Source organism: Hordeum vulgare, chromosome 7H, assembly GCF_904849725.1.
Source record: "Hordeum vulgare subsp. vulgare chromosome 7H, MorexV3_pseudomolecules_assembly, whole genome shotgun sequence".
Lineage (NCBI taxonomy): Eukaryota > Viridiplantae > Streptophyta > Magnoliopsida > Poales > Poaceae > Hordeum > Hordeum vulgare.
This window is the reverse complement of record NC_058524.1, coordinates 121,458,492-121,602,670: the sequence shown is the minus strand read 5'-3', so window position 1 is coordinate 121,602,670 and position 144,179 is coordinate 121,458,492.

The following is a 144,179-nucleotide window of genomic DNA, read 5'->3' as shown; positions in this document are numbered from 1 at the left end:
CAAGGATTTGCAGAGGTGCCAGAGCTCATTGTTTTAAAATAGAGACAAATATGTAATTTTTGGTGGTGTGCCTTTTGTGTCAATGTCACAACAGAGCTTTCAATATCTTCCATGCTAATAACATTATTGGCAGTTCCCAGATAGAATTGAAATTTTACTCCCCCCACCACCATTCCAACACATTCCATGGCTAGCCGTATCCACGGGTGCCCTCCAAACAATCAACTTTCTAGGGGGTACACAAAACGGATATTAACACATTCCATGGCTAGCCGTATCCACTTTATTTTGTATTATGCAGGACCGAGAATCCTTTTTACCAGCCTCTCTCGTGCAGTGACATGTGAATAAACACCCATCATGAGAATAACTCGCTTAGCATGGAAGATTATGACCGCCCCGTTGCTCCATGAGCGGTACGAGCACACAAAACGGATTTTTATTTGAATATTTAGAGGTGGAACATGCAAATTTACTTGGAATGGCAGTGAAATACCATATATAGGTAGGTATGGCGGATTCTCATGGAAGAAACTTGGCTCAAGGATTGGGTTGCACAAGTAGTATGTCTACTTAGTACGAAGTTTTGGCTAGCAAAAGGTTCTAAACAACCATCACATGGCACCACATGTTGGAGGGTCCATAATAATATAATTTCTAGGAAAATATACCCAATCATACCCATTATGTTGTCTTCCTTGTCCGACTTCAAAATTTTGATCAATGTTATATTTAATGGGTATTCACAATCATAAAGGATGTCAAGATAATATATTTGTATGTGAAAGTTCTCTTTCTTATACTAATCATTCATGAATTGCTTGTATGACCAATATTGTAGTTGTAAAACTTCAATAGTTTTTACTTTCTAAACCAAATGTGAAACTACTACTAAGCATAAAACACATGGAAAATTTCAGATTTATGATATTTCACTCATTCACAATTTACTCTTAGGGTATAAGTGAAGCACAAGAGAAAACATTCAACTACTCTCAAAAGATATAAGTGAAGATCAATAAGTAGTTAAACAATCAAGGAGCTATGTGAGGAATCTCTCTCAATAAGGATTTTCAGATCTGAAAATTTTATTCAAACAACAAACTAAACAAATATTCACTGCAACAATAGCACATATCATGTGGATAAATAAAACTTAGGATCAACATAGGCTAACCGGTATTTGTTGACGAAGAGAGGTGGGATGCGTAGCATCCCCAGGCTTAGATGCTTGAGACATATTGAAATATTTACTTGGGGTTCCTTGGGCATCCCCAAGCTTTGTCTTGTGTATCTCTTTCAATCCTATCATATCCCAGTTTCATCAAAGTCTCAAAAACTTCATCCACACAAAACTGAAAAGAACTCGTGAGATAAGTTAGTACATATAAGAATAAATCAACACTTCATGTACTACCAAGACATGTTCCATAATAATTTTCAAACATTAGGTACTATATACTATCATTTCCACAATTTATATCTACCAATATGAGCCATGAAAACTCTAGGATAAGTAGATAACAAAACTATGCCATCAACCAGTCCAAACAGAATAGTGTGTAGAAATCTATTAAAAAGTGTACTTATGTATCTCCATAAATTCTGAAAATTTAGGACATAATAAATAATTGTATTACAGTACCGTGTAAAAATTTCAGAAACATTCTAGGTTCCAGTAAAATATGATAACTCAAATAATACAACAAAAGTTTCTGTTTTCGTACATCACACATCACACATGCAATTCAAGCATTCTAAAGGCAATTCTTGGAATTTTTATTAAAACAAGATTATAAATAATATCTAACATAGAACAACAATATAAAATGATGCTCCAAGCAAAAAAACATATCATGTGACGAATAAAAATATGGCTCCAAGTAAGATACACCTTGAGGATACCTTCTCGGGCATCCCCAAACTTGGACGCTTGAGTCTTCCTTGGTTATTACCTTGGGACTGCCTTGGGCATCCCCAAGCTTAGGTTCTTTCTAATCCTTATTCTCCTTATGTCGGTATCTGTAAGGGCATTCTCTAGCTTAAGTGTTTTGGTGATGATTACAACTCACTATGTTATCTAACCGGGTGTCCAATATGCAAGTATCATATGTAAAACACAAGACGGTTAGGTATTCCCTCCGAACGTAAAATATCGAAGATGTGTTCCCTATGTGTTTATTCTCTCTTGTTGTAGGGATCCCATACTATTAAGAGAGAATCCACATTGGAAGTCTATGGCTGAACCAATTCTTCTCACACACTTTTGCACCCATCTCATTCCATCGCATCATCGAGAGAGAGGCCCCTTCTTTCTAACTGACGGGTTGAACCGCTGCCTAGGGTGGTTGTTCTGCTCAACCCCTAGGTAATTGTACTGGCCCAGCAATGGTCCACAATCGGATACGACTCTATTTTGCTGCGGTAGTTGGGTGGTTGTGGCCCGGTTGTACCACTATATTAGTATAGCTCGTACTACCGGTGTTCCAAGCGGTTGTACCGCTTGGGACTTAGCCACGCCTAGCAGCCGTGGCAGATAGAACCTCAGGCCAACTCTCTATTTTGAATCGGTTGTTGGGCGGTGGGTGGGTGGTTGTTCCACTAAATTAGGCACACTGGTTGTACTGTTGTGGCAACCGGTTGTACCGCCGTCGTGTAAAAATGTCTGTAACGGTTAGAAAGTGTGTGTGTGGGGGGGGGCTATATAAGGAGGGGTTTCTTCCTCCTCCCTATTATCTCTTACCTCTCTATCTCTCCACCATTGATGCACTCAAGATTTCTTGCCCGGTCACTCTCTCTAGCCACCCAAACTTGTTGTATTTCTAGGGATTGAAGGAGGAGATCTAGATCTACACTTCCACCAAAGGAAAATTGATTCCCCCAAGTTCTTGTGTGGATTTTGTTACTCTTGGGTGTTTGAGCACCCTAGACGGAAGAGGTCACCTCGGAGCCACATTCTATTGTGGTGAATCTCCGTGGTTTCGTTGGGAGCTTCCAATTGAGTTGTGGAGAGAGCCCGAACCTTGTTTGTAAAGGTCCGGTTGCCACCTTCAAGGGCACCACTTAGTGGAATCACGAAACTTCGCATTGTGTGAGGGAATGAGGAGAATACGGTGGCCTTAGTGGCATCTTGGGAAGTATTGTGCCTCCACACGGCTCCAACGGAGACATACTTCCCCTCAAAGGGAAGGAACTTCGAAAACACATCCTCATCTTCATCGGTTCCACTTCTGGTTATTCTTACCTTTACTTGTATTTACATCTCCATTATTATTGTTGTTGTTAGCATCATATAGGTTGCTCACCTAGTTGCATATGTAGACAACCTACTTGTTGCTAAGCCTAGTTTGTTTAAGGAAAAGTTTAAAATTTGTTAGTTGCCTATTCATCCCCCTTTAGTCAACCATATTGATCCTTTCAATTGGTATGAGAGCCTCGTCTCTTTATTAAGGGTTTCACCACCCAAAGAGTATGGCTGTCGACGGGGATCGGGTTGAGGAGGTGCCTCAGGGAGCTGCTGGAAACTCGGTCACCTGAGAGAAATTAAATGAGGTCATGTCCACATTTAAATCCCAAGTGGCTATCAAAGTCAAGAACATGCTTAAGAATTTCCTTGATATCTACAATGCCTACCGACCCGTTGTTGGTGGCCAATCCACAACCTCGGATATGGGGGGAAATTCCGGAAATGAAAATTCTTGTAGTGAAAAAGATAAAACGCCTCAAGGAATGAGTGAGGAAAATGTCTTTTCCTCTGTTCCTTCTCCCATGGTCTATGGAGGACTGGTCCACCCACCGCATATTAATAATCTAGGTCCTCCCCCAAAGCTTGTTAAGAATGATTTTGCTAACGTTTTTTTTGTTTCAAGTCTCATTTGAACCACAACTCAACACAACTTTCGAGAATCATTGAGGAGGGGTACTACCCGCGTGATCCAAGAAACCTGACGCCAAGAGAAGAGGCTGACAATCAGCTCAATCACTCTGCCTTGTTCATTCTTCAATTAGATGTACCTGTTGAATACCTTCCTCACTTGCGTCCCTTCATTCCTCAAAATATTGTTGGGAGCACATCATCTCCATGTACAAGGGAAACTCTAGCATTCAACGATCCAACTATGAAGTGGTTCTTGATGAGGTCGATGAATTTGCTATGATCGAGGATGAGGACCCTCGTGAATTTATCAAAGAGTTACAACTCTTGCTGTTGCTCTTGAGGATCATGGAAGAAAAGATGTGGATGACACTTGAATAAAGCATAAGTTGCTCAAGGCCATCATGCCTTTCAATAAGTCCATGTCCTCCGTCATCCGTCAAAGGCCGGACTTTCATTCCTTGTACTCAAGTGATGTGTTGGATAAGTTTATTGCCATGAACATTTTGAACAAGACCGCTGACAATGATCTAGCCCAGGTTCAATGGTCAAGAAAAGGCTCCCCAACCTTGCTTTGAAGGCCAAGGCTGCTTTGGAGGAAGATGAGGAAGACGAAGAAGAAACTTGTCTTGAAGACACCAAGTATACTTACCACGAGCACATGGCTCTGGCATCAAGGCAGTTTTGGGGCAACAAGAAAAACTCAAGGCCCAACTTCTCCAAGAAAACTCAAATTGGTCCACGGGAAAGGAGCACATGAGAACTTGCTACAATTGTGTGAATGTGAGTCACTTTGTTGCAGATTGTCCCTATGAGCAGAGGGAAGACAATGGTGGCAAGCTCATTCTAAAAGACAAGACTAAGTCCTTCCCAAACAAGAACAACTTCCTCAAGGAGATGCCTCAGAAGGTGTTGTTGGATCAAGAAGAGTACCTCTCCAATGAGGCTGATGACGATGAGACAAGTGGTGAAGCGATGGGAATGGACACAGTGTCCATTGCATCCTCTTCTCCAAGCAAGGTGTCTCTCTTCAAGGCCCCCAACGAGAACCGCATTGCCAAGTGCGTGATGGCCAAGGCATCCAACAAGGTAACCTCTAATTCTCAAACTACCAACATCAAAGCTATCATTTCCGCTACCATGGATAGCAGAGATGAAAAGGAAGAGGTAGAGGAGGAGGAAAACTCCTTTGGTACATTCATGAGAAAACTCAAGGGTAAATCCAAGAAGCATTTTGTTGCTCTCTTGGAACAACTCGGAGAGGCTAATGACCTCATTAAATCTCATGAATAAACTATCTCTACATTACAAGGTCATAGTCATGACTATGCCGACGAGATTGCAAATCTTTCTATTGCTCTTAAAAAACAACAAGGACTTTTTTTGACTCTTGAGGAGTCACATAACAATGACCTTGCTGAGTTAAAGAAAGATCTTGATCATGCTTTTGTTCTTACCCGTGTGCTTCAATCCGAAAAAGGGTGCACTTGGGCTTGATCATGTTAGACTCAAGGAAGAGCTTGCACCAATAGACAAGCCTCACAAGGCCTTGACGAGTGCTCATGTCTCTTTAAAATAGTCTCATGCTCAACTCCAAGTAAAACTCACTAAGGAAATAGCCACTTGTTCTCCATTTGTTTTAGTTGATAATATCCATGGTACTAACCCATGTTGTGAGCTAGCACATCATGTGGAGGAGAACTCCAAATTAAAAGAGCAGCTTGATAAAGGCGTTGTGACATGCATCCAAGGTGAAAAGAATCTTAATGTCCTTTTCAGCAGTCAAAAGGAAGTGGTTGCAAAGGAAGGAGTTGGGTTTACACCCAAGTCCAAGAAGAGCAAGAAGAAGAAGACCAAGAAATCTCCCCAGCTTATGGAAACCTTTGTTAAATCTGGGGAGGGTACTCATGATAGGAAAAATGACCAAGATAAGGGTGGTAATGCCATGAAGGGAAATACCCCTATGCCCAACACAGTCGGCAACTTCAACCCCTCTTATGTTTTGTGTCGTGCAAGTGATGGGAATGTTTTTGCTAAGTTCATTGGTTCTTATGATGAGTACATTTAATGGTATATTTTGGTTCCTAAGACCCTTGTTACTAACCTAAGAGGACCCATTAAAGAATGGGTACCTAAATCCAAGCACTGATCTTATGCGGGAGTTTGCTTCGGGTGGGGTGTTCTGGTTGCTTGATAGTGGAGCAACAAATCATATGATCAGAAGCAAGGACTTGGTGGTGGACGTTCATCCTGACCCATCCATTTCCACCCAAATCCCCTTTGGTGATGATGCGATTTCAAGGGTATTGGGTCTCTCCAAGGTGGTAATTTCTCCGGAACTTACCATTGAAAAGGTTATGCTTGTTGAGACCCTCGCATACAATTTACTTTCTGTTCATAAACTTGCACCTGGGATTTAGTACCTTCTTTGACATTGACTTTGTGGCCCTTTTGTAGGGCAAGACTCTTAAAGTAGCCTATGTTGGGCATGTCGAGAACGATCTCTATGTGGTTAACTTTTTGGAGCGACCCACTAAGGCCGCGACTTGCCCAATGGCTAAAGTTGATGTGGGATGGCTTTCTCATCGCCGGTTATCCCATGTCAATATGAGATCTTTGCAAAGTGTCCTCTAAGGAGATCACGTTCTTGGACTAACAAATGTGAGTTTCATCAGAGATCGTGCTTAGAGTGCGTGTATTGAAGGAAAGTTTCATGAGACAGCTCATCGCCCGACGACTATCATCTACACAAAAAGGACCTTGGAGCTCCTCCACATGGATCTCTTTGGTCCTCCATCGTATGATAGTCTTGGGGGGAGAAAGTATTTCTTGGTGATAGTGGATGATTACTCAAGATATACCAGGTTTAGTTTTTCAAGAGAAAGCGTGAGACTCAACAAACCATCATCGATTTTGCTAATGAAGCTCAATGCAAACATGATGCAAAGATATTGATGATTAGAAGTGACAATGGAACCGAGTTCGAGAATTACACCCTAAATGAATTTCTGGGTGATGAAGGAATCAAGCATCAATATTCTTCACCTTAGACTCCTCAACAAAATGGCTTGGCAGAAAGGACGAACCGGACATTGATGGATGCAGAAAGAACCATGATGGCGGAGTTTAAATCTCCATGTAAATTTTGGGCGAAACCATGAACACAGCATGTCATGCATCCAATAGGCTCTACCTTCACAAAGGCTTGACCAAGACTCCATATGAAATTCTGACCGGCAACAAGCCCAACCTCAAGTACTTCCGGGTGTTTGGCTGTAAGTGTTTCATTCTTAAGGAAGGTGCTCGATTGTCTAAATTTGAACCTAGAGCACAAGAGGGCATATTTGTTGGTTATGCCTCGAACTCTCCCGCTTATCGTGTCCTCAACAAATCCTCAAGACTCATTGAGGAGACGTGTAACATGGAGTTTTATGAGAATAATGGTTCCCAAGTGGAGCAAATTGGTCTTTGTGATATAGGTGAAGAAATTCCTCCCCTATTCAGAAGAAGAATGGGCATAGGACACTTCCTGTGCATTGAGGAACCCCTTGTGGCTGAAGGAGAAGGACAATATTCCACTCACGTGGAACCATCACTCACGCAAGACCCACATGCTTCCGAAGAACACTCTGAAGGCCTCCATCCCCGTGATCCCGATCAACGAGAAGATTAACCTGAGGATGGTTCTGCACCAAGCGATGTCCTTGATCTAGCTCACCCCTCTGAGGATGCTTAAGATCAAGAGCAAGCTCAAGACCAAGACCAAGTTCAAGATCAAGAGTAAGCTTAAGAACAAAATCAAGCTCAAGATCAAGGGCAAACTCAAAAAGCTGGTAAAAGTCTCAAACAAGCTCCTCAGCTTACCCCTAAGGAGATTCAAGAAAGACGTGCTGCCAAGACTGCCAACATGCTCAAAAATAATTCTCATGTGCTGGAGAATGTCTACGGCAGCTTACAAAGAGGGGTAACCACATGTCGTCAATTATCAAACTTTAGTTCCCATCATGCGTTTATTTCTTTCATTGAACCACTAAAGGTACAAGAAACTCTCGAAGACATGGATTAGGTTGAAGCCATGCATGAAGAACTGAACAATTTTGAGTGCAACAAAGTGTGGCGACTGGTGCCAAGACCAAAGGAGAACCACAATGTCATTGGGACAAAGTGGATCTTTAAGAGCAGGCAAGATATGAAGGGCGTTGTCACTCGGAACAAGGCAGGATTGGTAGCACAAGGCTACTCCCAAGTCGAGGGCATTGACTATGGTGAAACCTTTGCTCCTATAGCTTGCCTTGAATATATTTGCATGTTGCATGCATTTGCTTCTCATCATAACTTCAAATTATACCGAATGGTTGTGAAGAGTGCATTTCTTAACGGTCCCCTTAAGGAGTTGGTTTATGTCAAGCAACTACCAAGGTTCGAGGATCCCAAGTTCCCTAATCATGTGTATGTCGATAAGGCACTCTATGGCCTTAAACAAGCCCCACGTGCGTGGTATGAGCACCTTACCGAGATGTTACATGACCGTGGATTTGAAGTTGGGAAAATTGACCCCACTCTTTTTACTAAGAAGGTCAAGGGGAGCTTATTCATATGCTAATTATATGTTGATGATATTATCTTTGGTTCTCCTAACAAAGCTTTTAATGAAGAATTTGCTGCACTAATGACTAAAGAGTTTGAGATGTCTATGATGGGAGAGTTGAAGTTTTTCCTTGGATTCGAAGTCAAGCAACGAAGTCAAGGAACCTTAATCAATCAAGAAAAATATACTCAAGACATGCTCAAAAGGTTCAAGATGGATGACCTAAAACCGGCCAAGGCCAACAACCCCATGCATCTCAACTGCCATCTTCACCTCGATCCCAATGGTAAAGTTGTGGATCAAAAGGTATATCGCTCTATTATCAGTTCTCTTCTTAAACTTTGTGCATGTAGAGCGTTGTGCAAGATTTTAATCCACACCTAAGGAAAGCCACTATGTGGCAGTCACGCGAATCTTTCGATAGTTGGCTCATAGCCGAAGCTTTGGCTTATGGTATCCCAAAGGTACTTCATTTGATCTCATATGATATCCCGACTTGGATTGGGCGAGAGACCGTGTGGATAGGAAGTCAACTTCCGAAGGTTGCCAATTCCTTGGTCGCTCTATGGTAAGTTGGTCTTCAAAGAAACAAAATTGTGTTTCTCTCTCGTCCACGGAGGCCAAATATGTAGCTGCTGCCAGTTGTTGTGCTCAGTTGCTCTGGATGAGGCAAACTTTAAAGGATTACGGTGACACTTTTGACAAAGTGCCTCTTTATTGTGATAATATTAGTGCTATCTCAATCTTCAACACCCCTGTTCAGCATTGTAAGAAGAAGCATATTAGTATTCGCCACCATTTCATCCGGGAGCATATCAAACATGGGGAAATTGATCTCATTTATCTGAACACTAATGATCAACTTGCGGATATTTTCATGAAGCCTTTGGATGAAGCAAGATTTCACGAGCCAAGGCATGAGCTAAATATCATTGATTTTAGCAATGTACATTGAAATTAGGCACATCCCACCACTCTCATCATTTTATTCTGTTTAGATGTAGGCATGAATTTAGGGGGAGTGTAGTTCTCTCAATGAACCATCCCTCCTCCTATTATGCATAAAACAATCAAATCTTTCACATTTGTCATTTTTATGGTATTTGTGTCTCAAATACAAGTTTTGGTCATGGTCCCAAGATTAAAATCCTTGCGGTGCCATACCAGTCGACTCAAACATAGGTGGCCTCGGCCACCGCCCCCTCCTAGTGAGGTATTTGCCTTTGGTGTTTCTTAAAGTTGCATCTTTTTGGTTCTTATTTGCGCTTCTTATTTGCTGAAGTCTTAGGTGTGGGTATCCTTCACGGTTTGTATTTTTGCGTTTCTTCTCGTTCACCTTGGAGCTTAGCCCACCATACTCCTTTGTTTGATCTCTGTCCCAAGCTCTCCTCACCTCGAAACCCTCCCATCTCCAATTGTACGCTTTGAATCATTCGTAGTGGTGGCTGTGGCACGGCGGTAGAACTAGTGGTAACCGCAGTACAACCGTTAATCATCAGTTGTCTCGCTCCAGCAGAACAACCGGTCCGACAATGCGGTTAACTCGCTAATTCTTACTTTGTTCTAGGACGGTACAACCGCTCTTCGGAGTGGTACAACCGGGCGCGGAAACCAATGCCTAAAGGGAGGGCCAGGCCGAAGGGGTACTCAGTTTCCCCCTTAGTGGCCAATTCCCCCCTCGGTGCCCTAGTCGCCAGCCACCGTCACCATCTCACCGGAGTGCCTCTGGCGCCCCGGATCTGCTGCCTCCCTTCGGATTCGCTCCATGGAGGCCCTTCCTCCCCTGACCTCTTCCCATGGATACTGTTAATGCCCTCTTCGCCTCTTGTTCTTGGATTCTCTCCTTTGGATCCTCTTTTCATAGGGCATTGCTAGTATCCCGCGTTTTTGGTTAAAACTATTGATAGGAGGAGGTCCCATATGTGCTTCCTATTAGATGTGTTGAGTAATATATAGAATCGTTGGTGTAGGTCTCATATCCGGATGCACCGGCCTCCCCAAAGTAGCGGTATAGGCGCTTGCATGTGTGGTACAATTGCTCCTGCGGTAACCCACTCGGGTGACTGGTACAACCGGTGTGCGTGGTTCCTACGCCACAGATTCTTAGTTCTTCTCTGCATACCTGATTTATTCCTCTTTTGCGTACAATCCTCCCATATTTTCCGTGTTTCTTTTTGTGTGCTTCCGGTGTGTCTCTATAGGTGGCTCTGGCTCTCGTTCTGCTCCTCGAAAGAACACCAAGAAACATGCTCGCACGTGTAGGCTCGACAACCATGAGGAGGAGGAAGTTGTGATCCCTATCAATCCCGCTTGCCGTGCAAAGTCCTTGGCCGCCAAGCAAAAATCTTGCAAGCCAGTGCACTCCTAGAACCAAGCTGATTGGGAGCGAGTTCACTTTCAAAATCCTTATGAGGTCCCCGTTGCTCACAACTGGACCACCCCTCTGTTCCGGAATGCGCTTCAGATGCGTATCATGCATGAGCTCTATGACCATCACAAGAACAAGTTTGTCAAGCATGGTCAATTGACATTGAGCACTAGAAGAACAACATGGACTACATTGGAGAGGCATATACTCTTTGTGAAGAATTTGACTTTCTCAAGCTCATGACTCTCAATTGTCCCTTTGATGTGAAACCCATTCACTAGTTCTATGCCACTCTTCAATTTGGCACTGATGACACTTGCACCCTTACCTTCATGTGTTGTGATGAGCTTTTCAAGGTCCCGTGGTGTGCCTTCTGCAATGTACTAGGGCATGATGATACCAATCTCAATGGGAATGGCGGCATCCGTCCTCATGATCGGGCTAATTCTATGGATAAGGTGAAGCTAGCCCCCTTGTACATTCCTGGGCGTGGGATGCCTGGATCCTCTAAGGTCCTGCTGCCAGTATATGATATTTTGCACCCTGTTTTCTGGAATGTTATCTTGTCCAAGGTTGGAAATCAAGGTGAGATTCATGGATACTTTGTTGATATGCTTGTTGCCATGCAGGGTGATGTTGTCTCTAGGGCTACATTTGATGCTTCCAAATGGTTGTGGGAGGAGCTATACTCCACGGTCTTCTACAAATTGGTGTAGCGACCCGACTCAGAACGAGTCAAGCCTCTGTGTATCTGTGCCATCCCTGGATCAGTATACTGGCACACACAGTACATCAATGTATATATCAAAGTGCAATCACATGTAAATAACGTTAAATTGATATATACCTCAAAAATCTCAGCGGAAACAGTCAAAGGGAGTGGAGTCCCAATAAACACCAACGACAGGTTGAGTGCAGACCGTAACCCTGAATCGTACTCTTACTTGTCGTAGAAAATATCCGCAACATAAGACGTTGCAGCCGTGTAGGTTAGCTTGTTGAATATGCCGGCAAGTCACAAAAGAGAGAGGTGAAAATATCATCTATATTATACGCATATATGGCAGGTGGGGTTGTAGTTTAAGTTTTGCGTAAAGCAAATTTTTTGTACAACAAGAGAGAGGGTAAAAGAAAAATTTACTACATTGTTGGTTGTTCAATGAGAAGGTTCCACCAACCATTTTTCATACCCAAGTTATCAATATTACCCACATCAATAAGTTAATGGTGTTGAGAATTCCTGATAGTTTCAGTTCCTTTGGCTCAAGTTGTCCATGACCATGCACACGACTAATCGATTAGGTTTGAGTACTGTGCAGAGTTTTGCACACGTTCCCCACAAGATTTGATCGCCTCCATTGGAGTCCTCGCACTTCAGGGTGTTTGAGAACCGAATGATCAAAACATGGTCTTCCAAAGGGTTCCTCTGAGCCACTGTCGGTGCTCATCCAATCCTACCGTTCTTCTACATCTCGTAGCACCGCCCGTCCAGAGTCACATCAATGTCCAACCAAGCCAGAGTCCATAATGACTTCTGGCTGTGCAGGTAAGCCTCGGGTCTTGAAATATCCATCCATCTCTTCGTGCCTGGGTGAAGCTTTCCGCAAGATGTCATGGCGCTTCCCCATGCATCCCGGGTCCTCCGCTGGTTTCCCCAGGAAGCCCATCTGAACCGTCCTTCACCCAGAGGTATATTGCATTCTGAGGTCTTGCAAGTCTTGAAGTCTTCAGGTCTTGATTATTAAGTTCTCACAATACTCATGATAAACACTCAACCAAACCCCGTCTACTAGGAGCATAGCAAAAAATAACGTCCCGCTCAAAGTAACAAGGGTTTAGGGGTGCCTATCATATCATACTACTTAAGAACCAAAATTTCCAAGTACCTACTTGCATGCAATGGGTGAAGAAGGTTGATCTAATGCAATAAAACCATAGGTAAAAATATGATCAATGTGAACTTGCCTGGTATTACTTGATGAAGATAGTCGCTCTCATGATCCGGATAATTCTACTCGCCACACTCCGAGCAATCTATCGTATACGAATAGCATTCAATAAACATTCATGCCAAAAGGAAGAACCAAAATAACATAAGAACGAAACATGTCTTGGTGCAAAATACAACATACTAAGGTTTAATAAAAAAATAGGTTCTAAGTGTGTTATAAAGTGAAGGTGCGGGAATGAGATCAAAAGAGTTAATGGACGATCAACTATTGCTATATACGCTTAGGGTGGAGATACTATGAAAGACGACCCCAAGTATGCAGAGAGCAACATGAGTGACAAATAGCATAGGGCATAAGAATTCAGTCGCAAAAAAAGAATTAATTGAAATGGAGCACTACAACGCAAGTTATAGCGAATTGAAGTATGAATAGAATTTGAATTCCATAAAGGTTAAAAGTATTTGAATTGGAGCATGGTTGTTATGAATAGAAAGTACATAACACAAGTGTTTAGGGGCGAAAGGAATCAAGGGGAAAAGGTGCTACGGTTTGCAAGGTATGATCAAAAAAAGGTTCGAATTCAAATTTGGATCGTTCAAATTTGAAAGGTTCAAAGGTTGAAACTAATGAAGCTACTTCAAATGGGAGGTCAATATGAACATGTAGAAAAAAGAATTACTAGATTTCGAATAACGGATCAAAAGATATAAGCAATTCAATATGGCATTGAATCTAATTAGAACGCGGTGTGGCAACACTAGTGTGGACTAGTGGAGTGATACGTCTCCGTCGTATCTACTTTTCCGAACTCTTTTGCCCTTGTTTAGGACTCTAATTTGCATGATTTGAATGGAAATAACCTGGACTGACGCTGTTTTCAGCAGAATTGCCATGGTGTTGTTTTTGTGCAGAAATAGAAGTTCTCGGAATGTCCTGAAACTTTACGGACAATTTTTCTGGAATTAATGAAAAATACCTGCGCAAAGATGCACCGGAGGAGGTGTGCCAGTGGGCCACAAGCCCATAGGCCATGGCCACCCCCCAAGGCTGCGACGTGAGGGCTTGTGGGGACGACGTGGCACCACCACCACCAAACTCAGCTCTATTTATTCCGTCTCGCCCGGAAAAAAACAGGGAGAAGGATTCATCGCGTTTTACGATACGGAGGCACCGCCACCTCCTGTTCTTCATCTGGAGGGTAGATCTGGAATCCGTTTTGGGATCCGGAGAAGGGAAATCGTTGCCATCATCATCATCAACCTTCCTCCATCGACAATTCCATGATGCTCTTCACCGTTCGTGAGTAATCTCATCGTAGGCTTGCTGGATGGTGATGAGTTGGATGAGATCTATCATGTAATCGAGTTAGTTTTGACGGGGATTGATCCCTAGTATCCACTATGTTCTGAGATTGATGTTGCTACTACTTTGCCATGCTTAATGCTTGTCACTAGGGCCCGAGTGCCATGATTTCATATCTGAACCTATTATGTTGTCGCCAATATATATGTGTTTTAGATCCTATCTTGCAAGTTGTAGTCACCTACTATGTGTTATGACCCGGCAACCCCAGAGTGACAATAGCCGGAACCACACCCGAAGATGACCATAGTATGAGGAGTTCATGTATTCACCAAGTGTTAATGTGTTGGTCCAGTTCTTTATTATTAGGAGAACCTTAATATCCCATAGTTTCCATTAGGACCCCGCTTTCACGGGAGGGATGGACAATAGATGTCATGCAAGTTCTTTTCCCTAAGCACGTATGACTACATACGGAATACATGCCTACATTAGATTGACGAACGAGAGCTAGTTACATATCTCTCCGTGTTATAGCTATTACATGATGGATCACATCCGGTATACTCATCCATCATCGATCCACTGCCTATGAGTCTTTTACTACTGGTCCTTGCTGCTGCTGTCACTATTGCTGTTCCTTGCTATTGTTGTCACTACTGCCGTTCCTTGCTAATAGTGTCACTACTGCTGTTACTTTGCTGCTACTTGTTGCAAGACTTTTCTGGAGCCGTTCCCGGGGAAGAATAGTCCCCCGTCCATGTGCTATTTACTGGCGCCATTGATACAATAAGTTAGGAATAGTCTGCCGTCAACAGATCTTTTTCTGACATCGTTGCTATCATACCACTTTGCTACTGATACTTTGCTTGTAGACAGTAATCTTTCAGGTGTGGTTGAAACTGACAAACTCAGCTGCTAATACTTGAGAATATTCTTTTGCTTCCCCTTGTGTCGAATCAATAAATTTGGGTTGAATACTCTACCCTCGAAAACTGTTGTGGTCCCCTACAATTGTGGGTTATCAAGACTATTTTTTGGCGCCGTTGCCGGGGAGGCACAACTATATTCTCTGAGTCACTTGGGATTGACGTTTGCTGATCACTATGAGGAATCTGAAAGAGCCAAGAACTAAAATCTTGCCTTCCACTACGAGCAGAGGTAAGGAACTGCCATCTACCTCTGCACTTGATTCACCTTCAGTTATGAGTAAGTTTGCGACTTCGCCTCCTGCTAGAAATCTTCATATGTCGCCTGTGCTTGATGATGCTACTTCTGCTGCCCATGATGCTTATGATGATGCTATGCTTGATACTATGCCTGATGATGCTACGCTTGATACTGCTTTTCGACTAGGTGCATTCCTTGATGCGCAAATTGCTAGAGTTGCTGCTAGACGTGATGATACTTCTGAAACTGCTGATACTATTGAAGTAGAACCTGCTACTATGCGTGAATTGCCTGTTATGCCTGAGGGCTATCTTATGGAGGGAGAGATAGCTGAGGACTTTCTTGCGTGTAAGGATAGCTATGATGTTGAGAAATTACTGCGCAAGTGGAAAGAAAAATCTCTGAAAGCTAGGATGAAATACGACCTGAAGTTTGCTACTTCGCCTATCTTTGTGACCGATAAGGATTATGAATTCTCTGTCGACCCTGAGTTAATCACTCTGGTCGAATATTATCCTTTTCACTGTTATGAGTCTGAAACGGTTGTAGCCCATCTTACCAAACTGCACGATATAGCCACCCTATTCACTAGTGAGGAAAAGATCCGCCACTACTATATCCTCAAGCTGTTTCCTTTCTCGTTAAAGGATGATGCTAAGACCCGGTTCACTTCTCTTGCTCCTGGTTGTGTGCATAGCCCCCAGGATATGGTCTACTACTTCTCTAAAAAATATTTCCCTGTCCATAAGAAGCAAGCTGCCTTGCAGGAAATATACAACTTTGCTCAAGCTGAAGAAGAGAGTCTCCCACAAGCTTGGGGGAGGCTCATCCAGCTACTGAATGCTTTGCCTGATCACCCTCTTGAGAAGAATGAAATACTTGATATCTTCTATAATGGACTTACCGATGCTTCCAAAGACCACCAAGATAGTTGTGCCGATTGTGTTTTTAGGGAACGAACCATAGAACAAGCTGAGATTCTACTGAATAACATCTTATGCAATGAGAATGCTTGGACTATTCCCAAACCACCTCCTAAGACAACTCCGAAGAAAAGAGGTATTCTATTCCTCAGTCCTGAAGATATGCAAGAAGCCAAGAAACCTATGCGAGAGAAAGGCATTAAATCTGAAGATGTCAAAAATCGAAGAGATCCATGGTCTTGATAACCCGATACAGGTAGTAGAAGTAAATTCTTTGCGTAGGTTTGATGAGAGTGATATTCCTTTTGATAAACCTTCTAGCTTATGCATGGATGAATTTGATAACTCTATTGCCAAACAACAGAGTTTCAATGATTATGTTAGCACACAATTGGAACAGAATGCTCTTATGCTTAGTCATTTAAGTGCTTGTGTGGACAGAAATGTCAATGATCTTAAGCTTCTGAGTAAACATGCCTCTATGGTTACTACTCAAGTAGAACAAGTACTTAAAGCTCAAAATGACTTGCTCAACGAGTTGAATGACAATTCCGTTAGAGTCGTTACCAGAGGCGGTAGAATGACCCAGGAACCTTTGTATCGTGTGGGTCACCCGAAGAGAGTTGAACAAGATTCTCAAGGAGTTAGCACTGATGCACCTAGTCATCCTAGAAAGGAGAAGAAAGATGATAGGGATGTGCACGCTAGCAACCCTGTTGCTGCTACACCTGAGAGTCCAAACAATGTCTTTGTCTCTGATGTTGAAACACAATCTGGTGATGAACATGAGCCTAATGATAATATCAATAGTGATGTTCATGAAGATGCTCAACCTAGCAATGATAAGGATGTGGAGATTGAACCTGTTGATCTTGATAACCCACAACCTAAGAATAGAAGATATGATAAGAATGACTTCACTGCTAGGAAGCATGGTAAAGAAAGAGAACCATGGATTCAGAAACCCATGCCTTTTCCTCCCAAACCATCCAAGAAAAAGGATGATGAGGATTTTGAGCGATTTGTTGAAATGATCAGACCTGTCTTACTGCAAATGCGTTTGACGGATATGCTCAAGATGTCTCCGTATGCTAAGTACATGAAAGATATTGTGACTAATAAGAGGAGGATACCTGAGGTTGAGATTTCCACCATGCTTGCTAACTATACCTTCAAGGGTGGAACTCCCAAGAAACTAGATGATCCCGGAGTGCCCACTATACCTTGCTCCATTAAAGGTAACTACGTTACAACTGCTTTATGCGACCTTGGAGCCGGTGTTAGTGTTATGCCTCTGTCTCTTTATCGTAGACTTGAACTGGATAAGTTGACACCCACTGAAATCTCTCTGCAAATGGCCGACAAATCAACTGCTTTCCCTATCGGCATTTGCGAGGATGTGCCTGTTGTGGTTGCTAACGTCACTATCTTATCAGACTTTGTTATCTTGGATATTCCCGAGGACGATGCCATGTCGGTCATCCTCGAAAGACCCTTTTTAAACACCGTAGGGGCTGTTATAGATTGCAACAAAGGCAATGTCACTTTCCATGTCAACGGTAATGAGCATACAGTGCACTTTCCGAAGAAACAATATCGAGTACATTGCATCAATGCTATCGAAAAAACTTCATTGATTCTTATTGGGAGCTTTGAATGCCATATTCCTCCTGTCAAGATGAAGTATGATTTGCTTATTGGGGAGATACACATCCCCATTGAGGTGATCTAGTGACTATTCGAAAATTCTCCGTTCTCTTTTGCGATTCGAAAAGGTTTGTCGAGAAGACTTGATCAACCTCATTGGCGGATTTTCTTTCGATGACCATGAGATGGATGAATCGAGGAGTCACAAACCTCTGTTCCAAGCTTTCACCTTCGGTTGCTTAGAAGAAAAATGATAGATTTAGTTTAGTTTTCCCTGTTTTCTGTTTTAGCATCCGGTAGAAAAGTACCCCGAAAATAGAAGTTCTCCGAACGTCCTAAAAATCAAGTATGATTTTTTTCTGGAATTTTTGAGAAGTACTGAGACGAAGAGCTTGTCTGGGGGCTGCACCAGTGGGCCACAAGCCCTTAGGGCACGGGAAGCCCCTGGTCGCGCCACCCAGTCTTGTGGGGCCCACAGGCACCCCTCCACTCATTCTTGCTCTCATCTGGTTCTCCTACCTCCAGAAAAAATCTTTTCGCAGCTCAAACCCGTGTTCTTGCTTCTCTTGCTGGGATTTTTGATCTCTTTGCACAAAGCACCGTTCTCCGAACTGTTTTGGGGAAATTACCCTTTGGTAAGTGACTCCTCCATTAGTCCAATTAGTTTTTGCTCTAGTGCCTTATACTACGCGCATTTTTGCTGCCTTGGTGACCATGTTCTTGAGCTTTGCATGCTAATTCTAGCTGGTCCCAAGTAGTTTTGATGCGTAATATGGACTCTAGGCACTTGTGGGAGTAGTTGCTACTAGTTTAGTTGAGCCTTGTTCGCTTTTCCCTTGGGTCACTGAAAATTTCAGAAAAGGAAGATGTTCAGGAGAAACTATCATGGTGGTTCCTCAAGCAAGAGAGGTCCCCGTCTTGCGATTCGGGAGCCTGATCCTTACCAACCAAGGGACGCGCAGGTACAACCATGTGAATGGCCTTCTGATGAATTTATGATTGAGGCAGGTTTCAAAGATGAGTTTGATGCACTTGTTCACAACGTTGGACTCGAAGAATTCATCTCCGATAAATGTGAACAGTATGTTGCTCTCACTGCCTCTTTTGTTCGTAGATTCAAATTTTCAGCTGGCAGACATCGGTGCTTTTTGATCTCTATGATAAAGCGTATACCATGGATTTAGAGGATTTCAATAGAATTTGCAAAATACCTATTTGGGGTAGCCTCAATGATCCTCCTAAATCTTCGGTTAGAGATTTTTGCTCTGGTATTACTGTTGGAGAAACTAGAGACATTACGCAAGCTACCATGGGGAGTATTCATTTTCCCACCTTGCATTACTTTGCCCTCTTCATAGGCAGATGCATTAATGGCAAGATTGAGCATTGCCACCTCTGTACACCCGACCTTAGTATCCTTAAGAGCGCAGTGACGGGTGACAAAAGCTTCAACATGGGAGCTATAATAGCAAGGAGGCTAAGTAAGAATGCTAATGAAGGGGATTTCTTTGGTGGGATCTATGCCACTCGCATAGAAAATTTTCTTGGAGTACCCATCCGCGAAGGAGATTCCCCGCTTCATGCAGCTTTCCTTGACCGCATCGCTTTGACACGCTACCAGTTCCTTGAGAGGGATGACGAATCCCTCCTATACTGTTTGATATTTAACCGACAGCGTGCTTTCCATAGTACCCTTCCCGCTCCTGCCTTTTTTGACTTTCAGGTAAAATAGAGATATTACATAACTAGAGGAGAGGTGGAGGAGTATGAGAGGGAGGCAAAGGCTGCTCGTCTCTGTGAGGCAGCTATTCAGGCAGTGGCTGGAGCGCTCCCATATAACCGCCATTATGATTTTGGGTTTCGCCAGGACCATCCTTGGGAGTAGGCCAACTTAGGCCAAAAGCCTAAGCTTGGGGGAGTACGTGTTCTCACCGACTTTACATTCTTGCTTATGCTTTCAGTTTGTTAGCCGGTGTTCACACTTTGCCACTGTATCATCCATGCTAGTTTATTTCTTTTTCTCGTTTTCGTTTAGTGTGTCTGTCTAGTTTGAGAAAACCCAAAAACATTTTCTTTTTCTTCTTTTGCTTGTTGGGATCTTTCTCGTGTAAATAATTTTCTTTTTCTTTGGGTCAAGGTAGAAGATATTGGTTACAATGTTTAGTGGCTCTTGCATGCATACCTGTTTAGCTGTCATAGAGCCATATTACTTTGTCTTCTCCTTTGTGTTTGCCTGCAGATTCCAGCTTTAGTCCAATGCACGAGCACTCTTATTATTGTTCACATCGTTTGGTCGTGCAAGTGAAAGGCAATAATGACGATATATGATGAAGTGTCCGAGCCTGGAAAAGCTGGTATGAACTCGATCTATTTTGTTTTTGTAAATATGACTAGCTCATCATGCCCGATTCAGCTTTGTTGTTAGAGAAACATGTTTGCAATGACAACTTAGAGATCATAGTTGCTTATGCCATGCTTACTTAGCTAGGAGCTTATAATGGTTTGCCTTGGATGCCAACATGAATGTTGAAATGACTGTGATGTAGTATGATAGGATGGCATCCTCCTTTGAATGATTCAAGTGGCTTGACTTGGCGCATATTCACGCATGTAGTTGAAATAAAATCAACATAGACTCTATGATGTTCATGTTCATGGTGATTTATGTCCTACTCATGCTTGCACTGAATGTTAGTTAATCTCACTGCATTTTGATGACTGTTGTCGCTCTCTAGTTGGTCGCTTCCCAGTCTTCTGCTAGCCTTCAATTGTACTAAGTGGGAATACTGCTAGTGCATCCACCTCCATAAACCCAAAGTTGTTCCATGTGAGTCGACCATACCTACCTATGTGCGGTATCTACCTGCCGTTCCAAGTAAATTTGCATGTGCCACTCTCTAAACCTTCAAGAAATAATCTGTTTTGCATGCCCGAACCGCTCATGTGGTGATAGGGGGCTATCAGTATCTTCCATGCTAGGCGTGTTATCCTCGATATGTGTTTATTCACTATCATTCACGAGAAAGGGGCCGGTAATTGGAATTCCCAGTTCCATGCTCAAATTGAATAGATAATTGCAAACAAAACTACCCCACGATTGATGTTGGTATGGACGGTACCCGAAGATTCGGATAGCCGTGGAGTGTGATTGATTGGTGGTGGGGGAGTCAAAACTTTACTTTTCTGTTTGGGAACCGCCCATACCATGTGCAGCGTGGAAGATGTTGAGTACTCTTAATCATTGCGTTGATAATGAAAGCATGCCACCCAAAATTATTATATCTGTTTTAAAAGCTTGAGCTCTCGCACCTGTGCAAATCAATGCTTCCCTCTGCGAAGGGCCTGTCTATTTATGTTCCTGTTGAGTCATCCTCCTCTTATCAAAGCACCAATTAGAGAGCACCGCTGTCATTTTTATGCTTTGCTTTTAACTGTGTTGAGTATGACTGTGACTGGATCTTCATTGCCTTGAATTACAATGATTAGTCAGCCCTTGGTCTTTGAAGGTGCTCTGCATTTATGTTTTGCGGTCTCAGAAAGAGCTAGCGAGATACCATTTGTTCGTACTACTTCCTGATTGTTTTGATTGAAGTGTTGATGTTTGAGACTTATTATTATTTACTCGCTAGTTGATTATGCCATTGATATGAGTTTACCGTGAGACCTAGATGTCATTTGCTTATGTGGTTTGCTTGTGATCTTGCTGAAATTCTGGTTACGAGTTAGACGTAGTTGCAACAACAAGATCAAACAGAGTTCGTCAAAGTTTTTCTTTTGTCTCTTTCAGTTTGTCAACTGAATTGCTTGAGGACAAGCAAGGCTTTAAGCTTGGGGGAGTTGATATGTCTCCGTCGTATCTACTTTTCTGAACTCTTTGGCCCTTCTTTTGGACTCTAATTTGCATGATTTGAATGGAACTAACCCGGACTGACGCTGTTTTCAGTAGAATTACCATGGTGTTGTTTTTGTGCAGAAATAAAAGTTCTCGGAATGTCCTGAAAATTTACGGAGAATTTTTCTGGAATTAATGAAAAATACCTGCGCAAAGATCCACCGGAGGAGGTGTGCCAGTGGGCCACAAGCCCGTGGGGCGCGTCCAGCCCTCCAGGCCACGCTGTGAGGGCTTGTGGGGCCCACGTGGCACCACTGCCCCAAACTCAGCTCTATTTATTCCGTCTCGCCCGAAAAAAAATGAGGGAGAAGGATTCATCGCGTTTTACGATACGGAGGCACCGCCACCTCCTGTTCTTCATCTGGAGGGCACATCTAGAGTCCGTTTTGGGCTCCGAGAGGAGAAATCGTCGCCATCATCATCATCAACCTTCCTCCATCGACAATTCCATGATGCTCTTCACCGTTAGTGAGTAATCTCATCGTAGGCTTGCTGGACGGTGATGAGTTGGATGAGACCTATCATGTAATCGAGTTAGTTTTGACGGGGATTGATCCCTAGTATCCACTATGTTCTGAGATCGATGTTGCTACTACTTTGCCATGCTTAATGCTTGTCACTAGGGCCCGAGTGCCATGATTTCAGATCGAACCTATTATGTTGTTGCCAATATATGTGTGTTTTAGATCCTATCTTGCAAGTTGTAGTCACCTACTATGTGTTATGACCCGGCAACCCCGGAGTGACAATAGCCGGAACCACTCCCGAAGATGATGATAGTATGAGGAGTTCATGTATTCACCAAGTGTTAATGCGTTGGTCTGGTTCTTTATTAAAAGGAGAACCTTAATATCCCGTAGTTTCCATTAGGACCCCGCTGCCACGGGAGGGATGGACAATAGATGTCATGCAAGTTCTTTTCCCTAAGCACATATGACTACATATGGAATACATGCCTACATTAGATTGACGAACGGGAGCTAGTTACATATCTCTCCGTGTTATAGCTGTTACATGATGAATCACATCCGGTATACTCATCCATCACCGATCCACTGCCTACGAGTCTTTTATTACTGGTCCTTGCTGCTGATGTCACTACTGTTGTTCCTTGCTACTGCTGTCACTACTGTTGTTCCTTGCTACTGCTGTCACTACTGCTATTACTTTGCTGCCACTTGTTGCAAGACTTTTCTGGAGCCGTTGCCGGGGAAGAATAGCCCCCCGTCCACGTGCTATTTACTAGCGCCATTGATACAACAAGTTAGGAATAGTCTGCCATCAACAGATCTTTTTCTGACACCGTTGCTATCATACCACTTTGCTACTGATACTTTGCTTGCAGACACTAATCTTTCAGGTGTGGTTGAAACTGACAAACTCGGCTGCTAATACTTGAGAATATTCTTTTGCTTCCCCTTGTGTCAAATCAATAAATTTGGGTTGAATACTCTACCCTCGAAAACTGTTGCGATCCCCTACACTTGTGGGTTATCATGGAGTAATGACTATGATCGAAATTATATGTTGGAAAGATAACACTAATTGATACAAATAAAAAGATTACTTTGATACGAATCCGATGCAATTGGATTCATCTAAAAAGGAGTTACAGATCAAAATATATGATCAAAATAAGTTTGAGTATGAATCTGAACAAATTTCGAAACTGGAAAAGTTGGTTTGATAGGTTCACTGGATAGGTGAGGTCAAGACTAAAATCTAGGCGCTGGTTTCATCTAATTTGAGTGAACGAGTAAAAAGTTATGGCTATTTGAAAAATCAGGCCAATCTATTTTACGGAAGAAAAAAGTGTTGTCTAAAAGAATTCTAGTATTAATGTGTAAATACGAAGTCTAATTAATAATCCAGTGACTCTACCGTATACTAGTCTATGAACAATAAACTACGTGAGTATAAAAGAAAATTACGAAGAGAATACCTTTAGAATGCACCGAAGAGATAATTTCAAAGAGGAGATGACTTCGAGAAATCCCACCAAAGAGAAGAAAATATTTTTATTTGATAAATCTAGTTAAACCAAAAGATTGATTTAACCCAGAGTCGATAATTTTTGGATGCTTCTATGGATCTATATTTATAGGTGATATGAAGGTCTAGAGGTCAATAGATACGCAATGTGGGACTAAACATATACGTAATATGGAGAAAAGAAGAATCAAACGTCTATGGGCCAAATTCGATTCGACCGGCCATAGGAGGCAAATCGGCCAGCCTTGTTATTTTCAGATGAATAGTGCCGTCGTTACAGTTTTTGTTTTTTCTGTTTAAAAAAGCAGCGAAGAAAAAAATATAAACGAAATTAAGATAACATTTTATATAGGCATATTATATATCAAAATTTTTAGAATAAAATTTCCTATAACATGAACATATTTTCAAGACCAAATAAAATACTTTAAAAAATATTTTTTTGCAATAAAATTAAAATAAAAAGAAATTTGAATTTCAAATAAATTGCAAATACTTAAAGTTTGAATCAAGACAGTGTCTCTTATTTTGGAGTGTCATTTTCCTCCTCTCATTTGATTTTTTTTACTAGAGGGTTTTGAAAATATTCAAGCTCAAAACTAAATAGGGATTCATAATAGAAAATTTTGGGAAAGTCATTTTATTCGCTCTCGTTAATTTTTTTAATGTCAAATTCTACTCAATTTCAAACAATCAATCACATATCATTCAAACAAAGAAAATCCTAATTATTTATTTGTTATAACATTCCAAAATTTATAATTTTGCGATGTTACAAACTACCACACTTAAAATGAATCTCGTCCTCGAGATTCGAAGAAGCTAGAAAGAAAAGGTTAGGGTTTTGGAGGTCTTCTAACAAATCCAATCTCCTACAAAGTGGGGTGCTACCACACTTAAAATGAGATTAACCGGTCCCTCAAATTTTTTAACAATCCTATGGGGTCTTGGCATCTGGCTCCTCACATTCTTCATGGTAACTCCTTTGGTGATGATCTTCCATTATACTCATAATATTTTCCATCAAAATTGAGTGCTCTTTCATTGATATAAGCTTCTTTCTGCACTGGGTCTTCTTAACTCGCAAGTCTCGTGACCATTCTAAATAACCTATCGATGATTCTCATGGTGGTCTACCATTTTTGGTTATCCTACAGTGAGAAGGGTCTTGGTTTCATCCTCGCCGTAAAATTTCCTACATGTGACAACAGTTGCCATGTATGTGGGGTTTTCATCATTCCATTCTATGGCTTAAACAAAAGTTTCAAAGAACGTCGTCTCTCTCTATGGGTAAGTCTCTCAGATTTACCATTCCGAACAGCAAGAGAATGATAAGAGTAAGTTGGCATGGTCATCAATCCATTCTGAACCCAAATCATTACTCCGTATAAGGTTTAGCAAATATCGTATTCTAACTCTTGGGCAACCTCACAAGCGTTGCAGAATTTCTTTTATCCACGAACGAAGTTCGGATAATCCATGGATTCTACAAGCTGAACAAAACATCTATCATAACTTCACAACTCTCAGGTTTCCGTATGCTCCGAAGAAAAACGTTTGTTGATCCATCATAGCATATTCCTTCATGCTCTTAGGGTAACCTTCATGGAAATCTTGGGATGCCTCCTTGGTACCGGTTGTATTCCTTGAACTCATTTTTCCTTTCCATTGGTCTGCTTACCAATAAAAGTGTTTGTTCCTCATATTAAATATCTGCTCAAAGTTTCAATTCCAAGGTACATTATTCATCTATTGTCATCCCCATAGTTTCATATGATCCAACATTTCCTTCAATTGTATTCCGTGGGTTTGGCTCCTTGGTATGCATGGTACATTCCTACTCATTGGATCATGTGGGTTTACCGATTACTATCACACTTAAAATGAAACATACTCATGCCTGCATAGACCATATTTTCTCATATCCTCGAAAATGGTCAGAGATCTTTGTTCATAGAGAAACAATTTATACAATTCAACATAGGAAATCATGACACAATAAATTCCATTGATTCATGAAGTTATTACAATCTCTGAGTCTTCCATTACAAAATTCAACTCCATAATCTCATGAAAACAAGAGTGCTTGTTGTTACACTTATTGCCATTGTCAAAACATTGAGTACTCCATTTTAGCTTTTCTTCCCCTGTGGACATTTAGTAGCATAATGTCATGCTTCCTTACAACGAAAACAAATGACTTCCGACCTGTCTCGAGGCTTCTTTGTGTTTGTTTTTGCTCCTCGGGTTTCCTACTTCCTTGCTAGGCACATATTGGCATAGTGACCTAGGGTTTTGCATTTAAAACATGGGATATGACTCAGGTCCTTCTCTGCAGATATTTGGCTCGTCCGGGTGTACTTTCTCTTCTTTCTAGACTTCTTCGTTCTGGCCAGTTCTTCTATTTCATGAGGATCAAACTCTACTTTTTCTGTCGGGAAGTTCCTAGATACTCTTGTCTTTCCTTCATGTAATCTTGTGAAAAATGTCCTGCTCCACATGAGTAGCACGCATTGGAGAAAAATCTAGTTAGGCCTTGTCCATGAGGGTCTTCAACGAAAAAAACAGCGAAGAAAAAAATATAAACGAAATTAAGAGAACATTTTATATAGGCATATTATATATCAAAATTTTCAGAATAAAACTTCCTATAACATGACATATGTTCAAGACCAAATAAAATACTTTTAAAAATATATATTTTTGCAATAACTTTAAAATGAAAATAACTTTGAATTTCAAATAAATTGCAAATACTTAAAGTTTGAATCAAGACACTGTCTCTGATTTTGGAGTATCATTTTCCTCCTCTCATTTGATTTTTTTATGAGAGGGTTTTGAAAATATTCAAACTCAAAACTAAATAGGGATTCACAATAGAAACTTTTGGGAAAGTCATTTTTTCCCTCTCGTTATTTTTTAAATGTCAAATTCTACTCAATTTCAAACAATCAATCACATATCATTCAAACAAAAAATCCTAATTATTTATTTTTTATAACATTCCGAATTTTATAATTTTGGGATGTTACAATTGGTCCCCAAGTATGCTCCGTTCATCATGTGCTTACTCTACTCTGTTTGGGAAGTTCATAGGCCTGGCGAGCCTCTCTCTTGTCGTGAGAACCTCACTGAGCATGATGTCAAGAAACTCCGGAAGAAGAAGCATGTTGCTCCTCGCTTCCCCGAGGGCGTACCTGAGGATGTTTCTCCTACTTCCAGTGACAGTGATTTTGAGCTTCCTGCAGGAGCTAAGCCATCTTGGGTCACCAAGCTCTCAGATAAGTTAAAGAAGGCCTTCTGCCTCCAAGCTCATGTTCAAAAGAAGCTCTATGAAGCCCATGTCAACGAGAAGCTTGCTAGGCGCAGAAAAATTCAGATTATGCGGGCTCTCAAGCTTGAGGCAGCCAGTGGTTCCCAGAAGACCATCACCCCCGAGGAATAGTGGATGTATGGTCATAGAACTTGGACTAATGATGAGGTCTCAGGGCAGCCTCCTACCTCCTCTGCTGCTACTACTCATGATGAGACTGATGGTGATGGTGGTGATGGTGATGATGTGTCTACTAGTGGTGATTTCGAGGAGTCTGACGGATCTGACAAGCTCTACTAGCACCGGGGCGATAGCATCGCTGTTTTCCTCTTTGGTGTCGTGATGTCAAAGGGGGAGAGAGCTATATCATGACGGGATTTCCATGGGGGGCTTTGGTTTTCGTATCATCATTTCTTTAGTTTTGCTTTCGAGTTGAACTCTTATTTGCTTGTTAGTGGGTCTTGAATATATCTTATGTGGAGACTGTTTGAGTTTCAATAGAGGCTATGTTTATTTTTACCCTCGTCATTCAAGATCTACTCTTTATATCATACATACGCTATTTAATGTTATTTCCTCTATGTGACCTGTGGTTGGTCTCTAAAACCAAGCGGGAGCTCCAATTCATGTTCCTGTCTCATCTCGGTCACGCAGCAAGGGGGAAATCTACTTTTACTTTGGAGACCATCTATGCAAATTGTGTTGTTGTCATCATCCACCAAAAAGGGGGAGATTGTAAGGGCATTCTTGAGCTTAAGTGTTTTGGTGATGATGACAACTCTGTTAGAGCATATATCTCCATATGTGGTTTCGGTAATTGATGACAATTCCTATGGACTAATGGTTGCCTTAAGTTATATTTATAGGATTTGTCCATAGGCACTTCTTGAAGTCCATCTGTTGGGTTCAAGGAGTTTATATGATGACCAAGATGGTATTCAAGGTATTATCCAAAGAATGGTCATAGAGACACAAGGTTGATCAAGATCTCAGACAAAGAGTAAATCAAGATGATCAACACATAAAGCGTACAAGATGTACCGAGAGGGATCAAGTGATCCCATGGTATGGTAAGCATTGTCCATTGCGTGTTTGTGTACTAACCCATGGTCTTCGTGAGAGTTCTATGTGGGGTTAGGTGTGCCTCCATGGGCTTGCGTCTAGAGGAAGATCTTATACAACCCATGAAGGATGACATCAAGTGGTGACCGTCATCAAGATTGCGGTGTGCAAGTTCAAGTGGATCAACACGAAGATATCATGCTTGAAGCCTGCCATCCATTGTGGTGGCAATGGACTTGTGAAGATATACTTAAGAGCGGCTCACCCATGTTGTGTATGGGGGAGCAATCAACTAGTCTTCAACAAGCCAACACAATCAAGAAGGTGGTCCATCTTGAGAAGCCAAGATCATCGTCATCTAGCTCAAGAGGACGAGGTGCAAGGTATAGGTTTGCCCTTGATAGGTTTTCTGTTTTAGGGTAGTTTGCCGTTTTGTCAAGGGGGGCTCTCAAGTGAGTAGCTCGATCATATCGTTCGTTGAGAGATCAAACCATTTCCATCCTTGCATCATACTTCTTGGTTCTTATTTGGTGTTTCTCTTTGTGAGTTTTAGAGCTTATGGTCATCTTCATGACAAGCTCGAGTTCATCGAAAACGGACTCCATATGGATCTACTATGGTGTTTTAGATGTTGGAGTTTTTGTTGGTTCTTCATTCATAGAGGGCTCACATCTTTGTTTGGATAGCTCTTGTGGTCCTGAATCCAACAAGCTTGGGTTTGCTCGATTCGGAGCTCATATGCGAAAGTTATGGCTGTTTCAGTGGCGAGCGGTAGTACCGCTCCAGTCCTAGCGGTAGTACCACCAGGGGCCTAGCGGTAGTACCGCTCCAGGTGGGCGGTAGTACCGCTTCGGGACGGTAGTACCTCTCTCTGAGCGGTTGTTCTCCGTCAGGCTTTTTGCGAAGACTTTCTTTAGCAGTAGTACCGCCAGGGGCTAGCGGTAGTACCACCAGGGCTAGAGGTAGTACCGCCAGGGCCAGCAGTAGTACCGCTCCTCCCTGAGCGGTAGTACCGTTGGGGGCAGCGGTAGTACCGCTGTGCGCGGGCTGTAAGTGGGGGTAACGGTCTGATTCCTTCCCCCACTATATAAAGGGGGTCTTCTTCCCCCTTGGCCTTATCTATCCGTTGAGCTCGTGTTCTCCCCCCATTGTTGACCTTCTTAGAGCTTGCTAACTCTCAATCCCTCCAATGATTCTTGCTTGTTCTTGAGGGAAAAGAGAGAGGAGATCTAGATCCACATCTCCACCAATCACTTTCTCCTCTATGTGAGGGGAACCCCTTGGATATAGATCTTGGAGTTCTTTGTGAGCTCCTTGTTCTTCCTCTCATATTTCTCCATAGCTTTTGTTGTTGTGGAGGGATTTGAGTGTGAGGGACTTGACCACTTTGTGTGTTCTTGCCATTGCATTAGTTGCATCGGTTTGAGTTCTCCACGGTGATACGTGGAAGTGAGAAGTTGAGAAGCTTATTACCCTTTCGTACTTAGTACCCTAGAGATTGTTCTTCGTGGATGCTTTGGAGCCCTAGAAGCTTGGTGATGTCTTGGCGCTCAATCATTGTGGTGTAAAGCTCCGGGCAAGCGTCGAGGTCTCTAATTGGGTTGTGGAGATTGCCCCGAGCAATTTGTACGGGTACCGGTAACCGCCCCCAAGGGTTGCCATTTGTACGGGTTCGGTGACCGCCCTCAAGGGTCCATTAGTGGAATCACGGCATCTTGCATTGTGAGAGGGCGTGAGGAGATTATGGTGGCCTTAGTGGCATCTTGGGGAGCATTGTGCCTCCACACCGCTCCAACGGAGATTACCATCCGCAAGGGTGTGAACTTCGGGATACATCATCGTCTCCGCGTGCCTCGGTTATCTCTTACCCGAACCCTTTACTTATGCACTTTACTTTGTGATAGCCATATTGTTTATTGTCATATATCTTTCTATCACTTGGTTGTTTATCTTGCTTAGCATAAGTTGTTGGTGCACATAGGTGAGCCTAGTTGTTGTAGGTTTTGTGCTTGACAAATTAAACGTTTGTTTTATTCCGCATTTGTTCAAGCCTAAACCGTAATTATTTTAAAGCGCCTATTCACCCTCCTCTAGGCGACATCCACGTCCTTTCAAACTCACTACGTTATCTAGCCGGGTGTCAAGTATGCACATATCATATGTAAAACACAAGACGGTTAGGTATTCCCTCCAAACAGAAAAGATCAAAGACGTGTTCCCTACGTGTTTATTCTCTTTGGTCGGAGGGATCCCGTACTATGAAGAGGGAATCCACATTGGAAGTCTATGGGTGAATCAATTCTTCTCACACACTTTTGCACCCATGTCGTTCCATCGCATCATTGAGAGAGGGGCCCCTGCTTTCTAACTGACCGATTGTACTGCTGCCTAGGGCGGTTGTTCCGGCTCAACCCCTGGGCGGTTGTACTGGCCCAGCACCGGTCCACAACCGGACACGGCTCTGTTTTGCTGTGGTACTTGGGCGGTGGTGGACCAGTTGTACCACTATATTAGTATAGCCGGTACTACCGGTGTTCCAAGTGGTTGTACCGCTTGGGACTTAGCCACGCACAGTAGCCGTGGCAGGTGGAACCTCGAGCCAACTCTCTATTTTGGACTGGTTGGTGGGTGGTGGCTGGGCGGTTGTTCCGCTAAATTAGGCACACCGATAGTACCGCTCTCGCAACCAGTTGTACTGCCGCCGTGTAAAATGGTTGTAACGGTTAGAAAGTGGGGGGCCTATATATGGAGGGGTTTCTTCCTCCTCCCTCTTATCTCTTACCTATGTCTCTCCACCATTGATGCACTCAAGCTTTATTGCCCAATCTCTCTCTCTAGACACCCAAACTTGTACTCTTGCTAGGAATTGAAGGAGGAGATCTGGATCTACACTTCCACCAATGGCAAATTAATTCCCCCAAGTTCTTGTGTGGATTTTGTTACTGTTGGGTGTTTGAGCATCCTAGATGGAAGAGGTCACCTTGGAGACACATTCCGTTGTGGTGAAGATATGTGGTTTTGTTGGGAGCCTCCAATTGAGTTCTGGAGAGAGCCCCAACCTTGTTTGTAAAGGTCTGGTTTCCACCTTCAAGGGCACCACTTAGTGGACTCACGACACTTCGCATTGTGTGAGGGCGTGAGGAGAATACGGTGGCCTTAGTGCTATCTTGGTGAGCATTGTGCCTCCACACCGCTCCAACGGAGACGTACTTCCCCTCAAAGGGAAGGAACTTCGGAAACACATCCACGTCTTCATTGGTTCCACTTGTGGTTACTTCTTACCTTTACTTGTATTTACATCTTGCTTATTATTGTTGTTATTAGCATCATATAGGTTGCTCACCTAGTTGCATATATAGACAACCTATTTGTTGCTAAACCTAATTTGTTTGAGGAAAAGTTTAAAATTTGTTAGTTGCCTATTCATCCCCTCTACTCAACCATATCTATCCTTTCAGTATCTCAGCCAAAACTTGAAAATTTCAATCACATAAAACATAGCGGAACTTCGTGAGAGGGGTTAGTGTAATAAATATAAATCATTCACTTAGGTACTGTCAAGACAAGATTAATAATTGTTCTCAGATAATACCTACTGCATTATATTATTCCTATAGTTTATATCACTCAATATAAGTTGTGGAAACACAAAAACTAGCAAACTAAGCATGCAAAACAGAATCTGTCAAAAACAAAAGAGTCTGTGAAGTTCTGAATGAACATCATACTTCCCTCACTCTAAAAATACTAATACATTAGTAAAATGTAGATGATTTTCATGGAAACTTTGTGTAAACATTTCAGATTTCTTTTACTCGTGAGTAAAATCACCTAATTTATATACTAGACGCAAAAGTTTCTGTTTTTGCACAGTGTTAAACAAACAAGTATCCATGCTATCCCAAAGGCTTTATTTGGCACTTTATTGAAAGAAAAGCGATAAACATGATTAACATAGTAGCTTAATCATGTGAACGCACAAAAACAGAAAGTAAAAGTGTTGGGTTGTCTCCCAACATGCACTTTTCTTTAACGCCTTTTAGCTAGGCAAGATGATTTCAATGATGCTTGTATAAAAAGTAGTGATTGAGGCATGCAAGAGAGCATCATGAATCACATGACAAGAACATTTAAGTCTAACCCACTTACTATTCATAGGGATTTTTCAAGCAAACAATTTATTATAGCAATAATCAACTTTCATAGGAAGGCAAAACAAGCATGACTTCAAAACTTTGAACACATAGGTAGGAAACTTGATATTATTGCAATTCCTACAAGCATACATTCCTACCTCATAATAATTTTTAGTAGGATAATGAAGGAATTCAACAATATAACTATCACATAAAGCATTCTTTTCATGATGCACAAGCATATAATATTTATTACTACCCGCACAAGCAAAATTCTTATCATTCATGATAGTGGGAGCAAACTCACCAAAATAACTATCATGAGATACTTGATTGATATAATCCATGAGAAAATTAAAATCATGATAACAAATTTCATGGTTATCCTTTATATTTATAGCATACATTTCATCACAATAATCAACATAGATAGGATGCATGATTTCGTCATAATAAATTTGCTCATCAAAACCCGGGGGGACTAAAAATAGCATCTTCATCAAACATAGCATCCCAAAGCTTGTGGCTTTGCATATCATTAGCATCATGGATATTCAAAGAATTCATATAAACAATATTGCTATCATGATCATCATTCAAGGATTGAACATTAAGCATTTTCATAAATTCTTCCTCTAGCAACTGAGCACAATTTTTGGAACCATCATTTTCACGAAAGACATTATAGAGACGAAGCAAATGAGGCAACCTACATTCCATTCGTAGTTTTCTTTTATAAAACCAAACTAGCAAAAACAAGAAACTAAAAGATTTAATCGCAAGATCTAAAGATATACCTTTAAGCACTCACCTCCCCTGCAACGACGCCACAAAAGAGCTTGATGTCTGCTACACAACTTTAATCTTATAGACTATGTTGGGCCTCCAAGCGTTAAGTTTTGTAGGACAGTAGAAATTTTCCCTCAAGTGGATGACCTAAAGTTTATCAATCTATGGGAGGTGTAGGGTGAAGATGCTCTCTCTCAGACAATCTTTCAATCAAATACAAAAAATCTCTTGTGTCCCCAAGACACCCAATACAATGGCAACTTGTATAGGTGAACTAGTTTAGGGAAGAGATGGTGATACAAGTGTAGTGTGGATAGTAGATAAATGTTTTCGTAATGTAAAAATATAAAAGGAGAAAGGTAGCAAGTGTAAAACAACGAGCAAAACATTGTATAAATGTTTGGTAATAAGGCCTAGGGTTCATGCTTTCACTAGTGCAATCTCTCAACAATGCTAACATAATAAAATCATATGATCATCCCTCAATGTGCAACAAAGAATCACTCCAAAGTTCCTATCTAGTGCAGATAAATAAGATGAAATTGGTGTAGGTAGTAGAACCACCTCAAAGTTATTCTTTCTGATGAATCTTTTGAGCTATTCATATAAGTGTCACAAATAACCCTAGAATTCGTACTAGAATAACACCCATGATACATATCAATCAACCCTAATGTCACCTAGATACTCTAGTGTCGCCTCAAGTATCCGTGGGTAAATAATGACATGCACCAAACAATTTTTGATCTATCATATTCAATCCAACATAAAAAAATTCAAGGAGCACCCCAAGATTTCTATCGGAGAATATAGTATGCAACGTGCAATCAACCCCTATGCATATATCCCCAAGGTCACCGGAATCCGCAAGTTGATGCCATACACTAGTAGGAAAAACCTTACGGTAGGACACTATTAGTATCCCTGAAAAAGAGCAAGCGCTGCTCCTACTTAGCAGTAGGGCTGGCTTTGAGCAGAGCTACAAGTAAGGCCTTAGCAGTAGCGCTGGAAAGATAAGGAGTGCTACTGCTAAGGAGGAACCAACAAGCCCACCGACGGCAGGTGTAGTAGCAGCGCGCCCTTGAAAATAGCACTACTACTAAGACCAATAGCAGTAGCACCCCGAGGAAACCATTACTGTTGCTATTGGTCCCAAGTTACTTCTCCACCATTGTTGCCCTTCTTCTCTCTTCCTTCTACCTCTCTTCTCTCCCAATTAATGCCACCTCCACCATAATCCTCCTCCATAAATGGTCTCTTCTAGCTCTATATTCCACATTTATTTGGCTCTCCCTCCTTCCATACATATAGATCTAGATAGATCATCTCTCTCCCTCTCCATTAGTTAGCTAGAGTCATCTCTCCTCCCAACAACTAGATCTAGATAGCTATTTATCCATCCACTTTCGGTCTCTATAGGACACGAAGGCCTAATGATCTAACTGCGCATAATCTCTCTCGGGATATATGTGTGTGCAAAAGTTGTGCATTTCAAGAACGGGAATATGCGTGTTTGCGATATGAAGGGATTTGTGTGAGTGAAATGCCCCGTGAGTTGCTTATGTTTTGCCGAAATGTCGATTTATTTCTGTTTTGGCGAATTTCGAGCAAACTCGATATGTCCTATTTTTAGGCAAGGTCATGCAAAATTGTTATATGACTTTGATGCATACATCCATTTTGTTTATAACACTTTTGCTTGTTATACCGTGTAGTCATGAAGGTGAGAGGAAGGAAGGTGGAGCGATACTTGCAATCCACGGTGATGGACATGTATCCAAATAATTGTACTTGGATTTTATGTCCCTGTACAAGATGCAAAGAAGGAGTAATTTTGGACCCTTTTGATCGTGGCACTACGAAGGCACACTTGCTGATGAATGGTTTCATGGATGCCTATATTTGGTGGATAAGTGAAGATGATGATGAGGACGTCCACATGGTAGGGAATAATGACATGGGGCTAGATGAAGAGATGACCGATCAACACGAAGAAGATGGCGCCGGACACGACGGTGGGGAAGAGTATGGACACGGTGGCGGGGAAGAGTCCGTACATGGTGACACGGAAGTGTGCGAACATGGCGGCGGAGAAGATTCCGGACACGGCGAAGAAGAGTCTGGACATGGCGGAGAAGAGGCGTCGGACACGCCACACTCTTCAATGCTACTAAGTTCGGTCGTGCATGACCCTCATGTTCGAGACCTCCTTCGCATGAGTACGACTAGCGACAGAGTTTCTTCTAGAGAGGAGGCCAAGCTGGTGCAACTTGAAGTAGACTCGAAGACTCCATTGTATGACGGTTGCGATCCCGAGGTGTCCCGCTTGTTTTTCACGCTCGAACTTCTAAAGGAGAAGGCCAAAAACAAATGGACAAACAAAAGCCTCGATGAGCATTCGAAGTATCCACATATAAAGTTCTTTCCACGGGGAACCTATGTCCTACTAGTGTTGAGGAGGCCAAAAAAATTGTTTGCCCTTTTGATCTGCCACACATTAGATACCACACATGCATCAATGATTGCATCATTTGTCGGGGATAGCACGCGGAAAAAACCAGGTGTCCAGTGTGCTATGCTTCTCGATACGAGAAGGCGGGAAACAAAGCTCCTCGGAAAGTTGTATAATACTTTCCGATCACTCCCTGTCTGCAGCGGTATTTCGCAGATCCTAAGGAAACAAAGCTCATGCGCTCGCACGCGAAGAGGAAGAAGCCCGATGATGGAGATGATCCGAAGCTGAGACACCTCGCAGATACTAGCCAGTGCAGAGCATTCAACATGAATATCGATTTTTCGGACACGATGCAAGGAACATCGTGCTTGGTGCGAGTACCAATGGCATGAATCCGTTTGGAAACCAGAGCACCAACCACAACACATGGCCCATCTTCGTATGGATGTACAACCTCCCCCATGGGAGTGCATGAAGACAATATATATACACATGAGCATGCTTATTCAAGGGCCAAAACAACCAGGAAATAATATTAACATGTATATGGGGCTTCTGAAAGAGGAGCTAGACAAGTTATGGAAATCGTTGGTACAGACATGGGACACCAGCACATGACATTATTTCTATATGTGAGCCGCGCCGATGACGAAAGTGCATGACTATCACAGTTATGGGTACACCTCAGGCCAGGTGTGCCACGGATACTGTGGATGCACGAGGTGCATGGATGATACAACGTCTCAGCGGCTTAGGTCAACGAAAGATGGCGAGTCTGGGAAAATCGTGTACATGGGGCATCGTAGATGAATCGAAAAGCATGACCCGTGGAGAAAACGTGGAGATCTATTCAATGGTTTGGCTGAGCATCGAGGACCCCCACGTAAGAGGAGCGGCACCGAAATCAATGAGCTGTTGAATAACTGGGAACAGTGCCCCGTGCTGAGAAAGATGGAAAAGGCGTCAGAGCCACTATTGAAGGTATGGAAATAGGGTTTGTTTTCTGGGACTTGAAGTACTAGCCCAATCACGACACGCCTCATTGCCTTGATCAAATGCATATCACGAAGAATGTCCCAGAGAGCTTGCTTGGCACACTGATGAATATTTCGAAGAATATCAAGGATGGGACGAAGGCAAGGAAAGACTTGGAAGATTTGGATATCAGGAAGGATCTCCACATGCCTCATAAAGATTCAACGGAGGAGACAGAGACGGAGACGATAGCGGGGACAAGGGGAAGAAAAGTCAACAAGAAGGAGGAGAGTTCTTGCCCCCCTTCTTGCTTCCCCTTAAGTGCGAGGGAGATCGATCAATTCATCAAGTGCCTTACGGGAATCAAAGTCAGTTCCGGTTACTATGGGAAGATAAGAAGATTTCTAGACACCAAGAAGAAAAGGTATAGCGGGATGAAGTATCATGACTTTCACGTGATGACGATGCAGATACTCTTGGTTGCCATTAGAGGGATAATGGGCAAGCACGTCCGTGAGACGCATACTGGTCTCTGCAACTTCTTCTATGTTATCTCTTGGATGTCCATCAGTGTGAAGCAGCTTCGAAGTCTACAAGAAGAGATCGTTGTCAGACTATGTGAGCTTGTGATGTACTTCCCACTCACATTCTTTGACATCATGGTGCATTTGTGTGTCCACATCATGGACGACATCATCAACCTCGGGCTGACATTCCTTCATAGGATGATGTCGTTCGAGAGGATGGATGGGGTCATCAAAGGATTCGTTCGTAAAATGCCTCGTCCTAAGGGGAGCATCGTCCGGGGGTATCTGACCCAAGAGTGCATCTCCTTTTGCAAGAATTATGTAGGCGGCAAAGACTCTGTTGTTGGTTTTGCCCGTCAAGAAGCACCATGGCAGGCTCGGAGGAGAAGGTCACAACAACGGTCGAAGGAATATGCACGTGGACTACTCGGATCGACGGACGACTTTGACAGGGCTAACATAATAGTGTTACAACACCTAGATGTGGTAGATGATTATGTGACACTTCACAAAGAAATCATCACAAAGAAGTGCCATGATGAGAGAATGCGCAAGACGGACGACGAAGTTACTGTAGAGCACAATGCCACTTCCTTGCGTTGGTTCAAAGAGCAAGTTCCAGCTAATCCCCCGAAAGAGAGCATTTCGGACGGGTTTCTCATACACGCCTTAGCACATGGCCCCAAGCCCAAACTCGCGTCCTATGAGTCATACGATATCAACGGGTACATGTTCTACACGGAGGCCAAATACATGGGCACTGATTACTAGAACTCAGGAGTGACGACTGAATGTGTGACCTACTCCAACAACACAAGTGAAAGATTCTACTAAATGGTTGAAGAGATTTGGGAGCTTACCTACGCTGGAATGCATGATGCGACGATGTTCTGTGTGAGGTGGGCTAATGTCATCGTAAGAGAAAACATGTATTTTTCTACCATGTCTATACTCAACGCGAAGAGCGCTACCGTGAAAATTAACGTCATCGCCAAAACTGAGTGGATACGCTCTAAGAATGTGACACAATGCTTCTTCATAACCGATCCGACCAATCCCAATCGTGTTGTCGTGAGGAGAGGCAAAAGGAACATCGTTAGAATTTATGGAGTCATCAACGAGGAAGTGATACGTCCATTTTGCATCATGCTTTTATATCAATATTTATTGCATTATGGGCTGTTAATACACATTACGGTACAATACTTGTGCCTTTTCTCTCTTATTTTATAAGATTTACATGAAGAGGGAGAATGTCGGCAGCTGGAATTCTCGACTAGAAAAGGAGAAAATCTGATAGACCTATTCTACACAGCTCCAAAAGTCCTGAAAAGCTACAGCGAATTGTTTTGGAATATATAAAAAAATGGGCGAAAGAAATACCGTAGGGGACCCACCAGGAAGTCACAAGCCAGGGGGCGTGGCCTACCCCCTGCCCGTGCCCTGTAGGCTTGTGGGCCCCCTGGCAGGCCTCCGGTGCCCATCTTCTGCTATATGAAGGGTTTTGAATTGGAAAAAAAATAAAGGGAGAGCTTTCGAGACGCAGCGCTGCCGTTTCAAGGTGGAACTTCGACATAACCAATCTAGAGCTTCGGCAGAGATATTCCAGCGGGGAAACTTCCCTCCCGGAGGGGGAAATCGAAGCCATCGTCATCACCAACGATCCTCTCATCAAGAGGAGTCAATCTACATCAACATCTTCATCAGCACCATCTCCTCTCCAAACCCTAGTTCATCTCTTGTATCCGACCTTTGTCTCAAAAACCTCAGATTGGCACGTGTGGGTTGCTAGTAGTGTTGATTATTCCTTGTAGTTGATGCTAGTTGGTTTATTTGGTGGAAGATCATATGTTCAGATCCTTAATGATTATTAATACTCCCATGATTATGAACATGAATATGCTTTGTGAGTAGTTACGTTTGTTCCTCGGGACATGAGATAAGTCTTGTTATAAGTAATCATGTGAATTTGGTATTCGTTTGATATTTTGATAAGATATATGTTGTCTCTCGTCTAGTGGTGTCATGTGAACGTATGGTACATGACACTTCACCTTTATTTGGGCCTAGAGGAAGGCATTGTAAAGTAATAAGTAGATGATGTGTTGCTAGAGTGACACAAGCTTAATCCCTAGTTTATGCGTTGCTTCGTAAGGGGCTGATTTGGATCCATAGATTGAATGCTATGGTTAGATTTATCATAATTCTACTTTCGTAGTTGTGGATGCTTGCGAGAGAGGTTAATCATAAGTGGGACGTTTGTCCAAGTAATGGAACCACCCAAGCACCGGTCCACCCACATATTAAATTACCAAAGTAACGAATGTGAATCATATGAGCATGATGAAAACTAGCTTGATATAAATTCCCATGTGTTCTCGGGAGCGCTTTTCCTTATATAAGAGTTTATTCAGGCCTGTCCTTTGCTACAAAAAGGATTGGGTCACTTTGCTGCACCATTGTTACATTTATTACTTGCTACCCATTACAAATTACCTTATCACAAAACTATGAGTTACCGATAGTTCCAGTGCTTGCAGAGAATACCTTACTGAAAATAACTTGTCATTTCCTTCTGCTCCTCGTTGGGTTCGACACTCTTGTTGGAAATATGCCCTAGACACAATAATAAAATGGTTATTATCATATTTCCTTGTTCATGATAACGTCTATTGTTCATGCTATAATTGTATTAACAGGAAACAGTAATACATGTGTGAATAAATAGATCACAATGTGTCCCTAGCAAGCCTCTAGTTGGCTAGCTCGTTGATCAATAGATGATCATGGTTTCCTGATCATGGACATTAGATGTCATTGATAACGGGATCACATCATTGGAGAATGATGTGATTGTGCAACTCCTGGATACCGTAGGAGTGCTTTGGGTGTATCAAACGTCACAACGTAACTGGGTGACTATAAAGGTGCACTATGGGTACCTCTGAAAGTGTCTGTTGGGTTGGTACGAATCGAGATCGGGATTTGTCACTCCGTGTGACGGAGAGGTATCTCTGGGCCCACTCGGTAGAACATCATCATGAGCTCAATGTGACTAAGGAGTTAGTCACACGATGACATGCTACGGAACGAGTAAAGAGACTTACCGGTAACGAGATTGAACAAGGTATAGGTATACCGACGATCGAATCTCGGGCAAGTTCTATACCGACAGACAAAGGGAATTGTATACGAGATTGATTGAATCCCTGACATCATGGTTCATCCGATGAGATCATCGTGGAGCAAGTGGGATCCACCTTGGGTATCCAGACCACGCTGATGGTTATTGGACGGAGAGGTGTCTCGGTCATGTCTGCCTGTCTCCCGAACCCGTGGGGTCTACACACTTAAGGTTCGATGACGCTAGGGTTATAGGGAATTGTTATACGAGGTTATCGAAAGTTGTTTGGAGTCCTGGATGAGATCCCGGACGTCACGAGGAGCTTCGGAATAGTCCGGAGGTAAACATTGATATATATGATGGATGGTTTTGGACACCGGAAATGTTTCGGGCGTCACTGGTAATGTACCGGGACCACCGGGACCACAGGAAATGGTCCCGGGGGTCCACCGGGAGGGGCCACCAACCCCAAGAGGTAGCATGGGCCAAAAGAGGGAGGTCAACCAGCCCAAAGTGGGCTGGTGCGCCTCTCACAAGGAGGCCCAAGGCGCAGGAGGTGTAGAAAGGGGGAAACCTAGGTGCTGGTGGGCCTAAAGCCCAGCTAGGGGTGCGCCACCCCTTCCCCCTACCCTGGCCGCCGCACCTCCCATCTGGGGGGCTGCCACACCACCTAGGGTGGGAACCCTAGGGGTGGAACCCCCTCCCCTCCTCCTATATATAGTGGGGGTTTTGGGGCTGTTTTGCACACAGTTTTCCATCTCCCTCGGCGTAGCCCTGCCCCCCTTCTTCCTCCTCTCCCACGGTGCTTGGCGAAGCCCTGCCGGGAGACCTCGTCTCTCCATCGACACCACGCCGTCGTGCTACCGGAGATCTTACCCAACCTCTCCCTCCTCCTTGCTGGATCAAGGTGCGGGAGACGTCACCGGGCTGCACGTGTGTTGAACGCGGAGGTGCTGTGGTTCGGCACTAGATCGGAATCACACCGCGATCAGAATCGCCGCGAGTACGACTCCATCAACCGCGTTCTAGCAAGGCTTCTGCTTAGCGATCTTCAAAGGTATGAAGATGCACTCGCCCCTCTCTCGTTGCTGGTCTCTCCATAGGAAGATCTGAATATGGCGTAGGAATTTTTTTTGAATTTATGCTACGTTACCCAACAGTGGCATCCGAGCCAGGTTTTCTATGCGTAGATTCTATGCACGAGTAGAACACAAAAGGTTGTGGGCGATGATTTGTCAATTGCTTACCGCTACTAGTCTTACTCTTTTCCGGAGGTATTGTGGGATGAAGCGGCCCGGACCGGCATTACACGTACGCTTACGTGAGACTGGTTCCACCAACACACATGCACACCGTGCATAAAGGTGGCTAGCGGGTGTCTGTCTCTCCTTCTCTAGTCGGATTGGATTTGATGAAAAGGGTCATTATGAAGGGTAAATAGCTTTGGCATATCATCATTGTGGCTGTCGCGTAGGTAAAAAAGCGTTCTTGCTAGAAACCCAAACCAGCCACGTAAAACTTGCAACAACAATTAGAGGACGTCTAACTTGTTTTTGCAGGGTTTGACTTTTGATGTGATATGGCCAAAGTTGTGATGTTGCATGTATGATGTATGAGATGATCATGTTATTGTAATAGGTTTCACGACTTGCATGTCGATGAGTATGACAACCGGCAGGAGCCATAGGAGTTGTCTTAATTTATTGTATGAGATGCAACGCCATGTGCTAACGGTTAGCTATAGTAGCAGTGATAGTAGTAGTTGGCGTGACGAATTCATGGAGACACGATGATGGAGATCATGATGATGGAGATCATGGTGTCACGCCGGTGACAATGATGATCATGCGATGCCTGAAGATGGAGATCGAAAGAGTAAAGATGATAATGGCCATATCATGTCACTATATGATTGCATTGTGATGTTTATCATGTTTTTCATCTTATCGCTTAGAACAATGGTAGCATAATAAGATGATCCCTCTTAAAATTTCGAGAACGTATTCCCCTAAGTGTGCACTGTTGCGAAGGATCGTTGTCTCGAAGCACCACATGATGATTGGGTGTGATAGATTCTAACGTTCGCATACAACGGGTGTAAGCCAGATTTACACACGCGAAATATCTAGGTTGACTCGACGAGCTTAGCATGTACAGACATGACCTCGAATACAAGAGACCGAAAGGTCGAACATGAGTCGTATGGTTGAATACGATCAGCATGAAGTTGCTCACCATGGTGACTAGTCCGTCTCTCGTGATGATCGGACACGGGTTAGTCAACATGGATCATGTATCACTTAGATGACTAGAGGGATGTCGATTTAAGTGGGAGTTCATACTTAATTTGATTAAATGAGCTTAATTGTCATGAACTTAGTCTAAAAGTTGTCTTTATAAATATTGTAGATGGCCAACGTCAACCTCAATTTCAATGCATTCCTAGAGAAAAACAAGCTGAAAGATGATGGTAGCAACTATGCGGACTGGGTTCGCAACTTGAAGCTCATCCTTGAAGCAGCTAAAAAGGCTTATGTCCTTGATGCACCACTAGGTGACCCTCCCGCTCCCGCATCAGCCCATGACATTCTGAACGTCTAGCAAACGCGGAGTGATGATTACTCTCTGGTTAGGTGTGACATGTTATACAGTTTGGAAACGGGGCTCCAAAGGCGTTTTGAGCAACACGGTGCATATGAGATGTTCCAAGAGCTGAAACTAGTTTTTCAAGCTCATGCCCGTGTCAAGAGATATGAAATCTCTGACAAGTTCTTTAGCTGTAAGATGAAGGAGAACAGTTCTGTCAGTGAGCACATACTCAAAATATCTGGGTTACACGGTCGTCTGACTTCACTTGGAGTCAAACTTCCGGATGATTCTATAATTGACAGAATCCTCCAGTCTCTCCCACCAAGCTACAAAGGTTTTGTGCTGAACTACAACATGCAAGGGATGGAGAAGACCATTCCCGAGTTGTACTCGATGCTCAAGTCTGCAGAAGTAGAAATCAAGAAAGAGCATCAAGTGTTGATGGTCAACAAGACCACTAGTTTCAAGAAGGGCAAGGGTAAGAAGAACTTCAAGGACAAAGTTGTTGCCGTGCCCGGTAAGCCAGATGCCGGAAGAAGAAAAAGAATGGACCCAAGCCTGAAACTGAGTGCTTCTATTGCAAGGGAAAAGGTCACTGGAAGAGGAACTGCCCCAAATACTTAGCGGACATGAAGGCCGGCAACGTTAAAGGTATATGTGATATACATGTTATTGATGTGTACCTTACCAGTGCTCGTAGTAGCTCCTGGGTATTTGATACCGGTGCTATTGCTCACAGTTGCAACTCAAAGCAGGAACTGCGGAATAAGCGGAGACTGGCCAAAGACGAGGTGACGATGCGCGTCGGGAATGGCTCCAAGGTCGATGTGATCGTCGTCGGCACGCTACCTCTACATCTACCGTCGGGATTAGTTTTAAACCTTAATAATTGTTATTTAGTACCAGCTTTGAGCATGAATATTGTATCAGGGTCTTGCTTAATGCGAGACGGCTACTCATTTAAGTCAGAGAATAATGGTTGTTCTATTTATATGAGTGATATGTTTTATGGTCATGCTCCGCTGGTGAATGGTTTATTCTTGATGAATATCGATCGTGATGTTACACATATTCATAGTGTGAGTACCAAAATATGTAAAGTTGATAATGATAGTCCCACATACTTGTTGCACTGCCGCCTTGGTCATATCGGTGTTAAGCGCATGAAGAAGCTCCATACTGATGGACTATTAGAGTCTCTTGACTTTGAATCATTTGACACATGCGAACCATGCCTCATGGGCAAGATGACTAAGACTCCATTCTCAGGAATAATGGAGAGAGCAACCGACTTATTGGAAATAATACATACTGATGTGTGTGGTCCAATGAACGTTGAAGCTCGCGGTAGCTTTCGTTATGTTCTCACTCTCACCGATGATTTGAGTAGGTATGGGTATATCTACTTGATGAAGCACAAATCTTAGACGTTTGGAAAGTTCAAGGAATTTTAGAGTGAGGTCGAGAATCAACGTGAAAGAAAAATTGAGTGTCTACGATCTGATCGTGGAGGAGAATATTTGAGTCACGAGTTTGGCACACACCTAAGGAAGTGTGGAATTGTTTCACAACTAACACCGCCTGGCACACCGCAACGCAAGGAGCGTCTGAACGTCGTAATCGCACTTTATTAGATATGGTACGATCTATCATGTCTCTTACCGACTTACCGCTATCATTTTGGGGATACACATTAGAAATTATACCATTCACTTTAAATAGGGCACCGTCTAAGTCTGTTGAGACGACACCGTATGAACTATGGTTTGGCAAGAAACCTAAGTTGTCGTTTCTTAAAGTTTGGGCCTGTGATGCTTATGTGAAGAAACTTCAACCAGAGAAGCTCGAACCCAAAGCGGAGAAATGCGTATCCATAGGATACCCTAAGGAAACTATTGGGTATACCTTCTATCTTAGATTCGAAGGTAAAACCTTTGTTGCCAAGAATGGATCCTTTCTAGAGAAAGAGTTTCTCTCGAAAGAAGTGAGTGGGAGGAAGGTAGAACTTGATGAGGTAATTACACCCCCTCTCGAACAGGAAAGTAGCGCAGCGCGGGAAATTGTTCATGTGGATCCTACACCAATTGAAGAGGAAGTTAATGATAATGATCATGAAGCTTCGGATCAAGTTACTACTGAACCGCAAAGGTCCACAAGGGTACGCTCCGCACCAGAGTGGTACGGCAACCCTGTGATGGAAATCATGTTGTTAGACAACGATGAACCTTCGAACTATGAAGAAGTGATGGCGGGCCCGTATTCCAACAAATGGCTTGAAGCTATGAAATCCGAGATAGGATCCATGTATGAGAACAAATTATGGACTTTGGTGGACTTGCCCGATGACCGGCAAGCCATAGAAAATAAATGGATTACAAGAAGAAGACTGATGCAAACGGTAATGTAACCGTTTATAAAGCTCGACTTGTCGCAAAGAGTTTTCGACAAATTCAAGGAATTGACTACGAAGAGACTTTCTCTCCCGTAGCGAAGCTGAAATCAGTCCGAATCATGTTAGCAATTGCCCCCTTTTATGATTATGAAATTTGGCAAATGGACGTCAAAACAGCGTTCCTTAATGGGAACCTTAAGGAAGAGTTGTATATGATACAACCAGAAGGTTTTGTCGACCCTAAGGGTGCTAACAAAGTGTGCAAGCTCCAGCGCTCCATCTATGGCCTAGTTCAAGCATCTCAGAGTTGGAACATTCGTTTAATGAGGTGATTAAAGCGTTTGGGTTCATACAGGTTTATGGAGAAGCCTGTCTGTACAAGAAAGTGAGTGGGAGCTCTGTAGCTTTCCTCATACTGTATGTGGATGACATATTATTGATGGGGAATAATATAGAGATGTTGGAGAGCATAAAGGCCTATTTGAACAAGAAGTTTTCAATGAAGGACCTTGGAGAAGTTGCATACATATTAGGCATCAAGATCTATAGATATAGATCGAGACGCCTCATAGGACTTTCGCAAAGTACCTACCTTGACAAGATATTGAAGAAGTTCAATATGGAAAACTCAAAGAAAGGGTTCTTGCCAGTTTTGCAATGTATGAGTTTTGGTAAGACTCGGTCACCGACCACGGCAACAGACAGAGAGAAGATGAGTACTATCCCCTACACTTCAGCCGTAGGCTCTCTAATGTATGCCATGCTATGTACCAAACCTGATATAAACCTTGCCATAAGTTTGGTAGGGAGGTACCAAAGTGATCCCGGTATGGAACACTGGACAGCGGTCAAAAATATCCTTAAGTACCTGAAGAGGACTAAGGAGATGTTTCTCGTTTATGGAGGTGACGAAGAGCTCGTCGTAAAGGGTTACATCGATGCTAGCTTCGACACAGATCCGGATGACTCTAAGTCACAGACCGGATACGTATATGTTTTGAATGGTGGGGCAGTGAGCTGGTGCAGTAGCAAGCAAGAAGTCGTGGCAGCATCTACATGTGAAGCGGAGTACATAACTGCTTCGGAAGCAACTCATGAAGGAATTTGGATGAAGGAGCTCATCACCGACCTTGGAGTGGTTCCAAGCGCGTCTTGTCCAATGACACTCTTCTGTGATAACACTGGGGCCATTGCCATAGCCAAGGAGCCCAGGTTTCACCGGAAGACGAAGCACATCAAACGCCGCTACAACTCCATCCAGGACCATGTCCGGAGTGGAGTAATAGAGATTTGTAAAGTACATACAGATCTGAATATTGCATACCCGTTGACTAAACCTCTTCCACGAGCAAAACATGATCAACACCATAATGCTATGGGTGTTCGATACATCACAATGTAACTAGATTATTCACTCTAGTGCAAGTGGGAGACTGTTGGAAATATGCCCTAGAGGCAACAATAAAATGGTTATTATCATATTTCCTTGTTCATGATAATCGTCTATTGTTCATGCTATAATTTTATTAACATGAAACAGTAATACATGTGTGAATAAATAGATCACAATGTGTCCCTAGAAAACCTCTAGTTGGCTAGCTCGTTGATCACTAGATGATCATGGTTTCCTGATCATGGACATTATATGTCATTGATAACGGGATCACATCATTGGAGAATGATGTGATGGAGAGGACCCAATCCTAAGCATAGCACTAGATCGTATTGTTCGTATGCTAAAGCTTTTCTAATGTCAAGTGTCTTTTCCTTCGACCGTGAGATTGTGCAACTCCCGGATACCGTAGGAGTGCTTTGGGTGTATCAAACGTCACAACATAACTGGGTAACTACAAAGGTGCACTACGGGTACCTCTGAAAGTGTGTGTTGGGTTGGTACGAATCGAGATCGGGATTTGTCACTCCGTGTGACGGAGAGGTATCTCTGGGCCCACTCGGTAGAACATCATCATGAGCTCAATGTGACTAAGGAGTTAGTCACACGATGACGTGCTACGGAACGAGTAAAGAGACTTACCGGTAACGAGATTGAACAAGGTATAGGTATACCGACGATCGAATCTCGGGCAAGTTCTATACCGACAGACAAAGGGAATTGTATACGGGATTGATTGAATCCTTGACATCGTGGTTCATCCGATGAGATCATCGTGGAGCAAGTGGGAGCCACCATGGGTATCCATACCCCGCTGATGGTTATTGGCCGGAGAGGTGTCTCGGTCATGTCTGCCTATCTCCCGAACCCGTGGGGTCTACACACTTAAGGTTCGATGACGCTAGGGTTATAGGGAATTGTTATACGAGGTTACCGAAAGTTGTTCGGAGTCCTGGATGAGATCCCAGACGTCACGAGGATCTCCGGAATTGTCCGGAGGTAAAGATTGATACATAGGATGGATGGTTTTGGACACCGGAAATGTTTCGGGCGTGACCGGTAATGTACCGGGACCACCGGCACCACCAGGAAATGATCCCGGGGGTCCACCGGGAGGGGCCACCAGCCCCAAGAGGTTGCATGGGCCAAAATAGGGAGGGCAACCAGCCCAAAGTGGGCTGGTGCGCCTCCCACAAGGAGGCCCAAGGCGCAGGAGGTGGAGAAAGGGGGAAACCCTAGGCGCTGGTGGGCCTAAGGCCTACCTAGGGGTGCCCCACCCCCCCCCCTGCTCTGGCCGCCGCACCTCCCATCTGGGGGGCTGCCGCACCACCTAGGGTGGGAACACTAGGGGTGGCACCCCCTCCCCTCCTCCTATATATAGTGGGGGTTTTGGGGCTGTTTTGCACACAGTTTTCCATCTCCCTCGGCGCAGCCCAGCCCCCTTCTTCCTCCTATCCCACGGTGCTTGGCGAAGCCCTGCCGGGAGACCTCATCTCTCCATCGACACCACGCCGTCGTGCTGCCGAAGATCTTCCCCAACCTCTCCCTCCTCCTTGCTGGATCAAGGTGCGGGAGACGTCACCGGGCTGCACGTGTGTTGAACACGGAGGTGCCGTGGTTCGGCACTAGATCGGAATTACACCACGATCTGAATCGCCGCGAGTACGACTCCATCAACCGCTTTCTAGCAACATTTCCGCTTAGCGATCTTCAAAGGTATGAATATGCACTCGCCCCTCTCTCGTTGCTGGTCTCTCCATAGGAAGATCTGAATATGGCGTAGGAGTTTTTTTTTAATTTATGCTATGTTACCCAACAACTCTTACTTACCGAAAGGACTACTATAGACCCCCTATACTTGTGGGTCATCAAGACTCTTTTCTCATGCCATTTCCGTGGAGTCAATCGCCTTTGGTAAGTAGAACTTGGTAAGGAAAAATTTATATAATGTGCTGTAATTTACTGTCACTTGTCACTATGGAACATAATCCTTTGAGGGGCTTGTTCGGGGTATCTTCACCCCGACCGAAAGCACAAAGATATGCTCCTCAACTTGCTGCACCTACTGAAAATATTTATTATGAAATTCCTTCGGGTATGATAGAAAAATTGCTAGCTAGTCCTTATGCACGTGATGGAATACTACATCGTGACTTGCATCTAATCTCTGTGGATGAGTTTTGTCGATTATTTAAGCTTGGATGATGTCAATAAGAAGGTATTTCCTTTATCTTCGAAGGAAAAGGCGTTGACATAGTATAGGTTATGTGATGATATTGGATCATGGAACTACAACCGATTGAAATTGGAATTTCATCAGAAGTTTTATCCTATGCATCTGGTTCATCGTGATCCGAATTATATTTATAATTTTTGGCCTCGTGAAGGAGAAAGAATCGCTCAAGCTTGCGGGAGGCTTTAGTCAATGTTATATTCATGCCCCAATCATGAGCTCCCGAGAGAAATTATTATTCAAAAAATTTATGCTCGGCTCTCTTGTAATGATCAATCCATGCTCAACACTTCTTGTGCTGGTTCCTTTATGAATAAAGACATTGAATTCAAATGGGACTTATTGGAAACAATTAAACACAACTCTAAAGATTGGGAACTCGACGAAGGTAATGAGTCAGGTATAAGCCTTAAGTTTGATTGTGTTAAATCCTTTATAGACACCGATGCTTTTCATGATTTTAGCACTAAATATGGAGTTGACTTTGAGGTAGTAGTTTAATTTTGTGAATCTTTTGCTACTCATGTTGATCTCCACAAGGATAAGTTGTTTAAATATCATCCTCCCATTAAAGTTAAAGTGGTAGAACCTATTAAAGTTGAATAAGAAACTACTATTTATAATGTTGATCCTATTATTCCTACTACTTATATTGATAAACCACCCTTTCGTGTTAGGATAAAGGAACATGTTAAAGCTTCAACTATGGTTCGTAAGAGTTGTGCTAGAACACCCATACCTCCTGAGCAAATTAAAGTAGAACCTAATATTGCTATGGTAAAAGATCTCTTGGTTGATAATATTGATGGGCATGTCATTCACTTATGTGATGAAGCCGCTATAATTGCTAGACCTGATACTAAGGATAAACATAGACCTATTGTTGATGTGCCTATTTTTTTGTTAAAATAGGAGATCATTGTTATCATGGCTTATGTGATGTGGGTGCTAGTGTGAGTGCAATTCCCTTTACCTTATACCAAGAAATTATTAATGATATTGCACCAGTCGAATTAGAGGAAATTGATGTTACCATCAAGCTTGCTAAAAGAGATACTATTGCACCAATTGGGATTGATAGAGATGTTGAAGTCTTGTGTGGGAAAATAAAGTCTCCTACTGATTTTCTTGTTCTTGGTTCCCCACAAGATGATTTTTGTCCCATTATATTCGGTAGACCCTTCTTGAATATTGTTAATGCTAAGATTGATTGTAAAAAAGAAACGGTTACTGTAAGTTTTGGGGATACATCTCATGAGTTCAATTTCTCTAAATTTTGTACACAACCCCATGACAAAGAATTGCCTAGTAAAGATGAAATTATTGGTCTCCTACCGATCCATTAGAACAATATTTGCTTGACCATGAAAATCATATGTATATGAATGAAAGGAATGAAATAGATAAGATTTTCTTTGATTAGCAGCCTATTCTGAAACACAACCTGCCTATTGAAATACTCGTGGATCCTTCTCCACCCAAGGGTGATCCCATGTTTGAGCTTAAACAATTACCTGATACTCTGAAGTATGCTTATATTGATGAAAAGGAGATATATCCTGTTATTATTAGTGCTAACCTTTCAGAGCATGAAGAAAATAGATGATTGAAAACTCTGAGGAAGCATCTTGCCGCTATTGGATATACTCTTGATGATCTCAAGGGCATTAGTCCCACTCTATGTCAGCACAAAATCAATATGGAGCGTGATGCTAAACCAGTTGTTAATCACCAACGACGATTAAATCCTAAAATGAAGGAATTGGTATGAAATGAAATACTAAAGCTTCTGGAGGCAGGTATAATTTATCCTACTCGGATAGTAGATGGGTTAGTCCTGTTCATTGTGTGTGATAGCCTGGCTTATTAGGGATGATAGACTGCTCATATAAATAAGGAGTTCCTTCTTTTCCGGGAGCCCATTCGAACAGATCTCTCAGGTTAAGTGTGCTCGGCTTGGAGTAGTTCTAGGATGGGTGACCGACCGGGAAGTTGATCCCGGGTGCGCATGAGTGAGGACAAAGTGCGCAGAAAAGACTAGTATAGATATGTGGGGCCAGCCTAGATCCCGCCAGGAGTAACGACCGCCGGCGGGTGTGTCCAGGGCGTTACAAGTTTGGTATCAGAGCCGACCCGGTTACACAAATGTTTGCGGACAGGTGTACGGTCATGTTGTTCATGACGTTTGTGACCCGTCGTGGCACACGACATGGTACATGTACTAGACTGGATGCACAGACGTTTGTACCAAGAGGGAACGCTCCTGTGGCCCGACGAGGACGTTGGTTCCTCTGAGTGGTGGTGTATGTGATAGCCTGCCTTATTAGGCATGATAGACTACTCATATAAATAAGGAATTCCTTCTTTTTCGGGAGCCCATTCGAACAGAACTCTCAGGTTAAGCGTGCTCGGCTTGGAGTAGTTCTAGGATGAGTGACCGACCGGAAAGTTGATCCCGGGTGCGCATGAGCGAGGACAAAGTGCGCAGAAAAGACTAGTATTGATATGTGGGGCTAGTCTAGATCCCGCCAGGAGTAACGACCGCCGGCGGGTGTGTCCAGGGCGTTACATTGTGTCCCTAAAAAGGGAGGTATTACCATTGTTCCTAATGAGAAAGATGAATTGATCCCGCAAAGAATTGTTACAGGATATAGAATGGTAATTGATTTCAAGAAATTAAATAAGGCTACTAGGAAAGATCATTATTCTGTGCCTTTTATTGATCAAATGCTAGAAAGACTATCCAAACATACACTTTTTTGCTTTCTAGATGGTTACTCTGGCTTCTCTCAAATACCTGTATCAAAAGGGGATCAGGAGAAGACCACTTTTACTTGCCCTTTCGGTACTTTTGCTTATAGACTTATGCCTTTTGGTTTATGCAATGCACCTGCTAACTTTCAAAGATGTATGATGGCTATATCCTCTGACTTTTCTGAAAAGACTGTTGGGGTTTTCATGGATGATTTTTCCGTTTACGAAACTTCTTTTGATGATTGCTTGAGCAACCTTGATCGAGTTTTGCAGAGATGTGAAGAAACTAATCTGGTCTTGAATTGGGAGAAGTGCCACTTTATGGTTAATGAAGGAATTGTCTTGGGACACAAAATCTCTGAAAGAGGTATTGAAGTTGACAAAGCTAAATTGATGCTATTGAAAAAATGTCGTGTCCAACAGATATTAAAGGTATAAGAAGTTTCCTTGGTCATGCTGGTTTCTATAGGAGATTTATTAAAGACTTCTCTAAAATTTCTAAGCCTTTCACTAATCTTTTGCAAAAGGATACTCCATTCATTTTTGATGATAATTGTGTAGAAGCATTTGAAATTCTTAAGAAAGCCTTGATCACTGTACCTGTTGTTCAACCACCTGATTGGAACCTACCCTTTGAAATTATGTGTGATGCTAGTGATTATGATCTTGGTGCTGTTCTAGGACAAAGAGTTGATAAGAAATTAAATGTCATCCATTATGCTAGTAAAACTCTAGACCGTGCTCAAAGAAACTACGCTACCACTGAAAAGGAATTTTTAGTAGTTGTGTTTGCATGCGATAAGTTTAGACCTTATATTGTTGATTCCAAAGTAACTATTCACAATGATCATGCTACTTTTAATTACCTTATGGAAAATAAAGATGCTAAATCTAGGCTTATTAGATGGGTCCTTCTGCTACAAGAATTTGAACTGCATATTATTGATATGAAGGGCAATGATAACCCCGTAGCGGATAACTTGTCTAGATTAGAGAATGTTCTTGCTGACCCACTACCTATTGATGATAGCTTCCCTGATGAACAATTAGCTATCATAAATGCTGCATGAAATGCTCCTTAGTATGGTGATGAAGCGAACTACATTGTTGCTAAATTTATACCGCCTAGCTTCACATACCAAAAAAAACGTTCTTCTATGATTTAAGACATTACTTTCGGGATGATCCACACCTTTATAAAGAAGGGGTAGATGGTATTATTAGACATTGTGTACCTGAGTATGAACAGGGGCAGATCCTTCACAAGTGTCACTTTGAGGCCTACGGAGGACACCACGTGGGATGTAGATCTACACACAATGTATTACAATCTGGTTTTTATTGGCCTACTCTCTTGAAGGATGCTCATAAGTTTGTCTTGTCTTGTGATGAACGTCAAGTAATTGGTAATATTAGTAGACGTTAGGAAATGCCTAGGAATTACTCTCTTGTTATAGAACCATTTGATATCTGTTTTTTTATTATATGGGACCTTTTCCCAAATCCAACGGGTATACTCATATTCTAGTTGTTGTTGATTATGTTACTAAGTGGGTAGAAGCTATTCCAACTAGTAGTGATGATCATAACACTTCTATTAAAATGCTGAAAGAAATTATTTTCCCTAGATTTGGAGTCCTGATAACCCACAAGTATAGGGGATCACAACAGTTTTCGAGGGTAGAGTATTCAACCCAAATTTATTGATTCGACACAAGGGGAAGCCAAAGAATATTCTCAAGTATTAGTAGTTGAGTTGTCAATTCAACCACACCTGAAAGATTTAGTATCTGCAGCAAAGTATCAGTAGCAAGGTAGTGTGATAGCAACAGTAGCAACGGTAACCAGTAGCAACAAAGTGACAATAGTAGCAACAAAGTAACAGCACTAGCAACAGAGTAACAGTAGCAGCAATGACAGCAGTAGCAACAAAGTAACATAGCAAGGACCAGTAGGAAAAGACTCGTAGGCATTGGATCGGTGATGGATGCTTACGCTGGATGTTATTCATCATGCAACAGCTATAACACGGAGAGATATCTAACTAGCTCCAGTTCGTCAATGTAATGTAGGCATGTATTCTGTATGTAGTCATACGTGCTTAGGGAAAAGAACTTGCATGACATCTATTGTCCATCCCTCCCGTGGCAGCGGGCTCCTAATGGAAACTACGGGATATTAAGGTTCTCCTTTTAATAAAGAACCGGACCAACGCATTAACACTTGGTGAATACATGAACTCCTCATACTATGGTCATCTCCGAGAGTGCTTCCGGTTATTGTCACTCCGGGGTTGCCGAGTCATAACACATAGTAGGTGACTACAACTTGCAAGATAGGATCAAGAACATGCATATATTGGCGACAACATAATAGGTTCAGATCTGAAATCATGGAACTCGGGCCCTAGTGACAAGCATTAAGCATGGCAAAGTAGTAGCAACATCAATCTCAGAACATAGTGGATACTAGGGATCAATCCCCGTTAAAACTAACTCGATTACATGATAGTTCTCATCCAACCCATCACCATCCAGCAAGCCTACGATGAGATTACTCACGAATGGTGAAGAGCATCATGGAATTGGCGATGAAGGAAGGTTGGTGATGACGATGGTGACGATCTCCCATTCCGGAGCCCAAAACGGACTCCAGATCTGCCCTCCAGAGGAAGAACAAGAGGTGGCGGCACCTCCGTATCGTAAAACGCGATGAACTCTTCTCCTTGATTTTTTTCCGAACGAAAGCTAAATAGAGCTGAGATTGGAGGCGGTGGAGCTTCGTGGGCCCCACAAGCCTGCCAGGCACGGCCAGGGGGGCCCGCGCCTGGTGGGCTTGTGGGCTCTCAGCTCCACCCCTCCGATTGATTCTTGCGCCAGTATTTTGTATATATTCCACAAAAAAGTCCCCGTAAATTTCCAGGTCATTCCGAGAACTTTTATTTCTGCACAAAAACAACACCATGGCAATTCTCGTGAAAACATCGTTAGTCCGGGTTAGTTCCATTCAAATCATGCAAATTAGAGTCCAAAACAAGGGCAAAAGAGTTTGGAAAAGTAGATACGATGGAGACGTATCAACTCCCCCAAGCTTAAAACCTTGTTTGTCCTCAAGCAATTCAGTTGACAAACTGAAAGAGACAAAAGAAAAACTTTTACGAACTCTGTTTGATCTTGTTGTTGCAACTATGTCTAACTCATATCCAGAATTTCAGCAAGATCATAAGCTAACCACATAAGCAAATGACATCTAGTTCTCATGGTAAACTCATATCAATGGCATAATCAACTAGCGAGAAATAATAATAAGTCTCAAGCGTCAACACTTCAATCAAAACAATCACGAAGCAGTACGAATAGGTGGTATCTCGCTAGCTCTTTCTGAGACCGCAAAACATAAATGCAGAGCACCTTCAAACACCAAGGGCTGACTAAACATTGTAATTCATGGCAAACAAGATCCTGTCACGGTCATACTCAAAATCAGTCAAAAGCAAAGCATAAAAATGACAAAGGTGCTCTCTAATTGGTGCTTTTATAAGAAGAGGATGACTCATCAGGAACATAAATAGACAGGCCCTTCGCAGAGGGAAGCATTGATTTGCACAGGTGCCAGAGCTCAAGCTTTGAAAACAAAGATAAATAATTTTGGGCGGCATGCTTTCATTGTGAACGCAATGACCAAGAGTTTTCACCATCTCCCATGCTACACATGCTATAGGCGGTTCCCAAACAGAAAAGTAAAGTTTTGACTCTCCCACCACCGATCAATCACACTCCACGACTAGCCGAATACTCGGGTGCCGTCCATACCAACAACAATCCAGGGGGAGTTTTGTTTGCAATTATCATTTTGACTTGAGCATGGAACTGGGCATTCCAATTACCGACCCCTTTCTCGTGAGTGATAGGGAATAAACGCATATCGAGGATAACACGCCTAGCATGGAAGATACTGATCGCCCCTTGTCACCACATGAGCGGTTCAGGCATGCAAAAGAGATTATTTCTTGAAGATTTAGAGAGTAGCACATGCAAATTTACATGGTACGGCATGTAGATACCGCATATAGGTAGGTATGGTGGACTCATATGGAACAACTTTGGGTTTATGGAAGTGGATGCACAAGCAGTATTCCCGCTTAGTACAAGTGATGGCTAGCAAAAGACTGGGAAGCGACCAACTAGAGAGCGACAACAGTCATCAAAATGCATTGAACTTGACCAACATTGAGTTCAAGCATGAGTAGGACATAAATCACCATGAACATGAATATCATAGAGTCTATGTTGATTTTGTTTCAACTATATGCGTAAACATGCGACAAGTCAAGCCACTTGAATCATTCAAAGGAGGATACCATCCTATCATACTACATCATAGTCATCTCAAGATTCATGTTGGCATCCAAGACAAACCATTATAAGCTCCTAGCTAATTAAGCATGGCATGAGAAACTATGATCTCTAAGTTGTCATTGCAAACATGTTTATCTCACAACAAAGCTGAATCAGGAACGATGAGCTAGTCATATTTACAAAAACAAAATAGATCGAGTTCATACCAGCTTTTCCAGGCTCAGTCACTTCATCATATATCGTCATTATTGCCTTTCACTTGCATGATCGAATGATGTGAACAATAATAAGAGTGCTCATGCATTGGACTAAGTTGGAATCTGCAGGCAAATACAAAGGAGAAGACAAAGTAATATGGCTCTTTGACAGGTAAACAGATATGCATGCGAGAGCCACTAAACATTCTAACCACGGTCTTCTACCTTGACCCAAAGAAAAAGAAAACTATTTACACGGGAAAGCTCCCAACAAGCAAAATAAGAACAAGAAAATATTTTTGTGTTTTTATCAAACTAGAAAAACACACGAAAAGAAAACGAGAAAAAGAAATAAACTAGATGGATGATACAGTGGCAAAGTGTGAACACCGACTATCAAAGTGAAAGTGTAAGCAAGAATATAAAGTCGGTGAGAAACACGTACTCCCTCAAGCTTAGGCTTTTGGCCTAAGTTGGTCTACTCCCATGGAGGGAAATAACCATCTCCGGGGTACTCCAGAGTGGACCGAGGATGCCACTGTTGTGTGAGCTCCTCTGGCTCCCACTGATAAACTGGCGTGTGGTACACGACTGGTAGCTCGGGCACGGGCGCCTGTGGTTGGGCTATGCCCCAATATGCGTAGATGTCCGAGGGCATAATAATGTACCTGCCTGTATGAAGATTGAACAAAGAAGGAGCAGGCAAGGAAATAGTCTCACGAGTACCCTGACTAAATACCAGGTTATAAATCATCTTTCTATTTATATCTCTATCATGGAAGTCATGGCGAACCATGCTATCATAATCTAGATATCTCTCAGGAAGAAGAATCTCTTCCTCCTCGTCCACTCTAATAGGTATCTCAAAATGTCTAGCAAGACGAGTAGCATAGATACCTCAATAGACAACGCCTTTAGAATGGTTCGTGTTCAACCGTTGAGCTACTATAGCGCCCAAACTATAAGTTTTATCATTATAAAGGGCTTTGTGCAAAACCGCAAGACCAGGGGAGCTAAGGGCCCCAGCTTTCCCACAGCCAATCAAACATTTTCACTCGAATAATGAGAAGTACCGAAGCACGGGAAAATGTAGGCTAGTAGCTCTAGCGCAAGACACTCCTCTCTCCTCTCCTACAACAATAGTATCTATGAAAGCCTCCAAGTCCCGTGGACGAGGTTCATGAATATCCCCAACATAAGGTAATTTGCAAACATTGCAAAAATCCTGAAGTGACATGCGCTGGGATATCATATAATTTGAACTCAACCATAGGAGGATTCTTCCTTGGATAGAAGTTAAAGCTTTGCACGAAAATATTAGTGAGGAGGAGGTATTGCGGACACTTATCTTCAACAAAGGCGGTAAGGCCTGCGTTCTCCACCAAGTAATAAAAGTCCTCATAAAGTCCGGCGGCGCATAAGTACACGTCGCTTGGCCACTCGCACGCTCGAACTTCTGCAACTCGGGGGACCGGATACTTGGGTTTCTTCTTCTCACTTCCATCATCCTTGGGGTCACGGCTTGAAGAGCCTCTTAAGAACCTCCTCATCTTTTCCCTTTTCTATCTCTGAAATTTTTTGAAATTTTTAGTGACTCTACGGAAAAGTGAACAAGGCCCAACGAAACTCGTAGCAACTACTCCCACAAGTGCCTAGAGGCCATATCACGCATCAAAACTACTTGGGACCGGCTAAAATTAGCATGCAAAGCTCAAGAACAGGGTCACCAAGGCAGCAAAAATACGCGATGTATAAGGGACTAGAGCAAAAACTAATTGGAGCAATGGAGGAGTCACATACCAAGGAGCAATTTCCCCAAAACAGCTAGGTGAATGGTGCTTTTCACAAGGAGATCGAAAATCACAGCAAGAAGAGCAAGAACATGGGTTTGAGCTGCGAAACGGTTTTTTCTGGAGGTAGGAGAAGCAGATGGGAGCTAGAATAAGTGGAGGGGCCACACGTGGGCCCCACAAGCCTGGTAGGCGCGGTCAGGGGGGTGCACGCGCCTCCAAGGCTTGTGGCCCACTGGTGCAGCCCCCTGACTAGCTCTTCGTCTCAGAATTTTTCAAAAATTCTAGAAAAAATCATACTTGATTTTCAGGACATTCGGAGAACTTTTATTTTCGAGGTACTTTTCTACGGGATGCTAAAGGAAGAAAACAGGAGACACTAAAGCTAAATCTATCATTTTTCTTCTAAGCAACCGAAGGTGAAAGCTTGGAACAAAGGTTTGTGACTCCTCGATTCATCCATCCCATGGTCATCGAAAGAAATCTGTCAATGAGGTTGATAAAGTCTCCTTGACAAAAAAATTCGAATTGCATAAAAAGGAATGGAGAATTTTCAAATAGTCACTAGGTTACCTCAATGGGGATGTGGATATCCCCAACAAGCAAATCATACTTCATCTTAACAGTAGGTATAGGGCATTCAAAGCTCCCAATAAGAATAGATGAAGTTTTTTCGATAGCATTGATGCAATGTACTCGATATTGTTTCTTCGGAAAGTGCACCGTATGCTCATTACCAATGACATGGAAAGTGACATTGCCTTTGTTGCAATCAATAACAGCCCCTGCAGTGTTTAGGAAGGGTCTTCCGAGGATGACTGTCATGGCATCGTCCTCGGGAATATCCAGAATAACAAAGTCTGTTAAGATAGTAACGTTAGCAAGCACAAGAGGCACATCCTCGCAAATGTCGATAGGGAAAGCAGTTGATTTGTCGACCATTTGCAGAGAGATTTCAGTGGGTGTCAACTTATCCAGTTCAAGCCTACGATAAAGAAAGAGAGGCATAAGACTCAAACCGGCTCCAAGGTCGCATAAAGCAGTTCTAACGTAGTTTCCTTTAATGGAGCAAGGTATAGTGGGCACTCTGGGATCACCTAGTTTCTTAGGAGTTCCACCCTTGAAGGTATAGTTAGCAAGCATGGTGGAAATCTCAACCTCAGGTATCCTCCTCTTATTAGTCACAATATGCTTCATGTACTTAGCATACAGAGACATTTTGAGCATATCTGTCAAACGCATTTGCAGAAAGACAGGTCTAATCATTTCAACAAATCGCTCAAAATCCTCATCATCCTTTTTCTTGGATGGTTTGGGAGGAAAGGGCATGGGTTTCTGAACCCATGGTTCCCTTTCTTTACCATGCTTCCTAGCAGCAAAGTCGTTCTTATCGTATCTCTTATTCTTAGGCTGTGGGTTATCAAGATCAACAGGTTCAATCTCCACATCCTTATCATTGCTAGGTTGAGCATCATCACGAACATCACTATTGATATTATCATTAGACTCATCTTCATCACCAGATTATGTTTCGGCATCAGAAACACAGACATCATTTGGAGTCTCGGGTGTAACAGCAAAAGGGTTGCTAGTGTGCAAGTTCCTATCATCTTTCTTCTTCTTTCTAGGATGACTAGGTGCATCAGTGCTAACTCCTTGAGAATCTTGTTCAATTCTCTTAGGATGACCTTCAAGATACAAAGGTTCCTGGGTCATTCTACCGCCTCTAGTGACGACTCTGACAGAATTGTCATTCAACTCATTGAGCAAGTCATTCTGAGCCTGAAGTACTTCTTCTACCTGAGTAGTAACCATAGAGGCATGTTTACTCAAGAGCTTAAGATCATTGACATTTCTGTCCACACAAGCACTTAAATGACTAAGCATACGAGCATTCTGTTCCAATTGTCTGCTAACATAATCATTGAAACTTTGTTGTTTGGCAACAAAGTTATCAAATTCATCCAGGCATAAGCTAGCAGGTTTATCAAAAGGAATATCACTCTCATTGAATCTATGAAGAGAATTTACCTCTACTACCTGTATCGGGTTATCAAGACCATAGATCTCTTCGATAGGTGGTAGATTTTTGACATCTTCAGATTTAATGCCTTTCTCTTTCATAGATTTCTTAGCTTCTTGCATATCTTCAGGACTGAGGAATAGAATACCTCTTTTCTTCGGAGTTGGCTTAGGAGGTGGTTCGGGAATAGTCCAAGCATTCTCATTGCACAAGATATTATTCAATAGGATCTCAGCTTGTTCTACGGTTCGTTCCCTCAAAACACAACCAGCACAACTATCTAGGTGGTCCTTAGAAGCATCGGTAAGTCCATTATAGAAGATACCAATTATTTCATTCCTCTCAAGAGGGTGATCGGGCAAAGCATTCAGTAGCTGGACGAGCCTCCCCCAAGCTTGTGGGAGACTCTCTTCTTCAACTTGCGCAAAGATGTATATTTCCTGCAAGGCAACTTGCTTCTTATGGGCAGGAAAATATTTTTCAGAGCAGTAGTAGATCATATCCTGGGGACTACAAACACAACCAGGAGCAAGAGAAGTCAACCAAGTCTTAGCATCATCCTTTAGCGAGAAAGGAAACATCTTGAGGATATAGTAGTGGCGGATCTTTTCCTCACTAGTGAATAGGGTGGCTATATCGTGCAATTTGGTAAGATGTGCTACAACCATTTCAGACTCATAACCGTGAAAAGGATCAGATTCGACCAGAGTGATTAACTCAGGGTCGACAGAGAATTCATAGTCCTTATCGGTCACAAAGATAGGCGAAGTAGCAAACTTCGGATCGTATTTCATCCTAGCGTTCAGAGATTTTTCTTTCCACTTGAGCAGTAATTTCTCAGCATCATAGCTATCCTTACAAGCAAGAAATTCCTCAGCTATCTCTCCCTCCATAACATAACCCTCAGGCATATCAGGCAATTCATATCTAGGAGAGCTAGTTCTAACAGGCAAAATAGCAGGATCTACTTCAATAATCTCAGCAGTTTCAGAAGTATCATCACATCTAGCAGCAACTCTAGCAATTTGTGCATCAAGGAATGCACCTAGTGGCAAAGCAGTATCAAGCATAGCATCATCATAAGCATCATGGACAGCAGAAGTAGTATCATCAAGCACATGCGACATATCAAGATTTCTAGCAGTAGGTGGTGTCGCAAACTTACTCATAACTGAAGGTGAATCAAGTGCAGAGCTAGATGGCAGTTCCTTACCTGTCCTCGTAGTTGAGGGAAAGACTTTAGTTCTTGGCTCTTTCGGATTCCTCATAGTGATCAGCTGACGTAAATCCCAAGTGACTCAGAGAATACAGCTATGCCTCCCCGGCAACAGCTCCAGAAAAAGGTCTTGATAACCCACAAGTATAGGGGATTGCAACAGTTTTCGAGGGTAGAGTATTCAACCCAAATTTATTGATTCGACACAAGGGAATCCAAAGAACATTCTCAAGTATTAGCAGTTGAGTTGTCAATTCAACCACACCTAAAAGATTTAGTATCTGCAGCAAAGTATCAGTAGCAAGGTAGTGTGATAGCAACAGTAGCAACGGTAACCAGTAGCAACAAAGTGACAATAGTAGCAACAAAGTAACAGCACTAGCAACAGAGTAACAGTAGCAGCAATGACAGCAGTAGCAACAAAGTAACATAGCAAGGACCAGTAGGAAAAGACTCGTAGGCATTGGATCGGTGATGGATGATTACGCTGGATGTTATTCATCATGCAACAGCTATAACACGGAGAGATATCTAACTAGCTCCAGTTCGTCAATGTAATGTAGGCATGTATTCTGTATGTAGTCATACGTGCTTAGGGAAAAGAACTTGCATGACATCTATTGTCCATCCCTCCCGTGGCAGCGGGGTCCTAATGGAAACTACGGGATATTAAGGTTCTCCTTTTAATAAAGAACCGGACCAATGCATTAACACTTGGTGAATACATGAACTCCTCATACTATGGTCATCTCTGGGAGTGGTTCTTGCTATTGTCACTCCGGGGTTGCCGGGTCATAACACATAGTAGGTGACTACAACTTGCAAGATAGGATCAAGAACACACATATATTGGCGACAACATAATAGGTTCAGATCTGAAATCATGGCACTCGGGGCCTAGTGACAAGCATTAAGCATGGCAAAGTAGTAGCAACATCAATCTCAGAACATAGTGGATACTAGGGATCAATCCCCGTCAAAACTAACTCAATTACATGATAGGTCTCATCCAACCCATCACCGTCCAGCAAGCCTACGATGAGATTACTCATAAACGGCGACGAGCATCATGGAATTGGCGATGAAGGAAGGTTGGTGATGACGATGGCGACGATCTCCCCTCTCCGGAGCCCAAAACGGACTCCAGATCTGCCCTCCAAAGGAAGAACAGGAGGTGGCAGCACCTCCGTATCGTAAACGCGATGAACTCTTCTCCTTTATTTTTTTCCAGACGAAAGGGACTAAATAGAGCTGAGATTGGAGGCGGTGGAGCTTCGTGGTCCCGACAAGCCTGCCAGGCCTGGCCAGGGGGCCGCGCCTGGTGGGCTTGTGGGCTCTCAGCTCCACCCCTTCGGTTGATTCTTGCGCCAATTTTTTTATATTCCACAAAAAATCCCCGTAAATTTCTAGGTCATTCCGAGAACTTTTATTTCTACGCAAAAACAACACCATGGCAATTCTGCTGAAAACAGCGTTAGTCCGGGTTAGTTCCATTCAAATCATGCAAATTAGAGTCCAAAACAAGGGCAAAAGAGTTTGGAAAAGTAGATACAATGGAGATGTATCAAGTCCCTAGATATTTAATGACTGACGGTGGTTCACACTTTACTCATGGTGCTTTCCGTAAATTGCTTGCTAGGTATGATGTTAATCATAGAGTTGCATCTACTTATCATCCTCAGTCTAGTGGGCAAGTAGAATTGATCAACAGAGAAATTAAATTGATCTTGCAAAAGACCGTTAATAGATCTAGAAAGAATTGGTCTAAGAAACTTGATGATGCATTATGGGCTTATAGAACCACTTGCAAAAACCCTATGGGTATGTCTCCTTATAAAATGGTTTATGGTAAAGAATGTCACTTACCTCTAGAGTTGGAACATCAAGATTATTGGGCAATTAAAGAGTTTAACTATGATTTCAAACTTGCTGGTGAAAAGAGGTTATTTGAGATTAGCTCACTTGATGAATGGAGAACCCATGCCTATGAGAATGCCAAGTTGTTTAAAGAAAAGGTTAAGAGATGGCATGATAGAAGGATACAAAAGCGTGAATTCAATGTAGGTGATCATGTCTTGCTATACAACTCCCGTTTAAAAAAAATTGCAGGAAAACTTCTCTCTAAATGGAAGAGCCTTACATTATCGAGGAAGTATAGTGTTCTGGTGCCATCAAGATCAACAACGCCAAAGGCACAAATCCGAAGGTGGTAAATGGGCAAAGAATCAAACATTATATCTCAGGTACTCCCATAAATGTTGAAACTAATATTATCAATCCCATAACTCCGGAAGAGTACATTAGGGAGACCTATGAGAATGTCTCGGACTCCGAAAAGGAAAAGGTATGTGTTATGGTAAGCAAACCTACTCCAAAACTTTTCCAATGGCAATTTTTATCAGTTTTGTGATATTTAAAAAATTAAGAAAATTTAAAGGATTCTGAAGCGTGCACGAGGAGGCGACAAGCCAGGAGGGCGCGACCTACCCCCCTGGGCGTGCCCTGCAGGCTTGTGGCCACCCCGTGCACCATCGAGACTCCGTTTTCTTGTGGAATATTCCTTTGGGTCGGCAAAAATTCATTATTTAATCTCCCGAAGGTTTTGACCTCCGTATCTCGACAATATCTCATGTTTTAGTTTTGATCTGTTTCTGTAACAGATTTAGACCAACATGACATCTTCAAGTTCTCTAAAGGACAAGTTCTTTGAGAGGGTCATCAACCCCTACCTTCCGGAGGTGCCGTAACACCCTCAAACCATTGAGATGCATGAGGGGGCTGCACAACCGTGATGTTAAGGGTCCAAAGAAGACCGGAAGCGTGGAGACAAGGCTCAAAGCAATGGAGCAACAAGTCTTCAAGTGCCAAGGGATGGTGGAACGAGGGCTTAATGCCAATCACCTGATGATCGCATAGTTAACCCATAAGCACAAGTTATATGCCAAGGACCTTTGGGATCACATCTTCAAGATTTACGAGAAAATCGAGCACCTCCAACCCAGATCTATGACCTGCAAAACCAAAATTGTGAGTATGAATATAGATTTAAGAAAATGAGTTTGGCTGCAGGCTTGAGGATCCCGGAGACTAGTTCATCTCTTCATGATGTTGAACCCATGCCATGGAAGATGGAGGACAAAATTTAAACCTCACCAACAACTCAAACATCACCACCTCCGAAGAAGGACAACTGAACACATGGGTATGGGCACTCCCCTTGGCTTGTGCCAAGCTTGGGGGAGGTGCCTCGGTATCGTATCACCATCACAGCTTTTACTTTCTTCGTTTTTCTTCGTCAATCCTTTTGGTTATATCTTGATCTAGTAGAATAAAGTTTTAGTGTGATCTAGTTTAAGTTTTTCTTTTTGTTCCCCCTATGTAAGCAAGTCCGAGAGTTATATAATAAAGAGTAGTTTTGAGTTGAGGGCTTTGCTTGCTTGCTATGATCTTGAGAGAAAAAAAGAAGTAAGAATAAAAGCAAAAGAGCATATAAAAAGTATGTCGATTGAAATTTGTCGTGAGTTGACAAACAAAGCTATTGGTCATTGTTGCAATTAAAAGGAATTGTAATAAAGAAACAAAGGTTCACATATAAATATATTATCGTAGACATCTTTTGTGATTGTGAGCACTCATTCAAATATTATATGTTAAAAGGTTGATGTTGGACAAGGAAGACAACATAATGAGTTATGTTTGCTTCTTTCCGAATAGAAGTTATATGTTTGTAGATCCTTCAGCATGTGTCTCTTGCTTCCACCTCATACTAGAGAAAAACTCCTGCACCAAGTAGAGATACTACTTGTGCATCCAAAAACCTTAAACCCAGTTTTGCCTTGAGAGTCCACCATAACTACCTATGGATTGAGTAAGATCCTTCAAGTAAGTTATCACGGTGCAAGCAATAAAAATTGCTCCTTAAATATGTGTTATTTATTACTGCGAGGAAAATAAACTTTATACGAACTTGTGATATAGAAGAAATAAAAGCGACAAACTGCATAATAAAGTTATTTATCACAAGGGGCAATATAAAGTGACGTTCTTTTGCATTAAGGGATTGTGCATCCAACTATAAAAGCGCATGACAACCTTTGCTTCCCTCTACGAAGGGCCTATCTATTACCTTTACTTTCTAGTGCTTACCTTTTTGAAGAGTCGTGGTGATTTTCACCATTTACTTTATTTCGCCTTTATCTTTTGGCAAGCGTCATGTGTTGGGGAATGATCTAGACAAATATATCCACTCGTATGTGGGTGATCATGAGTTATTATTGTTGACATTACCCTTGAGGTAAATAGTTGGCAGGCAAAACTATAAGCCCCTATCTTTCTCTATGTCCGATTGAAGCTTTGACCTCATAGGTATCGCATGAGTGACAGCAATTATGAAAGACCATAAGATGATTGAGTATGTGGATTTGCTTTACAAGCTCTCACATTGACTCTTTCCTACGTTGCGATAAATTGGAATTGCTTCAATGACTAAAATCATAGTTTGTTAGTTCTCAATAGAGTTCTTGATTCATATTTTGCCTTGGGAATGAATTGTTACTCTAGTATAAGATATTAAGATATTCTATGTCAATATATGTTGTTGTTCTAAAGATAACCATGATGCCTTCATGTTCGTATTTTATTTTATCGACGGTTCTATCTCTAAACATGTGGGCATATTTATTGATGTCGGCTTTCGCTTGAGGACAAGCGAGGTCTAAGCTTGGGGGAGTTGATACGTCTGATGACCCACAAGTATAGGGGATCAATCATAGTCCTTTTGATAAGTAAGAGTGTCGAACCCAACGAGGAGGAGAAGGCTCTGATAAACGGTTTTCAGCAAGGTAATCACTGCAAGCACTGAAAGTAGCGGTAACGAGTGATGGTGTAGTGAGGTGAAACGTAGCAAACGAAAAGTAACAAGTAACAAGTAGTAGCAACGGTCCAGCAAGTGGCCCCATCCCTTTTGTAGCAAGGGACAAGCCTGACCAACGCCTTATAAGAGGAAAAGCGCTCCCGAGGACACACGGGAATTTCTGTCATGCTAGTTTCATCATGTTCATATGATTCGCGTTCGTTACTTTGACAGTTTGATATGTGGGTGGACCGGCGCTTGGGTACTTTCCTTACTTGGACAAGCATCCCACTTATGATTAACCCCTCTCGCAAGCATCCGCAACTATGAAAGAAGAATTAAGACAACGTCTAACCATAGCATTAAACTAGTGGATCCAAATCAGCCCCTTACGAATAACGCATAGACTGGGGTTTAAGCTTCTATCACTCCATCAACCCATCATCCACTTACTACTCCCCAATGCCTTCCTATAGGCCCAAATATGGTGAAGTGTTATGTAGTCTACGTTCACATAACACCACTAGAGGAAAAACAACATACAGCATATCAAAATACCGAACGAATCTCAAATTCACATGACTATTATTAGCATGACTTATCCCATGTCCTCAGGAACAAAAGTAACTACTCACAAAGCATAATCATAATCATGATCAGAGGTGTAATTAATAGCATCAAGGATCTGAACATAAACTCTCCACCAAGTAATCCAACTAGCATCAATTACAAAGAGTAATCAACACTACTAGCAACCTTACAAGTACCAATCGAAGTCGCGAGATGGAGAATGGTTACAAGAGATAAACTAGGGTTTGGAGAGGAGATGGTGCTGATGAAGATGTTGATGGAGATGCCTCCCCTCCGACGAGAGGAGTGTTGGTGATGACGAAGGCGACGATTTCCCCCTCCGGAAGGGAAGTTTCCCCGGCAGGATCGTCCTGCTGGAGCTCTAGATTGGATCTGCTCAAGTTCCGCCTCGTGGCGGCGGAGAATCCACGAAAAAGCTCCACCCTAAATTTTTTCCGGACGAAACCCTTCATATAGCAGAAGAGGGGGGCCAGTGGGCCGCCAGGTTGCCCACAAGCCCTGTTGCTGCGGATAGGGGGTAGGTCGTGGCAACCAGGCTTGTGGGCCCCTGGTTGCTCCCCTATGACACTTCTTTCGCCCAATATTTTTTATAAAATCCAAAAAAAATCACGTTGATTTTCAGGGCATTTCGAGTTGCGCAGAATAGAGGACTCAGACTTGCTCCTTTTCTAGTCCAGAATTCCAGTTGCCGGTATTCTCCCTCTTCAAACAAACCTTGCAAAATAAGAGAGAAAAGGCATAAGTAAGGTTCCACAAGGTATAATAACAGTCCATAAAGCGATGAATATCAACATGAAAGCATGATGCAAAATGGACGTATCAACTCCCCCAAGCTTAGACCTCGCTTGTCCTCAAGCGAAAACCAAGACCCAAAACATGTCCACATGTTTAGGGATGAAGGTGTCGATAAAACAAAATACGGACATGAGGGCATCATGATCACACATAGAACAGCAATACATCATAGACATTCTTATGGGAAAGTAACAATTCCTTCACAAAGCAAAGTATGAGACTAAAAACCTTGTCGAGAAGTGGCCAACAACCGTCCAAAGTCATTGAAGCAATTGCAATTTATCATATTATCAGAAAGAGTCAAATAAGAGCTTGCAAAGCAAATCCACATACTCAATCATCTCTTTTGTTTTCCACAATTGTTACAACTCACGTGGTACTCATGATATCAAAGTTTCAATTGCGCACAGAGAAAGATAGGGGCTTATAATTTTGCCTCCCAACCATTTACCTCAAGGGTAAAGTCAACAATAATAAAGCATAAGTACTCAGCTCCAAGTTGATATATGAATATAGATCTTTCCCAAGCATATGACGTTCACCAAGAAAAAGGCTAAATAAGGAATTGGTGAAGATCACCATGACTCTTTTGTTATGCGCTTTTGAGGTTTGGATGCGTGTCCTCTTAGTGCGGAGGAACGTCACTTTATATTGCCTCTTGTGATAAAGAACTTTATTATGCAGTCTATCGCTTTTATGTCTTCCTCATCACAGGTTCGTACAAAGCTTATTTTCCACACACTAATAGATCATACATATTAGAGAGAAATTTTTATTGCTTGCACCGATGAAAACTTACTTGAGGGATCTTATTCAATCCATAGGTAGGTATGGTGGACAGTCATGGCAAAACTGGGTTGAAGGTTTATGGATGCACAAGTAGTATCTCTACTTGGTGCGGGAGTTTTGGCTAATATGAGCTGGAAGCAATCGTCACATGCTAAGGGATCTCTAATCATATAACATTGTTTGGAACCAAGCAAACACAATTCATTATGTTGTCTTCCTTGTCCAACATCTACTTCTAGGCATGTAATAGTTTGGTGAGTGGTCACAATTATAGAAAGTGTCTAAGATGATATATTTATATGTGAACCTCTCTTTCCTTATTAATTTTTATTAATTGCAACAATGACTGAGGTCTATGTTGGTCTACTCTCAACAAGTTTCAATCATCATACTTGTTATATGTGAAGCTATCACTTTCCATAGGATCATCTCATGATCTTTCATGCTATCGTTCTTTTCATACTTCTGATCACGTAACAAAGCAAAGCCCTTAACTAAGATACTCTTTATTATATAGCTCGCAAGCTCAAATACATCGGGGGGGCACAAAGCAAAAGACTCAAACTAAACACTAAGGACTTATTCCACTAAGAGAAGAAATAAAAACTAAAAAGGAAAGAACTAAAAAAAAGGTAAAAGCAAAAGATATAAAGGTGATATGATACCAGGGCAACTCCCCCAAGCTTGGCAAAAGCCAAGGGGATTGCCCATACCAATGCTTTAATTGTCTTCCTTTGGTGGTGATGGTGGTGGTGTTATTGAAGTAGTCTTGAGCTTGTCTAATTTCCACTTGAGCAAAAAGTTCTGCTCCCTCAGATTGCCATTTTCCTCCTCAAGCTTCAACACTCTATGACAAAGTTCCTGCTTACTCTCCTCCAAGAAACGAGAAGGGATGAACAAAGGTCTTAGGCTTCTTCCTTTGGTCAGGGAGGCTCGACTTCTTGAACTCCACGTGAGTGCGTCCAGGTTGGGGTAGAGGAGCCTCCTCTTCATCGGAACTCATTTGTTCCTTCACCTTGGGCTCATAGTCCTCTTCCTCGTCAGTGGTCCAGCCATAAGGTTCCAAGTCCCCATTAATCCTGGAGTTAGCACGATCATCGGCCACATATATCTCTTATTCTGAATCTTGAGAAGACATCTTGACCTAAATCTGCGGCAGACAACAGGCTCGAAACGAAAACAAAGGAAAACTACACGATGCGGAGATCAAAACCCTCGGGCGTATATATAATGATTTTTTCTGGACCAGAAGGAGTGCTCCGCAAGAAAACGGAGTCCGGGAGGCACACGAGCTGCCCACAAGCCCTGTTGCCGCGGCCAGGGGGTAGGCTGCGGCAACCAGGCTTATGGACGCCTCGTGCGCTCTCCGGACTGCTTTTTATTTTTCTAATTTTCCATAAATTCCAAAACGGAGAAAATTTCCTATTGGAAAAGTTTCGGAGTCCAATTACTTACTAAAACAGATACCTCTTGGTTTTCAGGGTCTGGAACACGCTGATAAACATCCCTTATGTACTCCTCTGGAGTTATGATATTGATGATATTGGTCTCAACATTTATGGGAGTACCAGAGATATAATGCTTGATTCTTTGCCCGTTTACCACTCTAGGAAAATTTCCTTCCATGTTATTGATTTTGATGGCACCGGAATGATATACTTCCTCGACAACGTAGGGACCTTCCCATTTAGAGAGAAGCTTGCCTGCGAAGAATCTTAAACGAGAATTGTATAGTAGGACATAATCACCTACATTGAACTCTCATTTTTGTATTCTTTTGTCGTGCCATCTCTTAACCTTTTCCTTGAACAACTTGGCATTCTCATATGCCCGGGCCCTCCATTCATCTAATGAGCTGATATCAAACAACCGCTTCTCATCGGCAAGTTTGAAATCGAAGTTGAGCTCTTTGATTGCCCAATAAGCATTGTGTTCCAGCTCAAGAGGTAAATGACAGGCCTTACCGTAAACCATTTTATACGGTGACATGCCCATGGGATTCTTATAAGCAGTCCTATAAGCACATAGTGCATCGTCAAGTTTGCTAGACCAAGTCTTTCGAGATCTATTGACGGTCTTTTGTAAGATCAATTTGATCTCCCTATTACTCAACTCCACTTGACCACTAGACTGAGGATGATAAGGAGATGCAACTCTATGGTTGACATCGTACTTAGCGAGCATCTTGCGGAAAACACCATGAATGAAGTGTGAACCGCCATCAGTCATCAGATATCTAGGGACTCCAAATCTTGGGAAAATGACTTCTTTAAGCATCTTAATAGAGGTGTGGTGATCAGCATTTTTAGTGGGGATAGCCTCTACCCACTTAGTGACATAATCCACAGCAACTAATATGTGAGTGTACCCATTGGAACTCGGGAAGGGTCCCATATAATCAAAGCCCCAGACATCAAATGGTTCAATGACCAGTGAATAGTTCATAGGCATTTCCTGACGTTTGCTAATGTTCCCTATTCTTTGGCATTCGTCACAAGACAAGACAAACTTACGGGCATCCTTGAAGAGAGTGGGCCAATAGAAACCTGATTGCAATACCTTATGAGCAGTTCTGCCTCCGGCATGGTGTTCTCCGTAGGCCTCGGAATGACACTTCTGCAGGATCTGTCCCTGTTCATGTTCAAGCACACAACGTCTAATAACACCATATACTCCTTCCTTATAAAGGTGAGGATCATCCCAAAAGTAGTGTCTCAAGTCAAAGAAGAATTTCTTCTTTTGCTGGTAGGTGAAACTGGGTGGTATGTATTTGGCTACGATATAGTTTGCGTAATCAGCATACCACGGTGCACTTTGTGAAGTGCGGATGACATTTAATTGCTCATCACGAAAGCTGTCATCAATAGGTCGTGGGTCATCAAGGACATTCTCTAGCCTAGACAAGTTATCTGCTACAGGGTTATCAGCACCCTTTCGGTCAACAACGTGCAAATCAAATTCCTGTAGCAGGAGAACCCATCTGATTAGCCTAGGCTTAGCGTTCTTCTTCTCTATGAGGTACTTAATAGCAGCATGATCAGAGTGAATAGTGAGTTTGGAGTCAACTATATAAGATCTGAACTTTTCACATGCAAGCACGACTGCTAAAAACTCCTTCTCCGTAGTGGCATAGTTTCTTTGGGCACTATCTAGAGTTTTACTAGCATAGTGAATGATATTCAACTTCTCGTTAACTCTTTGTCCTAGAACAGCGCCAACGGCATAATCACTAGCATCGCACATGATTTCAAAGGGCAACTTCCAATCAGGTGGTTGAACAATAGGTGCAGTTATTAAGGCCTTCTTAAGTATTTCGAAAGCTTCCTCACAATCCTCATCAAAAACAAAAGGAACATCCTTCTGCAAGAGGTTGGTAAGAGGCCTAGAAATCTTAGAGAAGTCTTTAATGAACCTCCTATAGAAACTAGCATGACCTAGGAAACTTCGTATACCTCTGATATCTGTGGGGCAAGGCATTTTCTCAATTGCATCTACCTTAGCCTTATCAACTTCAATGCCTTTCTCAGAGATTTTGTGTCCTAAGACGATGCCTTCATTAACCATGAAGTGACACTTCTCCTAGTTCAAGACGAGGTTGGTATCTTTGCATCTATGTAAGACTCGATCAAGGTTGCGGAGGCAATCGTCAAAGGAAGAACCGTAGACGGAGAAATCATCCATGAAAACCTCAACAATCTTTTCACAAAAGTCAGAGAATATAGCCATCATACATCTTTGAAAGGTGGCAGGTGCATTGCACAAGCCAAAAGGCATGCGTCTATAAGCGAATGTACCGAAGGGGCATGTGAAGGTGATTTTCTCTTGATCAGATTGTGCAACGGGTATTCGCGAGAAACCTGAATAACCATCTAGAAAGCAGAAGTGTGTGTGTTTAGATAGCCTTTCTAGCATCTGGTCGATAAACGGCAAAGGATAATGGCCTTTCCTAGTTGCCTTTTCAGTTTCCGGAAGTCTATCACCATCCTATAGCCAGTAATAATCCTCTGCGGGATTAGTTCATCCTTATCATTAGGGACGACGATGATACCTCCGTTCTTAGGTACGCAATGTACTGGACTTACCCAATCACTATGAGCAGCAGGATAAATGATTCATGCTTCCAGAAGCTTTAATATTTCTTTTCTCACGACCTCTTTCATCCTCGGATTTAGTCTCCGTTGATGATCAACAACTGGCTTAGAATCAGGATCGGTTTTAATCTTGTCCTGACATAGAGTGGGGCTAATACCTTTAAGATCATCAAGAGTATATCCAATAGCAGCACGGTGCTTCCTCAAAGTTTTTAATAACTTCTTCTCTTCGTGACTCGAGATGTGAGCACTAATAATAACAGGATATATCTCCTTCTCATCAAGATAGGCATACTTAAGAGTATCTGGTAACTGTTTTAGCTCGATCACAGGATCACCCTTTGGTGGGGGAGGATCCCCAAGCAATTCAACGGGCAGATTATTCTTGAGAATAGGATATTGTTCTAAGACAATTTTATCTATCTCATCTCTTTCCTCCATATGCATATCATTTTCATGCTCAAGCAGATATTGCTCTAAAGGATCCGTAGGAGGTACGACAATAGAGGCAAGAGCAATGATTTCATCCCTACCAGACGACTCTTTTTCATGGGGTTGTCTTCCAAACTTGGAGAAGTTAAATTCATGAGACACACCCTCGAAACTAACAGTGTCAGTCTGTTTAATGCAATCAATGTGAGCATTGAAAGTGTTGAGAAAGGGTCTACCAAATATGATGGGACAAAAGCTATCTTGTGCAGTAGCAAGGACGAGGAAATCAGTAGGATACTTCGTATTACCACACAGGACTTCTACGTCTCTCACAATTCCCAAAGGGCAGATAGTGTCTCTATTAGCTAGCGTAATAGTGACATCAATGGGTTCTAACTCAGCAGGTGCAATCTCATCTTTGATTTCACATAAACCATGGTAACAGTGATCTCCTATCACATAAACCATGGTAACAGCTAGCGTAATAGTGACATCAACGGGGTATTGCACTAACACTAGCACCCATATCACATAAACCATGGTAACAGTGATCTCCTATCTTGACAGAGACAACGGGCAAGCCAACTACAGGTTCGTATTTGTCTTTCACGTGAGGTTTAGCTATTCTAGCGGAGTCCTCACAGAATTTAATAACATGCCGATCTATGTCTTCGGCTAAGAGATCTTTGATAATAGTAACACTAGGTTTAACTCTAATTTCCTCGGGTGGTGCAAGTGGTCTAATGTAACCCCTATGTATCACAGTTGGAGCTTTAGAATAATCCTTTTTCCTAGCAGGGTAAGGTGGTTTCTCAGCGTAGGCACAAGGAACAATAGGATCACTAAAGGCAATGACTTTCTCCTCAACTAGATTGGGTTTAACTATGTTGATTTCTACAGGAGGATGACACTTAAACCACTTCTCTTTGGGAAGATCAACATGAGCAGCAAAAGATTCACATAGAGAAGCTACTATCTCAAAGTCAAGTCCATACTTAGCGCTAAAATCTCTAGAAGTGATTGTTTCAACAAAAGATTTAACGCAATCAAACTGGAAATTCATACCTGACTCCTTACCTTCTTCCAGCTCCCAATCTTCAGAGTTACGTTTGATTCTTCCCAATAAATTCCACTTGTGATCAATATCCTTCTTCATAAAAGAACCGGTACAAGAAGTGTCAAGCATGGTACGATCTTCATGGGAAAGCCGAGCATAAAAGTTTTGAGTGATAATTTCTTTTGAGAGCTCATGATTGGGGCATGAATATAGCATTGATTTAAGCCTCCCCCAAGCTTGAGCTATGCTTTCCCTGCCACGAGGCCAAAAGTTATAAATATAATTCCAATCACGATGTACTAAATGCATAAGATAAAACTTTTGATGAAATTCCAATTCCAAACGATTGTAGTCCCATGATCCAGTATCATCACATAGCCTATACCACGTCAATGCCTTATCCTTCAAAGATAAAGGAAAGACTTTCTTATTTACCTCATCCTCGGGCAAAACTGCAAGCTTAAATAAACCACAAATTTCATCTACGTAGATTAGATGCAAGTCTGGATGTGATGATCCATCTCCTATAAAAGGATTAGCCAGTAGTTTCTCAAGCATACCCGAAGGAATTTCATAGAAGATATTTTCAGTAGGTACCTCAGGTTGAGGAACAACTCCTTCGTGCTTCAGTTCGTGGTGAAGATACCCCAAACAAATTCCTCAAAGGAACAATTTCCATAGTGACAAGTGACAATAAATTTCAGCACAATATATAAATGTTTCCTTACCAAATTCCACTTACCAAAGGCGCTTCCCTCCCCGGCAACGGCGCCAGAAAAGAGTCTTGATGACCCACAAGTATAGGGGATCAATCGTAGTCCTTTTGATAAGTAAGAGTGTTGAACCCAACGAGGAGGAGAAGGCTCTGATAAAAGGTTTTCATCAAGGTAATCACTGCAAGCACAGAAAGTAGCGGTAACGAGCGATGGTGTAGTGAGGTGAAACGTAGCAAGCGAAAAGTAACAAGTAACAAGTAGTACCAACGGTGCAGCAAGTGTCCCAATCCCTTTTGTAGCAAGGGACAAGCCTGAACAAAGTCTTATAAGAGGAAAAGCGCTCCCGAGGACACACGGGAATTTATGTCATGCTAGTTTCATCATGTTCATATGATTCGCGTTCATTACTTTGATAGTTTGATATGTGGGTGGACCGGCGCTTGGGTACTTCCCTTACTTGGACAAGCATCCCACTTATGATTAACCCCTCTCGCAAGCATCCGCAACTACGAAAGAAGAATTAAAACAACATATAACCATAGCATTAAACTAGTGGATCCAAATCAGCCCCTTACGAAGCAACGCATAGACTCGGGTTTAAGCTTCTGTCACTCCAGCAACCCATCATCTACTTACTACTCCCCAATGCCTTCCTGTAGGCCCAAATATGGTGAAGTGTTATGTAGTCGACGTTCACATAACACCACTAGAGGAAAAACAACATACAACATATCAAAATACCGAACAAATATCAAATTCACATGACTATTATTAGCATGACTTATCCCATGTCCTCAAGAACAAAAGTAACTACTCACAAAGCATAATCATAATCATGATCAGAGGTGTAATGAATAGCATCAAGGATCTGAACATAAACTCTCCACCAAGTAATCCAACTAGCATCAACTACAAAGAGTAATCAACACTACTAGCAACCTTACAAGTACCAACCAAAGTCGCGAGACGGAGATTGGTTACAAGAGATGAACTAGGGTTTGGAGAGGAGATGGTGCTTATGAAGATGTTGATGGAGATGCCTCCCCTCCGACGAGAGGAGGGTTGGTGATGACGAAGGCGACGATTTCCGCCTCCGGGAGGGAAGTTTCCCCGGCAGGATCGTCCTGCCGGAGCTCAAGATTGGATCTGCTCAAGTTCCGCCTCGTGGCGGCGGAGAATCCACGAAAAAGCTCCACCCTGAATTTTTTTCGGACGAAACCCTTCATATAGCAAAAGAGGGGGGGGCAGTGGGCCGCCAGGGTGCCCACAAGCCTTGTTGTTGCGGCCAGGGGTGTAGGTCGCGGCAACCAGGCTTGTGGGCCCCTGGTTGCTCCCCTGTGACACTTCTTTCGCCTAGTATTTTTTATAAAATCCAAAAAAAATCCACGTTGATTTTTAGGGCATTTGGAGTTGCGCAGAATAGAGGACTCAGACTTGCTCCTTTTCTAGTCCAGAATTCCAGCTGCCGGTATTCTCCCTCTTCAAACAAACCTTGCAAAATAAGAGAGAAAAGGCATAAGTAAGGTTCCACAAGGTATAATAACAGTCCATAAAGCGATAAATATCAACATGAAAGCATGATGCAAAATGGACGTATCAACGTCCATTTTGTGTCATGCTTTTATATCAATATTTATTGCATTATGGGTTGTTAATACACATTAGGGTACAATAGTTGTGCCTTTTCTCTCTTATTTTACAAGATTTACATGAAGAGGGAGAATGACGACAGCTGGAATTCTGGACTAGAAAAGGAGCAAATCCGATAGACCTATTTTGCACAGCAACAAAAGTCCAGAAAAGCTACGGGGAATTGTTTTGGAATATATCTGATAAGTCTTGTTATAACTAATCATGTGAATTTGGTATTCGTTCGATATTTTGATAAGATATATGTTGTCTCTCCTCTAGTGGTGTCATGTGAAAGTCGACTACATGACACTTTACCATTATTTGGGCCTAGTGGAAGGTATTGGGAAGTAATAAGTAGATGATGGGTTGCTAGAGTGACAGAATCTTAAACCCTAGTTTATGTGTTCTTTCGTAAGGGGCTGATTTGGATCCATAAGTTTAATGCTATGGTTAGATTTATCTTAATCCTTCTTTTGTAGTTGTGGATGCTTGCGAGAGAGGTTAATCATAAGTGGGATGTTTGTCCAAGTAAGGGCAGCACCCAAGCACCGGTCCACCCACATTTAAATTATCAAAGTAACGAACGTGAATCATACGAGCATGATGAAAACTAGCTTGATATAAATTCTCATGTGTCCCTAGGAGTGCTTTTCCTTATATAAGAGTTTGCCCAGTCTTGTCCTTTGCTACAAAAAGGATTGGGACACTTTGCTGCACCATTGTTACATTTATTACTTGCTACCCATTACAAATTACCTTATCACAAAATTATGTGTTATCGATAATTTCACTGCTTGCAGAGAATACCTTACTCAAAACCGCTTGTCATTTCCTTACGCTCCTCGTTGGGTTCGACACTCTTACTTATCAAAAGGACTAGGATAGATCCCCTACACTTGTGGGTAAACAGGATGACTAGGACGATGACGATGACGATGAAGCATACGTAAAAAGAAGAATCAAGACTACATTACCTAAGAAATATTGCACTCCATGGTGCCGGAAAAGAAGAATCAAGATAACAAAAAAGAAAGGGAAGAAGCTGAATGTGAAACGTCTTTGACGCAGCTGAGAAACAATCATATATATATATATATATATATGTATTTTGTATATGAAACAACACATGGTTCCGGAAATATTCGCGTTGTGTGGGAGGGAGGCGTTCTCGTCGACTGCTTGCGACGCCGTGGGGATAAAAACAAAAAACAAAAACAAAAGGAAGAAAGCAATACAAAAGAAAAAAAGAAAAGTAAACAGATAAAAAGAAAATAATAATAAATAATAATAAAGAAAATAAAAATAAAAATAAAAATAAAAATAAAAAAAGTAATAAAGAAATAAAGAAAAAGAAAGTTAGGAGTCGCACTATATTGGTACGAGTGCTACTGCTAAGTTAGCAGTAGCGCTGGTACTAATCGAGCGCTACTACTATATGTCCTATATAAGTTAGTAGTAGTGTTGGATTAGTACCAGCGCTACTACTAAGTTAGGAGTAGCGCTGGTACAATTACAGCTCCACTACTATATGTCCTATAGCAGTTAACGGCGCCCCATCTCTCCCCCTCCCCCCACTCATGCCACCTTCGCGCTTTGCCCGCGCGCCCTCGACCTCACGCTGTCGTTGCTCCGCCCACGTTCCCTCGACCTCACGCCCTCGTCGCTCTGCCCGCGCGCCTTCAACCTTATGCCGCCCCTCTCCAGGCGCCGGCGCCCGCCTCCGGGCGCCAACTCCCCTCTCCAAGCGCCATCCCCTCCAAGCACCGTTGTTTGAACGCCCACTCCACGCACCGTCATTCGACCCCCCTCCCGCTCGGGTAAGCCCCCCCACCCCCTCATCCTTCCTCCCATGAGCTCATATTTAGTTTTTGTACATGATAATTAACAAACACACACAATGCAAGGAGGATGATTGCTCCAGCTTGCCAATTCATCCTCACACTGACAGCCACGCACTTAGTCGTGTTCGCAACTGCATACAAACACCGGGGTGGAGTACTTGAAAGCAAAATGCACGATGAACTCGGTTAGAGCATCTAGGACCCTTGACATATGCTTGGCTGCTTGGGTGAACAACAATTGGCTTGTAGCCTTCACATCCATAGCAATGCCCATGAAAACTAACCCACACAAAAAAGAGTGAGATAAATATTAACACCAATACGCAAAAGAGATTATAGCTAAAGAAAAACTTACTATTACATGCTACTCTCGAGATATATAGATAGTATGCATACAACTAGCTAGTACTCTAGAAGTCTTTACAATATCTTCAACTGTCAAAGGTTACACTATTTACTTTATGTAGTATAGGAAGCACATGCAAAATCACTAGGATTCTACTAGTTTCTCCGAGTTTATTACATGAACATGCTATATCCGAGATGTAGTCTAAGAAAAGTACTCTAGGCGTAATTAGGAAGTGCGGGTTTCATGTGTAAATGTTCATTAGAGGACTGACCATGAATACCAAATATATGAGCAGATTAGTCCACGAGGTTAAAAAAATCCACAAGAGCATTTTTCCTCAAAAAAACCTACGCATGAGAACAAAACCCTAGGCATGCTTCAAAAATAAACCTCAGATCATCATAATGTTTACATCAACAAATTGATAGGTCGATCCAAATCCTAGGTCGATTCATGTGCATTTTTCCTCCATGTGGTTCGAGGCAGATCAGATGTAAGTAGGAAGTTAAAAGAAACAATCTAGTATTTATCAAAATCAAGTTCTTTGCATTCTTGGACCATGAAATTGCTGCCATTGCAATTTTGATATCTTATAATATAATCTTCTGATCCTTGATGTGAGCAATCCTATTGAACAAACATGATGCGTTTTTATTCAGGCAAACTATTTTGTTTGAGGAAGTCTGAAATCTGTATAAATCATGAATGTCCGAGTGGCCTATGTTTTGCCGGAATGTTGATTCATTTCCGTTCAGGAAAATTTCAGGCGCTCCATATGTACAATTTTTATCAAAGGTAATGCCGAAAAGTTTCGTGAATTAAGGCATGACTTGTTCTCGAAACTAGGACATATCGAGTGCCTGGGAATTGACGGAAAGGGAATGAATCAACATTCCGACCAAATATAGGCCCCTTTTTATTATTCATTTTATTTGGCCTAGAATTAAACTTTTATACTTAAATACTCATAGGAAATATGTCTAGGCACGATGATGCCGAGGGTTCTGGTCGCCTCGAAGAAGACGGTTTTGAGGCAGCAAATCATTATTTTCATTACCTGGACGAACACCAGTTGAAGATGCAGGGTGGCAGTGAGACCAACCCCGATACTAGCACCGACACCCACAGTGGCACCGGCACCGACACAACCCCCAAGATGGGCAACGATGCTGATGTAGCTGGTGAAGGACCAAAGCCGAAGAGGGCAAGAAAACCAAACGAGCTCGGCATCCATAAAATTGTGGTCACGATGATGCACCCCACGAAATTAGAGCCAATGGCGTCGGAGGACGCATGCGCATGCTACGGAAATCAAGTAGGCTACATCCTGAGGGAAACCACCAACATCAACGATGAAAAGTTAAGGAAGATACCACATATGGAGCACATGGTCCTAACGAAGTTGCACAATAGGTTCATGTTCCCCGGGCGGACTGAAAGCAAAGATTCGTGGGCTAACGAACCCATGATAAAGATAAACAGAAAGGCAATGGTGATGTTCATCAACTCCTTGTCCGCCTAGAAAGTAAGGGTGAAGAATGAACCATGGACCAAGATTCATGCTAACAATCCTACACTAACGGAAGAGGACTTGAAAAAATTAAAGGAGACTTTCGCTACAGAAGAAGTCAAGAAAATTTTGGAGAAAATGAAGGAGCTCCAGGCCAGGAACACGCCTCCCCAACGCCTTGGAAACCGTGGTTATGAGGGGAAGAGGCACGTATGGGCCAAGGAGGACACTGAACGTGAAAGTCACGGAATCCCAGACCCCTTGGCAGAGTTCACCGACCCGCACGAGCTTGACTGGATCTGGGCCTGGTACAAGTGGGACCGTGTCAATAAGATATTTTACACGCACCAGAACACGAGGGAGTTCATGAGACTACTGGTAATTGTTTTATTATCACCTTATATTAGCTTCCAATCAATTCGACAACAACTTTTGTCACATTTGTAAACCATCCACGTTTCTTTTGCAGAAAGAACAACACCAAAAAGAAGCCGAAAGCGACAAGTCGTCTCACTCGTCGGGAGGTCCAAGTGGGACAACCCGTTCAACCGGGCCCTAAACATACTGAAAAATGTCTCGATGGACAAATCTATGTCATATGGACATGTGCACGATGTTGGATATGGCGCCTCGTGGAAGAAGTGCTGCCACGAGAAGCCGAAGGAAAAAAAAGAGACTGATGCTTACTCAACTGACCATCAACGAGAAGGTCGCGCTTGCGATCGATAAGAGCAAAGTTGAGACCAAAGAAGAGTTGGTCAATATAGTCGAAGAAAGGGTCAATGGAGCTCTGGCAGCTTCTTTTAGCAGCTTTGTTCTGGCAGTTTGGGATTGGACGAAGAAGAATCCAGAAAAGGGCCAGAGGACTTTCCCCTTCCCAGCTTTGTCGGGAGCAATTCGATGGACATCGCACCACCAGCACCTACTCACGCAACCGCACATGCTCCCATACTAGGTGTCGCTCCTATTCATAGCAGCTCGGCCTCCGTCACTGGCATGCTTGGCGGGGCTTCGTCTTTGCTTGAGCTCGACGCCATCGCGGTAATTACACATCATACACTCTAAACCAGCATATCTATAGTCTTTTGTTTCAGTTTCCTTTCGGATATGTGATGTCATAGACATGTCTTTGCAGGCCGACGAAACCCTGTGCACCCTACTATACGACATCAACGACCAGAACGTGGATCTGGGAAAGGCAACGATCGTGAAGCCTAAGGACCACATGCTCCACAACCGACAGATGCCCCATAGCGTCTTCAAAGTTTGTGTGGCCAGTGTCAAAGCGGGCTTCGAGGATTTATCTCTTCCGGTTTCAGTCGATGATGATGAGACCCCTAAACGGATTGGCACATGCAAGAGCTAGTTCTTGCCTTGGCAGAAGACTCTTCTTTGTGTCGAGGCACCCAGGAGCACACCAAAAAAAACTCCTCAACAAGGTATGAACACCACCCCACCTACCCAATTACAAGCATCTGTCATGGCTGGTGATAGCGGACAACACGGCAAGGGAGAGCCTCTATTAGTGCCAGATTACGTCGCCCCCATCAAGGAAGCAAATGCTAATGATGCTATGGAGGAGGATGATGATGACCCTAATGAGTATATCAATACCGCCTATGACGATGCTCAGGACTATGACTCCGGCTATGAACATGGAGATGACTTGATGTGTCACACCCTGTTTTTGCTATCACTTGTCTTTATTGTAAAATTCTGAGCTTGTTAAAACTTTTTCCAAACTAATGATGTGAGTGCCATGATTGACATTGTATGCTTGTATGCTTGATCATGTCAGGATTTAAAACCCTAAATTCCTTGGTATTTTACTGATTTCAAAACCATTGCTTATTGCTGACCTAAGTAATACCACCTTGAGTTGCACTACATGCCCTTGATAGCAAGCAGTGCTTCTACCCATATTTGGTAATCTGATTTTTACCTATCTTTATATTTCAAAACCACAAAAATAATTATTTTTGTGATTATTTTCCTAGTTAAATAACCTGTCCATTTCTAAGGTCAGAATTGGTATTCCAGCATGGAAAAATACTTTTCTGCCTTGGAAAAATCTGATTAAATTTAGAGATGATCAAAAGGACATATATTTTCCATACATAGGATTTGGAAATATTCTCAATAAATTCCTAGAAAATTCGAGTGATATCCCTAAGCCTTGTTTGGTGTCCACATAAAGTTTCACCTTGATCAATGGTGGATCAGGACCCAAAATAACCCAAAAACCCTGTCTGTCCAGAATCAAGTTAGAGCAACTCTACATAGCAAAGTTTGCCCAATGATGCTAAAACTTTGCAGGAGTGCCTAATACCTCAAATGAGGGTTCTACACCAAAAATGGGATTTGTGGGACTTAGTTTGCCCACACTCCCTTTGGAAGGAACAAATCTGGTCATAGTGGAGTGATTTCAAGTTTACAAAGCTAAACTTGTCCTTTGGAGCTCAAATTTGGTGGAACTCCATGGTTTACCACCAAAACCAAACATGTTAAGTCTCAGCACCAGTGGTGGGGTGCAACCTCCTGTACCCACTGTCGAACACCTTCTGACAGATAGGAAAAAGCCACCTTAGCCACAGCTAAACCAAACTCCTTTGCTTCAACCTCTTAGATTAAGTAGCCAGCACCTCTATCTAACCCTAGTCAACTGGCCCCTCACTAGTTCAAAGTGGAAAGGCCAAAAACCCCAGTTTAGACATCAGTTCATGACTGGCAGCACCAGTATTTCTTGCCTCCTTTGACCGGCCGAAGCTCCCACTAAAACCAAACGGCTAGCCACACCCCCAGCAAGTGCCAGGACATGCTAGACACGTCCGAAGTGCCTCAGAGCGCACCAGCATGCCGTGGCATGCCAAAACTGCACTCTGGGCGCGCTACAAGGAGTCACCAAGGTGGGGGCGACGCCCTCGGCCAGTTCCAGCCTCCCCCGAGATGTCCAACCTCTTCCTCGACAGCCCCTCTACGTCGGCAAGCCTCAGGGCCCCTCCTCTCTCGCGCTAGAGCTCGCGCGACGTGTGCCCGCGAGCTCCAGAGCCGGCCAAGCTTGCGCGACCACGAGTGCTCGCCTTCTCTCTCCCTCTCTCTGTTGCAGATGGTTCGGGCGGTCCAATACCACGTCCTGAGACCGTGGTTTCAACCCCGACCTCTCTCTGCACCCCCATGCGCGCCACGGTGAGTCACCGGCGCTCCCGAATCTGCTCACCGTCGCGGGCCTATAAATAGCCCTCCCCCTCGCTCCAGCACCCCTCAGATAGCTTCGCCACATCCACTAGAACCTCCCAAGCCACCCCAGCAAACCAGCAGAGCCCCGGTGCTCGAGATCGACCGAGGCCCCTTCGCCTCGGAGCTCCGGTCGATCTCCGGCTACACGATAGCTCATGTGCCCCTCGACCCACCAAACTGACCCCCTTGATCCTAGGAAACTTTCCCCTAACTCGCCCGAGCTTTTCCGTGTCTCTAGCCTCTCCCTCGACCACCTCCCCAAGCTCCGTCGCCACGACCTCCTCGTTGTCGGCGAACCTCTGCCTCCCCGTCGTTGTTCCGACCACCGGCAGGTAGGCGACGGTCAGGCGGACCCATTCCCGTGTTCAATGGAGCTTGAGCGCGTCGGCAACCTCGTCGGCGTCCTCCTCCTACTCTCTGGCTGGAGGTAGGAGACGACCCCGACAGGTGTGCCCCACCTGTCGGTGGCCCACCCTCCACCCCCGCGCTGGCCTCGGCCACTGACCGCAGGGCCCCGCACGCGAGGTTCAAACCTGACGGCGCGCGCACCTGGGCAGGCCGTCGGCTCGCCATGGGCCAGCCCAGCTCTGGATTTCTACGATCTTATAAAAACATTTAACTAGTGTAAAAATATAATTCTTCCACTGTTATTTTTCTAAAAATGTGAACTATTTAATGATATGCCTAGATGAATATTTCCACCAACTATTCTATTTTATAATATTAAAAAGGGCTAAAATGGAATAGTTTTGCTTCTTCTTGGTTGTTTTCAAAGATATTTATTCAAAGAAAACTAAGACAAATATTTTTTAAATGATATCTTAGATTTATCAGTAATAGGGAACATTTTTAAAATGACTTTGTGGACTGTTTCTGTGTGAGCTATTTCTTATTTATTGTTTTATCGATGATAGAAAATCTGTGTGACGAGGGAATCAAAGCGGAAGACCTCGAAGACCCCGGATACTTAGCTGACCAAGGCAAGCAGCCCTTTGACCATGACTGAGCATATGTTACTTTGCATGTTATAATATCAAGTATTCCCGTTGCATGTGATCATAAGTGTCGGTAATCATTCGATATGATTTTTACCGAAGGCTCCCCCGGAGCACATGCATTGAGCTTGACTCTACCCCTTAGGGTCATGATAATACCATGTTGACAAGTAAAGATAGCAGTAGTACTATCATGAGCATGATGCCGTCATAAAGCAAGAGTTTATGAAAACCCCGTCGGGTGCCACTAATGCCCGAGGGTGATGATGAGTTAGGTGGTCACTTTTGGTGAAGTGATGCACCCGGTATTTGTGTGAGTAAGGTTTCAGAAATGGGATTAGATTTATGATGTGTCGATCGTCCCAACCTTACCAGTACGACCACGTTACCCCTTATGGGACGGGGCTATGTTAATTACCCTTGTCGGTGCTAGCAAAGAGCCACATTACTAGTGGCGGGAGTGATGTGTGGTCACTCTCGTGATGGGGTCGTGCCAGGTAGGACAACTATGCCATTTTTATGAGTTCTAGTCACAACGTTGGTCCCCGCATGGTTGGTACTGTCTAGAGTTGGTGCTCGTAAGATGTACAACATGTGGGATGGGTACCAATCGAGTGGACCTCTTTGTCTAGTATCGTGAGGGGAAAGGCATTGATCGGGTACTTACCTCGGGTATGTGATATACCACGAGTCGTGGATGACACGGAAGTTTCCCGGATCTCGTGGGTCTAGCGTAGTACCTCTGCAGAGTGTAAACTATTCGAATAGCCATGTCCACGGTCAAGGACAGTTGGGTAATCCTCCTTAAACTACGTCCTGATATTTCCGCATAAACCAAGTGTGTGTGTGTGTGGTGATAAGAAAAGTGTTGCTATGATAGCACTGATATGACCAAGTTCGGTGACTTGGCATATAGGGTGAACCCGGATGGTTCAGCCCTCAACAGATATGTTGATATCTGTAACCTGTTCTTCAAGAGTAATTCTTTAACTTGATGCATATTCATGATCATTACACCCAGATGAGTTACACTAAAGATGCATGATATTGTTATCCTTCACTTTCATTGTTCATATCATGGGCTGTTTGCGAGTACATTCAAAGTACTCATTGGCTTGCCACTGGTTATGTTATTGACCACACATGGAAGGACCGGAGTTTGGAGATGAGTATGTCTTTGGCGACACCCCTGCGAACTAGGACGCTTCCGAGTCAGAATGCCTGTCGGTGTAGGCTTGATGGCATGGGCACCCGCTTAGCCCTATGTTTTCCGCTATTAGTGTATTCGTGTGATTTAGCCTTAGGCCCCGTCTTGTGAACTTGACCCTTAGGTCATGTATTGTAATAATCGGTACTTGGATGTAAGACTCTTTATTTCAGTATCTGTGTTCGGTGAGCATTGATCTCCGGGATCACTGAGCACGACGATTCTCGACTAGTAAGTCGGGGTCCCCACAGAGCTGGTATCAGAGCCAGGTTGACTATAGGAAGCCTTAGGTAGCATGGGAGATAACCGAACAAATAGTGCACCTAGAATGACCCGAGAACCGCACCCACTATATATTTCTAACCCTCTCCTCTACACCTTGTAGATGGCCGCCGTACCCGAGACGCTTCTGGAAATGGGCTTCCCTCTGCTTTTGAGTGATAGCCTCGAGAATTGTCAAGTGCGTCGCATGCCCGTCTTTCTCTACCACAAACACTGGGTCAACGCCGACACCAAGGAGTATCACGTGGATGTGATAGTGAAGGCTAATGACTCCCCAACTAGTTGGTTCTTTGAAGGGACACAAATGGAGGATCTGATGTTGGCCGTGCAGACTGCAGCACGAGAGGCACTCATACGACTCCGCGACATCCTTCCTGAGATGACGGACGAACATGCTATTTGTCACCTACCTTTTGTTAAGGATAAGGTAGACGGAAGCTGGACACTCAACCCCTCATCCGAGGACGGGATGCCATTAAGGTTTTAGACCTACTTCAACCTCTCCTCAGACACCTTGACGCATCTTTTGATCAAGGAGTAAACTAGGATTCGCCAAGAGCTGCACCAAGTTAAGGACCTACTTCGTATGGAGAAGATGAAGAACCGCAAGGTGAAGAAAGAAGGAGCACCTGTGATATCACCTGGCTTTGCTTTCCAAGGAGGAATACCCCCGCTTCCGGCTGTTCCTCTTTAGAGTCGACGTTTAACCGCAGAAGAATACACCAAGCTTTTCGCTACCTCACCAACCAAGAGATGTCGAGATGGTCTACTTCCTTCCCCTACCCCTTCGAGGAAGGGAAGCACTAATGAAGATTAAGACAAAGATGAAGATGAAGAAGAAGATCCAACAGAGCCGGCTTATGAGACCGCGCAGTCGATCGCTTAGTAGCGTAGGATGTACCAAACGTAGGAGTTCTTGTATCAGGATGATATGACCCGGATGTTGTGTGAACCTGTTGGATGCAAGTCGCATTCTACCTTGAGCAGCTTGTAAGTGACGGCATCACTTGTTTTAAATTTAATGCAGTAGTTCTTTTCAAAAACCTTTTGTCATAAAACCTTGCACACTAGCACACACCACACCCCCTCTTTACTAGAACGGCATCCCTTTCAAGTTTAACCAGTTCGGCAAATTGACATGTCTACTCCCCTGACAAGATGGTGAATGCAACTCGCAACAGCACTTTCGGCAACCCCGGCTCTGCCTCTTCAGGACAACAGCAGGGAACCGGAGGGGTTCAAGCTGTAGATCACCATGTGCAGCAAGACGATGTTCCTCCGCCGCCGCCTCCCCCTGAAAGCTTGACCATGGCTCAGTTCCTTCAAGCTCTTCGGGAGGAGCGTCAAGCCAACAATGCCGCTATCCGGTAGGTGGCTCAAACTTTGGTGAATCACCCGCCGCAGAATGGGAATGGCAACGGTCGCTCAACTCTCTCTGAGTTTATGCGGACCACGCCGCCCATATTCACGGAGATGACTGAGCCCTTGGATGCCGATGACTGGATCCGCACTATCGAAGACCTTCTCGCGCTGGTCAAATGCACTGACGACAACGAGAAAGTTCTCTATGCAACCCACTGCCTCGGAGGCACAGCCAGAGCCTGCTGGGATGGATTTCAGATCATGCGAGCCGGGCAAGTCATCACTTGGGCCGTGTTCAAAGATGGATTCCGCGCCGCTCACATTCCTCCGGGAATGATGACCATTAAGAAGCGGGAATTCCGAGCCCTAAGGCAAGGCAGTGGATCAGTCAAGGAGTATTTGCAGAAGTTCAACCTTCTATCAAGGTATGCACCTGAAGATGTTAGCACTGAGGCTGCCAAAGTGGAGCGCTTTATGGAAGGACTGCAACAGTCACTCCAGTATCAACTGGTTGTTTGTGAATGTCGGACCTTCAGTGACCTGGTTAATAAGGCTCTTATGTTGGAAGACAAGTGTCGTGCAATGGACGACACCCGTAAGCGCAAGCTAATGGGTAGTGGAGGACCGGTCAACTCGAAACCACGACCATGGCAGTCAGCCCCAACAAGACCCAACTATCAGCAGCAGCAGTACAAGCATCCAACATTTTGCCAGAATTACCAACCTCAGCATGCCAGCATCAAGCCAGCAAGCACTCCGCCAAACAACGGTGGGAGAAAGACCGACCTTCCAGCGCAAGTTACCTGTTTTGGGTGTGGACAACCAGGGCACTATTCCAGGCAGTGCCCCAATAAGAAACCCGATGCTCCGCGCCCCAATGCGCCAAATCCAGGCTATGGAGCACCAGGCAGGAACTAGACTCCCCGCAATCAGCAGTATCACAGCAAGGGGCGGATTAATCGTATTTCCGCAGAAGACGCACAGGAAGACCGGGACTGCATTCTGGGTACGTTCCTCGTCAACTCTACCCCAGCAACAGTATTGTTTGATTGTGGTGCTTCGCATTCCTTTGTTACGCAAAAGTTTGCGGAAAAGTGTGGACTAGAACCTACCTTGCTTCTTGGGCATATGGAAATTCAAACCCCGGGAGCAGTTTTGAGGACCAACCTAGGGTGTAGAAAGGTTGGGATAGTTATCAATGGGACGAGCTTCTCAGCGGATCTCATTGTGCTTAAGTCGCAAGGCCTAGAAGTAATCCTCGGTATGGACTGGTTGGCCAAGCATCAGAGTATCTTGGACTGTGCTAACAGGGCCATTACCATGACAAGTGACCAAGGGGTCAAAGTCAAGTATGTCTCTGAGCCAGTGCCCACTCGAGTGCCACGAGTTAACAACCTATCAGAGGAAGGATTCGACCGAGTGCCAATAGTCTGTGAGTACCCGGATGTCTTTCCTAATGAGCTACCAGGGATGCCTCCTGACCGAGACATCGAGTTCATCATCGAACTCATGCCCGGATCAAGGCCTATATATAAGAAGCCTTACAGGATGGGATCCGAAGAGCTAGCGGAGTTGAAGAAGAAACTGGATGAGCAACTCAGGAAAGGGTTTATTCGTCCAAGTGCGTCACCTTGGGGATCGCCTGTTCTCTTCGTGTCCAAGAAGGATGGGACAATCCGGCTTTGCGTCGATTACCGATCACTCAATGAGGTCACGATCAAGAACAAGTATCCACTCCCCAAGATTGAAGACTTGTTCGACCAGCTTAATGGACCAAGGGTATTCTCCAAGATCGACCTCCGATCTGGATATTACCAACTAAAGATTCGACCCGAAGACATTCCGAAGACAGCATTTGTGACCCGGTATGGTCTGTACGAATGCACTGTCATGTCCTTCGGATTGACAAATGCCCCAGCTTACTTTATGTACCTCATGAACAAGGTCTTCATGGAATATTTGGACAAGTTTGTCGTTGTATTCATTGACGACATATTAATCTTTTCCAAGTCTGAAGAAGAGCATGAGCAAAACTTGAGGTTAGTATTGGAAAAGCTTCAAGAGCACCAACTGTATGCCAAGTTCAGCAAATGCCAGTTTTGGCTGAACGAAGTTGGATTCCTATGTCATACCATGATAGCAAGTGGATTGGCAGTTGATCCCTCTAAGATTACCACGGTGACCAATTGGGAATCGCCAAACGACATGAAGGAAGTCAGGAGCTTCCTCGGACTCGCGGGATACTACCGCAAGTTCGTAGAAGGATTCTCCCGCATCGCGCGACCTATGACTCAGCTCTTGAAGAAAGGCAAGAAGTTCGAATGGACGCCGGAATGTGAGGCAAGCTTCCAATAGTTGAAGAAGAGGCTAACCACCGCCCGGTATTGGCCACTCCAGATATCAGCAAGGAGTTCTTGATATATTGCGATGCCTCAAGGACCGGGCTAGGTAGGGTTCTAATGCAGGATGGCACGGGCGTGGCATACTTGTCATGGCAACCGCGCCCGCATGAGGAAAATTATGCCACCCATGATCTCGAGTTGGCAAAATAGTGCATGCCCTGAAGACATGGCGACATTACCTTCTGGGGAAGCAATGTGAAATATACACCGACCACAAGAGTCTGAAGTATATCTTCACCCAAAGGGAATTGAATATGAGGCAAAGAAGATGGTTGGAGTTAATCAAAGACTACGACCTCAGCATTCAATATCACCCCGGTAAGGCAAATGTAGTGGCCGACGCCTTGAGTCGGAAGACCAGCACCTTAAACATTATGCTTAAGGAAAGGTAGCCCGCCTTATTCGAAGAATTGGAGAACTTCGGATTGGAACTGGTGGAACCAGGATTCCTAGATAATCTCGAAGTCAAACCAACGCTGGAAGACGACATCAAGGAGGCCCAGAAGGGTCACAAGAGCATCGAAGGTATCAAGAAGAAGATTCCAGAAGGCAAGGCCCCAGGATTCTTGGAGGATGATCAAGGAGTGGTGTGGTTTGGGAAACGCTTATGCGTACCCAACAAGGCCGAACTCAAGGAACTCATCCTAAGGGAAGCTCATGATACACCCTACTCCATTCACCCTGGTGGACCAAGATGTATCAAGATCTCCGAGAAAGATTCTGGTGCAACTGAATGATATTGCACCCATTCTGCAGCAGCTTGGAAACAATAATGATACTTGGACATATGACTGGAAATCTGGTATTTTCTCTGTCAGCAAGATGTACAAACATCTGATGGGTCCTTCTGTAACACATCACTAGTTCAGAGACCTATGGAAAGAAACCAGCAGAATAAGGCACAAAAATTTATTTTGGTTGCTACTTCATGACAAAATTAGCTCCAGAAGCCTGCTTGAAAGGAAAAACTTCTTGCTTCAGAGCTATGAATGTGCACTCTCCCAAGAACAAGTTGAGGAAACATCTCTACATCTCCTCTGGGACTGTCAATTTGCTCTTTCTTGCTGGGAAATTATTGCTCCAAACAGACACAGAGGTGTCTCTCCTTTTGATGATATCATCTTCCTCAAACAATGTTTGCCACCCCAAATTACCATGGACATTGTTATTATGGGATGCTAGAACATATGGATGCAAAGAAATGGGAAAATCTTCAGCAATATCCCCCAAGCCTAGATGCCTGGAAGAAGAGTCTATGCCAAGATCTCTCTCTAGTCAAGCAGAGAACTAAAGAGAAGAACATTATCTTTCCAAAACAATAGATAAGTTTCCTACCCACATAGACTCGAGCAGTTAGTATTTCATCATGTTAGAAAAAATAGGAGTTGGGTAGTTGACATGTATCTTCCTTTTTCTTTTCTTTACATATACATAATTACACTTCTTTTTTATTAAAAAGCTACTGTAGAACTATTGTTCTACGGTTTCAGGGTCAAAAAAAGTACAATGATTGATAAGATAGTTTTATCTTAAATCTTACATGTAATTTGAAGATGACAAAAAATCATGTCTACAATGGGTTATCTTTTAATCTTATCTTCAATAACTAATTATTTCTAAAAATATGGTGAGAAATATTAAGCTAAGAGATCATCTCTTAAATAAGAGAAGTCATGTCTTTTCTTATGATTTGTGTCTCTTCCACCTCAACATTTATCATATGTGACACTCCTAAGATAGCATCATTGTACATGATTAAGGAAACTCCAATTATTCCAAAATATATTTATGCAATTATTGTTTCAGTTGGAGTAAATGTACCCTATATTCATATATCTAGCTTTCTACGTCAACACTTTCCATTCCATCATTGTTTCAGTGCACCGTGAGCTACTTACTCCGCCTCCTTCATCACCAGCTTCCATCAGCACCTCGTGCCGACCGACACGCTTGCACTCAGTGTTGGTATAGATAGCTCTGATGCTATTAGCATGTACATCGGTTTCTAGGGCACCCCACAAAACATAACGGGCAAAATCGGTCAATATGGGTTCCAACTATTGTTTAGGCAGTGGTGATTTTTTTTTCTTATTTTAGAACCTGATTTGCTCAATGAGTGAGAAGACCGAATCAAAAAATAGGGTAGCCGAATGCCCAAGCGTATTCATAATCACCATTCGTATCCTATAATAACATACACATTGTACATTAATTTGCTAATAAAAAGCTTTCTTTATGTTTATGTTTTCATCCGAACTTTAGTGGTATGGAATATGTGTGTGTGTGAGACAGAGTATTTCTTTTACTTTCATTGTAGCCGTTTTGGCTCATCGTACCAGTTCACTCTAAGATGCCCAAAATAAGTTTTTTTTTTTTACAGGAACCAAAATGTGAGGTCGGTACTGTATCACATAGATTTTGTTCGTGTAGAGTTGCCTCCTCACGATTTTGTTCGTGTAGAGTTGCCTCCTCACACTCATGAGAACCAGTGACGGAGCCAAGGCGGGCCATGCTGGGGCCATGGGTCCCTGATGCTATTTTTTTCTAAAACCACCCCCATATTTTCTATATTATCAACAAAAAAGCGCTTAGTTCTTGTGTTTGGGCCCCTCCAACATTTTATACCTTTCATTGGCCCTCCTCATGTGGGATTCTTGGCTCCGTCCCTGACGGAACAAAATGTAAACATGTAAACATGCATGTATGCGAAATATGGGAATGAAACAACAGGTCGTGCAATTATTTGAAAGTTCCCTAGCAAAAGAAGAGAAGACACTCCAGAGTTCGAGGACGCCCCACTAGAATCCACGTCCCATTACGTCCCATTATTTTTTTTTGGTGTGGTTGGAGATGGTTTTAGTTTTTGATGACACATAGAATAACAATTGCCCACTAACTCCGCACTTGAGTTTGTAGTTTTGCTTTTCATCTTTTGATGATTCTCTATTACGTGTGACAGCCCAGCCTAATTTGATTCTCCACTCACCCCGTAGACCTTGACCTTGTGTAATAAAATGTGGCAATCATTTTGACTCTAGTGGCAACAAATGGCTAATTCTTCAAAATAATATTTCTTAATTAAATTTGGAAAAAATTACGCTGGTTCTGTAATGTTCAGAAATAATACACCGTCGGCCGTTGGGAAGCCGACTGGATCCAGTCGGCCCTATCGAAACCGACAGAAACTACTTGGCTGCACGGATGCTGATAAGTGGCCAGTCAACCACGTGGCAGCCGACGACTAGCCGGAGCACATCACATGGAATGGGCGGCCTCTAGTCGGCTACGACGAAACCGACTGGACCAGTCGGCCATGGTGAGGCCGATAGGAGGCAATATAACCACGGGCCGCACCGCGCCCCCTTCTTCCTCCTATCTTTCTCTTCTTTTCCTCATCCCTTCTCTCTCCACGTTAAAATGCCTCGATTTTTCTACGAAATTTGAGCCACCCCCTACACAGAACCCGCTACAGATGGTCGAGCCACCCCTACGGAGAACCCGCTACCAACAGTAGTCCACATGTATTGTATACTTATTGAATGATGCATTGTGTTTCACTATTGTTCACAATGAAGCACCGGTTAATTGTTAAACACACGCCTCAATTGGAGGATCACAAGGAAGGGGACAAGCAGGACACAGATCAGTGGCTCCACATGCTTCAACAATACGTTACGTCTCTGGCACGAGGATGTCGGGTTTGATCGGTGGATACAATGCCTATTTGGATCGGTACATGAGAGGGACACTGTTACACATCATTCAACACTCTACTGCATAAGAGATATCGGCCCCTGTTACGTCGGATATGTACCTGAACTATGGTACTTCGGACTATAGGCAATACGTGGTAACATATATTCATCTTGTTGTTACATGCTTTGTTGTTCATATTTAATAATTATCGTGACAATTTCAGGTTGAGTTGGCATTAATATCATCTCGACCACTTCTGGTACCTAGGTCTCAGCTTCATCCATGGTTCACGTGCATGGAGCAGAATATATGAGATGTCTATAAAGCTATCACGTGCACCCACACTTCACGCGTTGTTCACCACCATCACGAGCTGCGTCCATCCACGCAACAACATCAGCCGCGTCCACGCCTAGCACAACAGTCGACGCCCCATCCACGCCCTCCTGACCAGGCTAGCAGCTCGGCGTGGCAGCACCTACAGCAGCATGGTCCCTCGTCCAGCTTCGTGTTTGAGCCTCCACCACAACAACAAAGTAGCACATCGAGTTTCATGTTTCAGCCACATCTAGCTGGTATGTCTCTTCATATTTATTCTTTTGAATATTAGTTGAGACTACACATTTATTCAGTATTTATGTTCCCTCTTGTAGGATGCAGAGCTCTTGCCTTTCGTCCATGCAGAGCTCTTGCCCTTCGTGGTTGCAGAGCTCTGGTACTTCGACGATGCAGTACTCTTGGCCTTGCTACTCGTCATGAAGATATCGTCTTCGTCCTCACTGTCGCCATCCGTAAAAAAGGATGTTCTATTCCAGGGTGTAGGTGTGGCCTATCTTCTTCCATCTTCCAAGCAACCTGAGAAGTTCTTTGCGTATCTCCTCAAAGGTCCTGGGAGGCCACCCACTCCTAGCTAATGCATGAGCCAACTCATTCAGTAGGGTGTCACTACTGATGAGTTCGTCCCATGAAACTATTATATCACCTATCTTCAAATTTCTAGCTAAACGCAGAAGACATTGGGAAATGCGAGAGAGAAAACTACGATCAAAAGGATAATGGGACATCTTGACGAAACTACGATACTACACTGGATTGCTTATCGACCGGAGTGTGGAGGGGGTTTTATAGGTTCAGAAGAGAAGAATATGCGGGAACTCACAAGTGGAAAACTATGACGGGAGAAATCAACAGGAAATTATGGCGGGAACTCGGAAGCAGGAAATTATGGCGGGTGATATCGACGGGAACTAAGAGGCGAGAAACTATGACGGGAAGTCGGAAGCGAAAAATTATAACACGCTATTTTGTCATTCTGGTCACAAAAAAATCATAGTTACAATAAAAATTGTGGATGCATGCACCTATCGTCTTTGTCAATACCGATTAGAGCTAACTGATCACAACTAAGTCAATTATTACTAAATGGCCATGTCCAAGCCGACTCGAGCTGCATTGGGCAGCCGAGTGGCTTATCCGCCTAACAAAAGCCGATAGGGACTAATCGACTTCGACGAAGCCGACTGGTCTAACTAGACGGACGTTGTATCATTTTCCAAAAAATTGGTCATCGGCGTAATATTTTCTAAATTTAATAAAAATATATTTAGAATCCGTAAAGTGGAACCGGTTAATTAAGACCCAAGTTTTTTTTCGGATACACACAAGCATGAGTATCATCGCATTAAATAAGAAGCGACAAAGAAGCCGGATACAAGGCCTTTCGGGCATTACAATGCTAATCATGAAAAGTAGCCTCCACAACCATCATGCACACACACACCGTCCCTACTATGATACAAGCTTTCCTAGTCTAACCTCACGCAAAGACAATAAGGCAAGCCACAAAGCAACCTAGCCACATCACAACCAACGTCGATACCTCTACAACAATACCAAGACCCAAGGCCAACAAAACCAACATACCGCCACCCAATTGCGCCAAGAGAAAGTCGGCAAGTGAAAGACAGGGCTTGGACGGACCAAGGAAATGTGTCATCGAGAGAACATCGGTGACGGCGTACATTGTGCCAAGGAGGCCCATGACCAAAGAGTCGTCCACCTTGACTCGGGCCGCACCGTCGATGCTCCTCAAGCAACAAGACAACGCCTTTAAGAAGGTAATGACGCCTTGGCACCGCCGTCATCTGGACCGAAGGATGGACCAAGGGTTTCCCCCCGAGCTCGAGGAAGGTAGTCCGATCGGGTCCAAGACAACGCCTTTACGAAGAGAACGGTGCCTGCGTGCGTCGCCGTTGTTAGCCTCATCGAAGCCGTGATTTCTCCCAACCCACATAGTAGAACCCATCGCACACCGGAGCTGCAAGAGCAGATCAACCATCGCATTTGAAAGAGTCGCAATTTACATCACAGTAGCTCCACGAGTACGCCGGCCAGATCCTTCCACGTCGATGCACCACCACCATAGTGACGTCACCGCGCCATCATTCAAAGCTGCAGCTCGCCACCACCACCACAGCTCCTCCGGCCGAGGGAGGGGACCTCAAGCACCCCAGCACACACAACAGGGCGCCTACACCACCAGATTAGGGCGCCGACGCCAGATCGGCGACAACGGCCCAAACGCTACCCCACACGCCCCAACAGCAGGAGGGGAGAGGCAGCGCCGCTGCCGACTGCAGGGCCGCCGCCCCGGCTTCCACCGCCGACGGGAGCCGCCGCACCGCGTGCAACCGAGGCAGCCAGATCGCCGAGCCAAATCGAGCCAGCACGACAGCCAAAGGCCTCCGCGCAGCCCACCGCGCCCACACGAGCTGCCAGCCCCTACATCGTCGCCACCACGCCGTCGCGCCCCGCTGCCAGCGTCATCGCACCCCGAACATGAGAATTTGTGCTACGTATTCATGAAGAAAACGGGCTGATTCTGAACGGACTGATTTCGGCAGAATTCTCTTTGAGAGCATGGTTAATAGCATAGTCAACTGCTGGCTATAAGCAGTCTTATAACCTATTTTATAGCTAGTTTGTACAATAGTTAGCTATAAAAGAGTAGTATTTTTATCATATATGGCTCACCTTTCATTCTTAGAAAGCATCTAGGAGCACGTGCTAGAGCTTAGAGCTGACTCTTTACGAAGAGTCCGCTTCCCTTCTCTCCCCTCTTCTCTCTCATCCAACAGTCTGCTGACCGTGTCTTATTGTACCGGCTCTGATGACCTTTTGGGTTGCAAAAGAGAAAGGAGAAAATGTCTTGTGAAAAGGTTTATCGTTTTACTGGTCCGCTATTTCTGACGGCTCAGTCCACGATGCAGGCGGACACGCGAGAGGATGCAAAGCCCGTTTTCCATCCACCAAAAGAAAAGGCAAAAGGAGGTAATTCTAACGGCTGTCACTTTCTTTGTATGTCGAGCAATGATCCCATTCCCGGCCCCTCCCGCTTTGCTCGACAGGCGCCCGCTCGAAATTCGAGGAGCACGAGGCCGCTTTGCCATTTGCGCGCCTTGTCTTCTCAGGCCTCTTCCTCCCCCGCCCCCTCTAGCAGCATGTTGCCAGCCAAACTGATCATGTTTATGCCCTTTTTCCTTCATGTTTACACCCTTGTATGTCTATATATGATTATCATTTGGGCCTGGGTTAGTGACCGCAAGCGCTACAAACCGATGGGAGGGCCATGAACTACACATGCTCAGTGTTTCCCAAACCGAGGCGGAGACTGGACCATATGAAGCTCAGATGCAACCCCCAGCCTCAGCCTCAGCGCCTGCATCAGATTCAGATAGGCCGGCAGGACCCCGAACCGAGATTGTTGCTTGCGCCAGCAGCCCTGAACCTGAACCACACCGCCTGCTGCGTCTGCGTGCGACGCCAATTCATTGCCCTGTCGCAACAAGACATGGCAAATAGGGCCGTAAACGCAGCACGAGAACAGCGAGCTGCTGGTCGAGCCCCTGCGCCGCTTCAGCAGCCAGCCTCGCTACAAATGGATAGGTTCCGTCACAGGACCGACAGACGCGGGCATGTCCTGGCCGTTCCCGGCGTCTCATCCGCTGGTGCCAGCCGCCCAGAAATCGACCACTCGGCCCCTCGTCGTCATGCCCGAGCCCGTAAAAACATTGCACTCGAGTGCAGAGGTTGGCACGGTACATTGTTCAATGTTTACCGCACGAAAACAACAGGAAAAGATCTGGTAATCCCCTTTACAGTTTATACTCGCCTCATAAAACAACGGGAAATTTCTCTAGGTTCGTCTCACGAGACGAGATAACCTAGCACATCAACTCTGATGTCCCGCCAGACAGTTCGTCTTCGTCACAGGATCATGCAACAGTGATGTAGTAGTACAAATGGGGCTCATCTGCACGATGAGAGTTCCCGTTTTGATAGTCATGGACTTATGATGGACCAACGAATCTAATTGTGGTTGGATGGTTAGTGCATTTTGAACGGCAACCACAAATTTCCGTTCCTGGATAGGGTATCAGTCCACGGACACACATGTCGAAAGACGTCATTCAACTGTAGCTGTATACATTCAGTTTTCCTCATTAATTTTTAAGTACACGATCAAATAGCAGCATACAAAGAATACATGCGTTTAAATAGCCGCATGGAGTACTAGTTCAAATTCAAAAGAGTTCAAATATTACATATCAACATTGTTGTCTCCTATCATCGTCCATTAATGCTCACTCAGATCTTTCTTCGGCTACTCGTGAGTTGACTGATGACGAATTTGTTGATGCATTTGAATAAACTCTTTAAATATGGCCGGATTCTGTTTCGAAAGTTGGATAAAATCATCCATGTTTTCAAATTCTAGAGATGCAGCAGCATCGCCACCCTCATCCTCGACGATCATGTTCTGCATTGTAACACCCCTGGATTATCAGCTACAGTAACCTATGTGATCAAGCTACAGTTATCGGAAGATTAAGCTAATTCATTTTTGTTAAACAGTCGTTGATCACTTTTGAATCATAATCCCATTTCAAATTCTTTCTGAAATTCAAAACTTAAGTAATAAGTGGTTCAAATATTTTGGCAAACTTGAAAACTAAAATCATGTTTGGGTTACAAATATTCCTTAAGCATTTATAAAATTGGAACCAACATTTTATCAAGTATTTTTTTGCCTCAAAACAATTATAACAGAGACTAAAACAATTAACTAAATGCCTTCTGAATTATTAAAATTCCCACACTTTCTTAGTGGGCCAAAAAAAATATTTGTGCCACAGCCTAAAAATGCAAGTTAATAAATGGATCCAATGCCAAATTTTACAAAAGTCTTTTGGTATTAAAATTAAATCAAAACAGAAGCTTTTATTTAAAAGGAGAAAGGAATCCGAGAAAAAGGAAAAATGGAAGGAAGCACTGTTGGACTGGGCCTTACACGTCTACAGTGTTGGGAAACGTTGCATGCGAAACAAAAAAATTCCTACGTACACCTAATATCAATCTATGAAGATCAATAGCTACAAGAGGGGGAGTGCATCTACATATCCTTGTAGATCGCTAAGCGAAAGCGTTAAGAAACGCGGTTGATGTAGTCGAACGTCTTAGCGATCCAAGCACGATCCGTCCCGCAATCCAATCACGAACGTCCTGATCAAGTGTCGAACGGACGACACCTCTGCGTTCAACACACGTACAGCTCGATGACGCCTTCACCTCCTAGATCCAGCGAGGGAAGGTGAAGTAGCAGCTTGAGTTCTCTGGCAGCACAACGACGTGATGCCGGAGGTGATGCAGCTGTATCGGCAGGGCTTCGCCAAGCGGTGTCGCAGTAGAACAAGGGAGAAGAACTACGAGAGAGAGAGGAGGGATGTGCCGTGGCTCTTGGGGTGCAGTTGCCCTCCCTCTCCTCTAATATATATAGGGGAAGGGAGGAGGGGTGGCGCCTTAGGGTTTCCCCTAGGGTGGGGCGGCGGCTACCAAGAGGTGGCTTGGCCCACAAGGAAGGAGGGGCGGTGACCACCTCTAGGCCAGCCCACCTCCTTGGTCGCATGGGCCTCAAGTGGAGGGGTGGCCAGCCCACAAGCGGCTGGTGCGCCACATCTCACAACCTATAGGGCCCTCCGGGACAGGTGGACCCCCGGAACTCTTCCAGAACCTCCGTCACAAAACCGATAGCTTTCTGAAACTCTTCCAAAACTCGAATACCAACTTCTCATATATCAATCCTTACCTCCGGACCATTCCACAGCTCCTCGCCATGTACAGGATCTCATCCGGCGCTCCAAACAACCTTCGGTCACCAACACAATAACTCAACTATACTATATCGTTACCGAGCGTTGACTGTGCACACCCTGCGGGTTCGTGAACTATGCAGACATGACCGAGACACCTCCAAGGTCAATAACCAATAGCGGTACCTGGATGCCCATATTGGTTCCTACATATTCTACGAAGATTTATATCGGTCGAACCACGATGTCAAGGATTAAGTCAATCCCGTACGCAGTTCCCTTTGTCCATCGGTATGCTACTTGCCCGAGATTCGATCATCGGTATCTCAATACCTAGTTCAATCTCGTTACCGGAATGTCTCTTTACTCGTTCCGTAATACAAGATCCTGTGACTAACTCCTTAGTCACATTGCTTGCAAGCTTATTCCGATGGTGTATTACCGAGTGGGCCCCGAGATACCTGTCCGTCATACGGAGTGACAAATCCCAGTCTTGATGCATGCCAACCCAACAGACATCCTCGGAGATACCTGTAGAGCATATTTATGATCACCCAATTACGTTGTGACATTTGATACTCATAAGGCATTCCTCTAGTGTGAGGGAGTTGCATGATCTCATGGTCATAGGAACAAATACATTGGCATGCAGAAAGCAATAGCAGTAAGCTTGATACGACCAAACGCTATGCTTACGGTTTGGGTCTGGTCCATCACATCATTCTCCTAATGATGTGATCCTGTTGTCAAAGAACAACTCATGTCGATGCCTAGGAAACCTTAACCATCTTTGATCAACAAGCTAGTCCGGTAGAGGCTTACTAGGGACACTGTGTTGTCTATGTATCCACACCTGTATTTGATTTTCCAATCAATACAATTATAGCATGGATAATAAACGATTACCATGAACAAGGAAATATAGTAATAACCACTTTACTATTGCCTCTAGGGCATATTTCCAACAGTCTCCCACTTGCACTAAAGTCAATAATCTATTATTATAAGGTAATGAATCTAACACCCATAGAGTTCTGGTATTGATCATGTTTTGCTCGTGGAAGAGGTTTAATCAATGAATCTGCAACATTCAGATATATATGTACTTTGCAAATGTTATGTCCTCCTCCTTGATATAATCGCAGGTGGAACTGAAACGGCGTTTTATGTGCGTGGTCCTTTTGTGAAACATTGATTCCTTAGCTAGAGCAATGGCACGAGTGTTTTCACAAAACAGGGTCATTGGATCGAGTGCATTGGCACAACTCCAAGCTCTTTCATGAATTGCTTCATCCAGACACCTTCCTTCGTTGCTTCTCTCGTCGTATCGATTCTGACAACAAAAAGGGATAGGATAAAGGAGCATGATCTATCGAGATGCAAAGAGGTGACACGGTTATTTTAGCGAGTTCGGGTCTCTCGCGGTGGAGATAACAACCCTACGTCTCGTGCTTCGGAGAGCTTCTTTCGAGTGGAATGTGTGAGTTACAAGGGGTGCGAACCCTTGTGCCAGAGGGGAGGGGTGGCTTATATAGAGTGCGCTGCCCGTCATGAATACCCGGCAACCAAGGGTTCGATCGTGGTAATAAAGGTGAACGTTATAGATAACATATGTAATAAATGCTACTTATGGCAACCAGTCGAACGCCTGTGTGTTGGCCTCCCTGGAGTGGTTTTTGATCTTCTGTGGTCGACTGACTTCTGGTTCTTCCGAGTGAAAGGCAACTATTGAGTGAAAGAATTCTAGCTCTTCGAGCGGATGTTCCGTCCAGTGACTCATGCGCCATGGTGATTCCAGTCGGAGTCTTCCTTGTAATCTTTAAGTTCTCCAATGTAGTGTCCTTGGGTAGGGCGTGTAGGTCAGACCTAAGACCCTACCCTAGGTACATATCCCCATCATTAGCCCCCGAATGGGTCGGGGTTCGAGTGAAAAAGGGTCGATGTAGATTGTGATAAGACAAACAAATTCCGAATGCATTTTAGGGCTTCACAAAAGTATGCGTTGATTGGAGTCTTTGTCATTCACCCTGATCGATTCTATCTTGAAATGCGTCTGAGTAAGTGCAATTGTAAGTTCATTTCTGATTGAATTCCTGTCCATCTTGACTCTACACCCACTGGGTGTTTTCTTTTGGCGCATACTTGCTTGTTTTTGCCTCGAGTAGATCAGGTCTTAGTCGAATGGTTTCTAGTCCAGTGGGGGCACGGTGAGTGCACCCACTTGGGGTAGTCCCCCAGACCGTTGTCGAATGGCAGTGACATCGACGGGGGTCTTAGATTTGATTTTATAGTCTCTTGGCACTCGACAGGTCGGACTTGGTCGAGTGATAGTAGGTTCAGTGGGGGCACGCGGAGTGCACCCACTGGGTGTAGTCCCCGAGACCACTGTCGAGTGCTTGCATCGACGGGGGTCAGATACATACAATTATGCATTTTTTGCTCTTTTTTTTGCTTGGCTAAGTTCGTTTGGTTTCCGAGTGAGATTGATTCTCATTACTCGAAAGAATTTTGAACTTAGGGGAAAACTGGTGCGTGACACGTCTTCAACATATCTATAGTTTTTGCTTATTCCATGTTGTTATATTATCATTCTTGGATGTTTTACAATCATTTTACTACAACTTTATATTATTTTTTGGGACTAGCCTATTAATGGTTGCAAAATTGCACAAATTCTTGTTTCACATTTTTATTTGTAGGATTTAATTAGAAATTGTCGAAAAAAACACAAAAGGAGCCTTGTTGGAGGAGGACTCTGACTCTCCTAAAATCTGTCCACAAACAGTTTTTAGAGATCATCAGTTTGACCCCCAAAGACGGCGTCAAATGGAAAAGACTAAAACTGGGAAAGTATGCGTATTTTATGGCAATGACTCTGTACTACAAATTCATCCAAAACGGAGTTCGTATGCGATCTGGAGACCCGTTTTACTGAAGGAAAATATCTGATTACGGGATCACGAGAATCGTTGACGTGATTGAGTCCAACTCTTAACATATCTGATATATTCGACCAAGCCACGACTTTGGAGACTCGTGAGGGCTGTGAGGAGCCCCTAGGAAGGTTCTGGAGGTACCCGATAGCCATTGGATCAAGGGTCCATCCATCGGAGGGCCATAGAGCACCACATAGGCACATATAAGGAGAGAAAAAACCCTAATTTTGGTAGAGCCACCAAGAGCCACGAATTTGCCTCTCCCTTGGCAGCCGCTAAGAAGGGGAGAGGATCCTCCAATGCAGCACCAAGACCAAGGAAGAAGGAGGGGCAAGGGGCCGCCGCCCGTCGCCGGTGCCGTGGCCACTATCGCCTCCATCTCTTCGGGGTTGCACCTCTCCATCAACAAATCTCTCTTTCTCACCATGATAATGTGTGAGTAATCCTCCTCGGGGCTGAGGGTATGTACTAGTATCTATGTATTCAATCTCTCTCATGTTCTTGAGATGGCACGATCTTGATGTATCGCGAGCTTTATTAATATAGATGAATCATATGGAGTTTTCCCCTCTCTATCTTCTTGTGATGAATTGAGTTTCCCTTTTGAAGTTTTCTTATCGGATTGAGTCTTTAAGGATTTGAGAACACTTGATGTATGTCTTGTGATGGGATATCTATGGTGACAATGGGATGTCTATTGATCCACTTGATGTATGTTTTGGTGATCAACTTGCAGGTTCCGTGACCTTGGAAATCTATGCATAGGGGCTGTCACATGTTTTTGTCTTGACTCTCGAGTAGAAACTTTGGGGCACTCTTTGAAGTTTTTTGTGTTGGATTGAACATGATGACTCTGAAATTGTGTGATGCATATCGTATAATCAAGCCCATGGGTACTTGTGGTGACATTGGAGTATCTAGGTGACATTAGGGTTTTGGTTGATGTGTATCTTAAGGTGTTATTTTAGTACGAACTCTAGGGCAGTTCGTGATACTTACAGGGATAGATCATAAGATTGATCGGAAAAGATAACTTTGAGGTGGTTTCGTACCCTACAATAATTTCTTCATTTGTTCTCCGTTATTTGTGACTTTGGAGTGAACTCTTTGTCACACGTGAGGGATTTATATATGATTCAACTATGTTAGTATTGTTGAGAGAACTTGCACTAGTGAAAGTATGGACCCTAGGCCTTGTTACTAAGCATTGCAATACTGTTTGTGCTCACTTTTATCATTAGTTACCTTGCTATTTTTTATATTTTCAGATTACAAAAACCTATATCTACCATCCATATTACACTTGTATCACCATCTCTTCAGTGAAGTAGTGCATCTATACAATTTACCATTGTATTGGGTGTGTTGGGGACACAAGAGATTCTTTGTTATTTGATTGCAAGGTTGCTTGAGAGAGGCCATCTTCATCCTACGCCTCCCACGGATTGATAAACCTTAGGTCATCCACTTGAGGGAAATTTACTATTGTCCTACAGAACTCTGCGCTTGGAGGCCCAACACGAGTCTACAAGAAGAAGGTTGTGTAGTAGACATCAAGCTCTTTTCTTGCGTTGTTACCGGGGAGGCTATGTAAGCGGCACTCACATACCGTCAACGAAGTTTATTCAATTTTCTTTTAGCTGTATATAAATAAAATGCCATGAATTTCCTGTTTTCCGAGTTTTCCATCCACTAGAAAAATAACCCAAAAATGAAAATTCTCAGATCGCCACCAAATTTCAACACGATTTTTTCTGGAATAAATTAGAATTTTTGGAGTAAAAAATGCAGCAAGGAGGTGCACCTATGGGCCAAAAGCCAACAGGGCGCGACCCCTAGGGTCGCACCCTGATGACTTGTGGGGCCTGATATCCGCTGTGCTTCCCTTGCAACGACGCCAGAAATACTTCTGCTACCTCAAAAAGATCTCCGGCAACAACGCCAAAAATTGTCGTGTCGACGGCACGAGGAATCCTTCAGCTGTGGCTACGCCTTAAGGGACTTCCTAGGGAAGTATGCAAAGGATTTCCCCCGTGGCCTTGGAGCCTTGTGTTGGTGTTCCCTCGAAGCGGAAAGGGTGATGTAGCACAACGGTGGTAAGTATTTCCCTTAGTTTGAGAACCAAGGTATCAATCCGGTGGAGGAGTATCTCAAGATCCTGCACAAACACAAAAACTTGCTCCCAACGCTATGAAGGGGTTGTCAATCCCTTATAGATTGTTTGCCAAGTGAGACCTGAAAGCAACAAAGTAACAAAGCAAAGTAAAAGCGGAGACGTAAACGATGGATGTGAATAGACCCGGGGGCCGTAGTGTTTACTAGTGGCTTCTCTCATGAAAGCAAGTAGATGGTGGGTGAACAAATTACTGTCGAGAAATTGATTGAACCGCGCAAAGTCGTGACGATATCTATGCAATGATTATTTCTATATGCATCACATCCAAAACAAGTAGACCGATACTATCTGCATCTACTACTATTACTCCACACGTCGACCGCTATCCAACATGCATCTAGTGTATTAAGTCCATAAGAACAGAGTAACGCCTTAAGCAAGATGACATGATGTAGAGGGATAATCTCAAACCAATGATAAAAAACCCCATCGTTTTACCCTTGATGGCAACTACTTGATGTGTGCCTTGCTGCCCCTGCTGTCACTGGGAAAGGTCACCACATGGCAGAACCCAAAACCAAGCACTTCTCGCATTGCAAGAATCATAGATCTAATTGGCCAAACAAAACCCAAGACTCGGAGAGACTTACAAGGATATCAAATCATGCATATAAGAAATCAGCAAAGACTCAAATATATATCATAGATAATCTGATCACAAATCCACAATTCATTGGATCTCGACAAACACACCTCCAAAGAAGATTACATCGGATAGATCTCCATGAAGATCATGGAGAACTTTGTATTGAAGATCCAAGAGAGAGAAGAAGCCATCTAGCTACTAACTACGGACCCGTAGGTTTGAAGTGAACTACTCATGAGTCATTGGAGGGGCGATGATGATGATGAAGAAGCCCTCCAACTCCAAAGTCCCCTCTGGCAGGGCGTCGGGAAGGGTCTCCAGATGAGATCTCGCGGAAACGGAAGCTTGCGGCGGCGGAAAAGTATTTTCGAGTCTCCCCCGATTTTTTGCGGAATATTTGGGAATTTATAGGCCAAAGACCTAGGTGAGGGGGCGGCGAGGGAGGCCACAATCCTGCTCACCGCTGCCTCCCCCTGGTGGCGGAGAGGGGGCTTGTGGGCTCCCTGGAGACCACCTGGCTTGGCCCAAAGGCCCCCTGATCTTCTTCCGTTCGGGAAAAAATCATTTCGGGGTTTTTCTTCCGTTTGGACTCCGTTCCAAAATCAGATCTGAAAAGAGTCAAAAACACGGAAAAAACAAGAACTGGCACTTGGCACTGAATTAATAAGTTAGTCCCAAAAAAGATATAAAAGGTACATAAAACAACCAAAGAAGACAAGATAACAGCGTGAAACCATCAAAAATTATAGATACGTTTGAGACGTATCAAGGATCCCCAAGCTTAACTCCTGCTCGTCCTCGAGTAGGGAAGTGATAAGAATGAATTTTTGATGCTTTCATGCTACCTAGCATAGGTGTCCTTTGTAATTCCTCTTATGTTACGTGAATGTTCAGATCCATTAGATTCAAAACAATAGTTTGCTATTGACATCGAAACAATAATAATTCAAGCAAACTAGCAAAGTAATCATGAACTTTCAAAATAACAAGTCCAAAAGAAAGTTATCCCTACAAAAGCATATAGTCTGGCTATGCTCTATCATCATTGCACAACGAATTTAAATCATGCACAACCCCGGTATTGGCCAAGTAATTGTTTCACACCTTTCCTTTCTCAAACATTTTCAACTCTCACGCAATACATGAGCGTGAGCCATGGTTATAGCACTATAGATGGTGTGGAATGTAGTGGAGGTTGCAAGACAAAAAGGAGAAGATAGTCACATTAACTAGGCATATCAATGAGCTGTGGAGATGCTCATCAATAAATATCAACATGAATGAGTAGGGATTGCCATACAAATGATGCACCAGAGCTACGAGTTTGTGAAAGCTCTTATAGAAAACTAGTGGGTGTGCATCCAACTTGCTTGCTCACGAAGACCTAAGGTAATTTTGAGGAAGCCTATCATTGGAATATACAAGCCAAGTTATATAATGAAAATTTCCCACTAGCTATATGGTGGTGACAAAACGAGAGACTCTCAATCATGAAGATCATGGTGCTTAATATGCACAAGTGTGGAAAAGGTGGTAGCATTGTCCCTTCTCTCTTTTTCTCTCATTTTTTTGGTGGGCTCTTTGGCCTCTTTTTTTGTGGGCTTCTTTGGCCTCTTTTATTTCCTCACATGGGACAATGCTCCATTAATGGTGATCATCACACTTTCAACTCAAAACTTAGAGCAACTATGACTCTATATGGAATGCCTTCGGAAGTGTACCGTGGCAATGATCTAGCATGGCATAGACATCAATGGAAACATCATGCTAGCTATCTTGCGATCATTCAATGGCAATGTAGACGTGGTGGCACATGTCATGGTGGTAGTTGCATGGCAATATATCTCGGAATGACTTTGAAAAAGCCATAGTAGGTAGGTATGGTGGCTGTTTTGAGGGAGGCTAATGGTGGGTTTTGAGCACCGGCGAAGGTTGCACGACACTAAGAAGATGGTGATGGTGGAAGGTGAAAGTGCATCTAAACCATGGACTCAACATTAGTCATGAAGAACTCATATACTTGTTGCAAAAGTTTTATTAGTAATCAAAACAAAGCATTCAACGCATACTCCTAGGGGAAGGGTTGGTAGGTATAAACCATCACGCGATCCCGACCGCCACGCAAAGGATGACAATCAATATACTAATCATGCTCAGATTTCATCACATAGCGGTTCACCATACGTGCATGCTAAGGGAATCACTAACTTCAACACAAGTATTTCTAGATCCACAACACCTTACTAGCATGACTTCAATATTACCATAACCACAACTCAAAACTAACTGAGATGAATCAAACTTCTTTAACTATTCAATGCACATGAAGGTGGAAGTTTTCGTATCCCTTTGGATAACTAGCCCTTTTGAGACTACTTTCAAAGCATAGATCAACTACCAAGCCACGCACCACTGTGCTCTAAAAGATATAAGTGAAGCACATAAAGCAAAAGTATCTAGCTCAAAAGATATAAGTGAAGCACATGTGAGCTGAATTGTCTACCCAAGAGATATAAGTGAAGCTCGACAAAATCACGGTGTGTGCATGTCTCTCTCTCTAGGTGTGCAGCAAGGATGATTGTGACACAACAAAAATAAAAGACTCCTACGATACAAGACGCTCCAAGAAAAAACACATAACATGTGGTTAATAAAAATATACCCCCAAGTAACGTTACCGATGGATTGAAGACGAGAGAGGGGATGCCTTCCCGGGGCATCCCCAAGCTTAGGATTTTACGACATCCTTGAATCTCTTGGGGTGCCTTGGGCATCCCCAAGCTTGAGCTCTTGCCACTCTTTATCTCTTTGTCCATAAGAACCTCACCCAAAACTTGAAAACTTCACAACACGAAACTTAAACAGAAACTCGTGATAACATTAGTACAAGAAAGCAAACCACCACTTCCTTAGGTACTGTAGCAAACTTAAATTATACTTGTGCTGATGTTGGGTTACTGTAATTTCAATCTTCCATGGCTAATACCCCCCGATACTATCCATAGTTTCATCAAAATAAGCAACCAAGACAACAAAAACAGAATATGTTAACAGCAGACCAGTATGTAGCAATCTGTATATTTCGTATACCTCTGGTACTTCAAAAACTTCTGGAAAATTACGACAGTCTGAAGAATTTGCATAGAAATCAGCAGCAAAAAGAATCAACTCAAAAGCTCTTACAGAAAAAAATGAAAATTCTTTTCATGAGCAGAAATTTCTGTCTTTTCCAGCATGACCAAACGATCATCTCCAAGACTAATCATAACGGTTTTGCTTGGCACAAACGCAAAAGGAAACACAAAACACAATCATAATAGAATTATGAAAGTGTGGAAAGCACAAAACAGAAAGAAAAAGGATAGATTCTTGGGTTGCCTCCCAACACGCGCTCTTGTTTAACGCCCTTAGCTAGGAGAAAGTGATGGAATCACGTATAGTCGTCTTTGGTGCTCAAACCATAAGTAGTGTGATCATTTATCATCTTAAGATTTTCATCTTTATTAGATGACTCACCACTAGCTTTAGGAACAAAAACAGGCTTAACGGTCTTTTTGAGAGTAAGATTTGGAGTATTTTGCACAGCGGCAAAAGCGGAACCCAAGTTGGTTATGACATCTTCTAATTTGCCAATTCTAGAAGAATCATTAACTATAAGTTCCTTCTCCTTTAAATTTTTCAAAAAGTTTCCCACTTTTGATCCGTACTGAGAACTTTGATTGTGGATCTTTCTATCCAAACCCTCAATAAGTTCAACTATGGCAATTTTGTTTTCAATAGCGTCAAGCCTTTGCATCACGTGTTCCAAGCTCAAGATAGTTCCATTAACCATGAGCGGGGGTGAGCCTACCAAATTAATGATAGCTCTATAGGAGTCAACAGTATGGCTCCCCAAAAAGTTCCCGTCTACAATGGTATCAAGGATATACCTATTCCAAGGAGAAATTCCAACATAAAAACTGCGAAGGAGGACGGTAGTGGATTGCTTACGAGTAGATCTACTTTGAGCATTGCAAATCCTGTACCAGGCGTCCTTCAAATTTTCTTCCTCATTTTGCCTGAAACTGAGAACTTCATTTTCAGGGGTGTCGTTTGGAGTGGCGGGCCTAGCCATTGAAGGACTATCTCACACACAAACGAGCAGGAAGGGAGAGTGAACGGGCAAAAGAAAACAGCAAAAAGGCAAAAGAAAACGGCGAAGGAGAAAGGCGAGTGAAAACGACAAATGTGAAGTGGGGGAGAGGAAAACGAGAGGCAACTGGCAACAAAAGTAAATGCAAGAGAAGAGTTTGTGAGACCTACTTGGATAGATCTTGATTTCTCCTCCCCGACAACGGCGCAAGAAATTGGCGTGTTGTCGGGAGATTACTCTTATCTTGATCTCCTCGGCAAGCGATCCTCCTCCCCGGCAACGGTGCCAGAAATACTTCTGATATTAGCTGTGCTTCCCTTGCAACGATGCCAGAAATACTTCTGCTACCTCAAAAAGATCTTCGGCAACAGCGCCAGAAATTGTCGTGTCGACGGCACCAGGAATCCTTCAGCTGCGGCTACGCCTTAAGGGACTTCCTAGGCAAGTATGCAAATGATTTCCCCCGTGGCCTTGGAGCCTTGCGTTGGTGTTCCCTCGAAGCGGAAAGGGTGATGTAGCACAACGGTGGTAAGTATTTCCCTCAGTTTGAGAACCAAGGTATCAATCCGGTGGAGGAGTATCTCAAGATCCTGCACAAACACAAAAACTTGCTCCCAACGCTATGAAGGGGTTGTCAATCCCTTATAGATTGTTTGCCAAGTGAGACCTGAAAGCAACAAAGTAACAAAGCAAAGTAAAAGCGGAGACGTAAACGATGGATGTGAATAGACCCGGGGGCCGTAGTGTTTACTAGTGGCTTCTCTCATGAAAGCAAGTAGATGGTGGGTGAACAAATTACTGTCGAGAAATTGATTGAACCGCGCAAAGTCGTGACGATATCTATGCAATGATTATTTCTATATGCATCACATCCAAAACAAGTAGACCGATACTATCTGCATCTACTACTATTACTCCACACGTCGACCGCTATCCAACATGCATCTAGTGTATTAAGTCCATAAGAACAGAGTAACGCCTTAAGCAAGATGACATGATGTAGAGGGATAATCTCAAACCAATGATAAAAAACCCCATCGTTTTACCCTTGATGGCAACTACTTGATGTGTGCCTTGCTGCCCCTGCTGTCACTGGGAAAGGTCACCACATGGCAGAACCCAAAACCAAGCACTTCTCGCATTGCAAGAATCATAGATCTACTTGGCCAAACAAAACCCAAGACTCGGAGAGACTTACAAGGATATCAAATCATGCATATAAGAAATCAGCAAAGACTCAAATATATATCATAGATAATCTGATCACAAATCCACAATTCATTGGATCTCGACAAACACACCTCCAAAGAAGATTACATCGGATAGATCTCCATGAAGATCATGGAGAACTTTGTATTGAAGATCCAAGAGAGAGAAGAAGCCATCTAGCTACTAACTACGGACCCGTAGGTTTGAAGTGAACTACTCATGAGTCATTGGAGGGGCGATGATGATGATGAAGAAGCCCTCCAACTCCAAAGTCCCCTCTGGCAGGGCGTCGGGAAGGGTCTCCAGATGAGATCTCGCGGAAACGGAAGCTTGCGGCGGCGGAAAAGTATTTTCGAGGCTCTCCCAATTTTTTGCGGAATATTTGGGAATTTATAGGCCAAAGACCTAGGTCAGGGGGCGGCCAGGGAGGCCACAAGCCTGCCCACCGCCACCTCCCCCTGGTGGCCGAGTGGGGGCTTGTGGGCTCCCTGGAGCCCACCTGGCCTGGCCCAAAGGCCCCCTGATCTTCTTTCGTTCGGCAAAAATCATTTCAGGGTTTTTCTTCCGTTTGGACTCCGTTCCAAAATCAGATGTGAAAAGAGTCAAAAACACGAAAAAAACAGGAACTGGTACTTGGCACTGAATTAATAAGTTAGTCCCAAAAAAGATATAAAAGGTACATAAAACAACCAATGAAGACAAGATAACAGCGTGAAACCATCAAAAATTATAGAGACGTATCAGGGCCCACACGCCCCCTGCCTTATTTCTTTGTCTCACTTCATATCCTACCTCGAGAATTTTTTTCCTATGACTCTCTTTCCCGTGTTCTTCCCCTAGAAACTGAATTTTTTGATCTCGTTGCTCGGGACTACGTTTCCGAAACTATTTTGAGGGAATTGCTCCTTGGTATGTGAATCCTCCGTCCCTCCAATTAGTTTATGCTTTAGTAGGTTATATTTTACTGAAATTTCTTCACTTGGTCCTGTCGAATATGAGCTTGCATGTTTAAATCTTTGAGTTCCAAGTAGCATGAATGCTTGATATAGCCTCTAGGTACCCATATGAGTAGTTGCTACCAATCTTGCAAGGTTTTATTGACATAGTTTTTGTGGTCCAAAAATTTCAGAAATCGTGTGTAGGAAAATGAATTTCTTAAGGATATGTTCCTCAAGGAAGGGTTCTTCAAGACGGAGTCCTAAGGGAGTTACAGGAAGGACTCCTAATAGCAACATCAACATTTCTAGGAACACGGAGGTTAGGCTGTGTGAATGGCCACATACACCCTTCATGAGTGAAGGTGGTTTTATTGAGGAATTCATGGGCTTTATTGCGAATGCGGGGCTGACCAACTTCCTCGTAGATAAGTGTGATAAATACTATCTCCTCACTAATTCCTTCGTTCAAAAATTCTATTACATAAACACTCGTGATGCTCCCGCCGTACGTTTTAATTTATATGCAACAACTTATGAATTACCTCTAGACCGATTTTGTGAAATATGCTTGCTTCCCACTTATGGGAATGTGTGTGATACTAAGCCTGAGGAAATCGAGGATTTCCTCCTCATCTTAACTATTGGCGAAACTAGGGGCGTATCGAACGCCACATACACTAGTCTACATTTTCCTTCTGTGCAATATTTTTCTCTGTTCATGGGAAAATGCATAACTGCTATGGAGGAGGGTGGCGGTCTTAGTGCCCCAACCCTTGCTATTTTGTGTCGGGCACTTTACTATGATAACACTTACAACTTAGGAGCTATTGTTGCGCGCCGCTTGCATCTTAATCGAAGTAGAGGCATGATTCATGGTGGTATTTACATCACACGCGTGGCTAAGAGTTTTGAAGTGGCTATACGCCCCACAGATTATTTACTGCCCCAAGTTTATCTTGACCACCAATCCATGATAGAACATCATTTCACTCATGCAAATGATATACCGCAAGGCATTCATTACAACTTAGTATTCTGTGAGGTTACTCGTGATATCATTGTGTTGCCTGCACCGTCCTTGTTTAATTTCCATGCCAGGAACGGACACACCATCATGACAGAGGACATAGTTGCATACCGTAACGAGTTAGCTGTTGTGGTGACCGAGGCCTGGGATTGGGATGCTCACGTGCCGCAGCATAAATACTTTCCTGGACCTGACGGCTACTACCCGTGGTGATTAACAAGTTAGGCAAAAGCCTAAGCTTCGAAGAGTATGTATTTCTCACCGATATTACATTCATGTTCACACACTTCACACAAATTGTTGATGTTCATCCTCTTTCATTGTATATCCATGTTTGCTTTATTTTTTCACTTTCTTCTTCTCTATTTGGAAAAAACTTTAGAAAATACAAAAATATTTCTTGCTTCTTTTCGGGTTTTCTTTCCTGTTCAATTAAGTAGTAGTACTAAAAGAAAACCCAAAAAATATTTATTGTTGCTTGTTGGGAGCTTTCTCGTGTAAATAGTTTTTCTCGTTCTTGTTTTCCCATAGTTTATTCTTCTCGCTTAAGAAAAACAAAAACTCCAAAAATATTCCAGCATGTTTCTCTAAACTTCTTTTCGTGTTTTTTGAGTTATAAAAGGAGAAGACCATGATGAAAATGTTGAGTGACTCCCATATACTTTGTTGTTCACCTAACAAGGAGCCAATATTACCATGTCTTTTCCTTTGTTTAAAACTGCATTGCAGATTCAATCTTAGTCCATGACACCCTTTCCCTTTTATTATGTCACACCATTCGGCCATGCAAGTGAAAGACAATAATCACAATATTTGATGAAGTGATAGTGGTAAAGGAAACGAGTATGAACTCTTCTTGTTTTTCGTTTTTGTAAATATGTTGGCTCGTTTGATCTCGATTAAGTATGTCATGAGTGAACATGTTTGTGATGACAATTAGAGATCATAGCTTTTCATGCCATGCTTAAATAGCTAGGAGTTTATAATGATTTACCTTATGTGTCAACATGCATTAAAATGGTTATGATGTGATATGATAGTATGGTATTTCCCTCTGAGTAATTCAAGCAGTCTGACTTGGCCCATGTGCAAATATGTAGTTAATTCAAAACCAATGCAACCGTCATGATATTTAAAATTAGTGTGTTTTATATCCTACCCATGCTTTAAGCAAAGTTGATTATTCTCAATACATGTTCATGACTATTGTTGCTCTTTAGATGGTCGCTTCCCAATCCTTTGCTAGCATTCGCGTGTAGTAAGTTGGAATGCTGCTTGTTCATCCAAAATCCTAAATCAAGTTATTCCACATGAGTCCACCATACCTACATATATGTGGTATTACCCTTCCATTTCAAGTAAATTTGCATGTGCCACCTCTAAAAACTTTCAAATAAACATCTATTTTGTGCACTCGTACCACACATGGAGCGACGGGGCAATCAGTATCTTCCATGCTAGGTAAGTTACTCTCAAGACGGGCGTTCATTCGCTGTCATTGCACGAGGGAGGTTGGTAACAAGGGTGCCCAGCCCGGCTTAACCAAAACTAAATTAAAGCAAAAATCCTTGGGCAAGACGATATGTTGGAGGGCACCCGTGAATTCGGATAGCCATGGTTGTGTATGGATGGTGGATAGGAGTAAAACCTTACAATTCCGTTTGGGAACCATCTATAATGAGTTTAGCATGGAAGATACTAAGAACCTATGAGGTCGGCCCAGGACGGGAGGGGCCAGTTCTGAGTCGGGCAAATACCCTTGCACGTCGAGCTCGCACAAACAGAGACACGAGATGGAACAGCTTGCCAAATATTTGGGGACACAGAGCCATGAGGGCGCGAGGAGGGGCCCGCGGCGATCGGCATGACTTTACTTCTCTCGTGTTCTTATCGACGTGTTGGAAGGGATGGGGAGCGTTGCTGGGGGCACTAATACGTCCATTTTGCATCATATTTTTATACTGTTATTTATAGTGGTTTTATGCATTATACCACTTTATAGAGTAATTATAATGCATTTTCTCTCATAATATGCAAGGTTTACACCAAGAGGGAGAATGCTGACAAATGGAATTTTGGACGTGAAAAAGCTACGTCACAGTACCGATTTTGCACATCTCCAACTGGGTTGAAACTTCATGAGGAATTTTATGGAATAAATAATAAATATTGGAAGAAAGAAGTACCAGAGGGGGCTGCCAGGTGGCCATTAGGAACGAGGGCACACCAACCCCCCTCGCGTGGCCTGGTGGGTACTGGGCCACCCAGCCCACTTCTGGCGACCATCTTCTAGTATATATTCTCTTTTGACCTGGAAAAAATAAGGAGAACACTTTCGGGACGGAGCGCCACCATCTCGAGGCGGACATTTGGGAGGAGAACTTTTGCCCTCCGCTGGAGCGATTCCTCGAGGGGAACTTCCCCCCAGAGGGGGAAATCGAGGCCATCGTCATCACGAACAACCCTATCATCTTGGGGAGGCCAATCTTTATCAACATCTTCAATATCACCATTCCCTCTCAAAACCCAAGTTCATCCCTTGTGCTCAATCTTGTACCGGAACCTCGGATTGGTACATGGTGGTGACAAGTAGTGTTTATTACATCTTATAGTTGATGCTTTGTGGTTTATTTGGTGGAAGATCATATGTTCAGATTCAATATGCTATTTAATACCTCTCTCATCATGAGCATGTGTATCACTTGTGAGTAGTTACTTTTGTTCTTGAGGCCACGGGAGAAATCATGTTGCAAGTAGTCATGTGAAGTTGATATTCGTTTGACATTTTGATGATATGAATGTTGTGATTCCCTTAGTGGTGTTATGTGAATGTCGACTACATAAGACTTCACCATGTTTGTGCCTAAGGGAATTCATTATGGAGTAGTGATTAGATGATGGGTTGCGAGAGTGACAGAAACTTAAACCCCGGTTTATGCGCTATTTCGTAAGGGGGCTGATTTGGATCCCTATGTTTAATGCTATGGTTAGAGTTTATTCTTAATGCTTTTGTCATAGTTGTGGATGCTTGCGGGACGGTTAATCATAAGCGGGAGTCTTTCTCAAGTAAGAACAACACCCAAGCACTGGTTCATCCACATATAATATTATCAAAGTACCAAACATGAATTAACCCGACATGACGAAATTGACTAGATGAGATTCCCGTGTGCCCTCAAGAACGCTTTGCCTATTATAAGAAACCGCTCCAGTCTGTCCTTTCCCACAAAAGGATTGGATTACCTTCCTACACTTATTGTTACTATTGCTACTCATTACTTGTTACAATTATCTTGCTGTCAAACAACTTGTTACCGCTATTTTAGTGCTTGCAGAAGTTACCTTGCTGAAAACCACTTGTCACTTCCTTGTGCTCCTCGTTGGGTTCGGCACTCTTACTTATCGAAAGGACTACGATTGATCTCATATACTTTTGGGCCATCAAGACTATTTTCTGGTGCCGTTTCCGAGGAGTGAAGCGCCTTCTCTAAGTGGAATTTGGTAAGTGAAAATTTATATTACGTGCTGAAATTTACCGTCACTTGTCACTATGGAATGTAATCCTTTGAGGGATTTGTTCGAGGTATCTTCACCTCGACTGGAAACACAAGGAGTTGCCCCTCAACCTAGTGAACCTACTGAAAATATCTATTATGAAATTCCTTCGGGTATGATAGAGATATTGCTAGCTAATACTTATGCAAGAGATGGAACAAAACATTCCTACATGCACCTAATCTATGTGTATTTAGTTTGTGAATTATTTAAGCTTGCATGTTTATCCAGAGTGGAAGTTAATAAGAAGGTTTTACCTTTATCTTCGGGGGGGGGGGGGGAAGCATTGACATGGTATAGGCTATGTGATGATGCACGATCTTGGAATTGGAATCGATTGGAATTGTAGTTTCACCAAAAAAATTATCCTATGCATCTTGTTCATGGTGATCGGAATTTTATCTATAATTTTTGGCCTCATGAAGGAGAAAATATCGCTCTAGCTTGGGGGAGGCCTGAGTCAATGTTATATTCATGACCCAATCATGAGCTCCCAAGAGAAATTATCATTTGGATTTTTTATGCTCGGCTTTCTCGTAATGATCAAATCATGCTCAATACTTCTTGTTCTGGTTCTTTTATGAAGAAGACTATTGAATTAAGGTGGGATCTTTTGGAGATAATTAAACGCAACTTTGAAGATTGGGAACTTGAGTTTGATTGTGTTAAATCTTTTATGAATACCGATGCTTTCAATGATTTTAGCACTAAATATGGACTTGACTCTAAGATAGTAGCCTCATTTTGTGATACCTTTTCTACTCATGTTGATCTCCCTAAAGAGAAATGGTTTAAATATCATCCACCTATTAAATAAAAAGTTGAAGAACCAATTAAAGTTGAGGATGAAACTATCATTTACAATGTTGACCCTGTTATGCCTACTGCTTATATTAAGAAACCACCTTTCCCTATTAGGATAAGGAAACATGCTAAAGCTTCAACCATGGTTAAGAAAAGTTCTGTTATAACACCCAAACCCTTTGAGAAAATCAAGTTAGAACCTAGTATTTCTATGGTTAAAGATCTCTTGGTCGATAATATTGATGGGCATGTTATTTATTTCAGTGATGAAGCTGTTAGAATTGCGAGACCTCATACTAAAGATAAAAATAGACCCGTTGTTGGCATGCCTGTCGTCTCAGTCAAAATAGGAGGTCATTGTTATCGTAGTTTATGTGATATGGGTTCTAGTGTTAGTGCTATTCCTTTTACCTTATATCAAGAAATTATGCATGAGATAGCACCCGTTGACATAGAAGACATAGATGTTACTATTGAACTTGCTAATAGAGACATGATACGTCCCAAACGTATCTATAATTTCTGTTTGTTCCATGATCTTTGGGTGACATTGTTATATGTTTTTCTACACTTTTATATCTTTTTACACATATTTGGACTAACCTACTAACTTAGTGCACCCAGTGCCAGTTTTTGTCTGCTGATGTCTTTTTTGCATGGACTTTTACCCAAATTTCTAGAGCCCCAAAAATCTCGAGAAAAAAATATAAAAATCAGCATGACAGAAGCTTCCGGAGCACCAAAGATGGGCCAGAGGGGAGCCAGGGGCTGCCCAGGTGGCCTCCCTGTGCGGCCTGGCCCCTCGCCACGCCCACAGGTCACCTGGGTGGGTCCCACATCCTCTGATGCCCTCCTTTGGCCTATATTGACCCCTTCGATTGGCAACCTTCCAGCATACCCAGAATCACGAATTTCTCCATCGTTCCGCCGCCACAGCGCTTCCGAGTTCGGGAGCGTCAGGAGACCTCTTCCCGGCACCCTGCCAGAGGGAGGATTGACCTCTGGGAGCTTCTACACCGCCATGGACGCTTCTCGGATGTACCGTGAGTATTCCTCCTTAGACCATGAGTCCATGACCAGTAGCTATGTGATGTCTTCTCTCCAATCTTGTGCTTCCTTGTTTAGCTCTTGTGAGCTGCCCTACATGATCAAGGCACCTATGTAATTTTCATGCTATTGCTATGCTTGGTCTGTTGGGATCTGATGGATTATGAGATTATGTTCAGATTGTGATGAGTTATATATTTGATTATCCTTTTATATTATGTTCTTTAGAGATTCATGCATGTTCTCCGTTGCTCTTTCTTGCTTTGGCTGAGTAGTAGATTGTAACTCCAAGAGGGAGCGTTATGCATGATTGTGGGTTCATGCCCCCTGATGTCTAGCTTGAATGACAGAAACATGAGACTAGGGGATGTGCTGTTGCCACTAGGGAGAAAACAACGGTGCTTGTGACCGCGGTTGCGAGGATTGTTCCTTACGCATAGTTCGTGAATGCAATTGTCCGTTGCTTTGAATTTACAATTTGGGTGGGGCTCGCAACTTAATACCAGCTAGATGTTCTGGGTAGATATCTCAAGGTGGATGATTAGTAAGTAGATGCTAATGAATAAACGGTCTACTTGTTTTGGCGTACTGCCCATTACTATTGAGCCTCTAACTTTCAAGTAGCATAATTAGCATTGCGGTGCATTTATAATTTTGTCAATTGCCCAGCTATAATTTGTTTACCCATGCATAGTTGTTTATCGTCTTTTGGGAGAGAGACATCACTAGTGAACATCATGTGACTCCGGTCCATATTACCACCATTGCTTACACCTCCACCATTTACTGCTTTATTTACTTTTCCGTTGCAATCACTATCACTATTCCCGATTGTGCTGTGATCCTTTGCAAACTACAAGGCCGGAGAGATTGACAACCTCTATGTACTCGTTGGGAGCAAAGTTATTTGTTGTGTGTGCAGGTCCACGTCTTTTGCGAGCGCCAAAGCAGCGGACACCTACTTGTTGATCCTCGGAGTCCTCCTGGTTTGATAAACCTTACAGTCCATGTGTAAGGGAAATCTACTACTGACTACATCTCCACCTTCCACTTGGGGTAACCAACGAGGGGCGAGAAGTATTCAACTCGTCATCAAGCAAATTTTTGGCGTCGTTGCCGGGAACTCCAGTCTTAAAGATAGGGGAGTTGCACGCTATCTTTTACTTTTTCTTTTTAGTCTTGTTACTTTCCTTTCTAGTTTTTGCTTTAGAGTCTTATACCAAAAACCACAAAAACAATAGTTGAATTGCTTTTAGTTGTCCTTTCTTCTTAGTCCAGCATGTTAGTGTTTGATGTTTTGAGGGAATCCTAGGTCCTAGATTTCCATCAAAGGAATGGAGAAAATATTAAGGAGGCTTCGAATAGAATTTGTGAAGCACATAAAAGAATTATGCCTTGGATACCTATCAAAATTGTGCTTAGAAATTTTTATCATGGTCTTTTTATTTGGTGTAAACACTCTCTTGATATTATAGCTAAAGGAGATTTTTTAGAATGTGATGAGGCTAGAGCTCTTGATATTATATATGATCTATCTAAATACCTTGATTATGGTCGTGGATTTGACACTATCATAGATAGACTTGCTGCCATTGAAAGAAGAATAGAAGCTCTAGACTTAAGAGAAAGAGAGAAACCCATGGTTGATAAGAAAAAGATTTTGAAAATAGATGATGACCGAGAGCCTTTTGTTAGAATTAGCATCTCTAACCAAGACTTACTTGCTTATTGTGATATTGGATCCATGGTTTCTACAATGCCAAAAGTTGTTTATGATTCTCTAAGCTTTTTAAACATAGACAATTTTTCATCTTATCATGAACATGCTAATGGGGATATTTCTGAGATCCAGGGAAAGCTAAAAGATGTCCAGGTTACATTCTCTAAAAGGAATACAACGGTTGATTTCTTCATCATGAAGCCAAACCAAGGGAACATAGTGCTTGGAAGGGACTTCCTCCGAGCCATGAAAGGCTTCATTGATATAGGTAAAGGACACGTACGCTTACATGGGAAAGCGAAAGGTACATACCCGTTCCCTAGGAAAAGTAAGGATGAACTTGTTGAGGATTCGTTTGAAGGTTTTGATGATTCCAATGACTTTGGTGAATTTTGAACCTCCTTTTTGCATCATGCCTGGCTCAAAGGCATAAAAGAAAGCGCTTGTTGGGAGGCAACCCAATTTGTTTTTACTTTCTGTTTTAGTGGTCTTGATGCTTGTTACTATTGTAGCAACATCATTGTATCTTTATTTTCAAGCGTTGTGCCAAGTTTTAGCCTCCGATTGCAAGAAAGTTCAAAACTTGTGACATGCTGTCCAGAAACAGGTTATGTCTGCTTGACGAAACAATTCACCAAAAATCACTAGATCATCTTTTTGATATGAATTTTTTCATAGCATGCTCAATATAATTGTCTTTCGGGCATCTGTTCTGAGTTTGTTTATTTGAGTTGCATAAGTGCCCCGAAAAAATTATTGACTACCTCTAATTCTGTTTTCACATATTCTGCCACGTTTTGCGTTTTCATCATTTTGCAAATCTTAAGCTTGCTTTTACTTTGCAAAAAACTTTTGGCAATCATGAGAAACAGTAGCTTTTCATGAAAATCTTTATTTCTAGTAGATAATGAATTATTTTATCATGGGTACTAATCACTCTAATCAGCTTATGATGAGTTTTGTATGAAGGGAGTTTTCAAGTATGCGATGGAAGATGATGAAAGAAGATCGAGGAGTGTCAAGCGCTCAAGCTTGGGGATGCCCCCATGCACCCCCAAGAAATATTCAAGGACACTCAAGCGTCTAAGCTTGGGGATGCCCCATTGCATCCCCTTCTCTATCAACAATCATCAGTTTGTCCATCTCCATGCTATATTTTTATCACTTCATATGTTATGTGCTACGCTTGGAGCATCCCGCTCTTTGCTTTTTAATTTGTTTTAGTTTTGATTGATGCTCATAACAAGTCGGAACCTACCCTTCCTTGTTTGGGAGAGAAAGACGCTCCATTCCACTCTAGAACACAACATAGGTTTTCATGCTTATCTTTTTTGTGTGTTCTTTATCTTTACATAGCTGATGTCATGCTTAACTCTTAGTTTTCATGCTTTATCTTTTTAAGAGCTTTTATATAGGTTGCTTTTGGAACTCTCTTAAATTATCATGCTTATCTTGTTTAGAGAGTTGGATTGTTGCACTGAGTTGTGTGTCTTGCATGAGTAGGTAATTGAGGTTGCTATTTAAGTATAGTAGTAAGTTGCAATAGTTTTGAGGTATTGATTTGAGTAATGTTTTGACTATTGGTGCCAAGAGCATGAGCCTATGAATGATAGGTGTCATATTTTGGTAAATTCGTGTGTCTTTCAAAAACTAAAAAATTAGTTGAGAACTCTAGCTACTAGATTGATCACTAACCTCTCGAGGGGTTGGAATATATAGAGTACCCTCTCGTTACCATGGGTCGAGGATGCGCAAGGATAACCAAACCCCCAAACACTCCTCCTCGGGGTACTTGTCTCTTTGTGAATTTCCTAACTAGATAGAGAGTTACCGATAATAAGTGTATGAGTTCTTCAGACTAATGTGAGGATTCGATTGTTGGCACTTCCACCATCCATATTTTGCTAGCCTCTTCGGTACCGTCCATTGCCCTATCTCATCTTGAGAGTTGGTGCAAACTTCGTCGGTGCATCCAAACCCTTGGCATGATACGCTCTGTCATCATAAGCCTCATTATATCTTTCCTCACAACAGCCACCATACCTACCTATTTGTTGGGGAACGTTGCATGGGAAACAAAAAATTTCCTACGCACATGAAGACCTATCATGGTGATGTCCATCTACGAGAGGAGATTTGGATCTACGTACCCTTGTAGATCGCACAGCAAGAAGCGTTAAGAAACGCGGTTGATGTAGTGGAACGTCTTCACGTCCCTCGAACCGCCCCATGAACCGTCCCACGAACCGTCACGCGATCCATCCCACGAACCGTCTCGCGATCCAACTCATGATCCATTCCGATCTAGTGTCGAACGGACGACACCTCCGCGCTCAGCACACGTACAACTCGATGACGATCTCCACCTTCTTGATCCAGCAAGAGAGGGCGAAGAGGTAGAAGAGTTTTCCGGCAGCGTGACAACGCTCCGGTGGTGGTGAGGATCTAATCCTGCACGACTCTGCCTGAGCTCCGCAGAAATACGATCTAGAGGAAGAATTATGGTGTCTAGATCTGAGTTGCACGTGGCAAAAAGTTGTCTCAAATCAGCCCTAAATCACCACTATATATAGGAGGGAGGGAGGGGAGGAGGCAGCCTCAAAACCTCAAGGTTTGGCCGAAATTGGAGGTGGAGGAGTCCTACTCCAATCCTACTTGGAGTAGGATTCCACCTTCCCACTTGGAAACTCTTTCCACCTTATGTTTTTTCCTTCTCAAACATTATGGGCCTTATTGGGAACTTATTTCAGCCCACTAGGGGCTGGTTTATCTCTTCCCATAGCCCATGATACCCCTTGGGGCGTGACACCCCTCCCGGTGGTCCCCGACACCCCTCCCGGCACTCCCGGTACACTACCGATGAGCCCGAAACTTTTCCGGTGACCAAAATAGGACTTCCTATATATTAATATTTACCTCTGGACAATTCCGGAGTTCCTCGTGATGTCCTGGATCTCATCCGGGACTCCGAACAACTTTCGATTACCAACACCTATAACTCAACTATACCGAAACGTCACCGAACCTTAAGTGTGCAGACCCTATGGGTTCGAGAACTATGCAAACATGACCTGAGACACTCTCCGATCAATATCCAGTAGCGGGGCCTGGACATCCATATTGGATCCTACATATTCTACGAAGATCTTACCGGTTGAACCTCTATGTCAAGGATGCAGTTAATCCCGTATGATGTTCCCTTTGTCCTTCGGTATGTTACCTACCCAAGATTCGATCGTCGGTATCTTCATACCTAGTTCAATCTCGGTACTGGCAAGTATCTTTACTCGTTACGTAATACAAGATCCCGTAACTAACTCATTAGTCACATTGCTTGCAAGGCTTGTTGTGATGTTGTATTACCGAGTGGGCCCCGAGATACCTCTCCGTCACACGGAGTGACAAATCCCAGTCTTGATCCGTGCCAACCCAACAGACACCTTCAGAGATACCTGTAGAGCACCTTTATAGTCACCCAGTTACGTTGCGACATTTGATACACACAAGGTATTCCTCCAGTGTCCGGGATTTGCATGATCTCATGGTCATAGGAATAGATCCATTGACATGCAGAAAACAGTAGCAATAAACCGACACGATCATATGCTACGTTTATAGTTTGGGTCTTGTTCATCACATCATTCTCCTAATGATGTGATCCCGTTATCAAGTGACAACTCTTGCCTATGGCCAGGAAATCTTGACCATCTTTGATAACTAGAGGCTCACTAGGGACAGTGTGTTGTCTATGTATCCACACATGTATTTGAGTTTGCAATCAATACAATTCTAGCATGGATAATAAACGATTATTATGAATAATAACCAATTTATTATTGCCTCTAGGGCATGTTTCCAACAGTCTCCCACTTGCACTAGAGTCAATAATCTAGTTCACATCACCATGTGATTTCAATGAATCCAACACCCATATAGTTCTGGGGCCTGATGACGTCTTGCTCGTGAGAGAGGTTTTAGTAAACGGTTCTGACTCTTTCAGATCCGTGTGTGCTTTACAAATCTTTATGTCATCTTATAGATTCCGCTACTACGTGCTATTCGGAAATACTCCAAATATCTATTCTACTATGCGAATCCGTTTTACTACTCATAGTTATTTGGATTAGTGTCAAAGCTTGCAACAACGTAACCCTTTACGACGAACTCTTTAACCACCTCCATAATCGAGAAAAATTCCTTAGTCTATTAGTTACTAAGGATAACCTTGACCGATGTTCAGTGCTTCAATCCTGGATCACTCTCTGCACCTCTTAACAGACTTGTGACAAGGCACACATCAGGTGCGGTACACAACATGGCATACTGTAGAGGTTACAGCTAAGGCACAGGGGACGACCTTCGTCCTTTCTATTTCTTCTGCCGTGGTCGGGCTTTTGAGTCTTACTCAAATTCACACCTTACAACACATCAATAACTCCTTCTTTGCTGATCTATTTTGAATTCCTTCAAAAACTTGTCAAGGCATGCATTTTGTTGAAACTTCTATTAAGCGTTTCGATCTATCTCCATAGATGTTGATGCTCAATGTTCAAGTAGCTCAATCCAGGTTTCCTTTGAAAACCCCCTTCCAAACAACCTTTATGCTTTACAGAAATTCTACATTACTTCCGATCAACAATATGTCAACCACATATACTTTATCAGAAATACTATAGTGCTCCCACTCACTTCTTTGGAAATACAAGTTTCTCATAAACCTTGTACAAACCCAAAAGCTTTGATCATCTCATCAAAGCGTATATTCCAACTCTGAGATGCTTGCACCAGTCCATAAAAGGATCGATGGAGCTTGCATACTTGTTAGTATCCTTAGGATCGACAAAACATTCTGATTGTATCACATACAATCTTTCCTCAAGGAAACCGTCGAGGAAACAATGTTTCGACTTCCTATGTGCAATATTTCACAAATAATGCAGCAACTACTAACATAATTCCAACAGTAGCACCACTACGAGTGAGAAAGTCACATCATAGTCAACTCTTTGATCTTGTCGAAAACATCTTTGTGACAAGTTGAGCTTTTCTTAATAGTGACTTATCACCGTCATCGTCTGTCTTCCTTTTAAAGATCCATCTTTACTTAATAGTCTTACTACCATCAAGTAGTTCTTCCAAAGTCTACACTTTGTTTTATACATGGATCCTCTCTCGGATTTCATGGCCTCCAACCATTTGTAGGAATCCGGGCCCACCATTGCTTCTCCATAACTCGTAGGTTCATTGTTGTTCAACAACATGACCTCCAAGACAGGGTTACCGTACCACTCTCTAGTAGTATGCGACCTTTTGTCGACCTACAAGGTTTGTAGTAACTTGATCCGATGCTCTAACGATCACCATCACTAGCTTCCACTTCAATTGGTGTAGGCGCCACCGGAACATCTTCCTGCGCCCTGCTACACACTGGTTGAAGTGACGGTCAACTAACCTCATCAAGTTCCACCACCCTCCCACTCAATTCTTTCGAGAGAAACCTTTCCTCGTTAAAGGACTCATTTCTAGAAACAAACACTTTGCTTCCAGATCTGAGATAGAAGATGTATCCAATTGTTTTCGATATCCTATGAAGATGCATTTATCCGCTTTGGGTTCGGGCTTATCAGACTGAAACTTTTTCACATAAACGTCGCAGCCCCAAACTTTCAAGAAACGACAACTCAGGTTTCTCCAAACCATAGTCTATACTGTGTCATCTCAACGGAAATACGCGGTGCCCTATTTAAAGTGAATGCGGTTGTCTCTAATGCATAACCCATAAACGATAGTAGCAATTCAATAAGAGACATCATAGTATGCAACATATCAAAATAGGGCGTGGCTATGACGTTTGGACACACCATAACACTATGGTGTTCTAGGTGGCATGTATTTGAAAACAATTTCCACATTGTCTTAACTGTGTACCAAAACTCGCAACTCAGATATTCATCTCTATGATCATATCGTAGACAGTTTATCCTCTTGTCACGACGATCTTCACTCTGAAATAGCTTTGAACTTTTCAATATTTCAGACTTGTGATTCATCAAGTAAATACTCCTGTATCTACTCAAATCATCAGTGAAGTAAGAACATAACAATATCCACTGCGTGCCTCAGCACTCATTGGACTGCACACATCAAAAATGTATTACTCCCAACAAGTTACTCTCTTGTTTCATGTGGCATGATTTGCATGTCTCAAGTGATTCAAAATCAAGTGAGTCCAAATGATCCATCTCTATGGAGCTTCTTCATGCATTTATACCAACATGACTCAGGTGGTAGTGCCACAAGTAAGTGGTACTATCATTATTACTTTGTATCTTTTGGCACCAATATTATGAACATGTGTAGCACTACGATCGAGATTCAATAAACCATTGAAGGGTAATTATTCAAGCAAATAGAACAACTATTATTCTCTTTGAATGAATAATCTTATTGCAATAAACACAATACAATCATGTTCATGCTCAACGCAAACACCAAATAACAATTATTTAGGTTTTACCACCAATCCCGATGATAGAGGGAGCGTGCGATGTTTGATCACATCAACCTTGGAAACACTTCCAACACTTATCTTCCCCTCGCCTTTAGCTAGTCTCCGTTTATACCGTAGCTTTCATTTCGAGTTACTAATCACTTAGCAACCGAACCGGTATCCAATACCCTCGTGCTACTAGGAGTACTAGTAAAGTACACATCAATATCATGTATATCAAATATACTTCTGTCGACTTTGCCAACCTTCTTATCTACCAAGTATCTAGGGTAGCTCCGCCTCAGTGACCGTTCCCCTCATAACAGAAGCACTTAGTCTCGGGTTTGGGTTCAATCCTGGGTTTCTTCATTGGAGCAGCGACTGGTTTGCCGTTTTATGATGTATCCCTTCTAGCCCTTGACTTTCTTGAAACTAGTGGTTTTACTAACCATCAACAATTGATGCTCCTTCTTGAATTCTACTCTTGAAGTGTCAAGGATCATCATATCTATCCTTGATATGTTTATAGTTCATCATGAAGCTCTAGCAGCTTGGTGGCAGTGATTTTGGAGAACCATCACTATCTCATCTGGAAGATTAACCCCCACTTGATTCAAGCGATTGTTGTACTCAGACAATCTGAGAACATGCTCAATAATTTGAGTTTTTCTCCTCTACTTTTTAGACAAAGAATCTTGTCGGAGGTCTCACACCTCTCAACAAGGGCACGAGCATGAAATCTCAATTTCATCTCCTAGAACATCTCTTATGTTCCCGACGTTTCAAAACGTCTTCGGCGCCTTGCTTCTAAGCCATTAAGTATCACGTAGTGAACTATCAAGTAGTCATCAAAACGTGTATGTCAGATGTTCGCAACATCCACAGACGACGCTCGAGGTGCAGCACACCGAGTGGTGCATTAAGGACATAAGCCTTCTGCGCAGCAACGAGGACAATCCTCAGTTTTACGGACTTAGTCCGTAAAGTTGCTACTATCAACTTTCAACTAAATTTTCTCTAGGATCATATAAAAATAGTAGAGCTATAACGCAAGCTACATCATAATTCACAAAGACCTTTTGACTATGTTCAAGATAATTAGAGTTTAACTAATCAAATTACTTAATAAACTCCCACTCAAAAAGTACATCTCTCTAGTCATTTGAGTGGTACATGATCCAAATCCACTAACTCAAATCCGATCATCACGTGAGTTGAGAATAGTTTCAGTGGTAAGCATCTCTATGCTAATCATATCAACTATACGATTCATGCTTGACCTTTCAGTCTCTTGTGTTCCAAGGCCATGTCTTAACATGCTAGGCTCGTCAAGTTTAACCCGAGTGTTCCACGTGTGCAACTGTTTTGCACCCGTTGTATGTGAACGTTGAGTCTATCACACTCGATCATCACGTGGTGTCTCGAAACGAAGAACTGTCGCAACGGTGCACAGTCGGGGAGAACACAATTTCGTCTTGAAATTTTAGAGAGAGATCACCTCATAATGCTACCGTCGTTCTAAGCAAAATAAGGTGCATGAAAGGATTAACATCACATGCAATTAATAAGTGACATGATATGGCCATCATCCTGTGCTTCTTGATCTCCATCACCAAAGCACCGACATGTTCTTATTGTCACCGGCGCCACACCATGATCTCCATCATCATGATCTCCATCAACGTGTCGCCATCGAGGTTGTCGTGCTACTTATGGTATTACTACTAAAACTACGTCCCAACAATATAGTGAACACATCTGCAAACACAAACGTTAATTTAAAGACAACCCAATGGCTCCTGCCGGTTGCCGTACCATCGACGTGCAAGTCGATATTAACTATTACAACATGATCATCTCATACATCCAATATATCACATCACGTCATTGGCCATATCATATCACAAGCATGTTGGGGAACGTCGCATGGGAAACAAAAAATTTCCTACGCGCACGAAGACCTATCATGGTGATGTCCATCTACGAGAGGGGATGTGTGATCTACGTACCCTTGTAGACCGTACAGCAGAAGCGTTAGTGAACGCAGTTGATGTAGTGGAACATCCTCACGTCCTTCGATCCGCCCCGCGAACCATCCCGCGATCAGTCCCACGATCTAGTGCTGAACGGACGGCACCTCCGCGTTCAGCACACGTACAGCTCGACGATGATCTCGGCCTTCTTGATCCAGCAAGAGAGACGGAGAGGTAGATGAGTTCTCCGGCAGCATGACGGCGCTCCAGTGGTTGGTGGTGATCTTATCTCAGCAGGGCTCCGCCCGAGCTCCGCAGAAACGCGATCTAGAGGTGAAACCGTGGAGATATGTGGTCGGGCTGCCATGGCAAAGTTCGTCTCAAATCAGCCCTAAAACCTCCGTATATATAGGTGGGAGAGGGGGTCTTGCCTTGGGGCTCAAGGAGCCCCAAGGGGGTCGGTCGAGCCAAAGGGGGGAAGGTCTCCCCTTCCAAACCGAATCCAACTTGGTTTGGAAGGTGGAGTCCTTCTTCCCTTTCCCACATCCTCCTTTTTTTCTTTTCTCTTTGATTTTCTTCCTATGGCGCATAGGGCCTTCTTGGGCTGTCCCACCAGCCCACTAAGGGCTGGTGCGCCACCCCCAAGGCCTATGGAACCCATTCGTCATTCCCGGTACATTCCCGGTAACTCCGAAAACCTTCCGGTAATCAAATGAGGTCATCCTATATATCAATCTTCGTTTCCGGACCATTCCGGAAACCCTCGTGACATCTGTGATCTCATCCAGGACTCCGAACAACATTCGGTAACCAACCATATAACTCAAATACGCATAAAACAACGTCGAACCTTAAGTGTGCAGACCCTGCGGGTTCGAGAACTATGTGGACATGACCCGAGAGACTCCTCGGTCAATATCTAGTAGCCGGACCTGGATGCCCATATTGGATCCTACATATTCTACGAAGATCTTATCGTTTGAACCTCAGTGCCAAGGATTCATATAATCCCGTATGTCATTCCCTTTGTCCTTCGGTATGTTACTTGCCCGAGATTCGATCGTCAGTATCCGCATACCTATTTCAATCTCGTTTATCGGCAAGATCCCGCAACTTACACTAAGTCACATTGCTTGCAAGGCTTGTGTGTGATGTTGTATTACCGAGTGGGCCCCGAGATACCTCTCCGTCACACGGAGTGACAAATCCCAGTCTCGATCCATACTAACTCAACTAACACCTTCGGAGATACCTGTAGAGCATCTTTATAGTCACCCAGTTACGTTGCGACGTTTGATACACACAAAGCATTCCTCCGGTGTCAGTGAGTTATATGATATCATGGTCATAGGAACAAATACTTGACACGCAGAAAACAGTAGCAACAAAATGACACGATCAACAGGCTACGTCTATTAGTTTGGGTCTAGTCCATCACATGATTCTCCTAATGATGTGATCCCGTTATCAAGTAACAACACTTGCCTATGGCCAGGAAACCTTGGCCATCTTTGATCAACGAGCTAGTCAACTAGAGGCTTACTAGGGACAGTGTTTTGTCTATGTATCCACACAAGTATTGTGTTTCCAATCAATACAATTATAGCATGGATAATAAACGATTATCATGAACAAAGAAATATAATAATAACTAATTTATTATTGCCTCTAGGGCATATTTCCAACAGTCTCCCACTTGCACTAGAGTCAATAATCTAGTTCACATCACCATGAGATTCCAACGAGTCCAACACCCATATAGTTATGGGGTCTGATCACATCTTGCTCGTGAGAGAGGTTTTAGTCAACGGTTTTGAAACTTTCAGATCCGTGTGTTCTTTACAAATCTTTGTGTCATCTTATAGATGCTGCTACTATGTGCTATTCAGAAATACTCCAAATATCTACTCTACTATACGAATCCGTTTCACTACTTATAGTTATTCGGATTAGTGTCAAAGCTTACATCGACGTAACCCTTTACGACGAACTCTTTAACCACCTCCATAATCAAGAAAAATTCCTTAGTCCATCAGTTACTAAGGATAAATTTTGACCGCTGCTAGTGATTCAATCATGGATCACTCTCTGTACCTCTCAACAGACTTGCTGCAAGGCACACATCAGGTGCGGTACTCAGCATGGCATACTTTAGAGTCTACGGCTAAGCCATAGAAGACGACCTTCGTCTATTCTCTTTATTCTGCCGTGGTCGGGTTTTGAGTCTTACTCAAATTCACACCTTACAACGCAACCAAGAACTCCTTCTTTGCTGATCTATTTTGAACTCCTTCAAAACTTGTCAAGGCATGCATTTTGTTGAAACTTCCATTAAGCGCTTTCGATCTATCTCCATAGATCTTGGATGCTCAGCGTTCAAGTAGCTCAATCCAGGTATTCCTTTGAAAACTCCTTTCAAACAACCTTGTATGCTTTACAGAAATTCTACATTACTTCTGATCCACAATATGTCAACCACATATACTTATCAGAAATTTTATAGTGCTCCCACTCACTCCTTTGGAAATACAAGTTTCTCATAAACCTTGTAGAAACCCAAAATCCTTGATCATCTCATCAAAGTGTAAATTCCAACTCCGAGATGCTTGCACCAGTCCATTTAAGGATCGCTGGAGCTTGCATACTTGCTAGTATCTTTAGGATTGACAAACCTCATGGTTGTATCTCATACAATGTTTGCTCAAGGAAACCGTCGAGGAAACAATGTTTTGACATCCTACATGCAATATTTTATAAATAATGCAGCAACTACTAACATAATTCTAACAGACTTTTAGCATCGCTACGAGTGAGAAAGTCTCATCCTAGTCAACTGTTTGATCTTGTCGGAAACATATTTGCGACAAGTCGAGCTTTTCTTAATAGTGACTTATCACTATCATCGTCTGTCTTCCTTTTAAAGATCCATATTTACTCAATAGTCCTATGACCATCAAGTAGTTCTTCCAAAGTCTACACTTTGTTTTCATACATGGATCCTCTCTCGGATTTCATGGCTTCCAGCCATTTGTCGGAATCTGGGCCCACCATTGCTTTCCCCATAACTCGTAAGTTCACTGTTGCTCAACAACATGACCTCCAAGACAGGGTTACCGTACCACTCTGCAGTAGTACGTGACCTTGTCAACCTACGAGGTTTGTAGTAACTTGATCCGATGCTCGATGATCACCATCATCAGCTTTCACTTCAATTGGTGTAGGCGCCACAGGAACAACTTCCTGCGCCCTGCTACACACTGGTTGAAGTGATGGTTCAATAACCTCATCAAGTTCTACCACCCTCCCACTCAATTCTTTCGAGAGAAACCTTTCCTCGAGAAAGGATCCGTTTCTAGAAACAAACACTTTGCTTTCGGATCTGAGATAGGAGATGTACCCAACTGTTTTGGATATCCTATGAAGATGCATTTATCCGCTTTGGGTTCGAGCTTATCAGACTGAAACTTTTTCACATAAGTGTCGAAACCCCAAACTTTCAAGAAACGACAGTTTAGATTTCTCTAAACCTCAGTCTATACTGTGTCATCTCAAGGGAAATATGTGGTGCCCTATTTAAAGTGAATGCGGTTGTCTCTAATGCTTAACCCATAAACGATAGTGGTAATTCGATAAGAGACATCATAGCATGCACCATACCAAATAGTGTGTGGCTATGACGTTCAGACACATCATCACACTATGATGTTCTAGGTGGCATGAACTGCGAAACAATTTCCACATTGTCTTAACTGCGTACCAAAACTCGTAACTCAGATATTCATTTCTATTGTTACGACGAACTTCACTCTGAAACATCACTCTGAAACAGAATTGAACTTTTCAATATTTCAGACTTGTGATTCATTAAGAAAATACTCTAGTATCTACTCAAATCGTCATTGAAGTAAGAACATAATGATATCCAATGCGTGCCTCAGCACCCATTGGACTGCATACTTCAAAATGTATCACTTCCAACAAGTTACTATCTTATTTCATCTCAATGAAAACAAGGCCTTGCTCATGTGTTATGATTTGCATGTCACTAGTGATTCAAAATCAAGTGAGTATAAAGATCCATCAGCATGGAGCCTCTTCATGCAATTTATACCAACATGACTCAAGCGGCAGTGCCACAAGTAAGTGATACTATCATCATTACCTCGTATCTTTTGGCACCAATATCATGAACATGTGTAACACTACGATCGAGATTCAATAAACCATTGAAGGTGATTATTCAAGAAAATAGAGTAACCATTATTCTCTTTAAATGAATAATCGTATTGCAATAAACACGATCCAATCATGTTCATGCTTAACGCAAGCACCAAATAACAATTATTTAGGTTTAACACCAATCCAGATGGTAGAGGGAGCGTGCGACGTTTGATCATATCAACCTTGGAAACACTTCCAACACGTATCGTCACCTCGCCTTTAGCTAGTCTCCGTTTATGCCGTAGCTTTCATTTCGTGTTACTAATCACTTAGGAACCGAACTGGTATCCAATACCCTCATGCTACTAGGAGTACTAGTAAAGTACACATCAACATCATGTATATCAAATATACTTCTTTCGACTTTTGCCAGCCTTCTTATCTACCAAGTATCTAGAGTTGCTCCGCCTCAGTGACTGTTCCCCTCATTACAGAAGCACTTAGTCTCGGGTTTGGGTTTAATCTTGGGTCTCTTCATTAGTGCAGCAACTGTTTTGCCGTTTCACGAAGTATCCCTTCTAGCCCTTGCCTTTCTTGAAACTTAGTGGTTCTACAAACCATCAACTATTGATGCTCCTTCTTGATTTCTACTTTCGCAGTGTCAAACATCGCGAATCGCTCAAGGATCATTGTATCTATCCTTGATATGTTATAGTTCATCACGAAGCTCTCACAGCTTGGTGGTAGTGACTTTGGAGAACCATCACTATCTCATCTGGAAGATTAACTCCCACTTGATTCAAGTGATTGTCGTACTCAGACAATCTGAGCACACGCTCAACGATTGAGCTTTTCCCCTTTACTTTGTGGACAAAGAATCTTGTCGGAGGTCTCGTACCTCTCAACAAGGGCACGAGCATGAAATCACAATTTCATCTCTTTAGAACATCACTTATGTTCCGTGACGTTTCAAAACGTCTTCGTGCCTTGCTTTTAAGCCATTAAGTATTTTTGCACTGAACTATCGTGTAGTCATCAGAAACGTGTATGTCGCATGTTCACAGCATCCACAGACGACGCTCGAGGTGCAGCACACCGAGTGGTGCATTAACGACATAAGCCTTCTGCGCAGCAACGAGGACAATCCTCTTCAAAGTTTGCTACTATCAACTTTCAACTAAATTTTCTCTAGGAACATATATAAACAGTAGAGCTATAGCGCAAACTACATCGTAATTCGCAAAGACCATTAGACTATGTTCATGACAATTAGTTCAATTAATCATATTACTTAAGAACTCCCACTCAAAAAGTACATCTCTCTAGTCATTTGAGTGGTACATGATCCAAATCCACTATCTCAAGTCCGATCATCACGTGAGTCGAGAATAGTTCCAGTGGTAAGCATCTCTATGCTAATCATATCAACTATACGACTCATGCTCGACCTTTCGGTCTCATGTGTTCCGAGGCCATGTCTGCACATGCTAGGCTCGTCAAGCTTAACCCGAGTGTTCTGCGTGTGCAACCGTTTTGCACCCGTTGTATGTGAACGTTGAGTCTATCACACCCGATCATCACGTGGTGTCTCGAAACGAAGAACTGTCGCAACGGTGCACAGTCGGGGAGAACACAATTTCATCTTGAAATTTTAGTGAGAGATCACCTCATAATGCTACCGTCGTTCTAAGCAAGATAAGGTGCAAAAAGGATTAACATCACATGCAATTCATAGGTGACATGATATGGCCATCATCATGCGCTTCTTGATCTCCATCACCAAAGCACCGACACGATCTTCTTGTCACCGGCGTCACACCATGATCTCCATCATCATGATCTCCATCAACCTGTCGCCATCGGGGTTGTCGTGCTACTCGTGCTATTACTACTAAAGCTACATCCTAGCAAAATAGTAAACGCATCTGCAAGCACAAACGTTAGTTTAAAGACAACCCTATGGCTCCTGCCGGTTGCCGTACCATCGACGTGCAAGTCGATATTATCTATTACAACATGATCATCTCATACATCCAATATATCACATCACATCGTTGGCCATATCACATCACAAGCATACCTTGAAAAACAAGTTAGACGTCCTCTAATTTTGTTGTTGCATGTTTTACGTGGTGACCATGGGTATCTAGTAGGATCGCATCTTACTTACGTAAACACCACAACGGAGATATATGAATTGCTATTTAACCTCATCCAAGGACCTCCTCGGTCAATTCCGATTCAACTAAAGTTGGAGAAACTGACACCCGCCACTCATCTTTGAGCAACGGAGTTACTCGTAGCGATGAAACCAGTCTCTCGTAAGCATACGAGTAATGTCGGTCCGAGCCGCTTCGATCCAACAATACCGCGGAATCAAGAAAAGACTAAGGAGGGCAGAAAAATGCACATCACCGCCCACAAAAACTTTTGTGTTCTACTCGAGAAGAAATCTACGCATGAACCTAGCTCATGATGCCACTATTGGGGAACGTCGCATGGGAAACAAAAAATTTCCTACGTGCACGAAGACCTATCATGGTGATGTCCATCTACGAGAGGGGATGTGTGATCTACGTACCCTTGTAGACCGTACAGCAGAAGCGTTAGTGAACGCAGTTGATGTAGTGGAACGTCCTCACGTCCCTCGATCCGCCCCGCGAACCGTCCCGTGATCAGTCCCACGATCTAGTGCCGAACGGACGGCACCTCCGCGTTCAGCACACGTACAGCTCAACGATGATCTCGGCCTTCTTGATCCAGCAAGAGAGACGGAGAGGTAGATGAGTTCTCCGGCAGCATGACGGTGCTCCGGAGGTTGGTGGTGATGTTATCTCAGCAGGGCTCCGCCCGAGCTCCGCAGAAACGCGATCTAGAGGTGAAACCGTGGAGATGTGTGGTCGGGCTGCCGTGGAAAAGTTCGTCTCAAATCAGCCCTAAAACCTACATATATATAGGTGGGAGAGGGGGGGCCTTGCCTTGGGGCTCAAGGAGCCCCAAGGGGGTCGGCCCAGCCAAAGGGGGGAAGGTCTCCCCTTCCAAACCGAATCCAACTTGGTTTGGAAGGTGGAGTCCTTCTTCCCTTTCCCATCTCCTCCTTTTTTTCTTCTTTTCTCTTTGATTTTCTTCCTATGGCACATAGGGCCTTCTTGGGCTGTCCCATCAGCCCACTAAGGGCTGCTGCGCCACCCCCAAGGCCTATGGGCTTCCCCGGGGTGGGTTGCCCCCCTGGTGAACACCCGGAACCCATTCGTCATTCCCGGTAACTCCGAAAACCTTCCGGTAATCAAATGAGGTCATCCTATATATCATTCTTCGTTTCCGGACCATTCCGGAAACCCTCGTGACGTCTGTGATCTCATCCAGGACTCCGAACAACATTCGGTAACCAACCATATAACTCAAATACGCATAAAACAACGTCGAACCTTAAGTGTGCAGATCCTGCGGGTTCGAGAACTATGTGGACATGACCCGAGAGACTCCTCGGTCAATATCCAGTAGCGGGACCTGGATGCCCATATTGGATCCTACATATTCTACGAAGATCTTATCGTTTGAACCTCAGTGCCAAGGATTCATATAATCCCGTATGTCATTCCCTTTGTCCTTCTGTATGTTACTTGCCCGAGATTCGATCGTCAGTATCCGCATACCTATTTCAATCTCGTTTATCGGCAAGTCTCTTTACTCGTTCTGTAATACAAGATCCTGCAACTTACACTAAGTCACATTGCTTGCAAGGCTTGTGTGTGATGTTGTATTACCGAGTGGGCCCCGAGATACCTCTCCGTCACACGGAGTGACAAATCCCAGTCTCGATCCATACTAACTCAACTAACACCTTCGGAGATACCTGTAGAGCATCTTTATAGTCACCCAGTTACGTTGCGACGTTTGATACACACAAAGCATTCCTCCGGTGTCAGTGAGTTATATGATCTCATGGTCATAGGAACAAATACTTGACACGCAGAAAACAGTAGCAACAAAATGACACGATCAACATGCTACGTCTATTAGTTTGGATCTAGTCCATCACATGATTCTCCTAATGATGTGATCCCGTTATCAAGTAACAACACTTTGACTATGGCCAGGAAACCCTGGCGATCTTTGATCAATGAGCTAGTCAACTAGAGGCTTACTAGGGACAGTGTTTTGTCTATGTATCCACACAGGTATTGTGTTTCCAATCAATACAATTATAGCATGGATAATAAACGATTATCATGAACAAAGAAATATAATAATAACTAATTTATTATTGCCTCTAGGGCATATTTCCAACAAAGCATACCCTGCAAAAACAAGTTAGACGTCCTCTAATTTGTTGTTGCATGTTTTACGTGGCTGCTATGGGTACTTAGTATGATCGCATCTTACTTATGCAAAAACCACAACGGAGATGTGCAAATTGGTCAACCTCTCCAAGGACCGCCTTGGTCAAAACCTCTCCAAGGACCGCCTTGGTCAAAACCAATGCAAGTAAAGTTGAAGAAACCGACACCCGCCAGTCATCTTTATGCAACGAGGTTGCATGTAAATCGATGAAACCAGTCTTTCGTAAGCGTATGAACAATGTCGGTCCGGGCCGCTTCAATCCAACAATACTGCCGAAATGAGAAAATCCTAAGGAGGGCAGCAAAGCGAACATCACTGTCCACAAAAACCTTTGTGTTCTACTCGAGATAACATCTACGCACGAACCTAGCTCATGATGCCACTGTTGGGGGACGTTGCATGGGGAACAAAAAGTTTTCCACGCACACGAAGACCTATCATGGTGATGTCCATCTACGAGAGGAGATTTGAATCTACGTACCCTTGTAGATCGCACAACAGGAAGCGTTAAGAAACGCGGTTGATGTAGTGGAACGTCTTCACGTCCCTTGAACCGCCCCATGAACCGTCCCGCGATCCGTCCAACAAACCGTCTCGCGATCCGTCTCATGATCCGTTCCGATCTAGTGCCGAACGGACGACACCTCCGCGTTCAGCACACGTACAGCTCGATGATGATCTCCACCTTCTTGATCCAGCAAGAGGGGGCGGAGAGGTAGAAGAGTTTTCCGGGAGCGTGAAGGCGCTCCGGTGGTGGTGACGATTGATACGTCTCAAACGTATCTATAATTTTTGATGGTTTCACGTTGTTATCTTGTCAACTTTGGATGTTTTGTTTACCTTTTATATCTTTTTTTGGACTAACTTATTAATCCAGTGCCAAGTGTCAGTTCCAGTTTTTTCTGTGTTTTTGACTCTTTTCAGATCTGATTTTGGAACGGAGTCCAAACGGAATAAAATCCCCGAAATAATTTTTTCCAGAACGGAAGAAGATCGGGAGGCTTGAGGGCCAAGGCAGGGGGCCCACAAAGAGCCCACAAGCCATGTTGCCGCGGCCAGGGGCGCCCGCGGCAACCAGGCTTGTGGCCTCCCTGGCGCTCCCCTGCCCTAGCTCTTTGGCCTATAAATTCCCTAAAATCCCAAAAAAATCAGGGCATCCATGTGTCACACCCTCTCTTTCACCACCAATGTTTTAAGCTACAAAAATCAGAGCTTGTTAAAACTTTTTATAATGGTGTTGTGAATGCTATGAATGTCTTGTATGAATGTATTCTTGTTTGCTTATTGATCCAAAACCCATGATAAATTTATCTATTTTTTAAATGAATTTCCAAAGCTCCTTTTCTTTAACACCAGATCACCTCTACCTTGCTTGGGTTACACTACTAGCTCATGATGCCTAGTAGCACTCCCAACCAAAGTTGGTGATCTGAACTCAAATACTATTATTGTTTACCAAAAACATTAATTAATGATTTAGAACATTATTTTTCTATTTTAAATACATGTCGGTTTCTAAGGCCGGGAATGATCTTCCCACAAGGAAAATGCTTCTCTGCCTTGGAAAATTCTGAGTAAAATCATGGAAACTCAGAAGGACATATATTTTCCATATATAAGATTTCCAACCCTATTTTATATTATAATTATTTGAATAAAACCCTGAAAACCATTCCTGTCTGTTTTAACCTTTTTAGATATTTCCAAGGGAAATACTCTCAATAAAATCCCATTAAATTACAGGAGCCTTCCCAAGCCATAGTTGGTGCCCACATAAAATCTCACCTTGATCAAAGGTGGGGAAGGTCACCAAATGAGCCTAAAACCCTCTCTGTCCAGAATAGAGTTGGAACAACTCTACATAGCAAAGTTTGTCCAATGGGGCTGGAACTTTGCAGGGGTGTTTGGAACCTCAAATGAGGACTCCACACCAAAAATGAGATTTGCAAGACTTTGTTTAGTCAGACTCCCTTTGGAGAGGACAGATCTGGCCACTTTGATGCATTTTCAAGTTTACAAAGCTAAACTTGTTCAATGGAGCTCAAAATTTGTGGAAACCCCTACTTTAACCCCAAGACCAAACATGTTAAGTTGCAGTTCCAGTGGTGGAGTGGAAGCACCCCAAACCACTGTCGAACACCTTCTGACAGGAAGGTAAAAATCCACCTAGCCACTGTTTTACCCAATGTCAAAACCTCAAACTTGGTGTATTAGTGCCTCAGATCAACCTAAACACCCAGTCAACTGGCCCCTCCCTAGTTCAAAGCACAAGTGACAAGAACCCCAATTTATGCCACAGATCAGGGCTGACAGCACTAGTGGAACCTGTCCCCCTTGACCAGCCAGTGCTCTCACTAGCACACAACGGCTAGAAACACTCCCAGCAACACCCAGGACATGAGGGACACGTCTAAAGTGCCCCAGAGCGCGCCAGCATGCCCGTGGCATGCCAATACTGCGCTCTGGATGCGCTACAGAGAGCCACCGAGAAGGGGACGATGCTCCCGGCCGGTCCCAACTTCCCCTGAAGTGTCCAAGACCTCCCCCGACAACCCCTCTGTGTAAAGCAGCTGCCAGGAACCCTCCTCTCACGCGCTAGAGCTCGGGCAACGCGTGCCCGTGCGCACCCGACTCGGCCGAGCATGCACAGACGCTACAGCTCGACCCCACGCCTTCTCCCTCTGCGGTTGATGCTTCAGAGCGTCCCAAACCACGTCCGGAGACCGTGGTTTCGCAGGCAGCTCCTCACTGTGCACGCACGCGCGCCACGATGAGTCACCGGCGCACCGAGTTGGCTCACCGTCGCGGCCTATAAATAGACCTCCCCGGCGCCTGAGCACCCCTCCAGCAGCCTCTGCACGACCACTAGCTCCTCCCTAGCCACCCAATCGAGCTCGCAGAGCCCCGGTGCTAGAGATCGACCGAGGCCCCTCTGCCTCGGAGCTCCGGTTGATCTCCGGCTACACGCCGGCTCCTGCAACACTCGACCCACCAGAGCACTCCCCTTGACACCAGGAACCTTTCCCCCAACTGCCCCGAGCGATTCCGTGCCCCTAGCTACCAGTTCAACCACGTCCCGAAACCCCTCCGCCACGGCCACCTCGTCGCCGGCGACTCCAAGCCTCTCCGGCGCTGTCCCGACCACCTGCAGGTAGGCGGAGGAACGCTGAACCCATTCCTGCCCTTAGCTAGGCCCAAGGACGACGGTAGCCTCGCCGGAGTTCATCTCGTCCTCCCTGGCCGGAGGTAGGGGAAGAACCCGAGAGGTGAGCTCCACCTGTCGGCGTCCTGGAGCAGCCCCCGCGCGCAGCCACAGCCGCTGACCCCAGGGGCCTGCACGTCAGGTTCGAACATGGCGCGCACGCGCGCCTGGCAGCCTGCTGGCTGGCTGGGCCGGCCTGCTTCCCAGGCCAGGCTTTGGCCTTTTTCTTTTATTTTTAAAACAGAGACTAAAATGATTTTTGTAAAAATAACTACCAAGTGGAAAAATATAATTCTTCCACTGATATTTTTCTAAAAATGAGTAGTATTTGATTCTGCCATTGTTGGCATTTTTCAAAAACAGAATCTGTTTTATAAAAATATAAAGGCATCAAAGGCAATAGTTTACCCCTGCTTAGTAATTATTAAAAATGTTTAGCTAGTAAAAACTAAGAGAAGATATTTTTCAAATTAACAACCTGAATTTAACCAAGTTTTGTAACATTTTGAAAAGTGATTTGTGATCTGTTTTTGTGTGAGCTATTTCTTATTTATTCTATTCTCGATGATAGAATTACCGAGTGACGAAGGATTCGGAGCCAAAGACCTTGAAGACCCCGGATACCTAGCTGACCAAGGCAAACAACCCTTTGACCATGATTTGAGCTTATAAATTGATGCATGCTAGAATAGCAAGTACTTTTCCGTTGCATGTGATCATAGTGCCGGTTCATCATTGGTGTGATTGTACCAAAGGCCTCTTCAAAGCACTTGCATGATGGTAATGTTATACATATGGCTCCTCGGAGCACAAGCATGATGAGCTTGACCCTACCATCTATGAGGATCATGCTACTATCATGTTGACTAGTAGAGTTAGAGAACCATTGCATGAGCATGATGATGAGTTAAATCAAAGGTTTATGAAAAACCCCATCGGGTGCCACTAATGCCCGAGGGTGATGATGAGATGGGTGGCCACTTTTGGTGAAGTGGTGCACCGGTGTTTTGTGTGAGTATGGTTTCGGAAATGGGATTAGATTTATGATGTGTCGACTGTCCCAACCTCACCTATGCGACCACGTTACCCCTTTATGGGACGGGGCTTTGTTGATTACTCTGGTCGGTACTAGCAAGAAGCCACATTACTAGTGGCGGGAGTGATTGTCGTCACTCTCGTGATGGGGTCGTGCCAGGAAGGGCGACTATGCCATTTTTATGAGTTCCAGGCACACCGTTGGTCCCCGCATGGTTGATATTGTCCTGAGTCGGTGCTCGTAAGACGTACAACATGTGGGCTGGGTACCAATCGAGTGGACCTCTTTGTCTAGTACCGTCGGGGGAAAGATAATGATCGGGTACTTACCTTGGGTATATGTGATATACCGCGAGTTGTGGATGACACGGAAGTTTCCCAGTTCTCGTGGGTATAGCGCGCAACCTCTGCAGAGTGTCAGACTATTCGAATAGCCGTGTCCACGGTCAAGGACAGTTGGGTAATCCTGCTTAAACTACGTCCAGCGTTTCCGCATAAACCAAGTGTGAGTGTGTGTGTATGTGTGGTAATTGGTGTTACAAGATGAATTGATATGACCAAGTTCGGTGACTTGGCATATAGGGTGAACCCGGAGTGTTCAGCCCTTGACAGATGCGATGGCATCTGTAACCTGTTCTTCAAGAGTAGTTCTTTAGCTTGATGCATATACATGATCATCCCACCAAGTTGCATTTCATCAAAGCTGCATGTTATTGTTGTACTTCACTTTCATTGTTCATTTATGGGCTATTTGCGAGTACATTCAAAGTACTCATTGGCTTGCCACTGGTTATATTATTGACCAGACATGGAAGGACCGGAGTTTGGCGATGAGAACGTCTTCGGAGACGGACCTCGATCTAGGACGCTTCCAAGTCAGAATGCTTGTCGGTGTAGGCTTGATGGATGGGCACCCGCTTAGCCCTTATGAGTTTCCGCTACCCATCGTACCCATTTTAATTGGCCTTAGGCCCTGCTTGTGAACCTGACCCTTCGGTCATTTGATGTAATATTCGGTATTTGGATGTAAGACTCTATTATTCAGTATCTGTGTTCAGTGAGCATTGATCCTTGGGGTCACTGGGCACGGCGATCTCGACTTACTAGTTGGGGTCCCCACAGAACTGGTATCAGAGCCATCCTGACTATAGGAAGCCTTAGGTAGCATGGACGTTAGCCGAAAACGATTAGTACACCAGCCTTACACTTAAGATTTTGCACCTAGAATCTTCGGATTCTCTCTCTCTCCTATATCTTGTAGATGGCCGCCGTACCCGAGACGCTTCTGGAGACCGGCTTTCCCCTACTCCTGGTGGATAGTCTCGAGAAGTGCCACGTACGCCGCACACCCATCTTCCTCTACCACGAGCACTGGGTTAACGCCGACACCAAGGAATATCACGTGGACGTGATAGTGAAGGCTAACGACTCCCCGTCTAGTTGGTTCTTTGAAGGACCACAAATGGGGGAACTGATGCTGGCAGTGGAGACAGTCGCACGAGAGGCGCTCGTGTGTCTCCGTGATATCCTCCCTGAGATGGCTGATGAGCCCGCTACTCGTCACCTACCTTTTATTAAGGAAGGAGTGGACGGGAGCTGAACGCTCACCCCATCGTCTGAGGACGGGATGCCATTAAGGTTTCAGACCTACTTCAGTCTCTCATCCGACACCCTGACACACCTTCTGGTTAAGGAATCAACGAAGCTTCGCCAAGAACTGCACCAAGTCAAGGGCCTACTTCACACCGAGAAGATGAAGAATCAAAAGGTGAAGAAAGCAGGCGCACCTGAAGGAAGGACCGGTGTTGCTACCAGGGGTGGTGTGCTACCGATCCGGGCTGTCCCTCTTCAGATTCTCCGCCTGACAGCGGAAGAGTATACTGAGCTCTTCGCCGCCTCACCTAAGAGACGCCGTGATGTACCACTTCTTTCTTCCACTCCTTTGAAGGAAGAAGACACCGACGAAGACGAAGATCCTGCCAAACCCACCTATGAGACCGAGCAGTCCGCCGCGTAGGATTTCAGCGTAGGCAACTAAGAGTACCCCTGAGCGTAGGGTATCCATGTATCCGATCTTTCAAATTATGAGTTTGTATGATGTAAGCCGCATTCTGCCTTAGGCAGCCTGTACGCGACTACGTCACTTGTTTTCAATGAATGCAAATTCCGTTTTCAGGACTTTGATTTTAAAGACTCGCACTAGCGCACATTTGGACCCCCCCTCTTACTAGAACAAACCCTTGTGGTTTCAAGCAAGGTGGATTGTTGACCTGTCTGTTTCCATGACAAGATGGTGAACGCAACCCGCAACAGTACCTTTGGCAACCCCGGTGCCGCCTCCTCAGGTCAGCCGCAGGGAACCGAAGGAGAAGCTCACGCTGGAGATCACCATGAGCAGCCTGGAATGTTCCTCCACCACCTCCTCTCGAGAACTTGACTATGGCTCAGTTCCTTCAGGCTCTTCGCGAGGAGCGTCAAGCCAACAATGCCGCTATTCAGCAGCTGGCTCAAGTCCTAGTGAACAACCCGCCACAGAACGGGAATGGCAATGGCCGCTCTACTCTCTCCGAGTTTATGCGGACTACGCCTCCCATATTCACACAGACGACTGAACCATTGGATGCCGATGACTGGATTCGCACTATTGAAGACCTCCTTGCGCTGGTCAAGTGCACCGATGAATGTGAGAAGGTCCTTTATGCTTCTCACTTTCTCGGAGGCACCGCCAGGGCTTGGTGGGATGGTTTCCAGATCATGCGAGCTGGGCAAGTCATCACTTGGGCACTGTTCAAGGAAGGATTCCACTCGGCTCATATTCCGCCAGGAATGATGACCATCAAGAAGCGGGAATTCCGAGCCTTGAGGCAAGGCAGTGGAACTTTTAAAGAATATCTGCAGAAGTTTAACCTCTTGTCGAGGTATGCCCCTGAGGATGTTAACACTGATGCCGCTAAGGTGGAACGCTTCATGGAAGGGTTGCAACAGTCCCTGCAATACCAGTTGGTAGTTTGCGACTGCAAGACCTTCAGCGACCTGGTTAACAAGGCACTTATGCTGGAAGACAAGCGTTGTGCAATGGACGACACCCGCAAGGGCAAGCTGATAGGCAGTGGAGGACTCACTAATGCAAGACCAAAACCATGGCAGTCAGCACATGCGAGGCCCAACTATCAGTAGCAGCAGTACAAGACCCCGGTATTCCGTCAGAATTATCAGCCTCAAATCAACACCAAGCCAATTTCCAACCCGCCGTATAACAGTGGAGTCAAGACCAACCCTCCGGGTCAGGTCACCTACTTTGGGTGTGGTCAAATCGGACACTATTCCAGGCAGTGTCCCAACAAGAAGCCAGATGCACCGCGTCCCAATGCACTCAACCCAGGTCAAGGAGCACCAGGAAGAAACCAGGTTCCCCGCAACCAGCAGTTCAATAGCAAGGGGCTGATCAACCACATCACCGCTGAAGAGGCACAGGAAGACCCGGACTACATTCTAGGTACGTTCCTCGTCAACTCCACCCCAGCTACAACGTTGTTTGATTATTGTGCTTCGCATTCCTTTGTTACTCGAAGGTTTGCGGAGAAGTGTGGTTTAAAACCCACTCTGCTTCGCGGGCAGATGGCAATTCAAACCCCGGGAGCAGTGTTGAGGACCAATCTAGGGTGTAGAAGGGTCGAGATAGTTATCCATGGGACGAGCTTCTTGGCAGACCTCATTGTGCTTAAGTCGCAAGGCTTAGAAGTAATTCTCAGCATGGATTGGCTGGCCAAGCACCAGAGTCTCTTGGACTGTGCCAACAGGGCCATTACCATGACAAGCGACCAA